Below are 144179 nucleotides of genomic sequence, written 5' to 3'. Positions count from 1 at the left end.
ATGCTGGAGCCCAGGCGAGGAAACTTTCTCTCTGCCCTGAAGAGAACACAGAAACTCATCACTCATCCTGGGACTGAACTGAGGAAAAGGGAAATTCGTATTTTTTAAACCTGGGTCTGTTCTTCAGGTTGGAGGACAATGGAAAGATGAGTCAGTTCCACTCTGGAGTGAGAAGTCAAGGATGTGCAGAGTCAGAGAAGATATTCTTATCCTAACTGGAAGGCGAGATGGCTTCCTGGGCTTGGAAGATGGACCACAAACACAGATTCATATTTATGTGGGTTTCTTACTCACACCCTATTATTCTTTTTCCATTTCAACCTTCAAGTCCTGATAACCTTAAGCTCATTATCAGGAACTGAGCCTTTTCCACCTGCATCCCCTGCACGCAGCACTCTGTAAGGAGCACGTCACTGCTTCCTTTTTTGGTTGCTTAGGCCATTTGTTCAAAAGTTCATGGTAAGACTAGGTCCTGACCCAAGGTCATCCAACTCAAAACTGTGTACAAATTGGTCATGTGTACCTCCCTCTGCAACAAAGATAGTTGGAAGGGGGAAAAGTAAATTGGGTAGGAGAGCTTCTCATTGCCACAGCACATTGCCCAGCAGAGCACCAGATGTGTAATGCCAGTGGGCTTATAGAGAGTACAGAAAGCCCTCTATGTTGTTTTTCTTAATGCAATCTTTGGGCACAAGTCCCTAATGGTTTTGGAAGGCACTGTTCCCTGGTCCACCTCATCTGGTTTCAGGGTCAGAGATCACCTACCTGGAGAGTTAGGACTGTGTTCAACCTCGGGCCTGGATACAGCGGTCTGCAGAGGCAAAAGAGAAGACATTCAGAGAGACCATCCCTATTATTTTTCCCTAAGAGAAATTGGATGCTTCTCTATGTTGGCACAAAGGAGGCTGATTGTCTTCCCTTGGATTTTCCTTTTCTATGGACATGAATTTCAGGAGGAGAAGGCCAGCTAGCTAAACTTACCAACAGTGGTCAGGTCCAATATGTTTTCCTTAACAATTCCATATTTTTCACAAAGTTTTACAAATTTCTTCTTGAGTTCTGAGCTCACATCTGGTGCTCGACCTGTGGGAACAGTGACATTACTGTTGTGACTTATGTCTTGAGGATAGAGGAGAATGAGAGGACAGGGCTCCAGAAGAACAGGAAAACGGGTGGTGACAATTGTATGTCAGGACCTGTTCTGAATATGACATCAATAAGACATCTTTCTGGCACAATGAGAGATTTCATGATCTTCCCATCAGTGAGACTGAGGGACTCCCAAAGGTATACATCTGTCTTCAGTGGGGAAGAAACGGTCCAAGATAACTTGGGGAGATCATTTTGTGTCTAGGGTCCTTCCTTCCCTTTCCTCCCACCCAAGATGAGTGTCAGCATGAAAATACTCTACCATAGAGCTGCATCAGTTGGAATGTATTTCCATGATTTTCATTTATTACGTAAAAAATAATATAGCTACAATAGTCCGTTTCAAGTACTTTAAATGTATTATGTCCATCATCTGTGAAGAAAACAGAATACAGCTCAGAACTTCTTTGGTTTGTGGGAAGCAATAAAAATTTTTTTACCTATTCTTGCCCATGAAAAAACACAATGCATCTTCTAGAAGACTCAGTGAAGATGTCCAATGCCTGGGCTTCATGAAGGACTTCTAAAAAGGACACTGGTAAATAGACCATGAGTGTACAACATTCAGTCTCAGCGTAACTCACCTTCTATTGTCCTTTCTGAGACCTGTCCACCTCCCTCACCATCTCTGTCAATAATCCTGTCTGTCTTACCAATAAGCCCTCTGGCATTTCATATCTGGTGCTACATCCTGGGCTATGTGTGGCAATGGCCCCCAGGCATCATCACATAGATGGCAGAAAACGAGCAGCTATCCTACCAGTTTACCTTTTCCCTCCTGCCAATTACCTTTGTTGTAGAAGGAGGTACGTCTGACCAGACTACATTCTTTCTTTGATGGTATTATAGGAATTGGCTTTTGCACCTAAGTTTTTCCTATATACAGGACATTGGCTATTAGATGGCCCCTATTTTATTACTTTAATGAGAATTAATGAGTCATTGATAAATATCCTGATATTATTGGAGTTCAGTAAATTCCTTGCAGTTGGAAATATAATTTAGAAAGAACATTTGTGGTCTACTTACATTCAACAGAATATACACCATCCTCTTCTGTTTTGTCACAAACAAACTCAATTTCTGCACATACTCCATTTATACTGTAAAAAAGAATGAGTTGATGCCCAGGACATATTGATGAGGCTAGCTTTCTTGTCCTCTAGTCTACCTATAACCTGGATTTCTGATTCCACCTAACTTTTGAATATTTTTTGTACAATTACCAAACAGATTTTCTTCATAATTGTTTCATTTAATTTGATACTTGGGAAATGACTTAAAAAGTGCTTGAACTGCTTGTCTCCATTATTACTACGACTTCCCATACTTACTACTAATATACCACAACCACTCGTTAAGATCATTAGCTAAGTATGCACTAATGGTGCCTCTCAGCTGAGTTCTTTATGAACATCACCTGACTCAGTCCTTACAAGAAATCAAGAGGGAGAATCTTTATCATCAGCTTTTGTCCTTGGAAAATGAAGGTGGGAAGGGATGAATTCTTTTTTATGGTACTAGGGATTAACCAAGGGGTGCTTAACCACTGAGATATATCCCCAGCCACTTTTTATATTTTATTTAGAGACAGGGTCTCACTAAGTTGCTAAATCTGACTTTGAACCCATGATCCTCCTGCCTCAGCCTCCGAGCCAGTGGGATTAAAGTTGTGCACCACCATACCTGGTCAGGGATGGGTTTTCTTAGTCAACAGCTGGTAAAAATCAAATTCAGTCTGTTGATTCTAAATCCCATGCTCTCAAACTATTCCATATTGTCATGCTAACCTTGATTCTGATACCCCTATGCCCTCTGCATCCCCCACTTCTAATCAATTTACTCCTGTAACCAACTCTTTATCAATGAATCTTGAAAAGTCCCAGGTCCATCAAGTCCTGGGCCAGTGTCAACTAAGAGACTGTGATTTTGGATGCAGGCTCAGTATGTATGTGCACATGTCTGTGTGCATGAGTTTGTGTGTGTGTGTGTGTGTGTGTGTGTGTGTGTGTGTGTGTGTGTTTAGGTTTAAGACTATACCTACTCTTTCATTTTCCCTTTCCCAACTAAAAAATGCACACTTACATTATATGGCATTTAAAGCCTAAGGAAGAGTTCTTCAAGACATGGATATATTCCACAAAAACCCTCATGCTACCATTTTCTTCTATCTTTTCCTTATCATCAGAGGCCAGGAGAATGGAATACCACTCCCCTGAATACTGCAATAAATAAGAAAAATGATTAAGTGAGAAAAGCGGAGAGGGAATGCGACACAGACACTCTTCTCCTCGAACTCTTGGCCTGTGGGGCAGGACTCAGGATGATAAGAGGGAATTAGAACTCAGATCATTTGACAGGACACCTAGGACATTTCCACTGAAAACGGAAGTCCCCGGCCCTGTTGCATTTTAATATGGCACAATTGCTCTTAGTTCAGGTCTGAACCCACTCCTTTTAATATGCCACCCTTCAACGTCAAAAGTTGTAATGCTCCACAGTTTTACCTTGGACGGATCAAAGTTGCTTGTCACAGCATCATGGGTTCCTTCTGTGTGAGCACAGATCAGGGTCAGTCCCAGACTCAGCAGCAGGAGCTTCATCTTGGTAAGGAATAAAACTGTCTCCTCACAGTCCCCAAGAGTGAGCACGTCCCCACTGTAGCTCCACCACAGCTCTTCTACCTTTTTATCTAAACGCATTAGGTTTTTTTTTTTTTTTTTTTTTCTGTCCAGGTGCCTCCACCTTTCCTCCTTTCTGTCCTTGAAATGGTCTTTCATTCCCTGGGGTGAAGCCAAGGATTGTTCCTGCCCTTTTGAAACTTGGCAGTCCCCCCTCTTTTAAATTTATGTAGTGACCTTACATTTCTCAAAACAGATTTCCATGAAGAGTCACGGATGCTCTACAGAGCTTCTATTGGGAAACAGATTTAACTGTAGATCTGGCTTGTGGGACTCAGAAAGCTCATTGTAAGTGGTGGGAATGAGCATCATTGGGAAATGAAATGTGTGGAGGGTCTCTGCTCTGCTGTGCACCTGGGGTATGGCGTTAGGTGAATTACTCAATTTTTCACAAATTTCAGAAACAATGAGACTGTCTCTACCAAAGATGCTGCATAGGATCTTTGTTTATCACAAGCATTAAAACAGGGTTGAATAAAACAATGTCCTTAATGTTTGGTATCTTGTATTGAGAACATTAAATTCCTTTTCCTTATTCTCTGAACCCAACCACAGCAACCTTCTGTCTCCCCACAATAAATCGACAAGTATTTAATTCTGAGTAAGACTATGCCATCGCCCATATGAGAATAGAAGCATTAGAGAGATCTTTTCCTTCAGAGAACCTTCAATGAAGTTGAAGGAGTGCTTCATGAGCTCAGATGCTTAGTTGTATGAGCACATGAAAGGACCCAACTGAGTGACCCCAAGTCCTGACTAAAGACTGGATGATGCTGGGGAGGTGGCACCATACAGAAGGGGCTTACAAACACAGGCTTTGGAGCCATGCAGACCTGAGTGTCAATCCCATCTCTGCCATACAAAAGCCATAGGAAATACATTAGCCTCTCTGAGCCTTAGTTCCCTCTTTATAAAGACAATCATTCCTGACAGATTACTGTAGGGTCCAATGGGATGATGCCTGTAAACCCCTCAGCATAGTGTATGGCAGAGTGGAGCTGGTGGGGTCAGAGCATACTTCCTGGGAAATGTGAGGCTTCGGTAGGTTTCTGAATGTTGGGGAGGGGGATTTGCAGATGTGGAGAGCATGCGGGAACCACATTCCAAGTGAGAAAAATACTGTGAATTAGATCCTATGCTGCCAGCGAGGTTGTTAAAAGCTCTGGTTCATTCCTGCCCCATGCTATTGGGCCCCCAAAACAGAAAGAGGCTGGCATCCTGGGAGAAGGTGGCACAAGGCAATATACCTTGTAGCTGTGGCTTTTTACTTGTGGGACAGTTTAAAAGACACCCCCCCCAAAAAAAACCAAAAAAAACCAAATCACCCCAGCCTCTCGTGTGATCATTCCTCGTTTATGCTCCACTGACATCCACTCACTGGTATTTTGAAGCCTATGTAACTTCAGCCATGATAGGTGGCTCTGTGTTGTTCTGGCCCCATAATGGAAAGAATGAATTTGACAAATGGTGACAGAGGGCATGCAGTTTATTTTCACCAGTTTATTCTCTGCAAATAGATCACAAACCGTGAGCCAACAGGTTTTGAACGTGAACCCCACTGTTCCAGGTTTCTGATGCTGGGCGGAGAGCTGACTACCCTGGCTGCATACACCACTGCTTACTCGGTCTCTCACTTCCCCACCGCTCTTAACTGACTCTGCACTTCCCAGTGCCACGTTATACCCCTCTGTTTTTATTCTGTGTGAGAAAGCAAACTCCCTTCTGAAGATTTTTCTTGTTCACCTTTATCCCTGTGACGTAGTGTCACCTTTGGCATGTTTGTCCACAAAACCCTATTTTTAAAGCACTAAGGATTCTTGTTACTAGAAAGAAACTTCTAGAAAATGCTTTTATAAATAGGAATATTACCATCAGGTAATATTCAATGACTCCTAATTTATATTATTGGCCACAGCAGTAGAGAGAGAGCTTAGAACTGAAGCCTGCTCTATGCTAGGCCTATGCCTGGCACTTTGAGTGCTAAAGTGATAAACAAAATGGGACTGTGCCCTCAAGAAATTCCTGGCCAGTGTAATGGAGTGATTTGAAAGCAACCCAGCTACAAGATAAAGAGTGAAAAAATGGTATGGGAAAATGGGAGCCAATATAGAGGAAAAAGAGGAGAAGAGAGAACACATGATGAGGTCCAATTAAACATGGATCCCCCAATGCCTGGTACAGAGCAGGAAGATGAGCAGAGCTTTACCTAAGGAGCACAGATTCCCAAGCAAGCTGCAGTAGACTCTGGCTCTCTCCTCCCACATCAGAGAGGGAAATGGGTGGTCCCCGGGAAGGGAAGAGTCTGTGCTCCTGGCAGGGGCTAAGGGATGGGATTTAAGCCCCCGAATAGAGCACTTCTTCCTTCAGCCATGTGAAGATCAGCACTCTGGTGAGCTCGTCTCTGCGGGTACAGTAGTAGCAGAGGGACAGAATGTATAACTATCATCTGTCACCACCCCAGAGAGCTAGTCTTCAGAACTTCTCTTTCATGGGTCCAACTAAGTATGGGCCTGACTCTTCTCAAGAGTCGTTCCAGGGCTGGATTCCATAATGTATACATATATCAAAATACCATGTTGTATACCATAGACATATACGATTCTTACTTGCTAATTAAAAAAAAATGTAAAGATTACCAGAAAAAAGTCATCACAGCCTCTTAGGAACAAAATATTGACACCTGAATCCAAACTACTATATTAACAGTCAAGTTACAGCAACTAGTTTGAGGTCTTTAGAATTCCACAGACTTGAAGCCATCTGGTACTCAAAAGAATGATCTCGTTCAAAGTCATATTTGCTCTGAGCACAGCCTTATGTCAGAGTCCTTGTTCAAAGACAAATAGGTACAATGGGAAAATACAAAAGTAGCAGTACCGATTCCATCTGTCCTGGGGCCAGAAATATAAAAATAATATTTTGACGCTGGAAATAAAGTAGGAATTCAAGGAAGAGGTAGATAAGTGATTTACAAATGTTACTTCATTGAATCCTCATAAGGACTCTTCACGGTCTGTGCATTATCCTGTTTTACAGTGGTGTAGATTAAAACTCAGAAAGGTTAAGTAATCATACCAAGGTCTATCAGATCCTAGAGTTCCTCCTCTTCTTATTAATTCCAGTACACAGATTAGAGCTCCTTGTTGCTAACATGAAGGGGAGAGGGTTATGATGAAGGAACAGGAATAAGTAATACTGTAGACCCTGAGGGGCCACTGCCTGGTAGTTGCTACTAAAGAAACTCCAAGGAGACTTCTTTAACATGCAGTACCATGGTTGTCACTGTGAAAGTCTGATAAAGTGAAATGTGAGTGACGACTTTCTCTTGGTTCACAAGCATTTGATGTGTGGGTGGATAATTTGGGGGTTATTGCTTTTCTAATAAGGACTTAGAAGTTAGTTACATAGCAAAAAGCAAGAACTATTCCCTTCCATTCATGACTTTGAATAAAGTACCTCCTCACCAACGGTATTAAAACTCTTCTAGCAAACACCTCAAATAGGGCATTTTATCAGTGACCCAAAGGGATGATGACAGTTTTCCAGGTAGCTGAGAAATGATTGGCCCAATTAATGACTGACCCAGCACAGGGTGAGGAATTTACGGAGCTCAGATATGACCAGATAACAATCCATCTGTAACCAAGTAACTTGACTGAAACTAACTAGCTAATTGCAAATGAACTCAGTGACCTTGTCCTCAGTCACACCCTTTCTTGAACAAATCATTCATCGAGATATACCAGTGGAAACATTCAAGTCCTGCTACATGATGACAAGGCATATTTAGTGCCAAGAAGAATAACAATGCACACAAGCTTGTTTGATTTGGGTGTAAAATGGAAGTATTCCTTGGTCCCCTCGGGGCCAGGATGATCATACAGTCTGCTGGCGCTGACTCAAGACCAGTTCTAACCACGTGCTCTCATCAGGGACAGAAGGAGGCATGGTGCGATTGACATCCACCTAGGTCAGTTGGATCCTCTAAAAAGACAGACCTAGGAGCACAAAGAGTACTGGGGAGAAACTCTAGTGAAAGGAAGCAGAATTAGCAAAGCAGCTGGAGGTAGATCTAACAATATTTCTGTCAGCCCAGGAAGATTCTGGAGCATGTTAGAGTGGTACCACAGTTTTGTTCAGGCACTTGCTGGGGCCACCCTCAGAAGGGCCTCAACTCCAAAGCTGAGGTGGATCTGGGAGAGTTCACAGTGGAGGCCATCAGCTAACCACACTGCTCACAACTAGGCCACGAGTCTCTTCTTGGGAAGGGAATCCAAGTGATGCATCTACGTTTGACAAACCATCCTATTATCTCAAAGCAGGTCATTTTTCCTAAGAGGTTCAGACTCCTCTCTGGAAAGAGGGAGAGGTGGAAGGATCCCCTTTCCTTCTTTCTGTTGGAAATTTTTGCTACAGTGAGGGTTCGTGTATATAAGAGAACCAGGAATCCCAGTTCCTGTTGTCTCCAGGTCCCCTCATTAATAACCATTAAGTGCTTACTTACCTGTAGCCCCAGGTACCCAGAGTAACATCCTGAAGTCTCTCAATAGTTGATCATTTAAGACTAATTTAGTCTAATGGCCCCAACACCACCAGGTTTGGGGAGGGAGAGAGAATACAGCAGGGGAAGAACCAGTCTTGCATCTTGAACCCTGGGGGGAAAAGGTCAAGGATTCCCAAATATAGTCACCTATGTAACAATTTTGCTTCATACTTAGCTTCTATCCCAATAGTTCCACACTTCAGAAGCCAAGCTGTGTGAAAGCTGAAATTGTACATTCCACGTGAACCCTTCCCTGAGCTGGGCCCCTCAGAGGAAAGCTGTGCCCAGGCCAACACCAGTAGCTTGGTCACAGTTAGATATGGAAAACCCTAAGATAGTGTGACCTGGGAAAAGGGAGTGAAAAAGAAAGACACACATTGAGAGCTTTCATCTCTCCCAAAGTAAATCCTTTTCAGATTCTGGCCACTGGTGGGGAGAGAGCATTTCATCAAACCTAGAATGACAATCTCTAGGAAACACTAATCTTTTCTAAGGTAAGTCCTCCCCAGGTTCTGGCCACTGACTCTCAACCCAAACCCCAAATTTCTAAGTCCCCAAACTGAACTGCTCACTAAATCACCTCTCAGTATAACCTATATAAGCCCAAATTCTTGCTTTGGCCAGTGGCTCATTTTCCACCAGGAGAGTGCGTTCATTCCTGTGGGTGTAATCTCTTTCCTGAATAAAAGGCTGAAATGATCCACGAAGGTTGCGTCTGGCCTGGTCCTTTTGTGCTAACAGTCACCAGCAGCAGCCCCACCATCTGCCGGTGGCTCACCTGCTGCTGCACCATGGCAGCCAGGTCTGATGGGCCAGATGACAACTGTGACTGTGGGCTCTGCTGTTGAGCACAAACTGGGTCATACCATCCTTGGGTCTTTAGTGGGGAAGTAAAGCTGAGCCCTCAAAGCCTGATATCACTTACCTGGAGCCTCGGGGAACCCAGCCAGCACAGCAGCAGCAGCTTGGTGGCCCTTAGCTTTTAAAAGATAAAACAATTTTTGTAGTGTGTCCAGAACCAGGGTGACATTAAGTTTTCGGTGAGGTGCTGAGACAGTGCAGCATTGCAAAAGGATTCATCTGCTCAAGAAGTTCAATTGAAGAAGTGGAAAATCGGCTCTGATGACCAAGTTACTTTAGATTAAAAATGTAATTGATAGTGAAAGTATGAAATGTAAAACCTCTTAATAGCTTCTTTGTTTCTGAATGGCAATGCAAGAGAGTATTCTAATGACATCGAAGCTCACTGAGTTGGTACAGAATTGGAGTTATTTGTGTGGCTTCTTTAAACCAGCTGTTTTGATGCAGTTCTTTGTGAGTTAATTAGAAAAGGGATTTTCTTAAAATAAAATAAAAACTCCAATCCTTGCCTTTGTGAGTTTCTACAGTAGTCTTTTTTTTCAGGTGGTGGGGGTCTCACCCATGTTTCAGGCAGGAGATGTAATTGGGGTCCCTCTTCAGGGAGTGGGCTGGTTGTGGAATTAAAGCTAATAAAGAGAAAATGGCAAAGAACCCCCACAGTACATGAGAAGTAATTTTGAAGAGTGGGAGTAGGAAAATTCTTTGCTCTTAGGGATAGAGCTTCCACATTGGAAAGAGAGCGATGGAGCCTGCTCTTGCTTTATTTATATGGGGGGACTTCAAAGAACATGGAATGTTCTTTGCTAAATAAGGTGGGAGGTGGGCTGTCCAGTTCCCAGTGGGTACGCCCCACTCCGGAGCTATGGAGTTGTCTCACTAGTAAAGCAAAGACAGAGATCTCATGCCTTGGGCAGTCTGATACACATGGGAAACCTGGAATAATTCCCAAGGAAAAAAACCTAAGTCTCCTTGGCTCAGTATTGAGTAAAACCCCTCAAGTAGCTCACGGGTGGCTTCCACACATTCCCCCTTTCTACTTTGCAAATGTAATGATGAGCTGTTATTTCAAGTTCCCAGATTCTTGTTCTGAGCAAGTGACAACCTATTATCACAGTACAAAAGAGAATTAATAGCATACATATTATTCCAATCATGTACCATGCAGAATGTTTCAGCATGTTTCCAGGATTAAAGCCATTTAATTCTTGAAGTATTTGATTACCTAGAGACACAGGATCCAAAAGATCATTTTTTAAACATATCCTGTATGTGGCCTTGTAACTCAATAAGATCCAGGCTATAATTATTGCTCTGCCAAATACCCACTAGATGATTTTAAGTCTTTTCTCAATCCCATTGGGAAGCATTATATTTAGCCACAGTAACACAGACATGTTTATAATTAGCAGAGCATTTAAGCCTTCCTTAAATGTGGTAGAAAGCTCATTACCAACATCTATGACAGTAGCTTCCAAGGCATCCAATTTAGTTTCAATATTTTCAACAATATTTATCTGATTATGGAGGGCTTTGGAAGTATTTTGAGTCAGATTTTTAGGAAAATTTGCATGCTGAATGTTTTGAGATAAAGCCACTGAGGATGTAACTGTAGAAGCAATAAAAGAAATTAAAGCAGCCACTACAAGAATTATGAGACCAAGAGCTCACTTAGATCTGGCTAACTGAGCACGCATCCATTGTAAAACCTGAACACCAGCATCTGCATACCTTGGTTTTGAGATACTGGCTGGTAATATGACAAAGGAAGGTTGGTAAAGGATTAATGTTCCATTGCCTCTGTTATATCTAGGGATGAAACTAGTTAAATTGCATTTTTTACAGGCTATAAGATATTTATCATCCTTTTTCTTCACATGTCCAGTAATTAAAGCATAAGGAGATTGAACAGAGGCCCCACAGGCCAAAGCAGGATGCCTCTTTGCAATTCCTGCCTACAAAATCAGGCAAAGGACTATCTGTATAATGTAGATAATCTGAGGCTACAATTAAGTGCCAAACATCTTTTTGGTTATTGCCTTTGCTAAAGGCTAGGATATTATCAATGAAACTTTCTTAGCATCATGAGAGAATGGCTTATGTCCACAAATATAGTCAATATGGAGACAGACATAAACCTGAAAGAATACATTAAAATATGTAGAACCCAAATTATCATTAAATAAGAAATGACTGTTATAAATCCAAATGTGAGTTATTGACCTTTAAAAAGTAGCATCAATCAGGTTGCCAGGTTTAATTTGGCCTTTATCATATGGCTGTAAATAATACCCAAATAATAAGGAGTCATTTAAATCATATGGATTTTTAAAGAGTTAAAATGTGTGGGAGGCCAACATAGCATGTGACCAGGGTTTGCTTCCTCTCCTGATCTGTGTGGCCCTGTCGGTCACCCCATGATCTGGTTGCTTAAGTAACCGAAGATGGTTGCCCCTATCTTGAGGTAGACAAAATGCAAATATGTCTTCATGCATGGGTGTGCCTTCCTACATCCCAGAGATGGAGCTACGCTCACCTGTTCCTTTGAGATATTACCCCTTGCCCTGTTTGTGATAGAATGTTCCATGGAGATGCCCTTTGTGTGTCTCCTTCTCTTGCTCTGCTCTGGGTGTGGCCTTCCTAGATGTCATTCAACCTGCTGACAGCAGATATCATGAAGCTAGACTCAGCCCCTTGAAACATGACCCCCTACCTCATTTGAATGGCTTCTCCTCAATAAAAGAGGTCAGCATGTGGGGGCTTTCTCTCTCTCTCTCTCTCTCTCTCTCTCTCTCTCTCCGGACCCTTAAGGTCAGAGGAGCTGTCATTCCCAAAGAAAAAGGTATTTCTGTCTCTTGTGTGGTTATTTCGTGCAGCCCAGTTCCCCTGGAGTGACCCTTGAGTGTTTTTAGTCACATGCAATGCAGCAAATGGCATCTCTGGGTGAGCAGGTTTGAGTGTTTAAGTTGCCAGGAACGTGAAAAAAATGATCATATATCTAATCTTATTTTTGTATTCTGAAAATAGTTTTAGATAACTCAATCATATTTTTAGCTTCATAGATCTTTTGATAAGAATCCAAATTAAACATTATCGGTTGCAAGTTTCCTTTAAGAAGTAGAAGTGAAGCATTCAGTGGCTGCGCTTTCACACCAAGTCCTCCTGGCTTTGGACTTTCCATAGGAAGGGGCATCTTGATAGAACTATCTATTATCAATTTTTGGAAGATCAATCCAAAAACATGTATGTGCAAAGAGCATAGGAAAAACATTTTATGTAATGTTAATAATAAAAAATGAAATAGACGATTGAATGGCCTTTTATTCACCAATCTAGGAAAATTACTATTATCATTAAATCTAATGTTGATCTAAGCTTGGGGAATCAGTACCTTAAATATTGATGGGTAAAATCAAGTCAGTAGTATTATTTAGGATAGTGATCTAATGAATTATTTGGGAAAATTTAGAATTTGATATGACATTGACCCAGCAATGACAGTCTCAAGGGACCTACGTCAAAATAATCTCTATGTATGAAGATATAGTTGTATGAATATGTTTAATAAAATTAAGGTAGTAAGATCACTTCAAATAATAATGTACACCTTATAATGATTTTACAAATTAGAAAATGTCAACATATGCTGTAGGGCCTAACCTTACACCCACATGGAGGAAAGTTCATCTTGCTCATTGTGCAACAGGGAAGTCCTAACATGGAATATTACGTTTTGGGGCAAAGTGCTGTCAGAACACTAGCAAGTGCAATTTCCCTGACTCAGCCAATAGACGTCATTAGCAACTTGAGTGTTGGCATAGTAAGTTCATTAACAGAGTAGCCATGGTAGTTGGAGTGGAGGCTACATATGGTCCAACAGATCTAGCTATTGCTGCTGCTGAAAATCCAAACTATCAGCAGCACCAACTAACAAGGAACCCTGATACAGGATCATGCTCTAAGGAAATGAACCAGCCACTTGGTGGCCACTTGACTGTATCAGATCTCTTCCAAAATAGATCAACTCATATTCTATATGTGGGTTTGTGGGGCTTCAGCCAACACACAAAAAAATTGGATTCCTGGATATCAGCAAGGGATCAAAGCTAAATATCCTACCACAGACAAAAGAGGAAGGGTAATTGGCATATGACCATGGGTGTCACTAAGTCTATCACATTCTTCATCACCCAGAACCCATCAGACCATTAGAATAGCAAACAGCCTCTCTAAGAGCAGCCAAGATCTCATTTTAGAGTTAACACTCCTTGAGGAAAACTTACCACCCTTCTAGGCAACCTAAGTCAATGTCCAAGTGTCCAGAAATTAAGGAATAGGAGTAGATGTGGTTCCACTTTCCATCACTCTCAGCAAACCTCTTCAGGGATGTACACTTTCCTTCCCTATAGTGTATTAATTCTGCAGGTCTAGAAGGGGACAGTTCCATCGAGGGACACAGTGAAAATCCAATTGAATCAGCTATGGCCATTGCTGGGGCACTTCTGGTTCCACGTGTCAACAGAAGAGCAGGCATATGACCATGGGAGTCACTAAGTTTATAAAAAAAAATGAGACACAGGGGGGTGTGGTGCAGCATGCCTGTACTCCCAGCAGCCTGGGAGGCTGAGGCAGGAGGACTGCGAGTTCAAAGCAGCCTCAGCAAAAATGAGGCGCTAAGCAACTCGATAAAACCCTGTCTCTAAACAAAATACCTAATAGGGCTGGGGATTAGCTCAATGTTTGGGTGTCCCTGAGTTCAATCCCCCAGTAGCCCCTGCCAATGAAACACAGGAATAATTAGAGCTGATGCCACTCAATGGTTGCAGGATGGATATTTTGGTGCCCAGGAGACTCATGGTGACTTCTTGGTGTTCTTGTGCCTAATTTTAATGGCAAATGGACAAGGACAGCAGCCACAACCTCTGAAAGACAAGGTTAGTAGTTTGGATACCTTAGGGTATCTAAGTGTCCAGTACCTTAGACTCATCTAAGTGTCCAGTACCTTACACAAGCACAGTATCCAAAACAGTTTCCCTTTAAGGGACTGGGAATTTGAGCAGGTTAACAACAGTTTATATTATCTCTTTCTTTGGCAGAAGTTATATTGTAACCCCAGAAGTTATTCTCCAGTCTTTTATTATTGGTAGATAAGAATGACAACTGGTGGTTGCACACCTTACCTCATCATTAACTTCATCACTACTGTTACGCCTTCAAGCTCCCCACTCCTAGTCTAAACAGCTGAATTTCCTTACCCTGCAGTTAGGAATTTCCACTAAAGTGCCTGATGCCTTTGGCACTTTTCTCTGTTTTTCATTTTTTCCCTGAGCTGGCGGGGTTATTTGGTTCTTTCCATATGCTTTTTCTGAGTGGTCACGTTTATTCCAATGTTCCAACTATAAATCTTCCAAAACTTTTCCATGGCCAATATTTTTAAAATCATGAATCTGATAGGCTGAGTGATATATTGTTTAATTTTTCACTTTGTGTTACTATTGAAGTTGAACACAATAGTGTCAAAATAGGTCTTTATGAAATGGAGAAAACCATTAGGAGAGTTCATCCAAGATTTCTTTTCAGGGAGAGAACTGTCTTCTTCAGTGTCACTCGGGTGAATTGGGCTGGCAGGAATGAATCACACAGACACAGAAAATAACTTTCTCAGAGGGTTTTAGTACGGCTCCTGGGCCTCAGGGTAAGCTGCCACAAGGGAGCAAGAGAAAAACATGGGAGGTGGAGGGGAGAGAGAGAGAGACACAGAGAGAGAGAGAGAGAGAGAGAGAGAGAGAGAGAGAGCGGAGGGAGGCGAGAAAATGCCCAAACCTTGGTTTTTATTTTTGGATGGAACATTCCATCCAAAACAGGTCAGAGGGTAGTATTACAGAGGGGGGGCAGCTCACTCCCATTGGGTAGCACCCACTCCCAGAGCTTCACTCCCTGCCAAGTGGAGGTGAATTTCACCTGCTTTCCCACCCAGCGGAAGCCAGTCTCACGCATCCAGCGCTCCAGGCCAAGGGTGCTCAGCTCCCCTGTGGCAGCTCCTGACGAGATCCAGTCCATGACAGGTCTGAACACATGTTCTCTGACACTGGGGGACCAGAGAACCTGTGCCCTCTTCAAATCTGGGAAGACTCAGTGCCCCTGGACCGGAGCAGAGCCTGCATTTGGAATAGCAGTGCCCTCCCTTGAAGGGCAGCACACAGCCAGGAGGTCTCAGAAGTGTCAGCAGGAATGTCAGCTGCACTGACCAAGGGTCCTGTGAAGGAGAATGGCTGCCAGGGGAGATTATGGGATGTACTACTGGTCAAAGGAGCTGACTTATAGCACAGGAGTGGTCGTCAGGGTTGCCTTTCAGGGGATCCGTGTGAGACAGGGTCAGCTTTCAACAGCTGCCAAGTCCAGCACAAAGCCATCTTGCAGTAGCGTCAACTCAGGGGAACACTTTTACTTCTTTTGCTCCTTCCGTCTCTTGTGGTCACTCCATCCCAGAGAGGCCAGAAGCTGCTGTTAGGAATCTGAGAGGACAGCGATGGGGGCAAGAGAAAAACACACTCCCCAGAAGCCTGCAGTTTGCCTGCAGTGACCTTAGCCTGAGCAGCAGGGAAACGACATCGTGAGGACAAGCGTGGAGACGTTGACACCATATTACAGTGGACATGCTAATTTCAGAGTCACGGTTACCCATGTGACGTAAAGGAACCCCTGGGGTATGAAGATATTTTATTAAATGATCTGGTATCTATGAGGCCACTGTGTACAGACAAAAGCAGAAGTGGGGGTGTATTTATTTTCCCTTCTCCTCATCCTGGCAAGACATTTTGATCTTACTTCCTTGGCCTGCAGCACCCCCCCCCCCCACAGGCTTTTGAGCTTTGGACCAGTGGGTTCAGCATGATCCCCCAGCAGTATCCCCCAGCCTCGTCTGCTCCCAGCTTGGACAATGTCCACCAGAACCACTTTAGTGGTGGTGGGGTTGGGGGATGAACTTAAAGTGGAAAATATGTTAATTAACACTCATCTGCCCTTATGCAAGGCTGTATAAATATGTCTCAGTATTTTGATTGGTCTAGATGTTGTCTATAGAGTTAAAATGTATAAAACTAACCTTCTCATAATCCATTATTACATATCATGAATTCTGCTCATTTCATAAACAAATATTTGTAAAGTATAATTTCTTGATTTATACCTTCAAGGGGAACTAGTATAAAAGACTTCTTATTTAAAATCATGATTGGGCTAGGTGCAAGAATGTAATCCTAGTGGCTCAATAGAGGATCGAAAGTTCAAAGCCAGTCTCAGCAACCAGTGAGACCCTGTCTCTAAAAATAGGGTTGGGTATGTGGCTCAGTGGTTGAGTGCCCCTGAGTTCAATCTCTGGACCCTAAGACAAAACAAAATAAAGAACATGATTCAGTCCTGGCCATGTCCCATGTGGGTGGTAGACATGGGGTTCCTCTGGGTGCAGTAGGCTGGGAGTGAAAAGACCACATGACACCAAAGTAATTTTTTTGTAAACCAGGGCTAGGTCGGCTCTTTGACCTTATGGCCGAGCTTCCACACTGGGAAGAGAGAGATAGTGAACCCGCAGTTCGGTTTATTTTTCTATGGAGCATACAAAAAGTCTTTTCCATAGAATATTCTTCACCAAATAAGGCAGGGGGTTGGCTGTCCAATCTCACTAGGTTATGCCCAAGTCTGGCGCTATGAGAAAGCAGACTACCTAGTACAGTTAAGGCAGTGATCACGTGGGTCCTGCAGAGTGGGAGGAGCCAAAGTGCAATGCCAGACCAAAACCTTCTTGGCTCAAGGCCCAGTGAAGATGCCATCTATAATAGCTCAGGGAGGCCCCCACAATTGCTTTTGGGTGTGTAGCTCAGGGGTAGAGTGCCTGCTTAGCAAGTGCAAGGTCCTGGGTTGAATCCCCAGCTCCAGTCTCAAATCAACAACAAAGTAAAAGAAACCAAAACACCCTCTAAGAATCAACAGAATAGGTGCCTAACTTTAGTCTTTTCTATGCAAGATCCTCATATTTTCCCACCAAATCCAATCCTTTCAGGATTTCACCATTTGATTAACAAGGTCCAGAGACATATTAATCTAGCTGTTCTATCAGATTAATATAGGATATAATGAAAAACTCTATTAAAGCAATTACTGTCTAATCCACACCACCCCAGACAGTTTCTGTCAGGGCAAGTCTGTTTGCTAAACACGAGAGAAAAGATGGCTATTAGAGGTATTTGCTCCTCTTTATTTGAGGCAATCAGTAAATGAATTATCTTTCTCACACAGATGGTGGCAATTTGGAGAAATCTCAGAACAAATGGGCATTTCAAAATCAATGATACCACATGAATTTTGGTTCGAAGAAGGGCCTTAGCTCAGGTTGACTGTGGTGGCAGCAGTACTGGGGCTCTAATTTGCATATGGTGGTCTAATTTGATTTACAAGCTAGACTGAGATTTTTTTTTTTAAATTATGCTATATTTTATGCCTAAAGGTGATCTGCTGCTGAGGGATTTCTCCTTTAAAATATTGCCCATGTGTGAAAGGAAGTGTGCCCCCTGCCCGCCTCTCGTAAAACCTGTTAAGAAACTATGTGGGCCAATTGCAAAACTGTGAAATAAATTATTTCTATAGACATATCTAAAGGGAACAGAAAGGCAAAGTGTGTGCCTAAATAAACAGTTTAAAGACAGGGATCCTGATTACTGGGTATGGGGCCACCTTCCTGACCACACTCACTTCTGAAGAGTGGAGAAGGTCAGGCTGGACCCCCAGGCACTGAAAATCTGTTCTTCTAATTAAAAAAAAAAAGGCTTTATTGGGGGTCCAGGGTTGTGGCTCTGTGGTAGAGCAGCCTAGCATGTGTGAGGCACTGGGTCCAATCGCCAGCACCACATAAAAATAGAAATCAATTTTTAAAAGTCTTTATTTTTTTAAAATTTCTTTAAGAGCACAGCCTGAGATCTCCCTCTGAACAGAACAGTAAGAGTGCACTCCCTCCTTGGTGGCTACAGGTACAAGGAGCACAGGCACAGCAGAGGGCTGATAGCCTTGGAGACCTGTCCTGGTCCTCTCTACCTGGACTCCTGCATCAGGTGGCTGTAGGTCCCCGGCTCAGTGCAGTCCTGCTAGAGCCCCCTCTCCAGCGCCCACAGGGTACCTGCCCCAGGCAGAGCTCCGCCCCCCTACTTCCCTGCCTAAAACTCTTCTTGGCTCCCCATTTTCTGCAATAAAGAAGCGCCCACATCCCTCAACATCAAGTCCTCTGGTAGTTTAGCTCCTGTAGGGGTCTGTTTTCCTTTACTGAGTCCCCGAGGCTGGGCTCTTCACAAAGAAAAAGAGTGTTATTTAGCTCACGGTTGTGGAGTAAAAAGTCCAGAAAACATGGTGATGAGATAAAAAAACATGGTCAACATTTTGGAGGCCAACCTGTCCATTTCCATGATGGGTAGCGTGAAAAAAAGCTTTTCTAAAAAAATTTATGCTCTTTAGCATCAACTTCTACTCCAAGAAATATATGTTATAAAACCATGCATTTGGTTGTATATACACACACACAAACACTATTCATAATTTTATATAATACCAGATATTACAAACTCTTATTGATTGATAGGAACACCACACTACAATAATAAAACTGTTAGCAATATGTTTTGGCCATTTTTTTCATATTTTTAGGGAAAAATTTTATTGTGGCAAAGTATATGTAGCATACAAACTTTCCATTTTAGCCATTTTAAAGTATATGATTCATTGGTAATAATTACATTCACAATCTTGTGCAACCATCACCTCTGTTTACCAAATATTTTCATCAATTTAAACAGAAAATATAGTCATAAAGCTATGGCTCTTCATTTTCTCCCTGTCCCCAGACTCTGGTAACCTCTAATCTACTTTCTGTTTCTATGAATATGTACATTCCAGATACTTTGTATGATTGGAATCATGCAATATTTCTCTTTATGCTGACTTATGTCACTTAAGATACTTTCCAAGTCCATCTATGTTGTAGGAGTATTGGCACTTTGTTCCTTTTAAGGGCTGAACAGTATTTCCTTGCAGGTATATACTACATTTTATTCATCTGTTGATGGACACTTGGGTTGCCTCCATATTTTGGCTGTTGTGCATGATGCTGCAGTGAACATCAGCATTCAGGTATCTCCATGAATTCCTGTTTTAAATTCTTCTATTTATTGCCGAGGAGTAGAAGTGTTAGGTCATATAGAAATTCTACGTGGAGCATTTTGAGGAATTGCCAGTTGTTTTCCATCTTGGCTTTACTATTTCATTCCCTCCAGTGATGCAAAAGGTTTCAATTTCTCTATATTCTCACCACTTGCTATTTTTTTAAAAAATTATTCTAGCCATCCTAATTAGTGTGAAGTCATATTTTCTGTTAGGTTATAAAAAAAATAAAATCATATTTTAAGGAAGGTATAGTGGTATATCCTACTAGAGTTTATGTACCATCAGAGATTAAATTTCTGGGTCCTTCTCTGTTGGGAGCCGCTCTTGAAATACATGCTCTTTGGTCCTGAGCAAGAGACACTAAACAGTTATTGCCCCCCGCAATAATCTGGGCCTTACCTCCGCTGGGATAATGAGGCTTGGCTCCAGGAATAGGCTTAACCCAGTGGGGTTGAGTTACACTCATCTGTTCCTTTGTAATCCTATCCTTTGCCCTTTTTTGGATAGAATGTTCTAAGAAACAGCATCCCCCAATAAAAGCCAACTCCAGAATGTTCTCTCTCTCTCTCTCTCTCTCTGACTCTCATCAGTCTCTCATGACTTTCTCTTGCCCCCCTTGTGGGAGCCTGAGGCCAGGAGCCAGGGAAGGTGTACTGAACCTTATAAAAAGTATTCCATGTCTATGTGGTATTTTGTCACCCAAATTCACACGAATGACTTTGGTTCAGTTGCCGTCATTAAAACATTCTTCAGAGATGTTTCCAGGAGCTTGGGACTCTGACCAGCCATGGGACTAATTCTGACTCCTAAAATGGTCCCACAATAAATCCCTGTAGGGATTCATGGGCTGCAGCAGCAAATTACCATAGGCCTAGTGTTGGGATGAAGCAATTTAACTCAAAGAGGAATTCAAGTATTGCCAGGTGTTATTGATACAAATTTCAAAGGAGAGACCAGGGTTACAGTTCAAATGAATTGCGTTATTAGCTTTCTCCCAGGGATGTGGTAACACAATTAATATTCTTGCCTTGTCACTGTGTGAAGGGCCAGGTAAGTTCTGGGTCCCCAGACTGGGCTGATTGGGCTCAATTGATTAGATAGGCACTCCCTCGGTTGGCTCTTAAAATCAATCATAAAAATTTCAGAGATGTGCTCCATGCTGGAGCAGACAAATCAGTTATTTCTGGCAGGTACTGGCCAAAGAAGCAACTTTCACCCATGGCACCTGCCAGCTTAGAGGAATTGGCCAAATTTCTCAACCTGCACAGAGTGCTCAATATCTTCAGTGGGAGGGTAAAGATGGTAATCCTGGGGCCTTTAAACCCTATGTCCTAGACACTTTGCCATAAATTTATGGGTTTGAGATTTTTCTAAACAGCTTGGGTTTGTTTTTAATAACTCCAAACTCCATTGTGTCATCTCAGGGAAAGTCTGAAGGGAATTCACATGAAGGTATTACCTACAACCCAGTCTCCCCAGCACAGACTAGTTAATTCACGCGGTCAGAATTTCTGGCAGGGGCACTGGCTTTCTTCCTGTCTCCTCAAAACAGCAGAAAAGTTTAACTGGCTTACAGAAGAGCCCATATGGGTTTGTCAGTGGTCCTTAACAGGGAAGAAACTTAAAGTAGCCAATATGTTGGTCCAGGAACAACTTCAGCCTGGCCATATAGAACCTACTTTTAGTCCATGGAATATACCCATTTTTGTAATTAAGAAACAGTCTGGTAAATGGAGGTTACTGCAGGGTCTCAGGGCACCCAATCATGTCTTTGAGCCCATGGGAGCTTTACAACCAGGGCTCCCTTCTCTTACAGCCCTTTCTTTCCATTATCATCGAATGGTGATAGATGTAAAAGATTGCTTTTTTCATTATACTGTTACATCCAGATGATCGTCAAAAATTGCTTTTAGTGTTCCAACAATAAGGTTTAAAGAACCAGTTAAAAGATATTACTGGAAGGTGCTGACCAGCTCTAAAGAAAACGTCCAGTTTCTCTGCCTCAACCTGGCATACCAATTCTCTTTGCCAAGTTGTTGGCCAGTTGTTGGGTGTCGCCCCTGCTCCAAAGACTAACTTCCCCATCCCCCAAGAAGAGCCATCCAATGGTGAGCCCTGCTGGCTCACATGATCCTGCCATCCAATGGTGAGCCCTACTGGCTCACATGATCCTTACCCATCAATCAGAAAGCACCCCAGCCAACTGTCAAACCGTTCAACCATTAAACTGTCATAAGTGTCAAAGCGCTCCTGGCTCCATAAATATGCAGAGCTGTTCCTCAAAAAACTGGCATTTTCTCCGACGGCAAGCATTAATTGTTCTTTCACCAGTAATTTTCTATTATCCTCCTAACTGAAATCATCTACCATAAACTTTTGAAAACCCATAGAATGATGTTTCTGAAATACTAATTTTCAAGACCAATAGCCCTGTTTCTTGGGACACAGTTCCTAAAGTTCTGTCTCAGGATGAGAGTCAAATGACAAAGTCCTCTAAGCCAAGATGACAGACTTGATGTCTTCCCCATTGCCCTTGAAACCCCAAAATAACCCCAGAGTGTTCTTGTTTTATATTTAATATGAAAGTTTACTTGACATTTATTGATTTTCTTCCACTCAGGCTAAGGATATTTGTGATATTTAAAGGGGAACAGTAAGAAGACTACTTTTATTTATTTATTTTTTTAATTTCTATTGTTGATTATTCAAAAGATTACATAGTTCTTGACATATCATATTTCACACATTTGATTCAAATGGGTTATGAACTCCCATTTTTACCCTGTATACAGATTGCAGAATCACATCGGTTACACATCCACTGTTTTACATACTGCCATACTAGTGACTGTTGTAATCTGCTGCCTTTCCTATCCTCTACTATCCCTCTCCCCTCCTCTCCCCTCCCCTCCCCTCCCATCTTCTCTCTCTACCCCCTCTACTATAATTCATTTCTCCCCCTTGTTTTTCCCCCTTTCCCCTCACTTCCTCTTGTATGTAATTTTGTATAACAATGAGGGTCTCCTTCCATTTCCATGCAATTACCCTTCTCTCTCCCTTTCCCTCCCACCTCTCGTCCCTGTTTAATGTTAATCTTCTTCTCATGCTCTTCCTCCCTACTCTGTTCTTAGTTGCTCTCCTTATATCAAAGAAGACATTTGGCATTTGTTTTTTAGGGACTGGCTAGCTTCACTTAGCATAATCTGCTTCAATGCCATCCATTTCCCTGCAAATTCCATGATTTTGCCATTTTTTTTAAGAGAGAGTGGGAGAGAGAGAGAGAGAGAGAGAGAGAGAGAATTTTTTTAATATTTATTTTTTAGTTATTGGCGGACACAACATCTTTGTTTGTATGTGGTGCTGAGGATCAAACCCGGGCCGCACGCATGCCAGGCGAGTGCGCTACTGCTTGAGCCACATCCCTAGCGCCAATTTTGTCATTTTTTTAATGCAGAGTAATACTCCATTGTGTATAAATGCCACATTTTTTTATCCATTCATCTATTGAAGGGCATCCAGGTTGGTTCCACAGTCTAGCTATTGTGAATTGTGCTGCTATGAACATCGATGTAGCAGTGTCCCTGTAGTATGCTCTTTTTAGGTCTTTAGGGAATAGACCGAGAAGGGGAATAGCTGGGTCAAATGGTGGTTCCATTCCCAGCTTTCCCAGGAATCTCCATACTGCTTTCCAAATTGGCTGCACCAATTTGCAGTCCCACCAGCAATGTACAAGTGTACCCTTTTCCCCACATCCTCGCCAGCACTTGTTGTTGTTTGACTTCATAATGGCTGCCAATCTTACTGGAGTGAGATGGTATCTTAGGGTGGTTTTGATTTGCATTTCTCTAACTGCTAGAGAAGGTGAGCATCATGTACTTGTTCACTGATTGTATGTCCTCCTCTGAGAAGTGTCTGTTCAGGTCCTTGGCCCATTTGTTGATTGGATTATTTGTTATCTTTTTTTTTTTTTGCACTCTACATGCTTTTATTTCAAGACTACGGAGCATACGAGGGAAATTCATCATCCGGAACTATATCTAAAGCACAGATATTTGAAAAAAGAATAAACAGATTCATTAAATTATGATATGATTAAACCATGACCAAATAGAAAATTTATATAATAAAGCCAGAAAAAAAGTTGTAAAATATAATAGTTTACAATAATTATTCACATTCAAGGCTGTACATCAATACATACAACAACGTGGCCCCGAACATGAATTCAATCCAAATATTTCATATATTAGAATTTAAATAACACAGAATGAACTACAGGCCGACAATAGCCAGCAAATAACCTTATATAAGAATAAAAATACAAAAGTGTATATCCTAGTATCATTGCATTATTTGTTTCCATAAGGGTTTTTTTTTGTTGTTTTTTTGTTTTTTTAAAATTTTTGCTTTGCCTGTACATCACAGTTACTGCTACAGACCAGGTAGAGGACATTACACACGGTGCAACTGACTGCCACCAACCTGAAGGACAGCAACATACTATCCATTCAACCTACGGTATGTGGCTGGAACTGCTGCAGCAGCTCCAAACACTGCAGCAGTTAAATTTGTCAACATCCAATCAAACTGTGGTCAAAAGAGAGGCTTTCAGCCAGATGTTAGACTATAGTGGGCTACAAGGGTTTAAAAAAAAAAGTTTTTTTTGCCTTTTGTAAAAAGTTCTCTATACAGTTTGGTGTTTCATCACATTGAAGAAAAGAATTACAGGAAAAATTCAGGTATTCACACTGGCTCATTCATTTACCTGCCATGGCCATCTCTGCAACAAATAAAAATGCTCTTTGCTGGAAAACAGTTTCCTTCCCAGAACAGTTCTCCACAGATAATTTACAACCTTGTAGTTTTGGGCTAGAAGCCAATGCCTCTCAAGAGGCTCTGAAAGTGGCTACAGCCCTGATTCAGGGGTTCTTGCCATACACTCTGCCCAAGAACAAAGAGTCACACCCACTTGAGTCACCATCAGTTCATGCTGGGTGTTCAGTGAAGCAAAATGGAAAAAAGCAAAAAAAAAAAAAAAAAAAAAAACATCTGTCAGGACACAGTACCTTCACCATATTCTCACAGAAGTGGTGGCCTCTCAAGTCACAGCAGTGAGCACCCTGGGTCTGTAATCCAGCCAGAGGAGGAACTGTGGTGCACCAGAGGTGGGCAGGAGACCCAATTCTGCACAATTCAGCCCTGAGCTCTGGTAGTCAAGTGGCACTGAGCATGGTGGTCAGAAAACCCTCTTGTACATGTTTCTCCTCAGAATCAAGGGAACTCAGTAAATGTGGAGAAATAAAAACACAAACAAATTTGGATGGTCTGGACTTGAAGACCACTGGGCAACCTGCAGCACTGTGGGCAGGGAGAACACCTCACACTCATGCCACCTCAGATCCACATTCCACAATGAAAGGCCTAGACATTGTGTTGTCCTGAACTGCTAACAACTTCTGTTGAGGGGTGGAGGGACACACAAATGCACTCTTGTAAAACACAATTGTCTATACGGTTTCTTTTACAAATAGAGCCTTGCTCTGCTAGTGATCCCAAATGGTGTAATCTATAAACTTAAGTACAAATCACCCACTAAGCACGTGGCAAGGTCAGTTCAACTTTTTTTTTTTTTTAAATCTCTGCTGACTGTGCAGAAGCAGATTCAGTACCATTGTGGACACAAAGTAAAAGATTTCTTAAAACATCACCAAGCACTTGGAAGCCATAGCAGCAGCAATGGAAGAGAATTAACATGCAAGCATGACCACATTATTGCAATGAAAATAAGAAAATTAGCTCCTGGAAAAATCTGTCACAAATGGATCTGCAGGAATGACATCATTTTAGCATTAACAAAAGAAAAGAGAGCAGTTATTTATATTCATCATTCTTTGGAACACACAGCTTAGCAAAAACTGATTTGCTCAGAGTCTGTAGGACACCAGGAAGGAGGCTGTTACTGAAACTCTGAGCATCTGAGCAACAAGACCAACAAGGGAGGAATATCTGAGTGAAATGAACAAACTCTTTAACCCTAAAATACCATTTGCTGGTATCTAAGGGGAAAAGATCAGAGTCAAATATAGAAAGATTTATAAGGACATTCATCACAGCATTATTTAAACAGTGAAAAACCAGAAACTACCTAAGTCTTTTACAATAGGGAAATAGATAAAACTATCATAAAAATTTATGACCATTAGACTCTACAATCATTAAAACATGCTTTTGAAGAACTGCTCATGACATGGGAAAGTACTTCAGATAAAATATCAAATTAAAAAGATGGATACAAAATAATGTACACTGTATGATCCCAATTTAGTTTGAAAAGCAAATCAATGGAAGAGGGGACAGAATCTAGATCAAAATGCTCACAGTGGACTCTGGGTGGAGAGCCTAGTTGATTTTTTTCAGAAAGACTACTACTACTTTTAAGAAAGCACAGAATCACCTGGAGCTCTCTGGCTGGTGTGTGTGGATGTATGCCACGGGGCTGAGTCCTTCCAGCATGGACCACAAATACCAGAGCAGACTGAGAGCACTGGAGCAGGTGAAGTCCCTGTTTGCTTTGGACTGACAACATAAGCCAACTTTCTTAAAGCAAATTTCTAACAAGCCTCTAGGAAGTTAGGGTTGAGAATGGTAGACACACCACAGTGCCACTCCCTAGGGTAGAGAGGCTTAAGCTCCACACAGGGATGCCTGCTGCCCTGGCTGGCACCAGAGGAAAAAGGGTGCAAACAACCCATCTATATCTAGCTCCCTCTGCATCCCCAGGGAAGGCAGGGCACAGTGGGCTGTCTGAGCCATGGCCACCAGTCTGCTACCCTCTGGGCTGGGAGAAGCCATAGAAAGGCATTTACATTTGTCCTTACTGGTCCTTAGTGGGACCCATGGTTCCTGGATCTATTAAACAGGAGGGCACTACTTTCTCACCTGGGCTAGACCCAACTTGTGTCTCCACAAACGCATGTCTACATGTACCCTGAAACCCACAGTACCTGCATGCTAGGTGACAGCTTGAGGGTGACTGGAAAAGCTAGACTAACATAAGTCAGGGCTAAAGAAGAATGTGCACGGCCCTTAAACAAAAAAGCAGCAAGGAATAAAAGGGACAGTAAGTGAGGACCAAGGGGAACAGGGAACAGTGTGGCATTTGTCTTGGCCCTCAGCCATGTGGTGGAGGAGGTTGGGATGGTGTTTATTGGTGAAGCCCAGGAGGTAGCGGTGCTCTCCAGAGGGCACAGATAAAAGAAGACTTCTATTCTAGTTCTTTATTCTAATTGGCCAGGTTCTCTTATTCAGCCGAGTCTTAGCCCTACTTGTTCCACTGTACCAGATTGCCCCAAGAGACCCCTTCTCTGCATGTGTGTGCACAGGCAGGAGAGTCAGGGAGCTACCCCTGAAGACACAGGACATTCTGAAGAGGTCAAAATAGCAACAAGCGGAGGGAGTCTGCAAAGGATTTCAAGAAAAAAAAAACAGCCAAGTGAGACTCACCTAACACAAGCAAGCCTTCTAAAGGCTGAGAGGAGACCTGGTGTGTTGCCCGCTCTCTGAGGATCCCCAAGGACAGGTGAGAACCTGACCCATGCTCGCTCACACACAGCTCTCACAGAAATGACTGTCAAAGCCTGGGGAATACCTCTGTTCCAGTCTAGCACTAGTGCAGCCCCATATCTGCACTTCCTCTCAGTTTAAAAAGAACCACTCTTATCATTAAAACAGTTTGGGAAAGAAATCTTTCTTCTCAGTTTGGACTGGCCTGGCATACCAGGTGATAGGTGTAAGGAGTACATTTTCTATGGGCCTTTTGCTGGTGCCTTTATGAAGGTCTACAGAAATGGCAAAGTTGTTCCTGCCTTGGGGACATAGGAGTCAGATGGTGTCTGTGAGCAGACTGAAAAGGCAGGTGCCTGCTCTTCTTCCCCAGGGACTGAAAGCCACCCTCAGGGACAATCAAGGCAAGGACAGGCACATTTGAGACCTTTGGAGCACTCTGCCTGGAAGCAGCAAAGCAAAGCAAGGGGCTGGTACATTCTGGTCTCTAACACAAAGCAAAGCACTGCTATGGAAGCGAAAAAGGAAAGTCGCCCTAAAACTGGCAGAAGACGCCAGATCAAACAGACTCAGGCTTCAGTGGGCTATTCTAATGTCCCAGGCAAGAGTAAATAACACTTTTTTTTCTAAACAAACTCCACCCTCATTGGCCAAGTGGCCAGGCAGTGCAGGAAGAAGGCTTTTAGATTTCCAACACAGAAATGTAAAAACTGAGATATCTTTGAGAAGTGTTTAGCCACAACATGAACAGGGGCACGTAAGGCTGGGCAGGAGACTGAAGCACCCTGGGACTGCTGACACTAGGATTCTCTTAAGCCTGACCTTACTAGTAGCCTGTACAGGCAGCCTGTACATTTAAAACTTTCCAGAGATTCTCAGGAAGGCCTGAGGGTTCTGTGGTACCTCCTGGCCTTGCCAAGTACAGGACAGGGTTCTGTGTATCTGGCAAAAACTCAGCTGGGTGCTAACCTGGTTTCTATCTGACAGTGCCCCTCCCAAGCATGTGCTTGGCTTGGCATCCAGCCCCACTGAAGGACACTGCTAGGAGGTGGGACATGGGAGCTGAGACCCAGGAGGGCTCCTTGTAACTGCAGCAGCCTGCTCTGCATGTCATCTCCACAGTCTTGCCTACTCTTCACCTCTCAATCTGCCTGCCAGACAGTAGGAACCACAGAAATCCTGTCACCAGAGCCACAACAGGAGACACAAAGGGCCAGGCCACACCTCCAGGGTCATGCATGAGGAACATAAGGTAGGGAGCATACTCACAAAGCTAAGAACCCTGTCTGTAGTACACGCAGTACGGTGCACAGAGGTTCCCTGGTGAAGGGCTCCGTGACAGTGGGGGTGGGCAGAAAGAGCCAGTCCCTGGGCCACAGTAGGAGTGGTGCGTGGCAGGCACATGGTTTTGATGGATGCTAGGAGGGGCTGGTGACACCAAGTCTAGCCACTGGTCTGGGCAGGAGCTGGGCTGCCGTGTAAGGGGCTGGGTCTTCACGGCCCCAAGAGCACATGGAAGTCTCCACAAAGCACAGAGAGCAAGCAAAGCGACCCTGAATTCCTGTTTGTTACTGGTTTTGTTCTTTGTGTAGTTGTGTATTTTTTTTCTTTTCTTTTAAATAAAAAAGTTGGAAGGTTTCCGCTGTCCGCATTCTCCTTGAGATGGCTGGCAGGTGGTCTGGAAGTGTCCCGGGTGGCGGCCGAGCCGCGCTGGGGCAGGTATTCTGGCAGCGAAGGGCAGCTCGGCCGCAGGCTACGTCACTGCACAGCAGCATCTGGGTGGCTCTGGTATTGCTGCCTCCAAACCTCCTGGATCTTTCTGCACCACTTGTGAGCATTCCCACTTGGATCCATCAGGTAATATGTCCTGTTAGGCGTATGAACAAAAAAAGTTTTAAAATTCTTGGCTTCTGGTCGGAGTTCTTGTGACCATGGAATTTCACCTTTTAGAACTTTGTTGACAGGATCAACATAATATAGATGTGGCCCTTCTGTAAGCAGCAGCTGTCGTCGTCGTGGTGCAAATAAACCCTTTCGCTTATCCACTGGACCCATTTTTAGTATTAGATTATTTTCTACAAATTGGTGCCAAGGATTTCCACCAGCTTGCTTCTCCAATAATAACCTCTTCTTATCTTCAGAAAACTGTAAGTCCAGTTCAAAAGAGTTAGTGTCCAAATCGTGGATGTACTGCTCTATGTTGCTGCCTGACCTGTGGGGCAGGCCCGCATCTGCCGTAGACAGGGAGTGGGAGGAGGAAGACGAGGACACCTGCATGCAGCCAAACTGGCTCAGGAGATTGTCATAATTGCCGTAGCAGTCCTCGTCGTCCTCTGACATGGCTGGCAAGTAAGCTGTGAGCTTCGGAGGCGTCTGCTGGTGCAGATTCTCCCATGTGATGGACTCAAAGAATGGATGAGCTTTGAGAGGTTCGTACCCTTCCATCTCTTCACAGCCTAATCGCTTTGTGGCATCTAAAACCAAGAGTTTTTCCACAAGTTCTCTTGCCTTAGGGAAGAATTTTTCTGGGAAGTCATATTCCAACTTAATGATCTTCTGAAATATAAGATATTCATTTCCGGCTCGGAATGGTGGGAGTCCTGCCACAAGCTGGTATATTATGCACCCAAGAGCCCAAAGATCTGAACTCTTACAAGCCGACTTCTCTGTGAGCAGCTCTGGAGAAACATACTGCGCTGTTCCTACAAATGAGTTGGCCCTGGCTTGTTTGCTCTCTGGGGTTAAAACTTTTGTTGTTCCAAAATCTGTGATCTGGATGTGCATGTCTTCATTTAACAAAATGTTTTCTGGTTTAAGGTCCTGTTGAAAAAGAGCCCTCGCCAAGAATTTTCCCAAACTTGAAGTCTTCGGGCCGTTTCTTGCGAGGCTGTGGTGGCTGGGCAGTGTGCTGCAGGGGGTTGGTGCTTGGCCGGGACTCAGCTGTAGTGCTGTCCATGGTGGGGCCCTGCCTGCTGCCACTGCTAGGAATGCCTGGAGCGGAGCCGGACTCAGTCTGGGTCCTTATCATTGATGGAGACGGGCAGGCACATAATACCACACTGGACTGAATGGGAACAGCGTCATACAGCTGGCTGGTGGTCCTGGCCATGGGCCCCGCGTTGGCACAGGCGCCTCCCCCGCAGTGCTGCGCAGCAAGGCGCCTGCTCAGCGTCCTCCTCCCCGCGACGGAGCCCCAGCAATGGCCGCCCCTATTTGTTATCTTATTGTTTAATTTTTTGAGTTCTTTGTATACTCTGGATATTAGGGCTCTATCTGAAGTGTGAGGAGTAAAAATCTGTTCCCAGGACGTAGGTTCCCTATTTACCTCTCTTATTGTTTCTCTTGCTGAGAAAAAACTTTTTAGTTTGAGTAAGTCCCATTTGTTGATTCTTGTTTATAGCTCTTGTGCTATGGGTGTCCTATTAAGGAATTTGGAGCCCAACCCCACAATATGTAGATCGGAGCCAACTTTTTCTTCTATCAGACGCAGTGTCTCTGACTTGATATCAAGCTCCGTGATCCATTTTGAGTTAACTTTTGTGCATGGCGAGAGAAAGGCATTCAGTTTCATTTTGTTGCATATGGATTTCCAGTTTTCTCAGCACCATTTGTTGAAGATGCTATCCTTCCTCCATTGCATTCTTTTAGCCCCTTTATCAAATATAAGATAGTTGTAATTTTGTGGATTGGTCTCTGTGTCCTCTATTCTGTACCATTGGTCCACCCGCCTGTTTTGGTACCAGTACCATGCTGTTTTTGTTACTATTGCTCTGTAGTATAGTTTGAAGTCTGGTATCGCTATACCGCCTGATTCATACTTCCTGCTTAGAATTGTTTTTGCTATTCTGGGTCTTTCATTTTTCCATATGAATTTCATGATTGCTTTCTCTATTTCTACAAGAAATGCCGTTGGGATTTTGATTGGCATTGCATTAAACCTATAGAGAACTTTTGGTAATATCGCCATTTTGATGATGTTAATTCTGCCTATCCATGAACAGGGTATATTTTTCCATCTTCTAAGATCTTCTTCTATTTCTCTCTTTAGGGTTCTGTAGTTTTCATTGTATAAGTCTTTCACCTCTTTTGTTAGGTTGATTCCCAAGTATTTTATTTATTTTTTTTTTGAGGATATTGTGAATGGGGTGTTTTTCCTCATTTCCCTTTCAGAAGATTTGTCGCTGATATACAGGAATGCCTTTGATATATGCGTGTTGATTTTATATCCTGCCACTTTGCTGAATTCATTTATTAGCTCTAATAGTTTCTTTGTAGATCCTTTTGGGTCTGCTAGGTATAGAATCATGTCATGTGCAAATAGTGATAATTTAAGTTCTTCTTTTCCTATTTTTATGCCTTTAATTTCTTTCATCTGTCTAATTGCTCTGGCCAGTGTTTCAAGAACTATGTTGAACAGAAGTGGTGAGAGAGGGCATCCCTGTCTTGTTCCAGATTTTAGAGGGAATGCCTTCAAATTTTCTCCATTCAGAATGATGCTAGCCTGAGGCTTAGCATAGATAGCTTTTACAATATTGAGGTATGTCCCTGTTATCCCTAGTTTTTCTAGAGTTTTGAACATAAAGGGATGCTGTTCTTTGTCAAATGCTTTTTCTGCATCTATCGAGATGATCATATGGTTCTTATCTTTAAGTCTATTGATGTGATGAATAACATTTATTGATTTCCGTATATTGAACCAGCCTTGCATCCCAGGGATGAATCCTACTTGATCATGATGCACGATCTTTTTGATATGTTTTTGTATCCGATTTGCCAGAATTTTATTGAGGATTTTTGCATCTATGTTCATTAGAGATATTGGTCTGTAGTTTTCTTTCTTTGAAGTGTCTTTGTCTGGTTTAGGAATCAGGGTGATGTTGGCCTCATAGAATGAATTTGGAAGTTCTCCCTCTTTTTCTATTTCCTGAAATAGCTTGAAAAGTATTGGTATTAGTTCTTCTTTAAAGGTTTTGTAAAACTCTGCTATATACCCATCCGGTCCTGGGCTTTTCTTAGTTGGAAGTCTTTTGATGGCTTCTTCTATTTCCTCAATTGATATTGGTCTGTTTAGGTTGTCTATATCCTCCTGAATCAATCTGGGCAGATCATATGACTTAAGAAATTTATCGATGCCTTCACTATCTTCTATTTTATTGGAGTATAAGGATTCAAAATAATTTCTGATAATCTTCTGTATTTCTGAAGTGTCTGTTGTGATATTGCCTTTTTCATCCCGTATGCTAGTAATTTGAGTTCTCTCTCTTCTTCTCTTCGTTAGCATGGCTAAGGGTCTGTCAATCTTATTTAATTTTTCAAAGAACCAACTTTTAGTTTTGTCAGTTTTTTCAATTGTTTCTTTTGTTTCGATTTCATTGATTTCAGTTCTAATTTTAATTATTTCTTGCCTTCTACTACTTTTGCTGTTGATTTGCTCTTCTTTTTCTAGGATTTTGAGATGAAGTGTGAGATCATTTATTTGTTTTTTTTTCTTTTTTTAAGGAATGAACTCCAAGCAATACATTTTCCTCTTAGAACTGCTTTCATTGTGTCCCATAGATTCCGATATGTTGTGTCCGTGTTTTCATTTATCTCTAAGAATTTTTTAATTTCCTCCTTGATGTCTTCTATAACCCATTGATCATTAAGTAACCTATTGTTCACTCTCCAAGTGATGCATGATTTTTCCTTCCTTCTTTTATCATTGATTTCCAGTTTCATTCCATTATGAACAGATAGGATGCATGGTATTATCTCTACTCCTTTATAATTTCTAAGAGTTGCCCTGTGACATAATATATGATCTATTTTTGAGAAGGATCCATGTACTGCTGAGAAAAAAGTGTAACTGCTTGATGTTGGGTGGTATATTCTATATATATCAATTAAGTCTAGGTTATTAATTGTATTATTGAGTTCTATAGTTTCTTTATTCAACTTTTGTTTGGAAGATCTGTGCAGTGGTGAGAGAGGTGTGTTGAAGTCTCCCATAATTATCATATGGTGGTCTATTAGACTCTTGAACTTGAGAAGAGTTTGTTTGATGAACATAGCTGCACCATTGTTTGGGGCATATATATTTATGATTGTTATGTCTTGTTGGTGTATGGTTCCCTTGAGCAGTATGTAGTGTCCCTCTTTCTCCCTTTTGATTAACTTTGGCTTGAAATCTATTTTATTTGATATGAGTATGGACACTCCTGCTTGTTTCTGAAGTCCATATGAGTGATATGATTTTTCCCAACCTTTCACCTTTAGTCTATGTATGTCTTTTCCTATCAAATGCATCTCCTGTAGGCAGCATATTGTGGGATCTTTTCTTTTTGATCCATTCTACTAGCCTGTGTCTCTTAATTGGTGAGTTTAAGCCATTAACATTTAAGGTTATTGAGATATGGATTGTTCTTCCAGCCATATTTGTTTATTTATGATACTTAACATGGTTTGTTTTTCCTCTTTGATTATTTTTTCCCTTTACTGTATTACCTCCCACTGTTGGTTTCATTGTTATTTTCCATTTCCTTTTCCTGTAATGTTTTGCCGAGGATGTTTTGAAGAGATGGTTTTCTAGCTGCAAATTCTTTTAACTTTTGTTTATCATGGAAGGTTTTAATTTCATCTTCCATCCTGAAGCTTAATTTCGCTGGATACACAATTCTTGGTGGGAACCCATTTTCTTTCAGCATTTGAAATATGTTGTTCCAGGATCTTCTAGCTTTCAGAGTCTGTGTTGAAAGATCATCTGTTATCCTGATTGGTTTACCCCTAAATGTAATCTGCTTCCTTTCTCTTGTAGCTTTTAAAATTCTCTCCTTATTCTGTATGTTGGGCATCTTCATTATAATGTGTTTAGGTGTGGATCTCTTATGATTTTGCACATTCGGTGTCCTGTAGGCTTCTAGGATTTGGGATTCTGTCTCATTCTTCAAGTCTGGGAAGTTTTCTCATATTATCTCATTGAACAAATTGCTCATTCCTTTGGTTTGGACCTCTATATCTTCCTGTATCCCAATGACTCTTAAGTTTGGTCTCTTTATGATATCCCATATTTCTTGGATGTTCTGATCATGGTTTCTTAACAGTCTCTCTGAGCTGTCTATGTTCTTTTCAAGTTGAAATACTTTGTCTTCATTGTCTGATGTTCTATCTTCTAAGTGTTCTACTCTGCTGGTAGTACTCTCATTTGAGTTTTTAATTTGGTTTATCGCTTCCTGCATTTCTAGGATTTCTGTTTGTTTGTTTTTTATAACCTCTATCTCCCTGTATAGTTGATCTTTTGCTTCTTGGATTTGTTTATGTAATTCATTGTCAAAGTGATCTTTCATTGTCTGATTTTGCTGTCTAATGTCTTCCTTGAGACTCCAGATCATCTGAAGCATGTATATCCTGAATTCTTTATCTGACATTCCATCTGCTGCAGATATTACCTCTTCTAAAGTTGAGTTGACCTGCATTGCTTGTGGTCCTTTCTTTCCTTGTCTTTTCATACTGCTCGCGTTTCTTTCTGCTTTGTGAAACTGTTGTGTTATTGAATCTTCCCCCTATATATTTATATTGCTCTTGTATAGTTGCAAAGTCTCCCTTTTGTGGAGAAAGACAATGTTAACAGTTCTCAATATCAATAGTACATCATCCAAGCACACGTTTTCCTTATTACTACATTTATAGCTAGACTCTATGTCTACAAATGTTGGTTTCGATTAACATTTACTAATATAGTCATTAGTTTCATGAAAGGCATACCGTTTCTGGTAGCTTGAAGAAAACTGAATTTCAGGTGTAGGATGTTATGTTTATGGGGAAAGGAGTGAGGGTATGGGGTTAATCTAACTTAGTAACTTTGGAGAGCTCTAACCAATAGATGGGTAATTTATGGAAGAATGTATAGATTCAAATTCCTATCTGTATTCATAAGATTACCCTACTTATGAATAGTAAAATTTAGGGGGTTGCAAGTGGGATAGAGGGAGTAAGAGGGAGGAAAACAAATAACAAGGAAAGGAAGAGAAAAAAGAGAGCGGGAAAAAGAAAATACGAGAAAAAAGAAAAGAAATAAAAAGGGGGAATGGAGGTGGGGCATATGCAATTCCTCTATAGTATATTATTCTGGTGATTCAGTTGTTAAAGACCTTTTTCGTGCACAATTTCTGGTTTCACATATGTTGAGGTTGCGAAGACCTGAGGGGGAAGGGTAGAGGAGACTGGAGGCTGAAAAGAGAGAGAGAAGAGAGAAAAAGAAAGAAAAAAAATGTCTCTCAGAACTCTGTTTTCATTTCTTCCAGTTGATGGTGTTGTCTATTCCTAGCATGAGTCTCTGGGTTCAGGATGGTGGTGGTAGTCAGAGTGAGAGGACTTGAGCTTCCACCTGTGGCCTCTCTACTCTTATTCTCTGAGAAGTAAACCAGGTGCCTGATCCGCTGCAGAACCTCACTGGTAGCCACGCCAGCCTACCGGTTGGTGGGTTTTAAGGGTTGGTGGGATTTTCCAAGATGAGTTCCATCAGTTTTTCTCATAAGATGTTTGATGAGGTGGGGGTGTTGGGGAAACCTTATGTTTGTCAAGAGCTCGGTCAGGTGACCGCACAAGCGGGCGGCAGGGCCCCTCCTCCAGTTGGAGTGGTCTGTCTACTGCACCAGCGGGCCGCTGGGCCCCTTCTCCGGGTAGAGCGGTCTGCCTACCTTGTAGGCGGAGGCTGGGTCCCTCCTCCAATAGGGGTGATCTGTCTACCGCACCGGCGGGACGCTGGGCCTCTTCTCCAGGTCACATGTCTGCCTACCGTCAAGAAGACTACTTTTAAAAACTCAAGTCACACAATCATATAATTTAATAACCATTATATTCAAAGCATTCTAAAGGGCTCTGCTTGACAGATTTGTTTATTTAGGGGAAAATGTAGCACAAATAGCTACCATAAGCAAAGGAAAGGCCAGCATATAGAAAAGAAATCAGCAAACATTTTTTTCCCTAAATGGCTAAATAGTAAATATTTTAGGCTTTGCAAGTCAAGAGGGGAAACTGAGGATATTATGTAGGTATTTACCTAGCAATATAAATTTGGAGTCTGCCAGGATAATATCACAGGGCTGTGATATGGATGTAAGAATGTACCAGTTGATCAAGGGGGCATGTTGTGAAATTAGTGGCATCCTATGTATGTATGTATATGGATTATTATATGATAAAGGTAGCAGTAAAAATCATTGAGCAAAGACAAATTATTTAGTAACAATGGAAGAGAAACTAGATTTTTAATGAATCTGACACACAGAGGTGGATTTCAGATAGACTAAAGACTTCACTATCCTTTGAAAGAATGTCACTGAAAGGTCCGGATATTAAAAGCTTGGTCCTGCCAGGTGCTGTGGTGCACACCTGTAATCCTGGCAGCTGAAGAGGCTGAGGCAGGAGGATTTAGAGTTCAAAGTCAGCCTCAGCTACAGTGAGGGGCTAAGCAACTCAGTGAGGCCCTGTCTCTAGATAAAATACAAAACAGGGCTGGGGATGTGGCTCAGTGATCGAGGGACCCTGAGTTCAGTCCCTGGTAATAACCCCTCCCCAAATAAAAGCTTGGTCCCCAGATGGCCTTACTGGGAGGTAGCAGAACTTTCAGGAGGTAGAACCTCATGGGAGATCCTTAGGTCATTAAAGGTGTGCCCCCACAGGGGATTTGGGGACACTCCATCTTCTTGTATTCTCTCTGTTTCCTGTCTGATGAGGGGAGTGGTTTGCTCTGCCACACACCACTGCCATGATGGGATGGTTTGATCCTGGACTGAAGCCTTCAGAACTGCCAGTCAAAACAAATCTTATCTCTTTATAAGGTAATTATCTCAGGTATTTGTTATAGTAAAAAAGCCAACTAATACAGGCATAAATACGAAAGTTGAGCTCTGAAGGTAATAGGAGAACATATAGGAGGATATTTTGCATTTTAGCAAAGAACTTACAAAACAAAATTTTAAAAGCACAAAACATAAACAACCTCTTCCCCACTAAAAATGATGGATCTGGTTACATCAAAATTTGTAATGGTATCAAAGACATTAGAGTTAATAAACAGTGGCAATTGGGAGAAGACTAAGCTATAATATTCCAGGGCCCCCTATATATTCTCAAAAAAATAAAGACAGAAATGTCAATAGAAATATGAACAGGAAGGTTACAGAAGAGGACACACCAAAGGCGAATGAGTGGAGGAAGAGACTCTCCAACCCTCCAACTCCCTAGTATCCAGAGAAATAGAAATTCAATCCACTTGGAGACACCCACTTATGGCCATTACACCAGCAGGAATGAGAGAGCTGGCTAAAACCAGGTTGGCAGAGAGGGGACTAGAGGAACGCTCATGTGCCATTGGTGGAGCTGTGGATGGGAGCAGCTCTACAGTTCTTATCAAATACTCTTTGCACATATGCCCTCATGCAGACTTCCCTCCGACCCGGGGTTTATTATATCCAGAGAAATTCTGATGGAGACGCTTAAGGGGCAAACATACAACCACCCACTGCAGCTTTGTTGTGTTAGCGGGGAGTTGGAGGGTCTGACCTTCCCTGCTGGAGTGTGTGTATGTGGAGCAAGAGCATCACCACAGTCTTCTTCCACTTCTCCCCTCCCAGCCCTGGTGTTGTTTTGGTCCCACAGTTTACACTGACCTGTTAAAACTGCACACTCCATTGTTATTACGTTGTGTGGAGTCAATTATTTTTTAAATAATTAAAAAAATATGCATATGTAATTACTGTTTCTGGTCTCCTCGCTACTTTGTACAGATTCCTAACTTTATCTGGTATCATTATTCTTGAATCTTAAGAATTTCCTTTAATATTCTGGTAGTAGTATATGTTTTATGTCACAATTGTTAGTTTTTATCTGAGGAGTTGAGTTATAATTAGGATCTTAATGTCCCCGTTGAACCTAACCTCTGTGTCAATTTTAATTAATTTATACATTTCTTCTCATTGGGATCATATTTTCCTGCTTTTTATGTGCCACGTAACTTTTTAAATTGAATACCAGACATTGTGATTGGATCATCTTTATTTTATACATATTTTGGAGGTTACTGGGGATTGAACTCAGGGACACTCAACCACTGAGCCACATCCCCAGCCCTATTTTGTATTTATTTAGAGACAGGCTTTCACTGAGCTGCTTAGTGCCTCATTGTTGCTAAGACTGGCTTTGAACACACCAACCTCCTGAGCCACTGATATTACAGAAATGTACCACTGTGCATTTTGAGCTTTTTTCTGAGACATTGTTAAATTACTTGAAAACAATTTGATCCTTTTGGATCTTGCTTTTAATATTTGTCAGAATGAACTAATTGTTCATTCTGCTGAGAGGAAATTTCTGAGCGCTCTGCCCAGGGCCCTGTGGATTCTGAGGTTTCCCACAGGCTTTCCCCAAATGTGTCTTCTGAGTACTCTCTGTACCTAGACTTGAATTGCTCTGTCATGTTCTAGTTGTCTTTTAATTGTGCCTTTTTGTTATAAGGATGAGAAAAAGAAAGAAGAGGAGGAGGAGGAAAGGAGGAGAAGAATGTTACTTTCTAGAAAATAGTGGGAGAAATAACCTGAATCAGAAGAACAAAGACAGCCCGAGGCAGGAGAACACATGGGCTGGGCTGGAGGCTGGAGCAGGGCAGGGAAGACTCCCCAGCAGAATGCGGTCCCCAGACATGTGCATGTGCTAGCACCCTGTGAGCAGGCTAGGCTCCATGGCAGAGGAGGGTTCCATTCCCGTCAGCTGAATTTGAGGTGCAGATCATCCTGTGCTATCTGGATGGGCTTGCGAAATCCAAAAATCACTCCAAGTGGAAGAGGGAGACGGAGGAAAGAAGCAGAGAGAGGGTCATGCCAGAAGGACTTGGCCTGGTGCTGGCTCTGAAGACAGAGGAAGAGGCCACAAGCCAAAGAACTTCAGTCTCTGGAAGTGCTAAGAGGGAGCAGGTTGTTCTAGAGCCCCCAGAGCTCGCAGCTTAAAACTCTGCTTTCTTTACTCCTTTCTTTTCTTCTTTTCTCTCGTTTTTTGGAGAAATTTGAAAAACACAGAAAACTAGGAAGCAGAAAATAATAATTACTGCTACGGTTTGGATCTAAAATGCCCCCAAAGGCCCCTGTGTTGAAGGCTTGGTCCCCAAGTTCTGGTGCTGTGTGGGGGGTGGGGGGATTGTCAAGAGCCAGGCCTAGTGAGGGGTCTTCAGGTCACTGGAGAAGTGCCTTTGAGTGGCCCCAGCCTGCGCCCCCACTTTTGTCTCCCAACCAGGAGGCAAGCAGTTTGCTCCACTGTATGCTTCTGCCATTCTGTGCTGCCTCGACACAGGCCCATCCAATTCTGGGCTGAAAAATCAAAATCTTGGACCAAAATAAACGTTTTCACTTCATGAGTTGATTTATCTCAGGTATTTGCTATAGTAATGGAGAACTGACTAACAGTTACCCACACATCTACCACCCGGAAAACAACGTGGCATCTTGTCTTTTATCCTTACTTAGTTCATGTGGAAAATCACCAGTGGTAAAATCACTGATATGGATGGTCCCCCAACTCAGGAGTTAACTCTACAGAGAGCTCGTATTGTTGTTCTAATCCATTTTCAAATTGAATGTCTTGCTGTTCAAAGTGTGGACCATAGAGCAGCAGTTCTGGTATCACCTGGGCGTCTGTGAGAAAGCCGAATGTCAGGCTGCACACCAGACCTACTGAATCTGAGTCCAGGTCTCCATCAATAATGAATTGCATTGTCGTCTGTTCTGCCCTGCGTCCTGCACAGGTGGTGGAATTAGGGTTTCCTCTGCAGGTAACAGGCTGGCTGGGAAATAAAGCAAAGAAAGAGAAAATGGTGACGAAACCACAGGACCCAGGAAGTAATTTTAGAAAGTGGGTGTGGGACAACTCTTCTATCGCCCACGTCCCTCATGGGCCATGGAGTCAGGGTCACTCCACGTGAATTGGGCTGGCGGTAAACGCACCACACAAACGCAGAAATAACTTTTTCGGGGTTCAAGGAGGGCTCTGAGGCCTCAGCTCCCACGCTGGAGGGCAAGGGGAACAAGGGAGGCAAGAGGCCGAGAGCAAGCTCACCCCGAACCTCTGTTTTTATTTAGGGAGGGACATTCCATAGAAAATTCCACCCAAATAAGGGAAGGGGATTGTGTTACTGGCAAATAGGGGGTGTGGCCCTGTCACATTGGGTGATGCCCACTCCCAGAGCTGCACTCCCTTGCCTAGTGAAGGTGAGGTCCATCTGCCTCACACTTCAGGGGATGCCAGTTGCACACCCCATTACTCAAGGCTAAGGGGCGTGCTCAGCTCCTGGTCAGGGAAGCCCCAGACACTCTTCCACCTTAGGGGTCCAGCTTCCATATTGGAAAAAGAGAGAGTCTGTGTTTGCTTTATTTATATGGGGGAAGGATCAAAGATTTTTCCATGGAACCTTCTTTTGCCAAATAAGGTAGGAGGTGAGTTATCCAGTTCCCTGTGGATTCCGTCCAAGTCCAGAGAGAGCTATACCACTGGTAGAGCAAGGGCAGAGATCTCATGCTTTGGGCAGTCTACACACGGAAAAGCCGCCGGAATCATTCCCCAAGGGAGACCAAAGTCCCCCATGACTCAGTACTTAGTAAAAGACCACTCAGGTAGCTTCATGGGTGGCGTCTCACACTGTGTGTCATGTAAATTTAATATATGATATTGTACTACACTTACTCATTCAAATTTGTTTTCGAGATTTAATTATATTAATAGAGAACAACAACTTTAACTTGTTGAAGAAAATATACATTATCTTGCTGATAATGAAATCTGTTATCAATGTTAGTGACATTGATCTATTGCATTTGGGTACAAATACTCTCTCGTTTTTTAAAATTTTTTTTAGATGTTGATGGACCTGTATTTTATTCATTGATTTATATGTGGTACTGAGAATCTAACCCAGTTTCTCACACATCCTAGGCAAGTGCTCTACCACTGAGGCACAAACTCAGCCCCAAATACTCTCTCTTTAAAAAAAAAAAGAAATAAAGAAAGAACTCATTCTCTAGAGACATCACAGTCACCAGTGTCATGGGAATATTCAAAGTAAATTAAACAAGCAAAATGTACATAATAAGGGCTATCTATCTCATTTGGATTAGGATTCGTGTCCTTAATATCTTTAAGGAAACTAACCAACAACACAAATTGCTCCATGTTTTTGAGGCCCTCTACTGACCTAGACCTTCATCTTCTTTTATAAGTGCAGTGTCTGGTTTTATCTTGATCTTTATTAGCCACGTGTAGCTGCAAGTCTAGCTCAAAGAATATTCCACAAGATGGAGACTTACTAGTTAAGGCAATTGATCAACTTCAAAATGCATGGCCAGTAGACTTGCAGAAGGTAGGTATTGAGTATCAAAAATTCAAGTGTTACAGAGCACCATGGTGCACACCTTTAATCCCAGCAGCTCAGGAGGATGAGACAGAAGGATAGTGAGTTCAAAGCCAGCCTCAGCAACAGCGAGGCACTAAGCAACTCAGTGAGACTCTGTCTCAAAATAAAATACAAAATAGGGCTGGGTGTGGCTCAGTGGTTGAATGCCCCTGAGTTCAATCTCTGGTACCAAAGGTAGATAGATAGATAGATAGATAGATGATAATAGTAATAATAATAATAAGAAGAAGAAGAGGAGGAGGTGGGATATGAATTCAGATATAACAACCTGGAAACCTGCTACCTCTAGTTATATTTTGGCAAAACCTTTGGTCAAATATTTGCTTGCTGTTCTATGGAAGATGCAGCATGTACCCACAAAGGCTGTAGAACTGAGAACTAGATTTAAAAAAAGAAAAAAGCAGGGTGTTGAACGTCTGGTGTGGTGTTGGGAGTTTCTTGTGCTTTCAGCAAAACTCACAAGAGGGAGGGGCTGGGGCTAGAGGCAGCCAAGCTGCAAGTGAAGGGACACAGTAGCAGAGCATCACTAAAGATGCCCTCCCTACCTGCAGCCTCGCTGGAAGTTGACTGAGTGCTGCTGCTTTGGGATCCCAAAGTGAAGCATTGTAAGCAGTGACAGGAAGGGGGTGTCCAGGCTTAGTAAGGGATCAAGCTGCTGCTGTGACAGGTAGGGAGTCCACTGGTGAAGACAAGACTGAAGGACCCATCCCACCCAAATCTCTTGCTTTAGATGTTGTCAAACCACTGTTAAAGGAAAGGAAAGGGTGGGCAGATCATAGAGGCTGACCTAGACCATGGCAGAGTTTTCAGGCTTAAATGTTTTCTGAGAGTACAGTTATCTGTCCATGGGAGAAACCAAGAGGTTAGTGCACCAGAAATCTACTAAACTTTTGAGGAATTTGTATTGCGAAAAGAACCTTAGGCCTAACCAATAGCAAAAGTATGTGGTATTTAATTCTCAAAGTAATCTCTCTAGACCTGTGCAAGCAGGAAGTGGGCAGTGGCCATGAAGGAGGATGAACTTGGAAGAACCTCCCAGGGTGGAGTGGAGGGAAGACCATGCTTTCCCACCATCTATTTTTGCTTACCTCTTACAACTCAGCTTTAACCCCTGCAGGTGAGGACATTGTCCTAGGGAGTAGTGTATAGAGAGAAGCAGGTTCCTGACTGACTGCAGGGAATATTCACTTCAGTTGTTCATAGGGGAGAAATTAATCCCATCTTCATAAACCATACTGGATTACACCTGCATCTCTGATAGCATCCCACCTAGATAGACTAATGGTATGTTCAACAGAGATATGTAGCTTTCCCCACTAAATTCATGCCTCCAACTGACTGGATTAAATGGCAGTTCCAGCTTTCCAATTGCTCAGGCCAAAATACTTGAAGGCCTTCTGTGTCCTGGCCCCTGATGGGTACACAGTGTCAAACCGAGCCTTGCATTTGTGAATCAGCCTGGTGCTTCCCCTGCATGGAGGACACCTGTGTTCTTGTCCTAAAAATGTTAATACCCTTCCACCAAATACCACTAGGAACACATGTGTGAGTCAAGAAGTTGGCTTTACTGTTGCAGCTAGAAAGAACACTCACCAAGGGGAACTGGGCATCTCAGAAAGAGTCATAGGAAGAACCTTCTATAGGATTTGGGGAGGTCTAGAGGAGCTCTAAGTTGGGTGCAATCAGAACTGCAGGGACAACTCAATGGTTGAGAGCTCAATATAGCTTACAAACAAGAAATGGAGATAGACATAAATCTGCAATTGGCAGAGAAGTAGCTGTGACTCAATTTAGCCAGGAGAGAATCGTGTTGGTGGATTGCAAAAGTATTTTGTTTTTCTGATCTCAGAGTGCCCTAGTCTCATGTTGGTGTTTTATGAGATGGTTCATGTCCACCAGAACAATCTAGAGCCCAGCCATGAGAGTCAGGCCAGCTGTGAAAACACTGAAGCCTAAATGTGAGAGTCGGGCCAGTCCCAGGAGATTAAGGGGTGCTTTTCCTAAAGTTGACGCTTGTGCAACCACAGGCCCACAGCCTCTTTCTGTGACTCCAGGTAGGGGAGAGGAGCTGTCAACTCCCTTGGAGTTGAAGGGGAGGGTCTCTCTGGCTCAGCTCCTGGACCTTGGAGGTGCATCTTCAGCCCGCACCCTTGCCTAGCTTTTGTGACACTTGCCCACAGCCATGGACCATTGGCTCAAATCTGTCCTCAGATCCCAGAGGACAGCATTGCTCGGCCCCAATTACTCTCTGGTTCCCACGTGGGTTCCCCTTTTTTAATTAGAAAGGGATTGCTCTGCTTCTGATCTTTGAGTGTTCTTAATATTTCACGTCTCATTTGCACAAAATATTTGGAGTTGAAGGGGGTGGGTCCCGGTCTGAGCTGTCTTGATCTGGGGATAGACAAGGGACTTTTCATGACTTTCTCTGGGCTTATTTTCTCGGCATGTGGTACTGCCCACAATTTCCCATCATCAATGTGGCTCTTGCAATTCTTACTTATTTTCTAAGTATTCTCCGGGACATTGGAAAATACTTAGAAAATAAATAAACAGCTTTCCTGTCCCTTAAATGCCACCATTAAGGAATGGCAAGTCAACTGTGGTGGCATGTGCCTGTACTGAGGAGGCTGAGGTAGGAGGATGGCTTGGTCAAGGGACTTTGAGGCTAGCCTGGACAACATTGTGAAACCCATTTCACAAGGAGTGGTAGGGGAGGATCCTACCATAACTGGTGGGCCTTCTACATAGCCTTTTACCATATTTTGGCAACCAGACCAAGTATTTGAGGAGGAATACACCTGAACCTGATTAAGCCTTCTTCTGGGGACACAGACAGATACAGGGAGCTTCAAATGTGTAGATACTGTTCTCTCATTAACTTTTGAGCCTATGATGACAGAGCCTTTATTTTTGCACAAGGCATGCCCAAACCACATTGAGCTGGTGTCTGTCACAGCACTGTCACTCTCTCAGTGACACATTGAAAAAGAGAATTCTAGGATAGAGAAACGATGGAGTGAGTCTTGTATTCTTACTATATGAATAATGATCTTATGGGGTCAGTAAAAAATATGCAGATAAAAGGGCAAACAGCCTTCAGGGGACTTGGGATGATGGTCCGAGGATTACTGCAGGAGAAGGGAGAATCCTGAAACACAGAGGAGACTCTGAGACGCTGGAGGAGGATTTCTGGTGCTGGGACCAGGAGGTCCTCTCATCCTCCCACTTTAGCCTCACATTCTCCCAGAACAAGGACAAGTCACAGGACTGCAGGGCTGATCATTTATTGAAGGGGTAGAGAAAGACTTCTTCATGTACAGATGACCTGGGTGTGGCAAAGAGAGAAATTTAGAGAAAGCCTTTGATTCTTGGTGAATGGATGAATCATCCTCAGCAATCTGGGAAGATCTCGAAATCCAGGATGACACATTCATATGTGACAGTGGTGGAAATCAGGTGACAGAACTTGTCGTAAGATGGCGTAGCCATGAGGAAGGAGAGAGATGATGCTGGAGCCCAGGCGAGGAAACTTTCTCTCTGCCCTGAAGAGAACACAGAAACTCATCACTCATTCCTGGGACTGAACTGAGGACAAAGGGAAATTCTTTTTTTTTTTTTTTTTTAAACCCGGGTCTGTTCTTCAGGTTGGAGGACAATGGAAAGATGAGTCAATTCCATTCTGGAGAGAGAAGTCAAGGATGTGCAGAGTCAGAGAAGATATTCTTATCCTAACTGGAAGCTTAGATGGCTTCCTGGGCTTGGAAGATGGACCACAAACACAGATTCATATTTATGTGGGTTTCATACTCACACCCTATTAATTCTTTTTCCATTTCAACCTTCACATCCTGATAACCTTAAGTTCATTATCAGTAACTGAGCCTTTTCCACTTGCATCCCCTGCACGCAGCACTCTGTAAGGAGCACGTCACTGCTTCCTGTTTTGGTTGCTTAGGCCATTTGTGCAAAAGTTCATGGTAAGACTAGGTCCTGACCCAAGGTCATCCAACTGAAAACTGTGTATAATTTGGTCATGTGTACCTCCCTCTGCAACAAAGATAGTGGGAAGGGGAAAACAGTAAATTGGATAGGAGAGCTTCTCATTGCCTGCCATCTGTGTGACATTGCCACAGCACATTGCCCAGGGCAGAGCACCAGATGTGTAATGCCAGTGGGCTTATAGAGAGTACAGAAAGCCCTCTATGTTGTTTTTCTTCATGCAATCTTTGGGCACAAGTCCCTAATGGTTTTGGAAGGCACTGTTCCCTGGGCCACCCCTCTGCATGAGGGTCAGAGATCACCTACCTGGAGACTTAGGACTGTGTTCAACCTCGGGCCTGGATACAGCGGTCTGCAGAGGCAAAAGAGAAGACATTCAGAGAGACCATCCCTATTATTTTTCCCTAAGAGAAATTGGATGCTTCTCCATGTTGGCACTAAGGAGGGTGATTGTCTTCCTTTGGATTTTCCTTTTCTGTGGTCATGAATTTCAGGAGGAGAAATCCAGCTAGCTAAACTTACCAACAGTGGTCAGGTCCAATATGTTTTCCTTAACAATTCCATATTTTTCACAAAGTTTTACAAATTTCTTCTTGAGTTCTGAGCTCACATCTGGTGCTCGACCTGTGGGAACAGTGACATTACTGTTGTGACTTATGTCTTGACAATAGAGGAGAATGAGAGGACAGGGCTCCAGAAGAACAGGAAAACGGGTGGTGACAATTGTATGTCAGGACCTCATCTGAATCTAACATCAATAAGACATCTTTCTGGCACAATGAGAGATCTCATGATCTTCCCTTCACTGAGACTGAGGGACTCCCAAAGGTATACATCTGTCTTCAGTGGGGAAGAAACGGTCCAAGATAACTTGGGGAGATCATTTTGTGTCTAGGGTCCTTCCTTCCCTTTCCTTCCACCCAAGATGATTGTCAGCATGAAAATACTTTACCGTAGAGATTCATCAGTTGGACTTTATTCCCATTGTTTTCATTTATGAGATAAAAAATAATATAGCTACAATAGTCCGTTTCAAGTACTTTAAATGTATTATGTCCAACATCTGTGAAGAAAACAGAATACAGCTCAGAACTTCTTTTTACCTATTCTTTTGCATGAAAAAATACACTGCATCTTCTAGAAGACTCAGTGAATATGTCCAATGCCCGGGCTTCATGAAGGACTTCTAAAAAGGACACTGGTAAATAGACCATGCGTGTACAACATTCAGTCTCAGCAGCAACTCACCCTCTATCGTCCTTTCTGAGACCTGTCCACCTCCCTCACCATCTCTGTCAATAATGTGTCTGTCTTCCCAATAAGCCCTCTGGCATTTCATATCTGGTGCTACATCCTGGGCTATATGTGTGACAATGGCCACCAGGCATCATCACACAGATGGTAGAAAATGAGAAGCTGTCCTACCAGTTTACCTTTTCCCTCCTGCCAATTATCTTTGTTGTAGAAGGAGGTACGTCTGACCAGACTGCGTTCTTTCTTTGATGGTATTATAGGAATTGGCTTTGGCACCTAAGTTTTTTCTATATACAGGACATTGGCTATTAGATGGCCCCTATTTTATTACTTTAATAAGAATTAATGAGTCATTGATAAATATCCTGATATTATTGGAGTTCAGTAAATTCCTTGCAGTTGGAAATATAATTTAGAAAGAACATTTGTGGTCTACTTACATTCAACAGAATATACACCATCCTCTTCTGTTTTGTCACAAACAAACTCAATTTCAGCACATACTCCATTTATACTGTAAAAAAGAACGAGTTGATGCCCAGGACATATTGATGAGGCTGGCTTCCTCGTCCCCTAACTACCTATAACCTGGGTTTTTGATTCCACCTAACTTTTGAATATTTTTTGTACAATTATCAAACAGATTTTCTTCATAATTGTTTCATTTACTTTGATACTTGGGAAATGACTTAAAAAGTGCTTGAACTGCTTGTCACCATTATTACTACTTCCCATTCTTACTACTAATATACCACAACCACTCGTTAAGATCATTAGCTAAGTATGCACTAATGGTGCCTCTCAGCTGAGTTCTTTATGAACATCACCTGACTCAGTCCTTACAAGAAATCAAGAGGGAGAATCTTTATCACCAGCTTTTGTCCTTGGAAAATGAAGGTGGGAAGGGATGAATTCTTTTTTATGGTACTGGGGATTAACCAAGGGGTACTTAACCACTGAGATACATCCCCAGCCACTTTTTATATTTTATTTAGAGACAGGGTCTCACTAAGTTGCTAAAGCTGGCTTTGAACCCATGATCCTCCTGCCTGAGCCTCCGAGCCATGGGATAAAAGTTGTACACCACCACACCTGGTAAGGGATGGGTTTTCTTGGTCAACAGCTGGTAAAATGGGATAAAAGTTGTACACCACCACACCTGGTAAGGGATGGGTTTTCTTGGTCAACAGCTGGTAAAAATCAAATTCATTCTGTTGATTCTAAATCCCATGTCCTTTAACTATTCCATATTGTCATGCTAACCTTGATTCTGATACCCCTCTGCCCTCTGCATCCCCCACTTCCAATCAACTTACTCTTGTAACCAACTCTTTATCCATGAATTTTGAAAAGACCAAGGTCCATCACATCCTGGGTCAGTGTCAACTAAGGGACTGTGATTTTGGATGTAGGCTCAGTATGTATGGGCACATGTCTGTGTGCATGAGTTGGTGTGTGTGTGTGTGTGTGTGTGTTTAGGTTTAAGACCATACCTATTCTTTCATTTTCCCTTTCCCAACAAAAAAAGTCATACTTACATTATATGGAATTTAAAGCCTAAGGAAGAGTTCTTCAAGACATGGATATATTCCACAAAAACCCTCATGCTACCATTTTCTTCTATCTTTTCCTTATGATCAGAGGCCATGAGAATGGAATACCACTCCCCTGAATACTGCAGTAAATAAGAAAAATGGTTAAGTCAGAAAAGAGGAGAGGGAATGCCACACAGACCCTCTTCTCCTTGAAGTCTTGGCCTGTGCGGCAGGACTCAGGATGAGAAGAGGGAATTAGAACTCAGATCATTTGACTGGACACCTAGAACATTTCCACTGTCTCCTCAGTGATATCGGAAGTCCCCAGCACTGTTACATTTTAATATGGCACAGTTGCTCTTAGTTCAGGTCTGAACCCACTCCTTTTAACATGCCAGCCTTCAAAGTCAAAAGTTGCTCCACAGTTTTACCTTGGACGGATCAAAGTTGCTTGTCACAGCATCATGGGTTCCTTCTGTGTGAGCACAGATCAGGGTCAGTCCCAGACTCAGCAGCAGGAGCTTCATCTTGGTAAGGAATAAAACTGTCTCCTCACAGTCCCCAGGAGTGAGCACGTCCCCACTGTAGCTCCACCACAGCTCTTCTACCTTTTTATCTAAACGCCTTGTTTTTTTTTTTTTTTTTCTGTTCAGGTGCCTCCCCCTTTCCTCCTTCCTGTCCTTGAAATGGTCTTTCATTCCCTGGGGTGAAGCCAAGGATTGTTCCTGCTCTGTTGAAACTTGGCAGTCCCCACTCTTTTAAATTTATGTAGTGACCTTACATTTCTCAAAACACATTCCCATGAAGAGTCATGGATGCTGTACAGAGCTTCCACTGGGAACCAGATTTAACTGTAGGTCTGGCTTGTTGAACTCAGAAAGCTCATTGTAAGTGGTGGGAATGAGCATCATTGGGAAATGAAATGTGTGGAGGGTCTCTGCTCTGCTGTTCACCTGGGATATGGCGTTAGGTGAATTACTCAATTTTTTACAAACTGCAGAAACAATGAGACCATCTCTACCAAAGATGCTGCAAGCATTAAAACAGGGTTGAATAAAACAATGTCCTTAATGTTTGGTATCTTGTATTGAGAACATTAAATTCCTTTTCCTTGTTCTCTGAACTCAACCACTGCAACCCTCTGTCTCCCCACAATAAATGGACAAGTATTTAATTCTGAGTAAGTCTATGCCATGGGCCCATGTGAAAACAGAAGCACTAGAGAGATCTTTTCCAGAGGCACCCCAAGTCCTGACTATAGAACTGGGTGATGCTGGGGAGGTGGCATCCTGCAGAAAGGACTTACAAACCCAGGCTTTGGAGCCATGCAGACCAGGTGTCACTCCCATCTCTGCCATACCAAAGCCATAGGAAAGCCTTTAGCCTCCCTGAGCCTCACCCTCTTAGTAAGGAGAATCATTCCTGACAGATTACTGTAGGGTCCAATGGGACGATGAGCAGGTTGCCAGGCTTGATTTAGCTTTTATCATATGGCTGTAAATAATATCCAAACAATAAGGAGTCATTTAAATCATATGGATTTTTAGAGTCAAAATGATAGCATATCTAATCTTATTTTTGTATTCTGCAAATAGTTTTAGATAACTCAATCATACTTTTAGCTTCTTAGATCTTTTGCTAAGTTAAGAATCCAAATTCAATGTGGTCGATTGCAGTTTTCTTTTAAGAAGCAGAAGTGAAGCATTCAGTGGCTGCGCTTTCACACCAAGTCCTCCTGGCTTTGGACTTTCTATAGGAAGTGGCATCTTGATATGACTGTCTTTTATCAATTTTTTGAATCAATCTGAAACATATCTGTCACCTCTCAGGATTTTATGTTGCACTGGCAAAGCCTTTGTATAGTTCATTCATTTAGGAAAGATGCCAAATTTTATTGTAGATTGATGAGGAGAGTAAAATATTGGTGGATATTCTGTGGCAATTACTGGCTTGTAAGGGAAAGTTGTATTTCAATAATCATTCTCTTTTCACACCTGTCCAGTTATGTACATAGAGTCTTCAATTCTTAGGACCAGTATGATTGGCTGGTCTAGGTCCTTCCCAAGTTGACCTTTCCTTAAAAGGTACCTTTAAATAGCCAATATGATCATTATGAGACCCGCATATAGTTAGGTTCCTACTGTAGCTAGAATGCTGAAATCCAGTCACATGGAGGTGTAATGTGAGTATCTATAAGATCATCCATCACATGAGTATTACTAATAAATATTGGGTTGGATTCTCCTGTCCACATTGTAAGGTGCATTAAGGGGGCCTGGGGCATTGAGTCCAGAGAAGTCTTTCCATAGATTTCCTCACCTGACAGCTCATGAAGCCTGCATGGCTGTAACATTGGGGTTGGGTTTTACCTTCCCGTGTCAGGTTTCCGTGATGACAGGTTTAGATTCTCCCTTTTAAATCTGATTTAATGTATTGTACCATGTTCACCAGCAGTAAGATCTTAGTATCACAATTTAAAGAAATTGTTTAAAATATTTTTGTAAGATTTATCATGGGTATGTATGGTTCTGTTTTTCCCCCTTTTTATTGATTAAAATTGAAGAAAAGATTGATATAAGTTAGAGTATCATTAGCCTTAATCTGCATATAATAGACCAGTATAGTAAAAGTATTTTAATAATAAAAAGAGACTTATTATATTTAGTTGACCAGGAAACTCGGCAAGAGTTATTCATTGGGCATGACAAGGCCAATATTATTGAGTTGGAATAACTTAATTTTTATCAAATATATGATTTGATTTTGATGTTAATGGAATTATGAAATGAAAAATATTATAATAAGTTGCATGTAGAAATTTATATTTGAAACTAACTTTAAATGGACTTGAATGATTATCTTAACTTGCAATGAGGTGAGAGGCAGAGTTTTAACTTAGGAGATGTAACCTCTACAAAGGACGTGGAGGGTATAAAGAGACACCTTTTTAGAATAAGATATGTCTATGGGTAATGAGCATAGGAAAAGTATTTTATGTATTGTTAATAATAAAAAATGAAATAGAAGATTGAATAGTCTTTTATTCACCAATTTAGGTAAATTTGTTATTATCATTAAATCTCAAGTTTAAATATTGATAGGTAAAAGCAAGTTAGTAGTATTATTTAGGACAGTGATGTAATGAATTGTTTGGGAAAATTTAGAATTTGATATGGCATTGACCCAGAAATGACATCTCAAGGGACTTATGTCAAAATAATCTTTTTTTTTCATTTTTTTCAAAATAATCTTTACAAAGACATAGTTGTATGAATATCTTTAAAACTTTATTTAAGGTAGTAAGATCACTTTAAATAATAATGTACAACTTATAATGATTTTTACAAATTTAGAAAATGTCAACATGTGCTATAGGGCCTAACGTTACACCCACATGGAGGAAAGTTCATCTTGCTCATTGTGCAACAGGGAAGTCCTAAAATGGAATATTATGTTTGGGGGCAAAGTGCTGTCAGAACACTAGCAAGTGCAATTTCCTAACTCAGCCAACAGACGTCATTAGCAACCTGAGTGTTGGCATAATGAGTTCATTAACAGAGAAGCCATGGTAGTTGGAATGGAGGCTACATATGGTCCAACAGATCTAGCTTTTGCTGTTGCTGAAAATCCAACCTATCAGCAGCACCACTGACAAGGAACCCTGATACAGGATCATGCTCGAAGGAAATGAACCAGCCACTTGGTGGCCACTTGACTGTATCAGATCTCTTGCAAAATAGAAGGAGTAGCTGCCATCCTGACAGGGATCAACTCATATTCTGTATGTGGGTTTGTGGGGCTTCAGCCAACACGGAAATTGGATTCCTGGAGATCAGCAAGGGATCAAAGCTAAAGATCCTACCTCAGACAAAAGAGGAAGGGTAATTGGCATATGACCATGGGAGTCACTAAGTCTATCACATTCTTCATCACCCAGAACCCACCAGACCATTCGAATAGCAAAACAGCCTCTCTAAGAGCAGCCAAGATCTCATTTTAGAGTTAACACCCCATGAGGAAAAGCTACCACCCTTCTAGGCAACCTAAGTCAATGTCCCAGGGTCTGGAAATTAAGGAATAGAAGTAGATGTGGTTCCACTTTCCATCACTCTCAGCAAACCTCCTAGGGATGTACACTTCCCTTCCCTATAGCGTATTAACTCTGCAGGTCTAGAAGGGGACACTTCCATCCAGGGACACAGTGAAGATCCCATTGAATCAGCTATGGCCATTGCTGGGGCATTCTGGTTCCACGTGTCAACAGAAGAGCAGGCAAAAAAATGAAACACAGTGGGGTGTGGTGGAGCACCCTGTAATCCCAGCAGCTTGGGAGGCTGAGGCAGGAGGATTTCGAGTTCAAAGCAGCCTCAGCAAAAGCGAGGCACTAAGCAACTCAGTGAGACCCTGTCTCTAAATAAAATACCAAATAGGGCTGGGGATATGGCTGTGTGGTCGAGTGCCCCTGAGTTCAATCCCTGGTAATACCCCCTCCCCATATAAAAGCTTGGTCCCCAAATGGCCTTACTGGGAGGTAGTAGAACTTTCAGGAGGTAGAACCTCATGGGAGGTCCTTAGGTCATTAAAGGTGTTGCCTCCACAGGGGATTTGGGGACACTTCATCATTTTGAATTCTCTCTCTGTTTCCTGTCTGATGAGAGGAGTGGTTTTCTCTGCCACACACTGCTGCCATGATGCGTTGGACTGATCCTGGACTGAAGCCTTCAGAACTGTCAGTCAAAACAAACCTTATCTCTTTATAAGTTAATTATCTCAGGTATTTGTTATAGTAACAAAGCCAATTGATACAGGCATAAATTTGAAAGATGAAGATATCAAGTTAATAGGAGAACATATAGGAGGATACTTTGCATTCTAGCAAAGAACTTCCAAAACAAAAATTTAAAAGCACAAAATATAAGCAACCTCTTCCCCACTAAACATGATGGATCTCATAAAATGTGTAATGGTGTCAAAGACATTGAGGTAAATACACAGTGACAATTGTGAGAAGACTAAGTTATAATATTCCAGGGCATCCTATATATTCTCAAAAAAATAAAGACAGAAATGTCAATAGAAATATGAACAGGCAGGTTACAGAAGAGGAAACACCAAAGGCGAATGAGTGGAGGAAGAGACTCTCCAACCCTCCAACTCCCTAGTATCCAGAGAAATAGAAATTCCATCCACTTGGAGACACCCACTTATGCCCATTACAATAGCAGGAATGAGAGAGCTGCCTGAAACCAGGTTGGCAGAGAGGGGACTAGAGGAACGCTCATGTGCCATTGGTGGAGCTGTGGATGGGAGCAGCTCTACAGTTCTTATCAAATACTCTTTGCACATATGCCCTCATGCAGACTTCCCTCTGACCCGGGGTTTATTATATCCAGAGAAATTCTGATGGAGACGCTTAAGGGGCAAACATACAACCACCCACTGCAGCTTTGTTGTGTTAGCGGGGAGTTGGAGGGTCTGACCTTCCCTGCTGGAGTGTGTGTATGTGGAGCAAGAGCATCACGACAGTCTTCTTCCACTTCTCCCCTCCCAGCCCTGGTGTTGTTTTGGTCCCACAGTTTACACTGACCTGTTAAAACTGCACACTCCATTGTTATTACGTTGTTTATAGACAATCATTTTTAATTAAAAAAATTTTATAATTAAAAAAATATGCATCTGTAATTACTGTTCTGTTTTCTTATCTGGTATCATTTTTCTTGAACCTTAAGAATTTCCTTTAATATTCTTGTAGTAGTATATGTTTTATCTCACAATTGTTAGTTTTTATCTGAGGAGTTGAGTTATAATTAGGATCTCTATGTCCCCGTTGAGCCTAACATTTGTGTCAGTTTTAATTAATTTATACATTGCTCCTCATTGGGATCATATTTTCCTGCTTTTTATGTGCCAGGTAACTTTTTAAATTGAGTACCAGACATTGTGATTGGATCATCTTTATTTTTATACCTATTTTGAGAAGGTACTGGGGATTGAACTGAGGGACACTCAACCACTGAGCCACATCCCCAGCCCTATTTTATATTTATTTAGGGACAGGCTTTCACTGAGCTGCTTAGTGCCTCATTGTTGCTAAGGCTGGGTTTGAACACACCAAACTCTTGAGCCACTGATATTACAGAAATGCACCTCTGTGCCCGGCTCTATAAATATTTTTGAGCTTTATTCTGAGATATAGTTAAATTACTTGGAAACAATTTGATCCTTTTGGATCTTGTTTTTAATATTTGTCAGATGGGAGCAGAACAGCATTGAATCTAGAACTAATTGTTCATTTTGCTGAGACAGGAAATTTCTGAGCGCTCTGCCCAGGGCCCTGTGGATTCTGAGGTTTCCCACAGGCTTTCCCCAAATGTGTCTTCTGAGTATTCTCTGCACCTAGACTTGAATTGCTCTGTCATGTTCTAGTTGTCTTTTAATTGTGCCTTTTTGTTATAAGGAGGCAAAAAAGAAAGAAGAGGAGGAGGAGGAAAGGAGGAGAAGAATGTTACTTTCTAGAAAATAGTGGGAGAAATAACCTGAATCAGAAGAACAAAGACAGCCCGAGGCAGGAGAACACATGGGCTGGGCTGGAGGCTGGAGCAGGGCAGGGAAGACTCCCCAGCAGAATGCGGTCCCCAGACATGTGCATGTGCTAGCACCCTGTGAGCAGGCTAGGCTCCATGGCAGAGGAGGGTTCCATTCCCGTCAGCTGAATTTGAGGTGCAGATCATCCTGTGCTATCTGGATGGGCTTGGGGAAATCCAAAAATCACTCCAAGTGGAAGAGGGAGACGGAGGAAAGAAGCAGAGAGAGGGTCATGCCAGAAGGACTTGGCCTGGTGCTGGCTCTGAAGACAGAGGAAGAGGCCAAGAGCCAAAGAATATCTGTCTCTGGAAGTGCTGAGAGGGAACAGGTTGTTCTAGAGCCCCCAGAGCTCGCAGCTTAAAACTCTGTTTTCTTTACTCCTTTCTTTTCTTCTTTTCTCTCGTGTTTTGGAGAAATTTGAAGAACACAGAAAACAGGAAGCAGAAAATAATAATTACTGCTACAGTTTGGATCTGAAATGCCCCCAAAGGCCCCTGTGTTGAAGGCTTGGTCCCCAAGTTCTGGTGCTGTGTGGGGGGTGGGGGGATTGTTAAGAGCCAGGCCTAGTGAGGGGTCTTCAGGTCACTGGAGAAGTGCCTTTGAGTGGCCACAGCCTGTGCCCCCACTTTTGTCTCCCCAGCCAGGAGGCAAGCAGTTTGCTCCACTGTATGCTTCTGCCATTATGTGCTGCCTCGACACAGGCCCATCCAATTCTGGGCTGAAAAATCAAAAGCTTGGACCAAAATAAACGTTTTCACTTTATGAGTTGATTTATCTCAGGTATTTGCTATAGTAATGGAGAACTGACTAACAGTTACCCACACATCTACCACCCGGAAAACAATGTGGCATCTTGTCTTTTATCCCTACATAGTTCATGTGGGAAAATCACCAGTGGTAAAAATCACTGATATGGATGGTCCCCTGTGATTACCACCCCCAACTCAGGAGTTAACTCTACAGGGAGCTCGTATTGTTGTTCTAATCCATTTTCATAATTGAATGTCTTGCTGTTCAAAGTGTGGACCATAGAGCAGCAGTTCTGGTATCACCTGGGCGTCTTCGAGAAAGCTGAATGTCAGGCTGCACACCAGACCTACTGAATCTGAGTCCAGGTCTCCATGAATAATGAATTGCATTGTCGTCTGTTCTGGCCTGCGTCCTGCACAGGTGGTGGAATTAGGGTTTCCTCTGCGGGTAATGGGCTGGCTGCGAAATAAAGCAAAGAAAGAGAAAATGGTGAAGAAACCATAGGACCCAGGAAGTAATTTTAGAAAGTGGGTGTGGGACAGCTCTTCTATCCCCCATGTCCCACGTGGGCCATGGAGTCAGGGTCACTCAATGTGAATTGGGCTGGCAACAAAAGGACCACACAAACGCAGAAATACCTTTTCCAGGGTTCAAGGAGGGCTCTGAGGTCTCAGCTCCTACGCTGGAGGGCAAGGGGAACAAGGGAGGCAAGAGGCTGTGAGCAAGCACACCCTGAGCCCCTGTTTTTATTTAGGGGGAGACATTCCACCCAAATAAGGGAAGGGGATTGTGTTACAGCAAAACAGGGGGTGTGGCCCTGTTTCATTGGGTGATGCCCACTCCCAGAGCTGCACTCCCTTGCCTAGTGAGTGTGAGGCCCATCTGCCTCACACTTCAGGGGATGCCAGTTGCACACCCCATTACTCAAGGCTAAGGGGCGTGCTCAGCTCCTGGTCAGGGCAGCCCCAGACACTCTTCCACCTTAGGGTTCCAGCTTCCAAAGTGGACAAAGAGAGTCTCTGGTTGCTTTATTTATATGGGGGAAGCATCAAAGATTTTTCCATGAAACGTTCTTTTGCCAAATAAGGTAGGAGGTGAGCTATCCAGGTCCCAGTGGATTACGCCCAAGTCCAGAGAGAGCTGTACCACTGGTAGAGCAAGGGCAGAGATCTCACACTTTGGGCAGTCTACCCACGGAAAAGCCGGAATCATTCCCCAAGGGAGACCTAAGTCTCCCCATGGCTCAGTTCCGAGTAAAAGACCACTCAGGAAGCTTCATGGATGGCATCTCACATTGTGTATTATGTAATTTTATATATGATATTGTACTACAATTTGTTTTGTAGTACAATTTGTTTTCAAGATTTAATTATGTTAATAGAGAACAACAACTTTAACTTGAAGAAAATACAAATTATTTTGCTGATAATGAAATCTGTTATCAATATGTTAGTGACATTGATCTACTGCATTTACGTACAACTACTTTCTTGTTTTTTAAATTTTCTTTAGATGTTGATGGACCTGTATTTTATTCATTTATTTATAGGTGGTGCTGAGAATCTAACCCAGTTCCTCACACATCCTAGGCAAGTGCTCTACCACTGAGGTACAACCTCAGCCCCAAATATTCTCTCTTAAAAAAAAAAAAGAAAGAAACAACTTTCTCTCTGGAGACATCACAGTCACCAGGAGTGTTATATTTAAAGCTTCGTCCCAGGGTTTCATAAACTGACTTCCAGACTGTAAGGGACCGGCGAAACGTCGGAGGAAGAGACCACCAAGAGACTGTCTCATGCAACAGCAAAGGGTTTATTGGGAGACCAGCATGCTGGGGCTCAGAGCTCACTAGAGCAAAGAGAGATAGAGCCCTGAGAACAGCTTAAGCAGAGCTTATATACTTTTCTTGGAGAGGGCAGGGAGGGAAGTTCATTGATGGGTCAGGGCGAGTGGGCAGTTTGCCTGCAGCTGAGTGAGGGAGTGCATTCTGCAGTTTGGCAGTTGGGGACAGCACATTCTGGGAACAAGATTAGCAAACAGTTCTCAGGATTTCAACAGTGTTTTGATAAGCATACAGAAAAACATAGTGACAAGTACCTATTTTATTAACCTTTCACAGACCACTCACGTATTTTCGAATCAAACCTTTATTGAAGCACACCAATGGTGGCGGCTGACCAGAACATAAAGCTGTTCCCCTGATCAGCCCCTGCAGTCAAGTGGAGGGAAGCCTAACCAATCACAATTAGCCCAGTCACCCCAGTTACAGAAACAGAGCCCCGTTACCCTAGTTACAGAAACAATGCCCCATTAGGTAGTTCTGTGTTCTTAAAGGTTTCTATAGCAAAAGAAAAGAACATCTTGCCCCAGTCATGACCCTTCTACTTGGCATGGTTGTTTTACAGGATGAAGTCACAAAACAAAATGGAGTCACATTTGCTTCTACTATCACATTCCCCACCGGTTTTAGTACTGTTGATGTCAATCTTGCACATCATTAGGCCTCAGTTTTTTTTCCCATCCTTCTGTGTCTAATGTCCACACTGGGTTCGCAAGACCATAAGTCTGACCTCACCTACAATTTTATGTATATGTTTTAGGATGGTTTTTAAGAGGCAGGGTCCTACAGTAATCCCAATCAGGAGAAGTACTAGGGGCCCAAGTACAGCTGAAATGATGGTAGTCAACCAAGGGGACCATGAGAATTGGTTTTGGAACTAATTGCCTGAAGTTTCTGGTGCTTTATCTCTTTCCTTTAACCTTTTCTCACAAGCATCAAACTGTCCTTTATTATCCCAGAATGGTTTGCATAGAAACAAGTTTCTCCTGGAGCCATACAAAATCCTCTAGACCTCATCTGTTTTGTAAGACTATTTCTGTCAGAGAGTCTAGTGAAACCTCTAGTTTGGAGATTGACCTTTTTAGTTTTCCTAAATCTATATCTATTTGACAGCTGAGGGACTTAAAATTTTTAAGAGCCTGTGATAAAAGCTGCAATTCCCAAAGCAGGAGATCCAGCTGTCCCAAACCACTTAGGAGGGGAACTAAAATGGGGGCAGCCAGTCTAAGTTGATAAATCAGTGGGCCCTGGCCTTGTAATAAGTCCAGGTGTTCTTTTCCTTTTACTCCATCAAAATTGTGGGTTACATAGTTCAAAGTTATTGACAGTTTGGAGATTTAGGCAAGGAGTTGAAGTGGGACCCGGGAAGCAAAATTTTTTGCAAATGGGGAGTTGTTCCACTTATAAGTTGGGTTGTGGAAGCAAGTGTATCTTTCTGGGAGATCACCCAGGGTGATCTTGGGAGTAGTTTCCCAGGTACATGTTCCTGAGCCAGTCATATTGGCAAACATTTATATTGACCATAATGTTAGGGACCTAATGTTAGGGACCTCCTACTGCTGTAGGGAAATAGGGCGATGACTGTTCTGGCTGCTTCGAGCTGAAAGGGGGCGATGTGCAGTGGGCAAGCAGTTTGGAGTCCTTTTTTAGAAATTGAGAGGGACAAGGAGTCCATGATAGAAATCTGGTTCAGGAAAAACAGGTTGTAAATTCACCTGGGATGGGCACTTTTATGAGAGAAACAAAAATGCATGAGTGCTGAAGTAAGATTAATACAAAATAGCTGTTGTAGCATCTGAAATTTGTCAATGAATATCATGAAAAAATGATGGAAATTAATAATTGTTTATCAGGAGGTGGAAGACCTGAGAAATTGTTCCCACAACAAGGCCTAACAAGGCCCCCTATTTAGAAAATATAAATCATTAACATTGTCAGAGCTATCAGGAATGTACACACAACATTTAGTTAAGTTAGATAATGTCATCTGATTTTTGTAAAATATCTTTATTGGCATGACAGCTGTGTTTAGTCGAGATCCATTTATCTTGTTACTTAGGGCTAGATAATTATACTAGCATACACTGATTACATCTACCTGTGTAGGAAGTTAGGAAGATCTGGGGGCCTTAAACTGACTAAAAACTTCTGGCAATGTTTATTGGTAGTTATCAGGCATTTTTGCCTAAGAATCTCTCTTCTGTTGTCTCCAGTCTTACTCATTTGAGGGGTGTTAACACAAGTGTACATTTTAAGTTACATTAAAATAACTATTTTTTTTCCTTAAATGCCCAGGAATGGCTGTATTTTGGTTTTTAACTGCTAGGTGTTTAAGACCAAGTCAGTCAAACTGACCTTGTTTCTATCTATTGCTGAGTCAGCTGAGTTTCCTTGGAGGACACTCTTGGGGAACTTGTGAGAAACATTTTAGCTCTGTTAGTGTTGGCTGCATTGGGATGGGTCAATGTTGAGAGCCACAGCTGAAGGGGCCCCAGCAAACTTCCAGCTGCCAGCAAACTTCCAGCTGCCAGCTGATGATTGGCTCACAGCAGCCCCAGCAACTTCTAGCTGATTGGCTCCTCTGTGGTGATGCTCATTGAGCTGTTTCCCCACCCTTTCAGACTATGGAGCTGCTCATTGGGGGACTTTTTTGGCTCCGCCCACATGACCCAGCCAATCGGCCTCAAGAGCAGGAGGAGTGGGGGAGGTTGAGAGGCTTGTGAGAAGCCGGTGGTGGCAGTTGGGCTCTGAGGGTTTTTCCTGAGGAGCTGTGTGGTGCGGTGTGTGGTTCTAAAAATAAAGTTCGTTTCTTTTGACAAGTGGCTCCTGAATTGTGCCCAGCCAGACTGCGGCATTTGGTGGGCCGCACGGGGAACGACTGAGGGTAAGTGATAAGGTAAACTGCTCGCCCCTGAGGGCAGGGTGAGAGGATGGGGAGCCATTTTAAGATTCTTCTTTTGTTTTGCTCCACTTTTGCTTTAAGTTGCCTGTCCCTGGAGATGAGTGAGACGGAAGAAAAACCGCTCACATCTGAGGAAAAACTATTTGCGTCTGAGGAACAGATAGGGAGAAAGGACGGATGGACATTTCAGGAGGATAGAAAGGCTATAATGATTTTTTGTTGTTCCATTTTTGTTTCATTCTGTCTCAGCTTTGTTTGGCATCATCTTGTTGGGTTGTATTATAGTAGAAATATGGGATCAGAAATTAGTAAAAAACAAACCGAAAGAGTGTTAAGTAAATTGTTAGAGGAAGGAGGCATTCCAGTAAAATCAAGAGCAGTCAGGGCATACGTTGATACAATGCAAAAATGTAGCCCATGGCTTTTTAAGGAGGAGTTGTTAAATATATCACAATGGAACCATCATGGTGAAGATTTAAAAAGATAGAAAAGAAAAGCCCAGGAACTCTGCCAGTTGGCACATTGCCATTGTGGACGTTTGTATCTTGTTTGCTTAGTCCAAAGCCTTCAGTTCAGACAATGGTAGAGGAAGGAGAAGACATATTGATTCAAGTAAAAGAGAAGGTCTCTCAAGTTAGTCAGACAGAGGAAAAGATTCAAGTAAAAGAGAAGGTCTCTCAAGCTAGTCAGAGGAAAAGATTCAAGTAAAAGAGAAGGTCTCTCGAACTAGTCAAACAGAGGAAGAAAGTTTAGAGCAGAAAAAGCCATCAGGGGGAAAGTTACAACAGGAGATTGCTACTAACACCTTTCTATCACCAGAGGGTGTAAGTGTCCAACCAACAGCGCCACCTCTACAGGAGACTGCTACTAACACCTTTCTATCACCAGAGGGCGTAAGTGTCCAACCAACAGCACCACCTCCATATGCTGGGAGGCTCCCAACCCCCGCAGTTGATAGTTGGGATCCTGAGACAGGATCTCAAATATTAACATGCCCTGTATTTGAGGCAGGAGGGCAGCAAATTCACCATGCTTTAAATTTCAAAGAAGTGAAGCAGCCTAAAAGAGGCTGTAACAACCTATGGTCCTCAAGCACCCTTCACTGGTAATGGTCGAATCCATTACCAATTTGAACATGATGCCAGCAGATTGGGCTAATATGTGTAATGCTATGCTAAATGGAGGACAATACCTGTTATGGAAGGTTGCCAATGAGGAATTTTGCAAGCAGATGGCTAGGCAAAATGCAGCAGCTGGTCATCCTCGGAAAAATCTAGATATGTTGTTAGGAAAGGGACCTTATGAGGATCAGCAGCAACAAATTGCATATGATCCTGGTGTATACGCACAAATTGCTGCAGATGCAGTTAAGGCATGGAAGACTTTACAAGGACATGGAGGTTTACAAGGTCAATTATCTAAGGTAATACAAGGAGCTAATGAACCTTATGCTGAATTTGTAGATAGGCTTATTCAAACAGCTACCAGAGTTTTTGGGAATACAGAACAAGCAATGCCATTAATAAACAACTGACTTACGAGCAAGCGAATCGTTGGTGCAGAGAAGTCATTAGACCATGGAAACATGAAGATTTCAACACATATATTAAATTATGTAGAGACATTAATGAATAAGGGCAAGTCATGGCAGCTGTAGTACAACAGGTTTTAGATGCCAGAGACATTAAAACAGGCTTTAGATGCCAGGCCAAGAACATGCTACAATTGTGAACAAACAGGACATTTTAAAGGAATTGCCCCATAGGAGGAGGGTTTAACAAAACTAGGCATCAAAGGAGTAGAATACCGGGTTTTTGCCCACGATGCTGTAGAGGGAGACATTGGGCTAATGAATGCCGTTCTCAAACCCCACCATAGAGGGTACTCCATTATCAAAAAATGAACAAGGACCAGGTGTTTATCCACGATATCGTGGAGAAAGGCATCGGGCTCCATTGCCAAAAAATGGACAGGGGGGCCCAATGCTCCGGGGCCCAAAACCACAAATATATGGAGCACTGGAGGAACCCAGCAATCCCATCAGGGTAGTGCCCAGGACACATTGTCCATTAGATCCCTCATCAGACAAACCAGAGGGAGCGCAGGGTTGGACATCTGTGCCTCCGCCAGATCAGTACTAACTCCAGAGACGGGAGTTCAAATCATTCCCACAGGGGTAAAAGGACCTCTTTCCAAAGGAGCAGTAGGCTTATTATTGGGATGCAACTCTTCTACTCTAAAAGGGCTTATGATAAGTCCTGGGGTAATTGATCCCGATTATGAAGGTGAAATAAAAATTATAGCCAGTTCTCCAAAGGGTATATCAGTAATTTCACCAGGAGATAGAATAGCACAGCTACTAATAATACCCAGCCTACATGATAAAATTTCCAGTCGTACTGTAGAAAGAGGTTCCAAGAGATTAGGCTCCACAGGTGTAGATTGGGCTATGCTTTCTTTAAATTTAGATTCTCGCCCCATGCTAAAATTAAATATTCAAGGACATGAATTTAATGGGCTAATGGATACAGGTGCAGACCTTAGCATCATCTCTCATCAAGAATGGCCAAAACATTGGTCATTACAACAAGCCACTCAAATGCTTCAAGGCCTAGGAGTGGCAACTAATCCCCATAAAAGTGCAATGGTATTAGATTGGAAGGATTCTGAAGGATGTGAAGGAACTATACAGCCATATGTATTGGATCATCTTCCTGTAAATTTATGGGGATGAGATGTCCTAGATCAATTAGGTTTGACATTAACAAATAACATCAACCAAAATGCACCCACTATTATGACTAGACAAGGTTTTAGGAAAGGAAAAAGATTAGAAAAACAAGAACAAGGTATAGCAGCACCAATACAAATAGATCAAGGAATGGACAGACATGGGTTGGATTTTCAGAAAGGGCCACTGAGACAATAAAAATTACTTGGAAATCAGAAAGACCAGTATGGGTTCCTCAGTGGCCCCTGAATAAAGAAAAGATACAAGCAGCCCATGACCTGGTCAAACAACAATTAGTGGAAGGACATATACAACCTTCTGTATCTCCCCATAATACTCCCATTTTTGTCATCAAAAATAAATCTGATAAATGGAGATTATTGCAAGATTTAAGAGCCATTAATAATGAGATGGTTATTATGGGACCTGCTCAATCGGGGATTCCTCAATTGTCTGCTTTGCCAAAAACCTGGTATGTTTTAGTTATAGATATTAAAGATTGTTTTTTTTCAATTCCAATTCATCCTGAGGATAGTCCACGTTTTGCATTTACTATCCCTGCACTGAATCATGAAGGTCCTGATCAGAGATATGAATGGAAAGTATTCCCTCAAGGGATGGCTAACAGCCCAACTATGTGTCAAATTTATGTTAACAAAGTAATCCAGCCACTTAGAAATCAAAATCCTGAACTACAAATATTTCACTATATGGATGATGTATTATTAGCACACAAAGATAAAAACACATTGCTAGAATATTATGCCACACTTACAAACTTATTAAAAAATTATAATCTAGAGATAGCAATAGATAAAGTACAATTAAATTTTCTAATTAATTATTTAGGAGTTCTATTATCCTCAACCATGGTCCGTCCACCAAAAATTCAAATATGAGTAGATCAACTCAAATCACTTAATGACTTTCAAAAGTTATTAGGAGACATAAATTGGATAAGGCCTTATCTAGGTATACCAACAGGAGAGTTGGGACCTTTATTTGATATCCTAAAAGGTCCATCAGATCCAAATTCACCCCGAATGTTAATGCCTGAAGCAAGAAAGGCATTAAAAAATCATTGAAACATATATGGAAAATATGCATTTGGATAGAATTGATATAAGTTTGCCTTTATTATTTATTGTACTACCAACAAAAAAATATTCCTACAGGAGTATTTTGGCAAGAAGGTCCATTATTATGGATACATTTATCTTATTCTCATAACACTATTCTTACTAGATATCCTGAGGCTGTAGGACAATTAATACTCAAAGGAATAAAAGCAGCAAAGGGAGTGTTTGGAATTTCTCCCAATAAAATTATTACTCCATATACTATGGATCAAATTGATGAGTTAGCTAATGAGTTAAATACTTGGGCAATAATCATATGCAAATCTAATGTTTCATTTGACAACCACTTACCATCCAATCCTTTATTGTCTTTTTGGTCATTGCATCCTGTAATTTTTCCAAAAATGACAAGAAAAACACCTATCATGAATGCTCCAAATATATCCACTGATGGGTCAAATAATGGTACAGCAGCAATAGTTACACCTGATCAAACTTTTACATTTTTAGTACCCAAACAATCAGTTCAAAAGGTAGAGCTTAAAGCAGTATTACAAGCTTTTGTGATGTTTAAAGATTCTGAATTTAATTTATTTTCTGATAGTCAGTATATAGTTAATGCTATAGTATCCCTTGAAGATGCTGGTAGGATTTCCCCTTCCTCTACTGTTTTCTCTTTGCTTTCCACTATACAAAGTCTAATCTGGGACAGAAAAGATCCATTTTTTATAGGACATATCAGGGCACATACAGGATTGCCTGGAGCCCTTAGTTTGGGCAATGATTTAGCAGATAAAACTACACATGATATACATGTAGAAGAAGCTACAAATTTTCATAAAAAGTTCCATGTCAATGCTAATACTTTACAAAAGTGTTTTAAAATAACTAAGGAACAAGCTAGACAAATAATAAAACAATGTCAAAATTGTGTGACCTTTTTACCACAAGTTAATCTTGGAATCAATCCTAGAGGACTGATACCTAACCATATTTGGCAGATGGACATCACACACTTGCCAGAATTTGGAAAATTAAAATAGTTGCACATTACAGTTGATACTTCTTCTGGATTTTTGATGGGCTCCCTTCATGCCAGAGAAAAAACTAAAGATATTATAGCTCATTGCTTACAAAATTTTGCCACTGTGGGTGTTCCAAAACAGTTAAAAACAGATAATGCCCCTGGTTATACTTCTACCTCTTTTAAACAATTTTGCTCATCATTTGGCATTACTCATATAACAGGAATCCCATACAATCCACAGGGACAAGGCATAGTTGAAAGAGCTCATCAAACTATTAAAATGTACTTATTAAAGCAAAAAGAGGGAATTGGGAAGGGGTATATATTCCCCAAAGATAAACTTAAAATAACTCTTTTTACTCTAAACTTTTTAAATTTGGATTCATCAGGGCTTAGTGCTGCGGAAAGGCATATGTGTCCAAAAAATGTACATAAGCCCAAGGTACTTTGGAAGGATAGTCTAACAGGACAATGGAAAGGTCCTGACCCAGTAATTGTCTGGAGTCAGGGGTCTGTTTGTGTGTTTCCACAGGGAGAACAGCAGCCGATTTGGATTCCAAAGAGATTAACTAAGGTTCTGACCCAGTGATTGTCTGGAGTCGGGGGTCTGTTTATGTGTTTCCACAGGGAGAACAGCAGCCGATTTGGATTCCAAAGAGATTAACTAAAGTGATTTCTACAGACCAAAAAGAAGATGATTTGGCTCAATTCCATAACAGCTGATATCCCAAACTCCAGTTTGGCTATCCTTACATCTGGGACAGAACCAGGATGCTTTTTTCAATATCTATTTTATTATCACCCTTTCCCACATCATGAAGTTCTATTTTGTTTTTTGAGCTCATACAGACCTAGGTTAATGTTTTGCTGATCAGTTCTATTTTTTGACTATAGAGTTTTTAAACATTGCAATGGAGATTTCACCTGTAAAAAGTTATAAGGCCTTTACTATTATGTTATGTGTTGTACGTATTATATTATATGTGCACACTTGTGTTTTATGTTGTATGTTTGTATGTACGTATATCCATATATCATATATGATGAGCGCTCATGAAAAAATGGATCCAAATAATTTCTTTTATTCACGTGATTTAAATGGTTTAATTTAAATTGGGTAAACAGCGGTTGAGGATTGTTTTAAAATGTGAACAAAAAAGGAGGTTAACAGATCTGTTTACTTTCACCTTTCCTTTTCATTATATTTAATAATTCTGTTCAAGATAATGTAAATTGTTAAGAAAATTTTTCTCTTTTAGTGCCTTCTGGAATGTTACATAATTTTTTCTTTAGCCATTATTGCCAGAATTCCTATCTTCATCCCAGTGCCGGTAAAGAAAAAGATAAAACCAATCTACAGCTTCTGCAATAGCCATCACTGAACTGCTTGCAGAACTTCCTTGGACTATGTATCACTTGTATGCATTGTGAACTCACTTGTATACATTGTGAACTATCTGTTGGAGGAGCAACTTGTGGTAGTGTTGGGGTATTTTTGCTGATGGTGTCATCAGTGGTACAATTTTTCCAAAAGGAGCCGTCAATTGGCTTGGTGTATCTTCCTCCCTTCTACTTGTCATGGTCGTTCAGCTAAAATTTGGGGGCCAACAGAGGTGAGGCAAAGAACCTCACCCCCTGCTGGTACAAAGATCTATCCACAAGTGTGGCTGTATGCTGAACCAGTAGTCAATAACGGGTAAGATACAATTGCAATGGTACCAACCTAAGACAGGAGACTGACGCCTTGAGGTTAGCTCATCCGATTACCAGTAAGGACCATATATACTATTGGACAACCTAAGGCAGGCATGGTCCCTAAGCCACATGCTTGTTGTTTAAACAGAGAGGGGGAGATGTTGAGAGCCACAGTCGAAGGGGCCCCAGCAAACTTCCAGCTGCCAGCAAACTTCCAGCTGCCAGCTGATGATTGGCTCACAGCGGCCCCAGCAACTTCTAGCTAATTGGCTCCTCTGTGGTGATGCTCATTGGGCTGTTTCCCCGCCCTTTCAGACTATGGAGCTGCTCATTGGGGGACTTTTTTTGGCTCCGCCCACATGACCCAGCCAATCGGCCTCAAGAGCAGGAGGAGTGGGGGAGGTTGAGAGGCTTGTGAGAAGCCGGTGGTGGCAGTTGGGCTCTGAGGGTTTTTCCTGAGGAGTTTTGTGGTGAGGTGTGTGGTTCTAAAAATAAATTTCATTTCTTTTGACAAGTGGCTCCTGAATTGTGCCCAGCCAGACTGCGGCAGGTCAAGGTCTTGCTGACCATGTGGTTTTCCTTGGAAGCATCCATGACCCTCCTTTTTTGCAGCATGGACACTCATTGGCTTTCTGTTCTCCAGGGGTCTCATTAATCTCCCTTATCAGAAGGGTATGTGGCCCGGAGTTGCAAAGCTTTTCCCCTTGTCCTGGGTTCAGGTTGACTCAGAGGGCAAGAGCCAAATATTGATTTCTTTGGCCCTTTATTTTAACCTTTAAGTTTGGCCTTAAACATCCAGCAAGTCAGTTTTATCAGTTTTAAAGTTAGAATGCTGGGTTTTAACTTTAATGTTTATAACTTTACAGTTAATTTTTACATAACACAATATTCTTATTTTATTTATTAATTTATGTAATGCTGAAGATCTGCCTGAAGGCAGAAGATGACACCTTAGCATTACTGTATGATCCAATCACTGTATGCCAACAAGGCAGTTTGCAGACCCAGAGACCCCATTAGATTTGGGCTATAAAAACTTTCTGTTGCCAGATCTCCCTCTCTTATTCTCTCTTTCTTCTCTTACTTTTGTTTTCTTTCATTTTCCCTCTCACTCTTTTTTCTTTCCCTCTCTCTTACCCTTTGTTCTCTCTCTCTCTCTCTCTTTCTTGCACTTTCCTTTCCCTCTCTCTTTTGCACCTCTCTCTCTCTCTCTCTCTCTCTCTCTCTCTGTGTTAATCAGACCCTGCCACAATAAAGGTCTCTTGGTTGCTCTAAGTGTAGTGATCATTTATCTTTTAGTTATAATGAAAATACAAAGTGAAATTAACAATAGTAAAAACGTATTTATCTTGTATATAATTTTGAACCTTGGCTGAGTTATACATTATATTTCCTATTTGAGATCACAGTAATCTTTCCAATAAAATTAATCTTTGAATATAACTTTAAACCAACTGAAATCTGGCCTACTTTGAAGTTATTCTGACATGCTGTAAGGTGGGAGGCAGAGCCTTATATCAGGTAAGGCAGGGTTCTTCACAATCTTAGGTAAAGTGTTTTAGTTTTAAAACTAATATTTTTCTCTCTTTTTAGATATCATTTTATAAAGTTTTGTTTCCTGACTCTGTATGAATGTTAGTAGCACAATATGACATAATATGAAACCTTAATTAAGGAAAGGCTGAGAGCCCTTAACATTTTTTTTCCATGTGTTAAGTGGCAAAATGTTTTATGATATTAATCTTTAAATAGATTAGGCTCTCATTACTTTTTAAAATATCTTTTAATTTTTATATTTTAGTGTAAAGGTAACATAAGATTTGGTTTCAAAAAATCAAATAATATAAGTAAATCCCCAATACAATCTATTATCTTTATAAGTTTAAATTACCATTACAGACAATTTTAGTTTGGAGAATACCAACTTGATAAATGTTCCTTTAAAACTTTAACTTAAAGGTTTTATCTTGTATACCTGAAAGATACGAACACATTTAATCTGTAAAGAAGAGTAATGTACCACACTTTTATTGATGTTTTTATATTAACCAAGGTTAGCTTTTAAAGAAAAATCTAGACTCTGTAATATAGGGAAATACTTTAAAAAAACAGTTGCTGTTTAGCCACAGGTGTAGAAAATTTAATTTTTCTAAGATGACTTCTTCTAGGGGATAAAACTTAATAGACACAATGTAATTAATATTTTTAGAAGTTTTTGTCATTTTAACATATAAATACATCAGTACATTATTATTTGTCTTAGGGAACAACCTTGAATAGTTTTAACTATTTGTGTTATATATATAACCAACTTAGTTACATATAAACCTTTTAATATTTGTCTTTTATTTATAGACCTTTATATTACTTAATTAGACCCTTTTGTTGTTTACTTAGTTGTATTATAATTATACTTTCCCACATAAAGACTTTTATGTGTTAAGTATAATTATAATACTTTATAATTATAATTATAAAGTATTATAATTATAAATGGAAATGTTTTTCACTAAATATATTTTTATATCTAGAACCTTTTAATATTTTTAATCCATTAATTATTTCTTTTTGTTTGTACCTTGAAATAACCCTTATAAATTTCTGAATTTAAATAAATTAATCCACTTGAATAAGATGAAATATTTGTTATTTACAGTACTTTAATTGAAATACAGTTGAAACCTCTTGACTCTTTGTTTGTATAATTATACCTGTTGGGACTTTGTAATTTATAGTAACCTTGTTTTTATAATAACACAAAATAATTTCAAATTTCTTTTTTAGTTTACCAATTTATGAAAACACCAATATTATTTAAGTATTTTACCTTATAGAATTTAAGAAGAGTACTTGATATTATATTTATCAGTCAGCATTTTAACTTTGTACCAATCAGATGTCTCTAACAAACATATCCATGATTAATTTTATATATGTTTAGATGTAATTTATGTATCTTTTTTTAAAAACAAGGTATCAGACAAGTGCATTGAATAGTATCAGTAATCTTTTTTCCTGTTGAAAACTCCTAGAGACAATGGATGTCAGACACTTTATAGACATTAACATTTTAACAGCTGTTTAACCATCTAGAAACAAAAATGTGCATTAGTAATTTTAAAGACATTTGTACTTTTATTTATTTTCCCAATTTGAAATGAACCTTTTAAATCATATTAACCTTTTAAATCATAAAAATATTAAGTATTTGGATCCATTTTTTAAAAAATTACAATTTATGAGCTCATATGTCAATTTTTTGTACCAAACATATGTAAACATGGCAATACATGTAGACGGACAGTACACTGGTGCACCGACACAAAGCAAACAGACAAACAAAAGCCTTGTAGCTTATTTTTAAAAACCTATTAGATTGAGTGTTAACCCTTGTAAATTGGCCTTAGAATAAAGCAGAGTGCAATCAGAAAAACATGTTAACCTAAGCGTATTGGATCAAAATTATGAATTTAACAAATATAGAATTTTAAAAGTTTTCTAACTGTTTTCCTGAGGTGGTCCTGTTCATGAAAGCTGAAAAGAGTTGAGGGAACATAGACAAACGAAGGGGGCTAATTTTTCCCTGGAGGAACTTCCCAAAGACGCAGCTCCATTGGTCTCCTTGGGAGAGTCCCCCAGGTTGGGGTCCCATTTTAAAGTGGTTTTTCTGGTTTCTTGGATGATGGCCACCAACTTTTAGCCTGACATTGAAAAATATTTAGACCATTTTTTAATAATTGGGAGTTATTCATGCTTGCAAATACTGAGAGACAAAAGCCAAATTTTCTAGACAAAACCATGCTTTTTGTTATACAATTCAGGAATAATAATTTTATAAAACACTTTAGTTTTAATCTGTCCTCTACAGGGACTGACATGATCTACCCTGTTGGCCACCTGGCCCAGTTCCTAAATGAAGGCAATCTCTAGAATGACTTTTTCTTTTTACCTTTAGCTTTTACTTTTGACCGTTCTTTTAGTCCTGATGGCAGCACTTTACATTTTAATGCCAGCTGTAGTGAGCACAGTTAAAACCTTCTTAACCATTTTTTTCCATTAGAAACACACTGAGGTACAAATTAACACAGAACACAAAGGAAACAAACAAAAACAAACTTTTTTAAAAGTCAAAGTCCTGAAAATTGTTAATAAAACAGGTTAAAGGGGTCCAGGTAGAGACCTCTGTAGCGCTTCCTTGTGCATGATGTGGTGGAGCGAAGGGGTCCTGATGAAAGAGAGCGGTTATGAGAACAGGAAAAGGGCCCCGCACAACACACGGACAGACAAACAGGACAAACGGCCGGCGAACAGACACTGGACAAATGACAAACAGCAAGAAGACGCTGGGGAAACGACAAACAGCAGAACAGACACAGGACAAGCAACAATCGCTGAGGTCACCCAGGGAGACCGCCAGTGGGGCAGAGACCATGTGTAGTCCTGCCCCCAGATACAGACGTCATAGATGACGTCACTCAGGGAGCCCTCCTGGGAGACAGTGACAATGTCTCGTCCTGTCCTGTCCCTGGAAAGGTGTAAACAACTGCATCCAATCTGACCTTTTCCCCCACAGAAGAGGCCACTCACCAGGTCTGTCGGCCGGCAGGAGGCTTCTCGGAGCGTCCTTGGACAGATTGGAGTCGTCCTCGGAGTGAGGCTGAGGAACTTCTCTCAGGAGCTCCCCTCTATTCCGAGGCCCAGGTCCAAAGGCCTATGTGGTTGGAGCCATATTTGGCGAGAGGATAGGGAAGAAATGGATCCTGGACGAGCCCCCAGATGTTATAGTTAAAGCTTCTTCCCGGGGTTTCATAAACTGACTTCCAGAGCACTCACGTATAATCGAATCAAGCCTTTATTGAAGCACACCAGTGGCGGCTGACCAGAACATAAAGCTGTTCCCCTGATCAGCCCCGAACAATTCCAAGGGTGCTCCTTATAAGCCTGAAAATCGCAAAAGGGATGTTCAGGGTCCAGCCAATGCAAGCCAGGTTACAGAAGCGGGAGAGTGCAGTCAAGTGGCGGGAAGCCTAACCAATCACAGTTAGCCCAGTCACCCCAGTTACAGAAACAGAGCCCTGTTACCCTAGTTACAGAAACAATGCCCCATTGGGTAGTTCCGGGTTCTTAAAGGTTTCTATAGAAAAAGGAAAAGAACACCTTGTCCCATGATGACCCTTCTTCTTGGCATGGTTTTTTTTACAGGATGAAGTCATAAAACAAAATGGAATCTCACATTTGCTATTACTATCACAGGAGACCGTATTTCCCAAAGAAAAGCCATTACTGTTTATGGTCATAAGACTAATTGCTGTGAAACTGGGTCAGGAGGGGATGCTGAGTTTATAAAGTCCTGAAGTCTCAATGTCATGGGAATGTTCAAAGTAAATCAACCAAGCAAAATGTACATAATAAGGGCTATCTATCTCAATTGGATTGAGATTCGTGTCCTTAATATCTTTAAGGAAACTAACCAACAAACATCCCCAGGCTTTTATCTTCATAGAATACAAATTGCTCCATATTTTTGAGACCCTCTACTGACTTAGAGCTTCATCTTCATTTAGAAGTGCAGTGTCTGGCTTTATCATGATCTTTATAAGCCATGTGAGACTGCAAGTCTAGCTCAAAGAACATGCCCCATGGTGGAGACTGACTAGTTAAGGCAATTGATCAACTTCAAAATGCATGGCCAGTAGACAAAAACTTTGGACAAATATTTGCTTGCTGTTCTATGGAAGATGCAGCATGTGCCGACAAAGGCTGTAGGTATTGGGTATCAAAAATTCAGGTGAGACTGACCACCATGGTGCACACCTGTAATCCCAGCAGCTCGGGAGGCTGAGACAGAAGGATAGTGAGTTCAAAGCCAGCCTCGGCAACAGCGAGGCACTAAGCAACTCAGTGAGACTGTGTCTCAAAATAAAATACAAAATAGGCCTGGGGATGTGGTTCAGTGGTTGAGTGCCCTGAGTTCAATCTCTGGTACCAAATATAGATCTATAGATTATTAGAGAGAGAGAGAGAGAGAGAGAGAGAGAGAGAGAGAGAGAGAGAGAGAGAAGCAGAGGGGATATGAATTCAGGTATCACAGCCTGGAAAGCTGCTACTATAGTTCCATACTGGCAAAATCTTTGGTCAAATGTTTGCTTGCTGTCCTATGGAAGATGCAGTGTGTGCCTACAAAGGCTGTAGAAGTGGGATTTAGATTAAAAAAAAAAGCTGGGTGTTGAAAGTCTGGTGTGGTGTTGGCAGTTTCTTGCTGCTTTCAGCAAAACTCACAAGAGGGAGGGGCTGGGGCTAGAGGCAGCCAAGCTGCAAGTGAAGGGGCACAGTAGCAGAGCATCACTAAAGATGCCCTCCCTACCTGCAGCCTCGCTGGAAGTTGACTGAGTGCCGCTGCTTTGGGATCCCAAAGTGAAGCATTGTAAGCAGTGACAGGAAGTGGGTGTCCAGGCTTAGTAAGGGATCAAGCTGCTGCCATGACAGGTAGGGAGTCCACTGGTGAAGAAGAGACTGAAGGACCCATCCCACCCAAATCTCTTGCTTTGGATGCTGTCAAACCACTGTTAAAGGAAAGGAAAGGGTGGGCAGGTCATAGAGGCTGACCTAGACCATGGCAGAGTTTTCAGGCTTAAATGTTTTCTGAGAGTACAGTTATCTGTCCATGGGAGAAATCAAGCTTTTGAGGAATTTATATTACCAAAAGAAACTTGGGCCTAACCAATAGCAAAGTATGTGGTATTTTAATTCTGAAAGTAATCTCTCTAAAGCTGTGCAAGCAGGAAGTGGGCAGTGGCCATGAAGGAGGATGAACTTGGAAGAACCTCCCAGGGTGGAGTGGAGGGAAGACCATGCTTCCCCACCATCTATTTTTGCTTACCTCTTACAACTCAGCTTTAACCCCTGAGGATGAGGACATTGTCCTAGGGAGTATAGAAAGAGCAGGTTCCTGAATGACTGCAGGGAATATTGACTTCAGATGTTCATAGGGGAGAAATTAATCCCATCTTCATTAAACCATACTGGGTTACACCTGCATCTCTTTCTGATAGCAGCCCACCTAGATAGACTAATGGTATGTTCAACAGAGATACATATCTTTCCCCACTAAATTCATGCCTCCAACTGACTGGATTAAATGGCAGTTCCATCTTTCCATTGCTCAGGCCACAATCCTTGAAGGCCTTCTGTGTCCTTGCCCCTGATGGGTACACATTGTCAAACCGAGCCTTGCATTTGTGATTCAGCCTGGTGCTTCCCCTGCATGGAGAATACCTGTGTTCTTGTCCTAAAAATGTTAATACCCTTCCACCAAAGACCCCTAGGAATGAACACATGTGTGAGTCAAGAAGTTGGATTTACTGTTGCAGCTAGAAAGAACACTCACCAAGGGGAACTGGGCGTTTCAGAAAGTCATAGGAAGAACCTTCTATAGGATTTGGGGAGGTCCAGAGGAGCTCTAAGTTGGGTGCAATCAGAATTGCAGGGACAACTCAATGGTTGGAGAGCTCAATAAAGCTTACAAACAAGAAATGGAGATAGACATAAATCTGCAATTGGTAGAGAAGTAGCTATGACTCAATTTAGCCAGGAGAGAATCGTGTTAGTGGATTGCAAAACTATTTTTCTTTTTTTGGTCTCAGAGTGCCCTTGTCTCATGTTGGTGTTTTATGAGATGGTTCATGTCCAGCAGAACAATCTAGAGCCCAGCCATGAGAGTCAGACCAGCTGTGAAAACACTGAAGCCTAAGTGTGAGAGTCGGGCCAGTCCCAGGGGATTAAGGGGTACTTTCCCTAAAGTTTGGAAGTTGTCGCTTCTGCAACCACAGGCCCACAGCCTCTTTCTGTGACTCCAGGTAGGAGAGAGTGCTGGAGCCCCTTCGGCTGTGGCTCTCAACATCCCACAAGAGAGGAGCTGTCCAAGTCCCTTGGAGTTGAAGGGGTGGGTCTCTCTGGTTCAGCTCCTGGACCTTGGAGGTAAATCTTCAGCCCGCACTCTTGCCTAGCTTTTGTGACACTTGCCCCCAACCATGCATTAGTGGCTCTGATCTGTCCTCAGATCACATAGGACAGCATTGCTCGGCTCCGTTTACTCTCTGGTTCCCACGTGGTTTCCCCTATTCTTTCATTAGAAAGGGGATTGCTCTGCTTCTGATCTATTGACATTTCCCCTCTGTCTCTGAGTGTTCTTAATATTTCATGTCTGGGCTAGGAATGTGGCTCAAGCGGTAACGCGCTCGCCTGGCATGCGTGCGGCCCGGGTTCGATCCTTAGCACCACATACAAACAAAGATGTTCTATCCGCCAAAAACTAAAAAATAAATATTAAAACTCTCTCTCTCTCTAAATATATATATATATATATATATATATTTCATGTCTCATTTGCACAAAATATTTGGAGTTGAAGGGGTGGTTCTCGGTGTGGGTGTGAGCTATCTTGATCTGGAGATAGCCAAGGGATTTTTCATGACTTTCTCTGGGCTTATTTTTCGGCATGTGGTATTGCCCACCATTTCCCATCATCAATGTGGCTCTTGCTATTGTTATTTATTTCCTAAGTATTCTCGGGGATATTGGAAAATGCAGTCTGGGCCTCAGCTTTCCTGTCCCTTAAATGCCATCATTAAGGAAAGGCAAGTCAGCTGTGGTGGCATGTGCCTGTACTGAGGAGGCTGAGGTAGGAGGATGGCTTGGGCAAGGGACTTTGAGGCTAGCCTGGACAACATTGTGAAACGCATTTCAGAAGGAGTGGGGAGGGGAGGATCCTACCATAACTGGTGGGCCTTCTACATAGCTTTTGCCATATTTTGGAAACCAGACCAAGTATTTGAGGAGGAATACAGTTGAACCTGATTTAGTTTTCTTATCTGGGGACACAGAGAGATACAGGGAGTTTCAAATGTGTAGATAGTGTTCTCTCATTAACTTGAGCCTATGATGATGGAGCCTTTATTTTTGCACAAGGCATGCCCAAACCACATTGAGCTGGTGTCTGTCACAGCACTGTCACTCTCTCAGTGACACATTGAAAAAGAGAATTCTAGGATAGAGAAACAATGAAGCAAGTCTTATATTCTTGCAAATGCATAATGATCTTATGAGGTCACAAAAAATATGCAGATAAAAGGGCAAGCAGCCTTCAGGGGACTTGGGATGATGGTCCGAGGATTACTGCAGGAGACGGGAGAATCCTGAAACTCAGAGTAGACTCTGAGACACTGGAGGAGGATTTCTGGTGCTGGGACCAGGAGGTCCTCTCATCCTCCCACTTTAGCCTCACATTCTCCCAGAACAAGGACAAGTCACAGGACTACAGGGCTGATCATTTATTGAAGGGGTAGAGAAAGACTTCTTCATGTAGAGTTGCCCTGGGTGTGGCAAAGAGAGAAATTTAGAGAAAGCCTTTGATTCTTGGTGAATGGATGAATCATCCTCAGCAATCTGGGAAGATCTCGAAATCCAGGATGACACATTCATATGTGACAGTGGTGGAAATCAGGTGACAGAACTTGTCATGAGATGGCGTAGCCATGAGGAAGGAGATAGATGATGCTGGAGCCCAGGTGAGGAAACTTTCTCTCTGCCCTGAAGAGAACACAGAAACTCATCACTCATTCCTGGGACTGAACTGAGGAAAAGGGAAATTCTTTTTTTTTTTTTTAAACCCGGGTCTGTTCTTCAGGTTGGAGGACAATGGAAAGATGAGTCAGTTCCATTCTGGAGTGAGAAGTCAAGGATGTGCAGAGTCAGAGAAGATATTCTTATCCTAACTGGAAGCTTAGATGGCTTCCTGGGCTTGGAAGATGGACCACAAACACAGATTCATATTTATGTGGGTTTCATACTCACACCCTATTAATTCTTTTTCCATCTCAACCTTCGAGTCCTGATAACCTTAAGCTCATTATCAGGAACTGAGCCTTTTCCACCTGCATCCCCTGCACACAGCACTCTGTAAGGAGCACGTCACTGCTTCCTTTTTTGGTTGCTTAGGCCATTTGTGCAAAAGTTCATAGTAAGACTAGGTCCTGACCCAAGGTCATCCAACTCAAAACTGTGTACAAATTGGTCATGTGTACCTACCTCTGCAACAAAGATAGTAGGAAGGGGGAAAAGTAAATTGGGTAGGAGAGCTTCTCATTGCCACAGCACATTGCCCAGGGCAGAGCACCAGATGTGTAATGCCAGTGGGCTTATAGAGAGTACAGAAAGCCCTCAATGTTGTTTTTCTTCATGCAATCTTTGGGCACAAGTCCCTAATGGTTTTGGAAGGTACTGTTTCCTGGTCCACCCCCTCTGGATCAGAGTCAGAGATCACCTACCTGGAGAGTTAGGACTGTGTTCAACCTCGGGCCTGGATACAGCGGTCTGCAGAGGCAAAAGAGAAGACATTCAGAGAGACCAGCCCCATTATAGTTCCCTAAGAGAAATTGGATGCTTCTTCATGTTGGCACAAAGGAGGCTGATTGTCTTCCCTTGGATTTTCCTTTTCTGTGGACATGAAGTTCAGGAGGAAAAAGCCAGCTAGCTAAACTTACCAACAGTGGTCAGGTCCAATATGTTTTCCTTAACAATTCCATATTTTTCACAAAGTTTTACAAGTTTCTTCTTGAGTTCTGAGCTCACATCTGGTGCTCGACCTGTGGGAACAGTGACATTACTGCTGTGACTTATGTCTTGAGGATAGAGGAGAATGAGAGGACAGGGCTCCAGGAGAACAGGAAAATGGGTGGTAACAGTTGTATGTCAGGACCTGTTCTGAATATGACATCAATAAGTCATCTTTCTGGCACAATGAGAGGTTTCATGATCTTCCCTTCAGTGAGCCTGAGGACTCCCAAAGGTATACACGTGTCTTCAGTGGGGAAGAGAGGGACTGTGATAACCTTGGGGAGATCATTTTGTGTCTAGGCTTCCTTCGTTCCCTTTCCTCCCACCCAAGATGAATGTCAGCATGAAAATACTTTACCATAGACCTCTAGCAGTTGGAATGTATTCCCATTATTTTTATTTTTGAGGTAAATAATAATGTAGTTATCATAGTCCGTTTCAAGTACTTTAAATGTATTATGTCCATCATCTGTGAAGGAAACAGAATACAGCTCTGAACTTCTCTGGTTTGTGGGAAGCAATGAAAACTTTTTACCTATTCTTTCCCATGAAAAAATACAATGTATCTTCTAGAAGACACAGTGACGATGTCTAATGCCTTCCATTTGTAACTCCCTGGGCCTCATGAAGGACTTCTAAAAAGGACACTGGTAAGTAGACCATGAGTGTAGAACATTCAGTCTCAGCAGTAACCCACCCTCTATCGTACTTTCTGAGGCCTGTCCACCTCCCTCACCATCTCTGTCAATAATGCTGTCTTCCCAATAAGCCCTCTGGCATCACATATCTGGTGCTACATCCTGGGCTATATGTGTGGCAATGGCCACCAGGCATCATCACACAGATGGCAGAAAACGAGCAGCTATCCTACCAGTTTACCTTTTCCCTCCTGCCAATTACCTTTGTTGTAGAAGGAGGTATGTCTGACCAGACTGCATTCTTTCTTTGATGGTATTATAGGAATTGGCTTTTGCACCTAAGTTTTTCCTATATACAGGACATTGGCTATTAGATGGCCCCTATTTTATTACTTTAATAAGAATTAATGAGTCATTGATAAATATCCTGATGATATTGGAGTTCAGTAAATTCCTTGCAGTTGGAAATATAATTTAGAAAGAACATTTGTGGTCTACTTACATTCAACAGAATAAACACCATCCTCTTCTGTTTTGTCACAAACAAACTCAATTGCAGCACATACTCCATTTATACTGTAAAAAAGAACGAGTTGATGCCCAGGACATATTGATGAGGCTGGCTTCCTCGTCCCCTGTTCTACGTATAACCTGGGTTTCTGATTCCACCTAACTTTTGAATATTTTTTTCACAATTATCAAACAGATTTTCTTCATAATTGTTTCATTTAATTTGATACTTGGGAAATGACTTCAAAAGTGCTTGAACTGCTCCGTTATAACTACAACTTCCCATACTTACTACTAATATCCACAACCACTCGTTAAGATCATTAGCTAAGTATGCACTAATGGTGCCTCTCAGCTGAGTTCTTTATGAACATCACCTGACTCAGCCCTCACAAGAAATCAAGAGGGAGAATCTTTATCACCAGCTTTTGTCCATGGAAAATGAAGGTGGGAAGGGATGAATTCTTTTTTATGGTACTAGGGATCAACCAAGGGGTGCTTAACCACTGAGATACATCTCCAGCCATTTTTTATATTTTATTTAGTGACAGGGTCTCACTAAGTTGCTAAAGCTGGCTTTGAACCCATGATCCTCCTGCCTCAGCCTCTGAGCCACTGGATTAAAGTTGTGCACCACCACACCTGGTCAGGGATGGGTTTTCTTGGTCAACAGCTGGGAAAAATCAAATTCATTCTGTTGATTCTAAATCCTATGCTCTTGAACTATTCCATATTGTCATGCTACCCTTGATTCTGATACCCCTCTGCCTTCTGCATCCCCCACTTCTAATCAACTTACTCCTGTAACCAACTCTTTATCCATGAATCTTGAAAAGTCCCAGGTCCATCAAGTCCTGGGTCTGTTCAACTGAGGGACTGTGATTTTGGATGCAGGCTCAGTATGTATATGCACATGTCTGTGTGCATGAATTTGTTTATGTGTGTGTGTGTGTGTGTGTGTGTGTGTGTGTGTGTGTGTTTAGGTTTAAGATTATACCTACGCTTTCATTTTCCCTTTCCCAAATAAAAAAGCCATACTTACATTATATGGAATTTAAAGCCTAAGGAAGAGTTCTTCAAGGCATGGATATATTCCACAAAAACCCTCATGCTACCATTTTCTTCTATCTTTTCCTTTTGATCAGAGGCCAGGAAAATGGAATACCACTCCCCTGAATACTGCAATAAATAAGAAAAATGGTTAAGTGAGAAAAGAGGAGAGGGAATGACACACAGACACTCTTCTCCTTGAACTCTTGGCCTATGGGCAGGACTCAGGATGAGATGAGGGAATTAGAACTCAGATCATTTGACAGGACACCTAGGACATTTCCACTGTGTCTTCAGTGAAAATGGAAGTTCCCGGCACTGTTGCATTTTTTTTTAGAGGGGGGGGGAGAATTTTAATATTTATTTTGTAGTTTTTGGTGGACACAACATCTTTGTTTGTATGTGGTGCTGAGGGTAGAACCTGGTCCACATGCACGCCAGGTGAGCGCACTACTGCTTGAGCCACATCCCCAGCCCTTCTGTTGCATTTTAATATGGCACAATTGCTCTTAGTTCAGGTCTGAACCCACTCCTGTAACATGCCACCCTTCAACGTCAAAAGTTGTAATGCTCCACAGTTTTACCTTGGACGGATCAAAGTTGCTCGTCACAACATCATGGGTTCCCTCTGTGTGAGCACAGATTAGGGTCAGTCCCACACTCAGCAGCAGGAGCTTCATCTTGGTAAGGAATAAAACTGTCTCCTCACAGTCCCCAGGAGTGAGCACGTCCCCACTGTAGCTCCACCCCAGCTCTTCTACCTTTTTATCTAAACGCGTTGGTTTTTTTTTTTTTTTTGTCCAGGTGCCTCCACCTTTCCTCCTTTCTGTCCTTGGAAAGGTCTTTCATTCCCTGGGGTGAAGCCAAGGATTGTTCCTGCCCTTTTGAAACTTGGCAGTCCCCCCTCTTTTAAATTTATGTAGTGACCTTACATTTCTCAAAACACATTCCCATGAAGAGTCACGGATGCTCTACAGAGCTTCCACTGGGAACCAGATTTAACTGTAGATCTGGCTTGTTGGACTCAGAAAGCTCATTGTAAGTGGTGGGAATGAGCATCATTGGGAAATGAAATGTGTGGAGGGTCTCTGCTCTGCTCTTCACCTGGGATATGGAGTTAGGTGAATTACTCAATTTTTCACAAATTTCAGAAACAATGAGACTGTCTCTACCAAAGATGCTGCATAGGATCTTTGTTTATCACAAGCATTAAAACATCGTTGAATAAAACAATGTCCTTAATGTTTGGTATCTTGTATTGAGAACATTACATTCCTTTTCCTTATTCTCTGAACCCAACCACAGCAACCTTCTGTCTCCCCACAATAAATCGACAAGTATATAATTCTGAGTAAGACTATGCCATCGCCCATATGAGAATAGAAGCATTAGAGAGATCTTTTCCTTCAGAGAACCTTCAATGAAGTTGAAGGAGTGCTTCATGAGCTCAGATGCTTAGTTGTATGAGCACATGAAAGGACCCAACTGAGTGACCCCAAGTCCTGACTAAAGTACTGGATGATGCTGGGGAGGTGGCACCATACAGAAGGGGCTTACAAACACAGGCTTTGGAGTCACGCAGACCTGAGTGTCAATCCCATCTCTGCCATACCAAAGCCATAGGAAATACTTTAGCCTCTCTGAGCCTTAGTTCTCTCTTTATAAAGACAATCATTCCTGACAGATTACTGTTGGGGTCCAATAGGACGATGCCTGTAAATCCCTCAGCATAGTGTATGGCAGAGTGGAGCTGGTGGGGTCAGAGCATACTTCCTGGGAAATGTGAGGCTTGGGTAGGTTTCTGAATGTTGGGGAGGGGGATTTGCAGATGTGGAGAGCATGCGGGAACCACATTCCAAGTGAGAAAAATACTGCGAATTAGATCCTATGCTGCCAGCGAGGTTGTTAAAAGCTCTGATTCATTCCTGCCCCATGCCATTGGGCCCCCAAAACAGAAAGAGGCTGGCATCCTGGGAGAAGGTGGCACAAGGCAATATACCTTGTAGCTGTGGCTTTTTACTTGTGGGACAGTTTAAAAGTCATTCCCCCCCCAAAACAAAACAAAACAAAACAAAACAAATCACCCCAGCCTCTTGTGTGATCATTCCTCGTTTGTGCTCCACTGACATCCACTCACTGGTATTTTGAAGCCTATGTAACTTCAGCCATGATAGGTGGCTCTGTGTTGTTCTGGCCCCATGATGAAAGGACTGAATTTGACAAATGGTGACAGAGGGCATGCAGTTTATTTCCACCAGTTTGTTCTCTGCAAATAGATCGCAAACCGTGAGCCAACAGGTTTTGAAAGTGAACCCCACTGTTCCAGGTTTCTGATGCTGGGCGGAGAGCTGACTACCCTCACTGCATACAACACTGCTTTCAGGGTCTCTGTCTCACTTCCCCACCACTCCTAACTGACTCTGCACTCCCCAGTGCCACGTTATACCCCTCTGTTTTTATTCTGTGTGAGAAAGCAAACTCCCTTCTGAAGATTTTTCTTGTTCACCTTTATACCTGTGACGTAGTGTCACCTTTGGCATGTTTGTCCACAAAACCCTATTTTTAAAGCACTAAGGATTCTTGTTACTAGAAAGAAACTTCTAGAAAATGCTTTTGTAAATAGGAATATTACCATCAGGTAATAGTCAATGACTCCTAATTTATATTATTGGCCACAGCAGTAGAGAGAGAGCTTAGAAATGAAGCCTGCTCTATGCTAGGCCTATGCCTGGCACTTTGAGTGCTAAAGTGATAAACAAAATGGGACTGTGCCCTCAGGAAATTCCTGGCCAGTGTAATGGAGTGATTTGAAAGCAACCCAGCTACAAGATAAAGAGTGAAAAAATGGTATGGGAAAATGGGAGCCAATATAGAGGAAAAAGAGGAGAAGAGAGAACACATGATGAGGTCCAATTAAACATGGATCCCCCAATGCCTGGTACAGAGCAGGAAGATGAGCAGAGCTTTACCTAAGGAGCACAGATTCCCAAGCAAGCTGCAGTAGACTCTGGCTCTCTCCTCCCACATCAGAGAGGGAAATGGGTGGTCCCCGGGAAGGGAAGAGTCTGTGCTCCTGGCAGGGGCTAAGGGATGGGATTTAAGCCCCCGAATAGAGCACTTCTTCCTTCAGCTATGTGAAGATCAGCACTCTGGTGAGCACGTCTCTGCGGGTAAGTAGTAGCAGAGGGACAGAATGTATAACTATCATCTGTCACCACCCCAGAGAGCTAGTCTTCAGAACTTCTCTTTCATGGGTCCAACTAAGTATGGGCCTGACTCTTCTCAAGAGTCGTTCCAGGGCTGGATTCCATAATGTATACATATATCAAAATATCATGTTGTATACCATAGACATATACGATTCTTACTTGCTAATTAAAAAAAATGTAAAGATTACCAGAAAAAAGTCATCACAGCCTCTTAGGAACAAAATATTGACACCTGAATCCAAACTACTATATTAACAGTCAAGTTACAGCAACTAGTTTGAGGTCTTTAGAATTCCACAGACTTGAAGCCATCTGGTACTCAAAAGAATGATCTTGTTCAAAGTCATATTTGCTGAGGGAGCTCCGAGCATAGCCTTATGTCAGAGTCCTTGTTCAAAGACAAATAGGTACAATGGGAAAATACAAAAGTAGCAGTACCGATTCCATCTTTCCTGGGGCCAGAAATATAAAAATAATATTTTGACGCTGGAAATAAAGTAGGAATTCAAGGAAGAGGTAGATAAGTGCTTTACAAATGTTACTTCACTGAATCCTCATAAGGACTCTTCACGGTCTGTGCATTATCCTGTTTTACAGTGATGTAGATTAAAACTCAGAAAGGTTAAGTAATCATACCAAGGTCTATCAGATCCTAGAGCTCCTCCTCTTCTTATTAATTCCAGTACACGGATTAGAGCTCCTTGTTGCTAACATGAAGGGGAGAGGGTTATGCAGAAGGAACAGGAATAAGTAATACTGTAGACCCTGAGGGGCCACTGCCTGGTAGTTGCTACTAAAGAAACTCCAAGGAGACTTCTTTAACGTGCAGTACCATGGTTGTCACTGTGAAAGTCTGATAAAGTGAAATGTGAGTAATGACTCTCTCTTGGTTCACAAGCATTTGATGTGTGGGTGGATAATTTGGGGGTTATTGTTTTTCTAATAAGGACTTAGAAGTTAGTTACATAGCAAAAAGCAAGAACTATTCCCTTCCATTCATGACTTTGAATAAAGCACCTGCTCACCAACGGTATTAAAACTCTTCTAGCAAACACCACAAATAGGGCATTTTATAAATGACCCAAAGGGATGATGACAGTTTTCCAGGTAGCTGAGAAATGATTGGCCCAATTAATGACTGACCCAGCACAGGGTGAGGAATTTACAGAGTTCGGATATGACCAGATAACAATCCATCTGTAACCAAGTAACTTGACTGAAACTAACTAGCTAATTGCAAATGAACTCAGTGACCTTGTCCTCAGTCACACCCTTTCTTGAACAAATCATTCATTGAGATATACCAGTGGAAACATTCAAGTCCTGCTACATGATGACAAGGCATATTTAGTGCCAAGAAGAATAACAATTCACACAAGCTTGTTTGATTTGGGTGTCCCCTCGGGGCCAGGATGATCATACAGTCTGCTGGCGCTGACTCAAGACCAGTTCTAACCACGTGCTCTCATCAGGGACAGAAGGAGGCATGGTGCTATGGACATCCACCTAGGTCAGTTGGATCCTCTAAAAAGACAGACCTAGGAGCACAAAGAGTACTGGGGAGAAACTCTAGTGAAAGGAAGCAGAATTAGCAAAGCAGCTGGAGGTAGATCTAACAATATTTCTGTCAGCCCAGGAAGATTCTGGAGCATGTTAGAGTGGTACCACAGTTTTGTTCAGGCACTTGCTGGGGCCACCCTCAGAAGGGCCTCAACTCCAAAGTTGAGGTGGATCTGGGTGAGTTCACAGTGGAGGCCATCAGCTAACACACTGCTCACAACTAGGCCATGAGTCTCTTCTTGGGAAGGGAATCCAAGTGATGCATCCACGTTTGACAAACCATCCTATTATCTCAAAGCAGGTCATTTTTCCTAAGAGGTTCAGACTCCTCTCTGGGGAGAGGGAGGGGTGGAAGGATCCCCTTTCCTCCTTTCTGGTTGGAAATTTTTGCTACAGTGAGGGTTCGTGTATATAAGAGAACCAGGAATCCCAGTTCGTGTTGTCTCCAGGTTCCCTCATTAATAACCATTAAGTGCTTACTTACCTGTAGCCCCAGGTACCCAGAGTAACATCCTAAAGTCTCTCAATAGTTGATCATTTAAGACTAATTTAGTCTAATGGCCCCAACACCACCAGGTTTGGGGAGGGAGAGAGAATACAGCAGGGGAAGAACCAGTCTTGCATCTTGAACCCTGGGGGGAAAAGGTCAAGGATTCCCAAATATAGTCACCCATGTTACAATTTTACCATAGGGGGACTTGATTTTAAAAATGAGAAAATTTTGCTTCATACTATCATTGTGAGGGGTTGATGCAATTAGTTACCTAAAGAGGTTGGGACAGAACCGGTACAAATGTGTGTTCCATTAATGAAAGCTAATCGTATCCTTTTGTTTTGATTAATTTATTTATTCAACAAATGCCTACTATGTGAACCTACTATGTCTAAGCACTGGGAATACACTACTGATCAAAATAGCTTCTATCCCAATAGTTTCACACTTCTAGAAGCCAAGCTGTGTGAAAGCTGAAATTGTACATTCCACGTGAACCCTTCCCTGAGCTGGGGCCCTCAGAGAAAAGCTGTGCCCAGGCCAACACCAATAGCTTGGTCACAGTTAGATATGAAAAAACCCCAAGATAGTGTGGCCTGGGAAAAGGGAGTGAAAAAGAAAGACACATTGAGAGCTTTCATCTCTCCCAAGGTAAATCCTTTTTAGATGCTGGCCACCACTGGTGGGGAGAAAGCATTTCATCAAACCTAGAATGACAATCTCTAGGAAACACTAATCTTTTCTAAGATAAGTCCTCCCCAGGTTCTGGCCACTGACTCTCAATCCAAACCCCAAATTTCTAAGTCCCCAAACTGACCTGCTCACTAAATCACCTCTCAGTATAACCAATATAAGCCCAAACTCTTCCTATGGCCAGTGGCTCATTTTCCACCAGGAGAGTGGGTCCATTCCTGTGGGTGTAATCTCTTTCCTGAATAAAAAGCTGAAATGATCCATGAAGGTTGCATCTGGCCTGGTCCTTTTGTGCTAACAGTCACCAGCAGCAGCCCCACCATCTGCCGGTGGCTCACCTGCTGCTGCACCATGGCAGCCAGGTCTGATGGGCCAGATGACAACTGTGACTGTGGGCTCTGCTGTTGAGCACACACTGGGTCATACCATCCTTGGGTCTTTAGTGGGGAAGTAAAGCTGAGCCCTCAAAGCCTGATATCAGTTACCTGGAGCCTCGGGGAACCCAGCCAGCACAGCAGCAGCAGCTTGGTGGCCCTTAGCTTTTATAAGATAAAACAATTTTTGTAGTGTGTCCAGAACCAGGGTGACATTAAGTTTTGTGAGGGATTCAGTGAGGTGCTGAGACAGTGCAGCATTGCAAAAGGATTCATCTGCACAAGAAGTTCAATTGAAGAAGTGGAAAATCGGCTCTGATGACCAAGTTACTTCAGATTAAAAATGTAATTGATAGTGAAAGTATGAAATGTAAAACCTCTTAATAACTTCATTATTTCTGAATGGCAATGCAAGAGAGTATTCTAATGGCATAGAAGCTCACTGAGTTGGTACAGAATTGGAGTTATTTGTGTGGCTTCTTTAAACCAGCAGTTTTGATGCAGATCTTTGTGAGTTAATTAGAAAAGGGATTGTCTTAAAATAAAATAAAATAAAAAACTCCAATCCTTGCCTTTGTGAGTTTCTACAGTAGTCTTTTTTTTCAGGTGGTTGGGGTCTCACCCATGTTTCAGGCAGGTGATGTAATTGGGGTCCCTCTTCAGGGAGTGGGCTGGCTGTGGAATTAAAGCTAATAAAGAGACAATGGCGGGCTGGGGATGTGGCTCAAGCGGTGGCGCGCTCGCCTGGCATGCGTGCGGCCCGGGTTCGATCCTCAGCACCACATACAAACAAAGATGTTGTGTCCACCGATAACTAAAAAATAAATATTAAAAAAATTCTCTCTCTCTCTCTCTCTCTCCCCCTCTCTCTTTAAAAAAAAAAAAAAAAAAAAAGAGACAATGGCAAAGAACCCCCACAGTACATGAGAAGTAATTTTGAAGAGTGGGAGTAGGACAATTCTTTGCTCTTAGGGATAGAGCTTCCACATTGGAAAGAGAGCGATGGAGCCTGCTCTTGCTTTATTTATACGGGAGGACATCAAAGAACCTTTGCCAAATAAGGTAGGAGGTGGGCTGTCCAGTTCCCAATGGGTACGCCCCACTCTGGAGCTATGGAGTTGTCTCACTAGTAAAGCAAAGACAGAGATCTCATGCCTTGGGCAGTCTGACACACACGGGAAACCTGAAATAGCTCCCAAGGAAAAAAACCTAAGTCTCCTTGGCTCAGTACTGAGTAAAGACCCCTCAAATAGCTCACGGGTGGCTTCCACACATTCCCCCTTTTTACTTTGCAAATGTAATGATGAACTGTTATTTCAAGTTCCCAGATTCTTGTTCTGAGCAAGTGACAACCTATTATCACAGTACAAAAGAGAATTAATAGCAAACATATTATTCCAATCATATACCATGCAGAATGTTTCAGCATGTTTCCAGGATTAAAGCCATTTAATTCTTGAAGTATTTGATTACCTAGAGCCACAGGATCCAAAAGATCAATTTTTTTTTTTTAATATCCTGGATGTGGCCTTGTAACTCAATAAGATCCAGGCTATAATTATTGCTCTGCCAAATACCCACTAGATGATTTTAAATCTTTTCTCAAACCCATTGGGAAGCATTATATTTAGCCACAGTAACACAGACATGTTTATAATTAGCAGAGCATTTAAGCCTTCCTTAAATGTGGTAGAAAGCTCATTACCAACATTTATGACAGTAGCTTCCAAGGCAACCAATTTAGTTTCGATATTTTCAACAATATTTATCTGATTATGGAGGACTTTGGAAGTATTTTGAGTCAAATTTTTAGGAAAATTTGCATGCTGAATGTTTTGAGATATAGTCACTGAGGATGTAACTGTAGAAGCAATAAGTGAAATTAAAGCAGCCACTACAAGAATTATGAGACGAAGAGCTCACTTAAGTCTGGCTAACTGAGCACACATCCATTGTAAAACCTGAACACCATCATCTGCATACCTTGATTTTGAGAAACTGGCTGGTAATATGACAAAGGAAGGTTGGTAAAGGATTAATGTTCCTTTGCCTCTGTTATATCTAGTGATGAAACTAGTTAAATTGCATTTTTTTACAGGCTATAAGATATTTATCATCCCTTTTCTTCACTCTTACATGTCCAGTAATTAAAGCCTAAGGAGATTGAACAGAGGCCCCGCAGGCCAAAGCAGGAACCCTCTTTGCAATTCCTGCCTACAAAGTCAGGCAAAGGACTATCTGTATAATGTAGATAATCTGAGGCTGCAATTAAGTGCCAAACATCTTTTTGGTTATTGCCTTTGCTAAAGGCTAGGATATTATCAATGAAACTTTCAGGAGTCATAGCATCATGAGAGAATGGCTTATGTCCACAAATATAGTCAACATGGAGACAGACATAAGTCTGAAAGAATACATTAAAATATGTAGAACCCAAATTATCATTAAATAAGAAATGACTGTTATAAATCCAAATGTGAGTTATTGGCCTTTTAAAAGTAGCATCAATCAGGTTGCCAGGTTTAATTTGGCCTTTATCATATGGCTGTAAATAATACCCAAACAATAAGGAGTCATTTAAATCATATGGATTTTTAAAGAGTTAAAATGTGTGGGAGGCCAACATAGCATGTGACCAGGGTTTGCTTCCTCTCCTGATCTGTGTGGCCCTGTCGGTCACCCCAGGATCTGGTTGCTTAAGTAACCGAAGACGGTAGCCCCTATCTTGAGGTAGACAAAATGCAAATATGTCTTCATGCATGGGTGTGCCTTCCTACATCCCAGAGATGGAGCTACGCTCACCTGTTCCTTTGTGATATTACCCCTTGCCCTGTTTGGGATAGAATGTTCCATGGAAACGCCCTTTGTGTGTCCCCTTCTCTTGCTCTGCTCTGGGTGTGGCCTTCCTAGATGTCATTCAACCTGCTGACAGCAGATATCATGAAGCTAGACTCAGCCCCTTGAAACATGACCCCCTACCTCATTTGAATGGCTTCTCCTCAATAAAAGAGGTCAGCATGTGGGGGCTTTCTCTCTCTCTCTCTCTCTCTCTCTCTGCGGACCCTTAAGGTCAGAGGAGCTGTCACAGCTCCCTCAAAGAAAAAGGTATTTCTGTCTCTTGTGCAGTTATTTCGTGCAGCCCAGTTCCCCTGGAGTGACCCTTGAGTGTTTTAGTCACATGCAATGCAGCAAATGGCATCTCTGGGTGAGCAGGTTTGAGTGTTTAAGTTGCCAGGAACGTGAAAAAAATGATCATATATCTAATCTTATTTTTGTATTCTGAAAATAGTTTTAGATAACTCAATCATATTTTTAGCTTCATAGATCTTTTGATAAGAATCCAAATTAAACATTATCGGTTGCAAGTTTCCTTTAAGAAGTAGAAGTGAAGCATTCAGTGGCTGCGCTTTCACACCAAGTCCTCCTGGCTTTGGACTTTCTATAGGAAGGGGCATCTTGATAGAACTATCTATTATCAATTTTTGGAAGATCAATCCAAAAATATGTATGTGCCTAGAGCATTGGAAAAACATTTTATGTAATGTTAATAATAAAAAATGAAATAGAAGATTGAATGGCCTTTTATTCACCAATCTAGGAAAATTACTATTATCATTAAATCTAATGTTGATCTAAGCTTGGGGAATCAGTACCTTAAATATTGATGGGTAAAATCAAGTCAGTAGTATTATTTAGGATAGTGATCTAATGAATTTTGGGGAAAATTTAGAATTTGATATGACATTGACCCAGCAATGACAGTCTCAAGGGACTTATGTCAAAATAATCTCCATGTATGAAGATATAGTTGTATGAATATGTTTAATAAAATTAAGGTAGTAAGATCACTTCAAATAATAATGTACACCTTATAATGATTTTACAAATTGAGAAAATGTCAACATGTGCTGTAGGGCCTAACGTTACACCCACATGGAGGAAAGTTCATCTTGCTCATTGTGCAACAGGGAAGTCCTAACATGGAATATTACGTTTTGGGGCAAAGTGCTGTCAGAACACTAGCAAGTGCAATTTTCTTGACTCAGCCAATAGACGTCATTAGCAACTTGAGTGTTGGCATAATGAGTTCATTAACAGAGTAGCCATGGTAGTTGGAGTGGAGGCTACATATGGTCCAACAGCTGATGTAGCTATTGCTGTTGCTAAAAATCCAACCTATCAGCAGCACCAACTAACAAGGAACCCTGATACAGGATCATGCTCTAGGGAAAGTAACCAGCCACTTGGTGGCCACTTGACTGTATCAGATCTCTTGCAAAATAGATCAACTCATATTCTATATGTGGGTTTGTGGGGCTTCAGCCAACACACAAAAAAATTGGATTCCTGGAGATCAGCAAGGGATCAAAGCTAAAGATCCTACCTCAAACAAAAGAGGAAGGGTAATTGGCATATGACCATGGGAGTCACTAAGTCTATCACATTCTTCATCACCCAGAACCCATCAGACCATTAGAATAGCAAACAGCCTCTCTAAGAGCAGCTAAGATCTCATTTTAGAGTTAACACCCCGTGAGGAAAAGCTACCACCCTTCTAGGCAACCTAAGTCAATGTCCCAGGGTCTGGAAATTAAGAAATAGAAGTAGATGTGGTTCCACTTTCCAACATTCTCAGCAAATCTCTTCAGGGATGTACACTTCCCTTCCCTATAGAGTATTAACTCTGCAGGTCTAGAAGGGGACACTTCCATCCAGGGACACAGTGAAGATCCCATTGAATCAGCTATGGCCATTGCTGGGGCATTCTGGTTCCACGTGTCAACAGAGCAGGCATATGACCATGGGAGTCACTAAGTCTATCTAAAAAAATGAGACACAGGGGGTGTGGTGTAGCACGCCTGTAATCCCAGCGGCTTGGGAAGCTGAGGCAGGAGGATTGCGAGTTCAAAGCAGCCTCAGCAAAAAATGAGGTGCTAAGCAACTCCATAAAACCCTGAATCTAAATAAAATACCTAATAGGGCTGGGGATTACCTCAATGTTTGGGTGTCCCCGAGTTCAATCCCCAGTACCCCCCTGCCAATGAAACACAGGAATAATTACAGCTGATGCCACTCAATGGTTGCAGGATGGATATTTTGATGCCCAGGAGATTCATGGTGACTTCTTGGTGTTCTTGTGCCTAATTTTAATAGCAAATAGACAAGGACAGCAGCCACAACCTCTGAAAGACAAGGTTAGTTGGAGTTTGGATACCTTAGGGTATCTAAGTGTCCAGTACCTTAGACTCATCTAAGTATCCAGTACCTTACACAAGCACAATGTCCAAAACAGTTTCCCTTTAAGGGACTGGGAATTTGAGCAGGTTAACAATAGTTTATATTATTTCTTTCTTTGGCAGAAGTTATATTGTAACCCCAGAAGTTATTCTCCAGTCTTTTGTTTTTGGTAGATATGAACGACAACTGGTGGTTGCACACCTTACCTCATTAACTTCATCATTACTATTACGCCTTTAAGCTCCCCACTCCTAGTCTAAACAGCTGAATTTCCTTACCCTGCAGTTACGAATTTCTACTAAAGTGCGCGATACCTTTAGCACTTTTCTCTCTTTTTCATTTTTCCCTGAGCTGGCGAAGTTATTTGGTTCTTTCCATATGCTTTTTCTTTTTTTTTTTTAATTAATTTTTATTGTAGGTTGTTCAAAACATTACATAGTTCTTGATATATCATATTTCACACTTTGATTCAAGTGGGATATGAACTCCCATTTTTACCCCTTATATAGATTGCAGAATCACATCAGTTGCACAACCATTGATTTACATATTGCCATTCTGGTGTCTGTTGTATTCTGCTGCCTTTCCTATCCTCTACTATCCCCCCTCCCCCCTCCCCTCCCCTCTTCTCTCTCTATCCCCTCTACTGTAATTCATTTCTCCCCCTTATATTTTTCCTCCTTTCCCCTCACTTCCTCTTGTATGTAATTTTGTATACCCCTGAGGGTCTCCTTCCATTTACATGCAATTTCCCTTCTCTCTCCCTTTCCCTCCCACCTCTCATCCCTGTTTAATGTTAATCTTCTTCTCATGCTCTTCCTCCCTACTCTGTTCTTAGTTACTCTCCTTATATCAAAGAAGACATTTGGCATTTGTTTTTAAGGGATTGGCTAGCTTCACTTAGCATAATCTGCTCTAATGCCATCCATTTCCCTCCAAATTCTATGATTTTGTCATTTCTTAATGCAGAGTAATACTCCATTGTGTATAAATGCCAAATTTTTTTTATCCATTCGTCTATTGAAGGGCATCTAGGTTGGTTCCACAGTCTTGCTATTGTGAATTGTGCTGCTATGAACATGGATGTAGCAGTGTCCCTATAGTGTGCTCTTTTTAGGTCTTTAGGGAACAGACCGAGTAGGGGAATAGCTGGATCAAATGGTGGTTCCATTCCGAGCTTTCCAAGAAATCTCCATACTGCTTTCCAAATTGGCCGCACCAATTTGCAGTCCCACCAGCAATGTACAAGAGTACCCTTTTCCCCACATCCTTGCCAGCACTTGTTGTTGTTTGACTTCCTAATGGCTGCCAATCTTACTGGAGTGAGATGGCATCTTAGGGTGGTTTTGATTTGCATTTCTCTGACTGCTAGAGATGGTGAGCATTTTTTCATATACTTGTTGATTGATTGTATGTCCTCCTCTGAGAAATTTCTGTTCAGGTCCTTGGCCCATTTGTTGATTGGGTTATTTGTTATCTTACTGTCTAATTTTTTTAGTTCTTTGTATATTCTGGATATTAGGGCTCTGACTGAAGTGTGAGGAGTAAAGATTTGTTCCCAGGACGTAGGCTCCCTATTTACCTCTCTTATTGTTTCTTTTGCTGAGAAAAAACTTTTTAGTTTGAGTAAGTCCCATTTGTTGATTCTAGTTATTAACACTTGTGCTATGGGTGTCCTATTGAGGAATTTGGAGCCCAACCCCACAGTATGTAGATCATAGCCAACTTTTTCTTCTATCAGACGCCATGTCTCTGATTTGATATCAAGTTCCTTGATCCACTTTGAGATAACTTTTGTGCATGGCGAGAGAAAGGGATTCAGTTTCATTTTGTTGCATATGGATTTCCAGTTTTCCCAGCACTATTTGTTGAAGATGCTATCCTTCTTCCATTGCATGCTTTTAGCCCCTTTATCGAATATAAGGTAGTTGTAGTTTTGTGGATTGGTTTCTGTGTCCTCTATTCTGTACCATTGGTCCACCCACCTGTTTTGGTACCAGTACCATGCTGTTTTTGTTACTATTGCTCTGTAGTATAGTTTGAAGTCTGGTATAGCTATACCGCCTGATTCACACTTCCTGCTTAGCATTGTTTTTGCTATTCTGGGTCTTTTATTTTTCCATATGAATTTCATGATTGCTTTCTCTAGTTCTACAAGAAATGCCGTTGGGATTTTGATTGGCATTGCATTAAACCTATAAAGAACTTTTGGTAATATCGCCATTTTGATGATGTTAATTCTGCCTATCCATGAACAGGGTATATTTTTCCATCTTCTAAGATCTTCTTCTATTTCTCTCTTTAGGGTTCTGTAGTTTTCATTGTATAAGTCTTTCACCTCTTTTGTTAGGTTGATTCCCAAGTATTTTATTTATTTATTTTTTTTGAGGATATTGTGAATGGGGTGTTTTTCCTCATTTCCCTTTCAGAAGATTTGTCGCTGATATACAGGAATGCCTTTGATATATGCGTGTTGATTTTATATCCTGCCACTTTGCTGAATTCATTTATTAGCTCTAATAGTTTCTTTGTAGACCCTTTGGGGTCTGCTATGTATAGAATCATGTCATCTGCAAATAGTGATAATTTGAGTTCTTCTTTTCCTATTTTTATGCCTTTAATTTCTTTTGTCTGTCTAATTGCTCTGGCCAGTGATTCGAGAACTATGTTGAACAGAAGTGGTGAGAGAGGGCATCCCTGTCTTGTTCCAGATTTTAGAGGGAATGCCTTCAGTTTTTCTCCATTCAGAATGATGCTAGCCTGAGGCTTAGCATAGATTGCTTTTACAATATTGAGGTATGTTCCTGTTATCCCTAGTTTTTCTAGAGTTTTGAACATAAAGGGATGCTGTACTTTGTCGAATGCTTTTTCCGCATCTATCGAGATGATCATATGGTTCTTATTTTTAAGCCTATTGATGTGGTGAATAACATTTATTGATTTCCGTATATTGAACCAACCTTGCATCCCTGGGATAAATCCTACCTAATCATGGTGCACAATTTTTTTGATATGTTTTTGTATCCGGTTCGCCAGAAGTTTATTGAGGATTTTTGCATCTAGGTTCATTAGAGATATTGGTCTGTAGTTTTCTTTCTTTGAAGTGTCTTTGTCTGGTTTAGGAATCAGGGTGATGTTGGCCTCATAGAATGAATTTGGAAGTTCTCCCTCTTTTTCTATTTCCTGAAATAGCTTGAAAAGTATTGGTATTAGTTCCTCTTTAAAGGTTTTGTAAAACTCTGCTGTATACCCATCTGGTCCTGGGCTTTTCTTAGTTGGTAGTCTTTTGATGGTTTCTTCTATTTCCTCAATTGATATTGGTCTGTTTAGGTTGTCAATATCCTCCTGACTCAATCTGGGCAGATCATATGACTTAAGAAATTTATCGATGCCTTCACTATCTTCTATTTTATTGGAGTATAAGGATTCAAAATAATTTCTGATAATCTTCTGTATTTCTGAAGTGTCTGTTGTGATATTGCCTTTTTCATCCCGTATGCTAGTAATTTGAGTTCTCTCTCTTCTTCTCTTCGTTAGCGTGGCTAAGGGTCTGAAGATTTTATTTATTTTTTCAAAGAACCAACTTTTAGTTTTGTCAATTTTTTCAATTGTTTCTTTTGTTTCGATTTCATTAATTTCAACTCTGATTTTAATTATTTCTTGTCTTCTACTTCTTTTGCTGTTGTTTTGCTTTCCTTTTCTAGGATTTTGAGTTGAAGTGTTAGATCATTTATTTGTTGGTTTTTTCTTTTTTTAAGGAATGAACTCCAAGCAATAAATTTTCCTCTTAGAACTGCTATCAATGTGTCCCATAGATTCCGATATGTTGTGTCTGTGTTTTCATTTATCTCTAAGAATTTTTTAATTTCCTCCTTGATGTCTTTTATAACCCATTGATCATTCAGTAACCTATTGTTCATTCTCCAAGTGATGCATGATTTTTCCTTACTTCTTTTATCGTTGATTTTCAATTTCATTCCATTATGATCAGATAAGATGCATGGTATTATCTCTACTCCTTTATATTGTCTAAGAGTTGCTCTGTGACATAATATATGATCTATTTTTGAGAAGGATCCATGTGCTGCTGAGAAAAAAGTGTAACTGCTTGATGTTGGGTGGTATATTCTATATATGTCGATTAAGTCTAGGTTATTAATTATGTTATTGAGTTCTATAGTTTCCTTATTCAACTTTTGTTTGGAAGATCTGTCCAGTGGTGAGAGAGGTGTGTTGAAGTCTCCCATGATTATTGTATGGTGGTCTATTAGACTCTTAAACTTGAGAAGAGTTTGCTTGATGAACATAGCTGCACCATTGTTTGGGGCATATATATTTATGATTGTTATGTCTTGTTGGTGTATGGTTCCCTTGAGCAGTATGTAGTGTCCCTCTTCATCCCTTTTGATTAACTTTGGCTTGAAATCTATTTTATTTGATATGAGTATGGACACTCCTGCTTGTTTCCGAAGTCCATATGAGTGATATGATTTTTCCCAACCTTTCACCTTCAGTCTATGTATGTCTTTTCCTATCAAATGCGTCTCGTGAAGGCAGCATATTGTTGGGTCTTGTTTTGTGATCCATTCTACTAGCCTGTGTCTCTTAATTGGTGAGTTTAAGCCATAAACATTTAGGGTTATTATTGAGATATGGGTTGTTTTTCCAGCCATATTTGTTTATTTATGTTACTAAACATGGTTTGTTTTCCTCTTTGATTATTCCCCCCCCCTTTACTGTACTACCTCCCGCTGTTGGTTTTCATTGATATTTTCCATTTCCTCTTCCTGTAATATTTTGCCGAGGATGTTTTGAAGAGATGGTTTTCGAGCTGCAAATTCTTTTAACTTTTGTTTATCATGGAAGGTTTTAATTTCATCTTCCATCCTGAAGCTTAATTTCGCTGGATACACAATTCTTGGTTGGAACCCATTTTCTTTCAGTGTTTGAAATATGTTATTCCAGGATCTTCTAGCTTTCAGAGTCTGTGTTGAAAGATCAGCTGTTATCCTGATTGGTTTACCCCTAAATGTAATCTGCTTCCTTTCTCTTGTAGCTTTTAAAATTCTCTCCTTATTCTGTATGTTGGGCATCTTCATTATAATGTGTCTAGGTGTGGATCTCTTATGATTTTGCACATTCGGCGTCCTGTAGGCTTCTAGGATTTGGGATTCTGTCTCATTCTTCAAGTCTGGGAAGTTTTCTCGTATTATTTCGTTGAATAGATTGCTCATTCTTTTGGTTTGGACCTCTATACCTTCCTGTGTCCCAGTGACCCTTAAGTTTGGTCTCTTTATGTTATCCCATATTTCTTGAATGTTCTGCTCATGGTTTCTTAACAGCTTTGCTGAGCTGTCTATGTTCTTCTCCAGTTGAAATACTTTGTCTTCATTGTCTAATGTTCTATCTTCTAAGTGTTCTACTCTGCTAGCAGTATTCTCAATTGAGTTTTTAAGTTGGTTTATTGTTTCCTGCATTTCCAGGATTTCTGTTTGTTTGTTTTTTATAACCTCTATCTCCCTGTATAATTGATCTTTTGCTTCTTGGATTTGTTTATGTAATTCATTGTCGAAGTGGTCGAAGTGGTCTTTCATTGTCTGATTTTGCTGTCTAATGTCTTCCTTGAGACTCCAGATCATCTGAAGCATGTATATCCTGAATTCTTTATCTGACATTCCATCTGCTGCAGATATTACCTCTTCTAAAGTTGAGTTGACCTGCATTGCTTGTGGTCCTTTCTTTCCTTGTCTTTTCATACTGATCGCGTTTCTTTCTGCTTGGTGAAACTGTTGTGTTATTGATTTTTCCCCCTATATATTTATATTGCTCTTGTATAGTTGCAAAGTCTCCCTCACAGGCTTTGGCGGTGGTTCTGCCCCTCCTCCAATTGGGGCAATGTGCCTACCACGCCGACAGGCTGCTGGGCCTGTACTTTCGGTGGGCCTGTTCTTTCGGTGGTCACAGGTCTGCCTACCTTGCAGGCGTGAGCAGCGGCTTTGCCCCTCCGCTGGCCACTAGGCCTGTTCTGTCTGTCGGTTGCAGTTCTGTCTACCTAACAGGCGCTGGTGGCGGCTCTGCCCCTCCCCCAACAGGGGCGATGTGTCTGGCGGGCCACTGGGCCTGTTTTGTCAGTGGTCACGGTTCCGCCTACCTTGAAGGCGCGTGGGGCAGCTGTGCCCCTCCGCAGGTTGTTGGGCCTGACCTGCCTGTGGGTCGCAGGTCTGCCTACCTTGCAGGCTCGGGGGGTGGCTCTGCTGCTCTGTGGATTGCTGTGCCTGTTCTGCTGGTGGGTCGCGGGTCCGCCTACCTTGCAGGCGCCCGGCGGCTCTGCCCCTCCCCCAACCGGGGCGATGTGTCTGGCGGGCCACTAGGCCTGTTTTGTCGGTGGTCACGGTTCCGCCTACCTTGCATGCGCGTGGAGAGCAGCTGTGTCCCTCCGAGATTTGCTGGGCCTGACCTGCCGGTGGGTGGCAAATGCACCTACCTTGCAGGCGTGGGGGTGGCTCTGCCGCTCCGCGGGTCGCTGGGCCTGATCTGCTGGTGAGTCGCAGGTCTGCCTACCTTGCAGGCGCCCGGCAGCTCTGCCCCTCCCCCAACTGGGGCGGGGCGATGTGTCTGGCCGGCCGCTGGGCCTGTTCTGTTGGTGGTCACGGTTCTGCCTACCTAGCAGGCGCGTGAGGCAGCTGTGCCCCTCCGCAGGTTGTTGGGCCTGACCTGCCGGTGGGTCACAGGTCTGCCTACCTTGCAGGCTCGGGGGGTGGCTCTGCGGCTCTGTGGATTGCTGTGCCTGTTCTGCTGGTGGGTCGCGGGTCCGCCTACCTTGCAGGCGCCTGGCGGCTCTGCCCCTCCCCCAACTGGGGCGATGTGTCTGGCGGGCCACTGGGCCTGTTTTGTCGGTGGTCACGGTTCCGCCTACCTTGCACGTGCGTGGAGCAGCTGTGTCCCTCCGAAAGTTGCTGGGCCTGACCTGCCGGTGGGTGGCAGGTACACCTACATTGCAGGCGCGGGGGTGGCTCTGCCACGCCGTGGGTCGCTGGGCCTGATTTGCTGGTGAGTCGCAGGTCTCTCCATATGCTTTTTCTGAGTGGTCACATTTATTCCGATGTTCCCAACTATAAATCTTCCAAAACTTTTCCATGGCCAATATATTTAAAAATCATGAATCTGATAGGCTGAGTGATATATTGTTTAATTTTTTACTTTTTGTTACTATTGAAGTTGAACACAATAGTGTCAAAATAGCTCTTTATGAAATGGAGAAAACCATTAGGAGAGTTCATCCAAGATTTCTTTTCAGGGAGAGAACTGTCTTCTTCAGTGTCACTCGGGTGAATTGGGCTGGCAGGAATGAATCACACAGACACAGAAAATAACTTTCTCAGAGGGTTTTAGTACGGCTCCTGGGCCTCAGGGTAAGCTGCCACAAGGGAGCAAGAGAAAAACATGGGAGGTGGAGGGGAGAGAGAGAGAGACACACAGAGAGAGAGAGAGAGAGAGAGAGAGAGAGAGCGGAGGGAGGCGAGAAAATGCCCAAACCTTGGTTTTTATTGAGGAGAGTGGTTGGATGGAACATTCCATCCAAAACAGGTCAGAGGGTAGTATTACGGGGGGGGGGGGGCAGCTCACTCCCATTGGGTAGCACCCACTCCCAGAGCTTCACTCCCTGCCAAGTGGAGGTGAGATCCACCTGCGTTCCCACCCAGCGGAAGCCAGTCTCACGCATCCAGCTCTCAAGGCCAAGGGTGCTCAGCTCCCCTGTGGCAGCTCCTGAGGAGATCCAGTCCATGACAGGTCTGAACACATGTTCTCTGACACTGGGGGACCAGAGAACCTGTGCCCTCTTCAAATCTGGGAAGACTCAGTGCCCCTGGACCGGAGCAGAGCCTGCATTTGGAATAGCAGTGTCCTCCCTTGAAGGGCAGCACGCAGCCAGGAGGTCTCAGAAGTGTCAGCAGGAATGTCAGCTTCACTGACCAAGGGTCCTGTGAAGGAGAATGGCTGCCAGGGGAGATTATGGGATGTACTACTGGTCAAAGGAGCCGACTTATAGCACAGGAGTGGTCGTCAGGGCTGCCTTTCAGGGGATCCGTGTGAGACAGGGTCAGCTTTCAACAGCTGCCAAGTCCAGCCCAAAGCCATCTTGCAGTAGCGTCAACTCAGGGGAACACTTTTACTTCTTTTGCTCCTTCCCTCTCCTTGTGGTCACTCCATCCCAGAGAGGCCAGAAGCTGCTGTTAGGAATCTGAGAGGACAGCGATGGGGACAAGGGAAAAGGACACTCCCCAGAAGACTGCAATTTGCCTGCAGTGACCTTAGCCTGAGCAGCAGGGAAACGACATCAGGACGACGAGCATGGAGACGTTGATACCTTATTACAGAGGACATGCTAATTTCAGAGTCACGGTTACCCATGTGACGTAAAGGAACCCCTAGGGTATGAAGATATTTTATTAAATGATCTGGTATCTCTGAGGCCACTGTGTACAGACAAAAGCAGAAGTGGGGGTGTATTTATTTTCCCATCTCCTCATCCTGGCAAGACATTTTGATCTTACTTCCTTGGCCTGCAGCCCCCCCCCTCACTCACAGGCTTTTGAGCTTTGGACCAGTGGGTTCAGCATGATCCCCCAGCAGTATCCTCCAGCCTCGTCTGCTCCCAGCTTGGACAATGTCCACCAGAACCACTTTAGTGGTGGTGGGGGTGGGGGGATGTACTTAAAGTGGAAAATATGTTAATTAACACTCATCTGCCCTTATGCAAGGCTGTATAAATATGTCTCAGTGTTTTGATTGGTCTAGATGTTGTCTATAGAGTTAAAATGGTATAAAACTAGGCTTCTAATAATCTATTAATGCATATCATGAATTCTGCTCACTTCATAATCAAATATTTGTAAAGTATAATTTCTTGATTTGTACCTTCAAGAGGAACTAGTATAAAAGCCTTCTTATTTAAAATCATGATTGGGCTGGGTGCAAGAATGTAATTCTAGTGGCTCAACAGGCTGATGCAGGAGGATCAAAAGTTCAAAGCCAGTCTCAGCGACCAGTGAGACTCTGTCTCTAAAAATAGGGTTGGGTATGTGGCTCAGTGGTTGAGTGCCCCTGAGTTCAATCTCTGGACCCTAAGACAAAACAAAATAAAGAAAATGATTCAGTCCTGGCCATGTCCCATGTGGGTGGTGGACATGGGGTTCCTCTGCGTGCAGTAGGCTGGGAGTGAAAAGACCACATGACACCAAAGTAATTTTTTTATAAACCAGGGCTAGGATAGCTCTTTGACCTTATGGCCGAGCTTCCACACTGGGAAGAGAGAGTGATCCCTCAGTTTGGTTTATTTTTCTATGGAGCATACAAAAAGTCTTTTCCATAGAATATTCTTCACCAAATAAGGCAGGGGGTTGGCTGTCCAATCTCACTAGGTTATGCCCAAGTCTGGCGCTATGAGAAAGCAGACTACCTAGTCCAGTTAAGGCAGTGATCACATGGGTCCTGCAGAGTGGGAGGAGCCAAAGTGCAATGCCAGACAAACCTTCTTGGCTCAAGGCCCTGTGAAGATGCCATCTATAATAGCTCAGGGAGGCCCCCACAATTGCTATTGGGTGTGTAGCTCAGGGGTAGAGTGCCTGCTTAGCAAGTGCAAGGTCCTGGGTTGAATCCCCAGCTCCAGTCTCAAATCAACAACAAAGTAAAAGAAAAGAAACCAAAACACCCTCTAAGAATCAACAGAATAGGTGCCTAACTTTAGTCTTTTCTATGCAAGATCCTCATATTTTCCCACCAAATCCAATCCTTTCAGGATTTCACCATTTGATTAATAAGGTCCAGAGCCATATTAATCTAGCTGTTCCATCAGATGAATACATAACTAGGATATAATAAAAAATCCTCATAAAGCAATTACTGTCTAATCCACACCACCCCAGACTGTTTCTGTCAGGGCAAGTCTGTTTGCTAAACACGAGAGAAAAGATGGCTATTAGAGGTATTTGCTCCTCTTTATTTGAGGCAATCAGTAAATGAATTATCTTTCTCACACAGATGGTGGCAATTTGGAGAAATCTCAGAACATATGGGCATTTCAAATCAATGATGCCACATGAATTTTGGTTCAAAGAAGGGACTTGGCTCAGGTTACTGTGGTGGCAGCAGTACTAGGGCTCTAATTTGCATATGGTGGTCTAATTTGATTTACAAGCTAGACTGAGATTTTTTTTTTTTAATTATGGTATATTTTATGCCTAAAGGTGATCTGCTGCTGAGGGATTTCTCCTTTAAAATATTGCCCATGTGTGAAAGGAAGTGTGCCCCCTGCCCGCCCCTTGTAAAACCTATTAAGAAACGATGTGGGCCAATTGCAAAACTGTGAAATAAATTATTTCTATAGACATATCTGAAGGGAACAGAAAGGCAAAGTGTGTGCCTAAATAAACAGTTTAAAGGCAGGGATCCTGATTACTGGGTATGGGGCCACCTTCCTGACCACACTCACTTCTGAAGAGTGGAGAAGGTCAGGCTGGACCCCCAGGCACTGAAAATCTGTTCTAATTTAAAAAAAAAAAAAGGCTTTATTTGGGGGTCCAGGTTGTGGCTCAGCGGTAGAGCGCTTGGCTAGCATGTGTGAGGCACTGGGTCCAATCACCACATAAAAATAGAAATTAATTTTATAAAGTCTTTATTTTTTAAATTTTTTTTAAGAGCACAGCCTGAGATCTCCCTCTGAACAGAACAGTAAGAGTGCACTCCTTCCTTGGTGGCTACAGGTACAAGGAGCACAGGCACAGCAGAGGGCTGATAGCCTTGGAGACCTGTCCTGGTCCTCTCTACCTGGACTCCTGCATCAGGTGGCTGTAGGTCCCCGGCTCAGTGCAGTCCTGCTAGAGCCCCCTCTCCAGCGCCCACAGGGTACCTGCCCCAGACAGAGCTCCGCCCACCTACTCCCCTGTCTAAAACTCTTCCTGGCTCCCCATTTTCTGCCAGAAAGAAGCGCCCACATCCCTCAGCATCAAGACCTCTGGTGGTTTAGCTCCTGTAGGGGTCTGTTTTCCTTTACTGTGTCCCCGAGGCTGGGCTCTTCACAAAGAAAAAGAGTGTTATTTAGCTCACGGTTGTGGAGTAAAAAGTTCAAAAAACATGGTGATGAGATCCATGTCAACATTTTGGAGGCCAACGTGTGCATTTCCATGATGGGTAGCGTGTAAAAAAAACTTTTCTAAAAATGTTTATGCTCTTTAGCATCCACTTCTACTCCAAGAAACATATGTTATAAAACCATGCATTTGGATGTATATACACACACACAAACACTATTCATGATTTTATAAAATACCAGATATTACAAACTCTTATTGATTGATAGGAACACTATACTACCATGAAAAAACTGTTAGCAATATGTTTTGGGCATTTTTTTTCATATTTTTAGGGAAAAAATTTATTGTGGCAAAGTATATGTAGCATACAAACTTTCCATTTTAGCCATTTTTAAGTATATGATTCATTGGCAATAATTACATTCACAATTTTGTGCAACCATCACCTCTGTTTACCAAATATTTTCATCAATTTAAACAGAAAATGTAATCATAAAGCTATGGCTCTTCATTTTCTCCCTGTCCCCAGACTCTGGTAACGTCAAATCTACTTTCTGTTTCTATTAATATGCACATTCTAGATACTTTGTATGATTGGAATCATGCAATATTTGTCTTTATGCTGACTTATGTCACTTAAGATACTTTCCAAGTCCATCTATGTTGTAGGAGTATTGGCACTTTGTTCCTTTTAAGGGCTGAATAGTATTTCCTTGCAGGTATATACTACATTTTATTCATCTGTTGATGGACACTTGGGTTACCTCCATATTTTGGCTGTTGTGCATGATGCTGCAGTGAACATTAGCGTTCAAGTATCTCCATGAATTCCTGTTTTAAATTCTTCAATTTATTGCCGAGGAGTAGAATCGTTAGGTCATATAGAAATTCTACGTGGAGCATTTTGAGGAATTGCCAGTTGTTTTCCATCTTAGTTTACCATTTCATTCCCTCCAGTGATGCGAAAGGTTTCAATTTCTCTATATTCTCACCACTTGCAATTTTTTTTAATATTTATTTTTTATTTATCGGCGGACACAACATCTTTGTATGTGGTGCTGAGGATCGAACCCGGGCCGCACGCACACCAGGCGAGCGTGCTACCGCTTTAGCCACATCCCCAGCCCAACAACTTGCAATTTTTTAAAAAAATTATTCTAGCCATCCTAATTAGTGTGAAGTCATATTTTCTGTTAGGTTATAAAATAAAAATAAAATCATATTTTAAGGTAAGGTATAGTGATATATCCTACTAGAGTTTATGTACCATCAGAGATTAAATTTCTGGGTCCTTCTCTGTTGGGAGCCGCTCTTGAAATACATGCCCTTTGGTCCTGAGCAAGAGACACTAAACAGTTATTGCCCCCCGAAATAATCTGGGCCTTACCTCCACTGGGATAATGAGGCTTGGCTCCAGGAATAGGCTTAACCCAGTGGGGTTGAGTTACACTCACTTGTTCCTTTGTAATCCTATCCTTTGCCCTTTTTCGGAGAGAATGTTCTAAGAAACAGCATCCCCCAATAAAAGCCAACTCCAGAATGTTCTCTCTCTCTCTCTCTCTCTCTCTCTCTCTCTCTCTCACTGACTCTCATCAGTCTCTCATGACTTTCTCTTGCCCCCCTTGTGGGAGCCTGAGGCCAGGAGCCAGGGAAGGTGTACTGAACCTTATAAAAAGTATTCCATGTCTATCTGGTATTTTGTCACCCAAATTCACACGAATGACTTTGGTTCAGTTGCCGTCATTGAAACATTCTTCAGAGATGTTTCCAGGAGCCTGGGACTCTGACCAGCCATGGGACTAATTCCGACTCCTAAAATGGTCCCACAATAAATCCCTGTAGGGATTCATGGGCTGCAGCAGCAAATTACCATAGGCCTAGTGTTGGGATGAAGCAATTTAACTCAAAGAGGAATTCAAGTATTGCCAGGTGTTAATGATACAGATTTCAAAGGAGAGATCAGGGTTACAGTTCAAACAAATTGAGTTATTAGCTTTCTCCAAGGGATGTGGTAACACAGTTAATATTCTTGCCTTGTCACTGTGTAAAGGGCCAGGTGAAAACCCTGCGTTCTGGGTCCTCAGACTGGGCTGACTGGGCTCAATTGATCAGACAGGCGCTCCCTCGGTTGGCTCTTAAAGTCAATCATAAAAATTTCAGAGATGTGCTTGATGCCGGAGCAGACAAGTCAGTTATTTCTGGCAGGTACTGGCCAAAGCAGCAGCTTTCACCCATGGCACCTGCCAGCTTAGAAGGAATTGGCCAAATTTCTCAACCTGCACAGAGTGCTCAATATCTTCAGTGGGAGGGTAAAGATGGTAATTCTGGGGTCTTTAAACTCTATGTCCTAGACATTTTGCCATAAATTTATGGGGTCGAGATTTTTCTAAGCAGCTTGGGTTTGTTATTAATAACTCCAAACTCCATTGTGTCATCTCAGGGAAAGTCTGAAGGGAATTCACACGAAGGGTATTACCTACAACCCAGTCTCCCCAGCGCAGACTAGTTAATTCACGCGGTCAGAATTTCTGGCAGGGGCACTGGCTTTCTTCTTGCCCCCCCCTGCAAAAAAAAAAAAAAAACAGCAGAAAGTTTAACTGGCTTACAGAAGAGCCCATATGGGTTTGTCAGTGGCCCTTAACAGGGAAGAAACTTAAAGTAGCCAATATGTTGGTTCAGGAGCAACTTCAGCCTGGCCATATAGAACCTACTTTTAGTCCACGGAATATACCCATTTTTGTAATTAAGAAAAAGTCTGGTAAATGGAGGTTGCTGCAGGGACTCAGGGCACCCAATCATGTCTTTGAGCCCATGGGAGCTTTACAACCAGGGCTCCCTTCTCTTACAGCCCTTCCTTTCCATTATCATCGAATGGTGATAGATGTAAAAGATTGCTTTTTTTCACTATACCTTTATATCCAGATGATTGTCAAAAATTGCTTTTAGTGTTCCAGCAATAAGTTTTAAAGAACCAGTTAAAAGATATTGCTGGAAGGTGCTGACCAGCTCTAAAGAGAACATCCAGGTTCTCTGGATCAACCTGGCATACCAATTCTCTTTGCCAAGTGGTTGGCCAGTAATTGTCTGTTATCCTCCTAACTGAAATCATCTACCATAAACATTTGAAAACCCACAGAATGATGTTTCTGAAATACTAATTTTCAAGAACAATAGCCCTGTTTCTTGGGACACAGTTCCTAAAGTTCTGTCTCAGGATGAGAGTCAAATGACAAAGTCCTCTAAGCCAAGATGACAGACTTGGAGTCTTCCCCATTGTCCTTGAAACCCCAAAATAACCCCAGAGTGTTCTTGTTTTATATTTACTATGAAAGTTTACTTGACATTTATTGATTTTCTTCCACTCAGGCTAAGGGTATTTGTGATATTTAAAGGGATCAGTAACAAGACACTTTAAAAAAACTCAAGTCACACAATCACATGATTTGATAACCATCTTATTCAAGGCATTCTAATGGGCTCTGCTTGATAGATTTGTTTATTTAGGTGAAAATGTAGTAAAACAGCTACCATGAACTGGAAAAGGCCAGCATATAGATAAGGAATCAGTTAACATTTTTTTTTTTGTTTTTCCCTAAGTGGATAAATAGGGAAAAGTCAAGAGGTGAAACTGAGGATATTATGTGGGTATTTACATAGCAATATGAATTTGGAATCTACCAGAATACTATCATAGGGCTGTGATATTGATGCAAGAATGTACCAGTTGATCAAGGGGGCATGTTGATAAATTAGTGTCATCCTATGTAAGTATGTACATGGATTTATTTTATGATAAAAGTAGCAGTAAAAATCATGGATCAAAGGCAGATTATTTAGTAAAAAATGGAAGGGAAGCTAGATTTCTGATGAATCTGACACACAGGGGTGGATTTCAGATAGACTAAAGTCTTCACTGTCTTTTGAAAGAATGTGACTGAAAGGTCCAGGTTTTCAAAGCTTGGTCCTGCCAGGTGCTGTGGTGCACACCTGTAATCCTGGCAGCTCAGGAGGCTGAGGCAGGAGGATTTAGAGTTCAAAGCCAGCCTCAGCTACAGTAAGGTGCTAAGCAACTCAGGGAGACCCTGTCTCTAAATAAAATACAAAACAGGGCTGGGGATGTGACTCAGTGATGGAGTGCCCCTGAGTTCAATCCCTGGTAACTTGCCAAGAATTGCCGAATCCTTACTGTATACTGAGATCATATAATCTGTGCCCTGCTGCTGCTCTGGGACAGATGTGGGACTTTGGCCTGCTGTTCCCTATGGGGTCTGTAACTTATGTATGCACTCACTGCTGGCAATATTTTTGCCCCTTAGATTACCTTAGTCTGGCCAAATGTGGGCTGCCCTAAAGTCGAATAACACTGGTGTCTGCCACCTGAGCCCACTTTTGGGTTGGAGGATTTTTAAAAAGCCTGCAGGAGCACTGGTGCTGCGAGGAGAAGGCACCAGGGGATGACGCAGACACAGGAACGCAACTGCCACCACCCGTAGACTCCTGTCCCCAAGGAACGATTCGGCAGCATGGAAGGAGCCTTGGTTGGCCCAATAATATTAGCCCTCACAGAGCTAATAAGTAACTCTTGTCAGGTTTCATGGCCAACAAAAATAATAAATCTTTTCTTATTATTAAATACTTGTACTATGTTAAACTATTGTCTATAACTTAAGAATAATGATATTATGATTTATGCTATCCTTTTATTCAATTTTAATAAATAATAAAGGGGAAACAGAACCCTACATACATGCATTAAATCTTACAAAAATATTTCAAAAAATTTTCTTAATTATGATACTAAAAGTCCTACTGCGGCTGAACATAGTCCAGCAAGTTAAATCAGATTTCAAAGGATAGAATATAAACTTGTCATCTTAGAAATGGCTGAAAACCTGGCAGAGGAATCTCCAACCACAGCTACTGCTGTGAAAGCTTCACCAGGTGCCAGGGAAGAAAAACCTATGAAGAGACTTCTGTGGACCCATTCTCCACGTCCACCTTTAGTGTACCTTACAATGTGAACTGGAAAATCCATCCATGTGACTGGATTTATTTATGCTGGTTATAGTGGTCAGCTACCTATATGTTGATCCCATAATGATGATTATCTGAGGTATCTTTCAAAGAAAAGACAGCATATGGGAACCTAAACCAGCTCATCTTGCTGCTCCTTAGAATTTAAGACTATATTTATACATCTGGAGAGTTGTCAAAATAGAAAGTTTATTGAAATAGAATTTTCCCATACAGGACAGTTATTTACATAGAATATCCACCAATATATTATTGCCCTAATCATTCTACAATAGAATTTGGCACCTTTCCTAAATGGATGAATTGTGCAAATATCTTGCCAGTACAACATAAAGTGTCTAGAAATACTGGATATATTTTAGATATATCCAGTATTTCTAGACAGTAAGTAGAAGTAGAAGTTTGTCTCCTAGAATTGACAAACGACAATTACATAAGGATGCCATGACTCCTGGAGGCTTTGTTGGTAATACTCTAACCTTCAGCAACGTGGCATCCACAAGGATGTTTGGTGCTTAATTATTGCCCCAGAATTTTTTCATTACTGACAGATGTATGCCTGATTTTATTGGCACGAGTTGTAAGGAAGGTTCCTGCTATGGCCCCTGGCCTGTGTCCACTCTCCTGATGCTCTAATTATTGGAAATGTGAGAATTAAAGAAAGGATGGTAAATATTTTGTAGCCTGTAAAAAATGCAATTTAACTAAGTACATCACTAGTTATAATAGAGGGAAAAACCCATATTGATCCTTTATCAACCCCCTTATTTGGCTAATATACTCTCAAAGCCCTCCATAATCAGATAAATTTTAATGGAAGAATTGAAATTAAGGTGAACACTCTAGAAGCCACCATAATAAATATTAGAAATGAGCTTTATGCCCTCAAACTTAAGGAAAGGCTTGAATGCCATGCTGATTATAAATATACCTATGTTACTGCAGCCAGATACAATGCTTCCCAATGGGATTGGGAAAAGATTAAAAATCTTCTAATGGGTATTTGGCAGAGCAATGACAATAGGCTGGATCTTTTGGCGCTACATCATCACCTCTAAGGAGCCTCAGGGGAGGTCCTTAGGTCATTAGGGGTGTGTTTCCCCAGGGGATGGAGAGTTTATACTTCATGTACAGCACGAGAGCATCACCACAGTCTTCTTCCACCTCTCCCCTCCCAGAACTTGTGTTCTTTTGGTCCCACAGTTTACAATGACCTGTTAAAACTGCACACTACATTGTTATTATGTTTTTTGAACAGTCAATTACTGTTTCTGGTGCTCCTCGCTACTTTGGACAGATTCCTAACTTTATCTGGTATCATTTTCCTTCTACCCAAAGGATTCCCTTTAATATATTTGAATATGTTTTATCTCACAATTATTAGTTTTCATCTGAGGAGTTGAGTTATATTAGGATCTTAATGTCCCTGTTGAGCCTAACCTCTGTGTCAGTCTTAATTAATTTATACATTTCTCCTCATTGGGATCATATTTCCCTGCCTCTTTATGTGCCTGGTAACTTTATAAATTGAATACCAGACATTGTGATTGGATCATCTTTACTTTTGTACATTTGTGGGTGGGGGATACTGGGGGTTGATTCAGGGCCATTCACTGGCTGAGTCACATTCCCAGCCCTATTTGTATTTATTTAGAGACAGGCTTTCACTGAGCTGCTTAGTGCCTCATTGTTGCTAAGACTGGCTTTGAACACACCAAACTCTTAAGCCACTGATATTACAGAAATGCACCTCTGTGCCCGGCTCTATAAATATTTTTGAGCTTTTTTCTGAGATATAGTTAAATTACTTGGAAACAATTTGATCCTTTTGGATCTTGCTTTTAATATTTGTTAGGTGGGAGCAGAACGGCATTGAATCTAGAACTAATTGTTCATTCTGCTGAGACAGGAAATTTCTGAGCACTCTGCCCAGGGCCCTATGGATTCTGAGGTTTCCCACAGGCTTTCCCCAAATGTGTCTTCTAGTACTCTCTGCACCTAGACTTGAATTGGTCTGTCATGTTCTAGTTGTCTTTTAATCGTGCCTTTTTATTATAAGGAGAAGAAAAGGAAGAGGAAAGAAAGAGAAGAATGTTACTTTCTAGAAAATAGTGGGAGAAATAACCTGAATCAGAAGAACAAAGACAGCCCGAGGCAGGAGAACACATGGGCTGGGTTGGAGGCTGGAGCAGGGCAGGGAAGACTCCCTAGCAGAATGCGGTCCCCAGACATGTGCATGTGCTAGCACCCTGTGAGCATGTCAGGCTCCATGGCAGAGGAGGGTTCCATTCCCGTCAGCTGAATTTGAGGTGCAGATCATCCTGTGCTATCTGGATGGGCTTGGGGAAATCCAAAAATCACTCCAAGTGGAAGAGGGAGACGGAGGAAAGAAGCAGAGAGAGGGTCATGCCAGAAGGACTTGGCCTGGTGCTGGCTCTGAAGACAGAGGAAGAGGCCAAGAGCCAAAGAATATCTGTCTCTGGAAGTGCTGAGAGGGAACAGGTTGTTCTAGAGCCCCCCAGAGCTCGTAGCTTAAAACTCTGCTTTCTTTTCTTCTTTGCTCCTTTTTTTGTGAAGAAATTTGAAAAATGCAGAAAACAGGAGGCAGAAAATGATAATTACTGCTACAGTTTGGGTCTGAAATGCCCCCAAAGGTCCCTGTGTTGAAGGCTTGGTCCCCAACTTCTGGTGCTGTGTGGACATGGGGGGATTGTCAAAAGCCAGGCCTAGTGAGGGGTCTTCAGGTCACTGGAGAAGTGCCTTTGAGTGGCCCTAGCCTGTGCCTCCATTTTTGTCGCCCAACCAGGAGGCAAGCAGTTTGCTCCACTGTATACTTCTGCCATTCTGTGCTGCCTCCAACTTGCCCATCCAATTCTGGGCTGAAAAATCGAAAGATTGGACCAAAATAAACATTTTCACTTTATGAGTTGATTTTTCTCAGGTATTTGCTATAGTAATGGAGAACTGACTAACAGTTACCCCCACATCTATCACCCAGAAAACAACATGGCATCTTGTCCTGTTTTCCTACTTCTTTTATCCCTACAAAGTTTATGTGGAAAAATCACCAGTAGTAAAAATCACTGATATAGATGGGTCCCCTCTGATTACCACTCCAACTCAGGAGTTAACTCTATGGAGAGCTCATATTGTCGTTCTAATCCATTTTCATATTTTAATGCCTTGCTGTTCAAAGTGTGGACCATAGAGCAGCAGTTCTGGTATCACCTGGGAATCTGTGAGAAAGCCGAATGTCAGGCTGCATACCAGACCTACTGAATCTTGTGCGATGGCACCCATGAAATATTAGAGCGTCTTCACTTAGCCCTGAGCCAGGGAGATTTACATTTGCCATTGCAACCTATTTTGTGACTCTTCCCACTCAATGGTTGTGCAAAGCATGTGACCTCTGTCTTGGCTCAGCTAAGGAGACTGCTCTTCTGGCTCCAGAATTGGGTGTAACCCATTGGAAACTGGACATTCCACTGTAAGAAGGACAGAGGCAGAAGCAACAAGGTGAAGGAGCAAAGTAAAAGGGGCTTCTCATCTGAGCTGACAGCTTTATTTATATCCATTGGTTACACTAAGTCATTGATATCATTAGCACATATTGCTCATTTTATAAATTTACTGTTATTGTGCACAGGTTTAGGTGCAGTGACACATTGGTGATGTCTAAGAGAGTTCCTTTATCCCAGAAGCTGAGAGTCTGAGATTAAGGTTGAGGCTGATAAGACTTTAGCACAGAGCCCCGTCATGGAGAACATTACCATAGCAGCTAGGCATTGAGCATGATTTAGTCCTCTTACTAGACCCAGGGAGAAACTGTAGAATATTTCAAGTGTGGATAACAGGGTGCCTGTTACCCTCAGGGAGTTTGGTCATCAGAGGAATGCTGCCTTGTACATACCCACATCCAGAATCCCTACAGCTCCCCTTTCTTTTATGTATGGCCTTTTGGATGAATAACACTTGTTTTTCTTCATTGTTGGTGGAGCCAAAAAATAGGGTAGGCATTGACGGCAGTAAACACAACATAACAATCCCAGTATTAGTAAACATCCATTCATGAATAATTGTTTAATCCAAGTAAAACTGGGTAACCACGAAGATAGTCAATCTAACAAATCTAAACTTCCATCATCCTGTTGGACTTTTTTAACGATGTTTTTAAGACACTCTAACTCCTGTGAAATGGAGTTACTATTATCACTCAAATTAAAGCAACACATATTTTTAAGTTCAGGACAGTATTTATGATGTAATAACAATAAATAATCAATTGCAGCCCGATCAGGGCTTGACAATGTTATTTTGCTCTTCACTTAGGATACTGATTATCATAGAGGTATGATTGATATGTTTTACCATAGCACAGGCCAATTTCATGATTGTTTTGTAAGTCTGAAAGCCCAGGGATGCCCACCAAGGAGAATGTTAGAGCTTCAAAATTCTGTCTTAGAGAGAAGCCTTACTGAATCATTACAGTATTCATCAAGAAGGATAGTTCTTTTATGAATACACTGTGCAGGAGGGTGGCCTATCAGATTCTGTGGGGATGGTAGAAACACAGTCAATTGGCTAAGACAACAATGGGTACCATGAGACATATTAGCAGGTATATAATTAAAGGTATATGCCCCAGAAGAAAAGAACCACCCTGGTGGTAAGGGGATACAACCATTTCCATACATGATGGGCTCCACCTTGGTAAGTGAAATGAGGGCTGTCCAAAAGGAATAAATTTATGTGTAAAGTTTTGTTCTCAGCACAAATGTCAGTTGCGTTTAAGGCAACAGTAGGTGTAAGTAACATCATAGCACTGGGGGTTAAGCATACTGAGGGTTTCCCCAATTATAAGAATCTTTGTAGGATATTGGATTTTGGATGCCTTCTTTGGAGAATATTGTCATATTTGCAATTTCATGTGCCGGATGGAACACAGGAAGAAGGCAAGAGACCAATACACTCCCTATATTCATATCCTGATGGATACAAGTCTCAGATACATTGACAATTTTAGTCAGGCAAACCCAGATATTATAATGGGCTCTAGAAGTCAAGGAGTCTGATTTAACTGGATTCCCTATAGCTGGGGTACAATAGCAGAACATTATCATAAGAATCAAAACATTTACAGAGTTTTGTGTAAGTTCAGCAAACAAAGCAGTAACCAAATTTCCCTGATTGCATTCTAATCCCATTTGAGCTAACAACTGTTGATCTGAGGCTGTTAATGATTTTTTATCCCCTCCCAAGTCACCAAAGGTTGAGTATCTTGGGGCCCTCTGGGGTGTTCCTTCTCTTTGGAGGAGAGTGATCATCCTTTTGTTTGGTGGAATCCTTCTCACCCAGGGTCAAATGAAACTTGGGGGTTGGGTGGTGAAGTCCCTGATGCCAACTTGTGATTGACAGGTCTCACACACTGAGCCAGAATCCAAACACGGCCTGTTAGTGTAAACACAGCAGCATATCCTTTTCCCCATGTGCTCAGAGGCACAGGATCCTGACACCCTGGGTCTGGTGGAATCCTGTATTTTACATACATTTTTGGCAACAGTTGTTTGGGAATAAAGTGTCTATCCAAGGAAGATGACCAATTGTGAGTATCATCTTCATATTGCATGTTGAGTGAGTAACTGTAAATAAAGCAATATTTAAGGCATTATTAACATGAGAGGGGCTAGGTTCCCTTTTTGTTTTTGTTTTAAGAGGCATATCTTCAGGGTTCAATGTGCTTGTTCAACCAAGGATTGTCCAATAGGATTATAAGGAATTCCATGGGTTAAAATTATATTCCAATGAGTTAAAATTGTGCAAAAGCATGAGATGTATATAAAGGTGCATTATTTGTTTTTAAACGAGCAGACTTTCCCATAGTGGCAAAGCAGAGAAATAAATGGGAATGCAAGCAGATACCTTTTCAGACCTATGGGCACTAGTCCAAATAAACCCAGAATGAGTGCCAAGAGAAACGTGGAGAAAAGAATAAGGATGAACGGGAGGGAAATGGCTAACATTCATCTGCCAAAGTGCATTAGAATGCAGGCCTTGTAGATTTACAGATTCCCACCTAGGAGCCTGGAAATGTGTACAGTGAGAACAGTTATTAACAATGGTACGAACCTGAAGGGAAGAAATGAAAAACATCTTCATTAGTGAGTGGGCATTTTGATGAAAAAAATCCATGAGATTCTACAGCATCTGAATATAAAGGATAAAAAGATCTCACAGCAGGGCCTCAGTGTTACCCCATGTCAGAGGTCCAGGAATCTTGGTGCGGCTGCATATATGATCAAGGAAGATAGGGGATGTATGATGCTATAAAAGAGTTTGAAGGGTTAAAAAAAGAGAGAGTAAATTGGAATCCAAATGAAGGGATAACACAGCTACATAAATATGAGGAACAAGTTTAGCTATACATTGAGAATCTGTAATACGTTTAAAGTAGTAGGAAATAATCTCAGCACCAAAATAATGGCGGCTAATTCAGCTCACTGAGGAGAGATTTGAGGCAGGGTATAATAGCCAGTTCATTAATAAAAACAGATACTGCCCGTCTTTGTTCACCTCCATCTGTATATATCATCAATCCATCTGAAAGAGGAATAGTAGAAATCAAGGGGGAGGGGGAATGTGTAACTGACATATCAAAGAGAAGAGTCTATCATGAGGCCTGTGAAAAGCAATTGGTGCTAAAAAAATCTGTTAATACAGCTTGATAATAGGAGGAGAATTGTGAGCATTGGAGATGTAAAGTTTTTTCATAAGTTAGGTATAGAACATGAATGTCTGTGCCTGTTAAGGATAAAATTCTAGTGTGGCCATCAGCAACCAGTTGTGCATACATATCAGCAAAATGTAAAACATTGTGGCCTGAAAAATGAGGAGAGTATAAACATTTTAATATATATAATTTCTTATTATAAATGACAATTATCACTGCAAAAACATGGATTTTCCAATGAAAATTACTATTAATAATGGCACATTTGATACAGAAAGTCGATCCATCAATACTGTTGACAATTTCTTGTTAATTTTGGTAAAGTTTGTTTTAGAGGAGGAGTCAGGTAAAGGGTGGATGTAGGGTCCTGTTGTTTATTTAATATCTGGAAAAAGATAAGAGAACATTTCGGTAGTTAATGGAATATTAGGGCGTATCCAGTTCAAATGTCCTAGAAATTGCTGTAAATAAGCCAAGGAAAATTTAGAAGTAAAGGTTAAATTTGGGATGTGAGGAATTGAATATCTTTAAAGTAATGTATGTCCCAAGTAGCTAATAGGGATTTGACATTAAATCTTATCTATTCTTTTGTATTCTTTTCTATTCTAAGTATTGTAATAATACTTCCTGAAACAAATGTAGATTTTCATCTATGATGTTTTGTGTTTCAAGTAAAATATCATCCATATAATGATAAACAAGTAAGTGAGGAAATTTCTGATGCAAAGAGAGCAAAGCATTATTAACAAAATATTGACATAATGTTGGACTGTTTAGTATCCCTGGTGGGAGAACTTTCCAATGAAAGCTATTAGCAGGCTTATGATGATTAAAAATGGGGACAGTAAAGGTAAATTTTTCCTAATCATCAGGAAAAGGGGGAATAATAAAAAAAACAGCCCTTTAAGTCAATGACATATAGAGATAAATTTTGAGGAATTACATTGGGTTTGACAATCCACATTGGAGTGGACCCATAGGTTGGATACCTTTATTAGTTTCTCTTAAATCTTGCAATAGTCTCCATTTTCCTGATTTCTTTTTTATAACAAAAATGGGTGTACTCCAAGGACTAGTAGAAGGTTTGTTATGTCCCAATTGTAATTGTTCTTGAATAAGGGCCTCTGCAGCTGCCCCCTTTTCCTTTGACAATGGCCACTGTTCAACCCAGACAGAGGTGGTGACTTTCCAACTTAGTGGTAAGTCAGTCAGATCTGCAGAGGCCCCTACAAAAAAGGCAATTCCTCAGACATTTGAAGTTTTCCATATAGGAAAAGGTATTGCCATAACATATGGCTGAATATGACTGACGATTAGTTGTGTGTTGGAAGGGGCCAAACATCGCAACCCCAGGAAGCCCTTGGATATCTGCTCTTTACTGCCCCCTATGCCCCAGACCAAGGTAGCCTTTTGAAGTGGCCATGAATGAGGCCATACCAAAAGAGGAATTATGGTGACATCTGCACCTGTATCTCCAGTCCTGTAGTTGGCTGATCATTTAAACAAAGAGTCAATTAAAGTCTACTTTCAGTGATTGGAAAACATGCTCCAATGATAGTGGAGGTAAATCCTGTACTTCCCCTTTCATTTAAAGGTTGTTGAGCTGGAATATAGGGGACTACAATCAATTAAGCAATAGACGATCCTTTGGGGAGGCTTAAAGGCATATGGGACCACACCTGGATATATACTGTACCAGTATAATCGAATCCATCACCCCAGGAATGACGACTATTCCTTCTTTAGCAATATGGGAACGAGGCCAAATTAATCCAAAAGTTTTCTTAGGTAAAGGCCCTTGACTCTGCTTGGCAATTTTACATACCTCCCCAGGAAGTTGTACTTGGACATCTTTAGCAATAATTAAATCTATGCCAGCGCTCCCTCTAGTGGCATGAAAGGATATCTGGAAGATGTTCTGTGTGAACTGGAAGCATTCCTGTCAGGGATGGGGTTGGAGAAATGGATTCCCCTTCCTTTTGCCTGGGTTTGCGTTGGGCGGGGGGACCCAAAATGGGTTTCCCAACATATCAGTTTTAGATCGACATTGATTGGCCTAATGAAAGCCTTTTTGACATATGAGGCACTTTTGTTTGGGATGTTTCTGAGTCTCCCTTTTAACCCTACAGTCCTTTTGAAGATGACCAGGTTCCTTGTAATTTTAACATAATTTATCAGGGGGTTTAAAGTAGTAGCAAGCAAAGCTACTACTTTAAACCCCCTGATGAGTTTCCATCCCTGCATTCTGACGTGACTTTTTCATATCTGACAAAGTAGAATACAGTTGAATAGACTTCATTACTTCTTTGCAATCTTGTTTGGCATTTGTATATGCCAATTGTTTGGTTAAAATGTTAACAGCTTCCAAGTTGTCAACCTGTTGCTCTATTGCTTTGGTTAAGTGATTAACAAAATTTATGAAGGGTTCTCTGGAAGTTCGTTGGATTGCTGTAGATGACTTAGAGGGGTCCTGGTGTCGGGACTCCAATGCCACACTTTACATACAAGTGTTCTACCGAGCAATGGCAGGGACAGGCAACTGAGCTTGTTGATGTAAAGCACCCATTGCCCAACTCTGAAAAGATCATCATGATTAATGTTCATGTTTCCTTGTGCATTATCTTCAGCCTGGACACAAGCCAAGTTAGAATACTCTTGCAAAAACACAGTATTCTGAGCAGGAAAAGTACCCATTTTAACTAACGCCTTCCAATTACAATGAATTAAGGCATGTCCCATTCCTAGTCCCTTGATCATATTGAGGGTAAAACTACTATTTATGCCACTTTCCTAAACAGTGTGTCATAATTCTTTAACTACAGGAAAAGGTAACTGTTCATGTTCTGCCTCGTCAGTGAGATCAAGCCTAATAGGACAGATGGCTAAAGTATGTGTTTCTCCCTCCTCCACCACCACTTGCCACAAGCACTCAGTTAAGCAAGGTCTATCTGGAGCCTGCTGTGGCAACAGAAGGGGGATGGTGCAGACATGGCTCTGTAGAGGGCATTATTGAGGGAGATCTAACACTGGGTGGAGGAGACATTTGCTGAGCAATAGAAATTTCAGAAATAGCATCACAACAAAGATACCAAACACGCAGCACAGGCACAGGAGCTCATGGCTCCTCCTGAAGGTTTTTACCTGTATCTTCCCAATCTTTTGAATTTAAAGATCCACTTTCTTGGTACCAGGGGCAAAGAGAATCTATTTCTGCCAGCAAAGCAAGGCTGGTAGGTCCAGCCTTGAGAAGTAAATACGAAATTTCAGCTCAATAACAGCATCAGATAGGGAATTTCCCATAGCTTACCAGTAGAGAAAGGTACCAGCCCATGGAAGACGCATGTCAAAAGCCTCTTCCAGATGGTAAACCACTCCCTTCCCCTGTTAACACATCTATCTAGGGAGGTTCCTGTTTTGAGTGCCAGATGTAAGAAAAACAAAGACAGAAGTAAACAAGGTGCAGGGGCAAAGTAAAAGGGGCTCCTCATCTGAGCTGCCAACTTTATTTATATCCATCAGTTTCATTAGGTCATTGACATCATTAGTACATATTGCTCATGGTATAAATTTACTGTTATGTGCACAGGTTTAGGTGCAGTAACACATAGGTGCTGTCTGAGAGAGTTCCTTTATCCCAAAAGCTGAGTGTCTGAGATTAAGGTCAAGACTGATAAGACTCTAGCACAGAACCTCGTCATGGAGGACATTGCCATAGCAGCTAGTCATTGAGCATGTATTAGTCATCTTACTAGTCCAGGGAGTCAGCCACGCAACCAGCACGCTAGCTTCATAATAGAGGTTCGAAGCATAGAAATTAACTAGTGAGTTTAAATTAAAGAGACATGACTCTCAGTTACCTTTTATGCCCAGCTCAGAGACAGCTAATCCAAGCTCCTGCCTCCAGCCACCTAATGCGGTAGTGAGGTTAACAGGAGAGGCCAGTGAGAGAGAGGGAAACACGCCAGGGAGTGAGCTTTTATTGGGGAACAAAAAATTCAAGGGAAAATTCCATCCAATGAAGGTCGGGGGGGGGGAGCATTCTAAGGTCAGGGTCAGTGATTGGTCTTCAGGTCAGTGGTCAGGCACACCCCCACATGGACAAGCCCTCACACCTGGGGCAGGGTGGGGAAGGCTCTGACACAGTGTGTCTAAGTGCCTCACACCCAGCCAGGGAGGTAACTCAAATCACATGCGAGAATGGCTTCCCACAAGGGAGAAACTGTAGAATATTCCAAGTGTGGATAACAGAGCACCTGTCACCCTCTGGGAGTTTGCTAACCAGAGGACTGCTGCCTTGTACTTACCCACAGCCAGAATCCCTACAGCCCACCTCCTACCTTAATTGGCGAAGAACATTCTATGGAAAACCTTTGGTGTTTCCCCCATATAAACAAAGCAAACACTGGCTTTCACTCTCTTTCCAGTGTGGACACTCAATCCCTAAGATCAAAGAGCCGTCACACCCCTGCTTTCTAAATTACTTCCTGTATATGTGGTTTCTTTGCCATTTTCTCTTTCTTAACTTTTATTCCGCAGCCAGCCTGTTTCACCCAGAGGAAACCCAAATTCTACCACCCGCGGGGGACATGGGTGAGAGAATCTGAGTATAGGTCTCCATAAATAAAGTCTTGCATTGTTCTCTATGTTATGTAAATTTTATTTATGGTATTACACTCTACAGATCATTCATAATTTTTTGAGATTTAATTATGGTAAGAGAAAATTAGTATATTCACTTTAACCTGTTGAAGAAAATACACATTATCTTGCTGATAATGAACTCTGTCATCAAATCAATAGGTTCATGGTATTGATCTATTGCATTTGGGTTAAAATAATCTCTCTAAAAAAAAAATAAGAACTCATTTATTCTTCGAGGACACCACAGTCACAAGGAGACCACACTTTCCAAAGAAAAGCAACTACTCTTTATGGCCATGAGACTAATAGCTATGAACCTGGGGCAGGAGGGGATGCTGAGTTATAAAGTCAGTGTCATGGGAACGTTCAAGCAAAATGTACATAATAAGGGGTATCTACCTCAATTGGATTGAGTTTCCTGTCTTTAATAACTTTAAGGAAACTAACCAACAAACATCCTCAGGCTTTTTTCTTTATAGAATTCAAATTACTCCACATTTTTGAGGCCCTCTACTGACCTAGGTCTTCATCTCCATTTGTAAGTGGAGCATCTGGCTTTATCACAATTCTAATTAGCTAAGTCTAGCTCCGGGCTAACTCAAAGAATATGCCCTGCTGTGACATGCAACTGAATGAGTCAGGGTCACTCCAGGTGAACTGGGCTGGCTACTAAATAACCACACAGAGACAGAAAATGCCTTTCTTGGTGTTCAGTGGTGGCTCCTCGGCCTCAGCTCCCACATAGGAGGCAAGAAAGACAAAAAAGAGAGAGCATGTCTGGAACCCTCCTACTTATTGAGGGGAGGATATTCGAGAAAGTTCAACCCAAATAAATCAAGGGTTGGGTTTCAGGGGTGACTTGGTGGTGTCTTGTGGTCAGCAGATTACTGACACCTTAGAAAGCCACTCCCATCTCAAGCTGCGTGGGGATCATAGGCAGAAGGAGCAAAAAGGACACATCTGTCACACTGCTCAGTCAGAGCAGCATCACTCCAATCCCCTCAGCTGCTCAAATGCTCACAAGTCACACACACAGCCTATGGCTGGCTCAAGACAACGCCATATGGTGGAGACTTTCTAGATGAGACAATATATCCAACTTCAAAATGCATGGCCAGTTGACTGGAAGAAGATTATGAAGAATTCAAGTGTTGACAGGCACTGTAGCACATGCCTATAATCCCAGCGGCTTGGGAGGCTGAGACAGGAGGATTGCCAGTTCAAAGCCAGCCCCAGGAACTGCAAGGTGCTAAGCAACTCAGTGAGACTGTCTCAAATAAAATTTTAAAAAAATATATGGCTAAGGATATGACTCAGTGGTTGAGTGCTCTTGAGTTCAATCTCTGGTACAAAAAAAGAGAGAGTGAATGAGAGAGAGAGAGAGAGAGAGAGAGAGAGAGAGAGAGAGAGAGAAATTCAGGTATCACAGCCTGGAAAGCTGCTACCTCTAGTTACATGTTGGCAAAACCTTTGGTCAAACATTTGCTTCCTGTTCTATGGAAGATGCAGGCTGTAGAACTGGAGACTAGATTTAAAAAAAAAAAAAAACAAGGGTGTTGAAAGTCTGGTGTTGTGGGGAGCCATTCTCACACGTGACTGGGTGGCTCCCGGTTTGGGTCTGAGGCGCTCTGGCTGTGTCGGAGCTTTCCCGGCCCTCTCCTGTTGAGAGAACCTGTCCGTGTGGGGGTGTGACTGACCACTGACCCCAGGGGCCCAATCACTGACCCTGACCTTGGAGTGCAGCCCCCCCTTCAACCTTCATTGGATGGAATTCTCCCCTGAATTTCTTGTTCCCAAATAAAAGGCTACTCCCTGGCGTGATCGCTCTCTCTCTCTCTCCTGCTAGCCCTGAGTAATCCTTGCTGCCCTGCCGGGCGGTTAGACGTGGGAACCAGAGAGGGGGAGCCGTCTCTGACCTGGTCATAGAAAAAGGTAACTGAGTCTGTGTGTTTATTTTGATCTCACTAGCTAACTTTTATGCCAAGATCCTCATTAATGAAACCAATGCGCTGGCCGCATGGTGGATGGTGTGGTGTTGGGAGTTTCTTGCTGCTTTCAGCAAAACTAACAAGAGGGAGGGGCCGGGGCTAGAGGCAGCCAAGCTGCAAGTGAAGGGACACAGTAGCAGAGCATCACTAAAGATGCCCTCCCTACCTGCAGCCTCGCTGGAAGTTGACTGAGTGCCGCTGTTTTGGGATCCCAAAGTGAAGCATTGTAAGCAGTGACAGGAAGTGGGTGTCCAGGCTTAGTAAGAGATCAAGCTGCTGCCCTGACAGGGAGTCCACTGGTGAAGAAGAGACTGAAGGACCCATCCCACCCAAATCTCTTGCTTTAGATGTTGTCAAAGTGGCCACTGTTAACAGTAAAGGAAAGAGTGGGCAGATCATAGAGGCTGATCTAGACTATGGCTGAGTTTCCAGGCTTAACAATCAATCAACAAATGTATGAAAAAGTGCTCATCATCTCTAGCAATCAGAGAAATTCATATCAAAACCACTCTAAAATTTCATCTCACTCCAGGCAGAATGGCAGCTATTATGAAGACAAACAACAATAACTGTTGGTGAGGATGTGGGGGGAAAGGCACACTCATACATTACTAGTAGGACTGCAAATTGGTACAGCCAATATGGAAAGCTGTATGGAGATTCCTTGGAAATCTGGTAATGGAACCACCATTTGACCCAGCTATCCCTCTCCTTGGACAATACCCAAAGGACTTAAAAACAGCATACTACAGGGACACAGCACATTGATGTTTATAGCAGCACAATTCACAATAGCTAAACTGTGGAGCCAACCTAGATGCCCTTCAATGGATGAATGGATAAAAAAAAAATGTGGCATATATATACACAATGGAATTTTACTCATCATTAAAAGAGAATAAAATCATGGCATTTGCAGGTAAATGGATGGTGTTGGAGAAGATAATGCTAAGCGAAGTTAGCCAATTTAAAAAAAAAAAAATCCCGAATGTTTTCTCTGATATAAGGAGGGTGACTCATAGTGGGATAGGGAGGGGGGAACATGGAAGGAATACATGAATTCCAGATAGGGAAGAGGGGTGGGAGGGAAAAGGAGGGGGCAGGGGATTAGGAAGGATGGTGGAATGTAATGGACATCATTATCCAAAGTACATGTACGAAGACTTGAATTGGGTATCAACATACTTTATATATAAACAGAGATATGAAAAATTGTGGTATATATGTATAATAAAAATTGTAATGCAAAAAAACCAAAGTACATGTATAAGGGCATGAATTGCCATGAACATCTCTATATACAAAGATATGAAAAATTGTGGTATACATGTGTAATAAGAATTGAAATGCATTCTGCTGTCATGTATTTTTTAAAAATAAAACCAATAAAAGTAAAAAAAAAAGAATTGCAGGGACTATTCAATGGTTGGATAGCTAATAAAGCTTATGTACAAGAAATGTAGGTACACAGACATAAATCTGCAATTGATAGAGAAGTAGTTGTGACTCAATTTAGCCAGGAGAGAATCGTGTTAGTGAATTGCAAAAGTTTTTTTTTTTTTTTTTGATCTCAGAGTGCTCTTGTCTTATGTTGGTGTTTTATGAGATGCTTCATGTCCACCAGAACAATCTAGAGCCAGCCATGAGAGTCAGGCCAGCTGTGAAAACACTGAAGCCTAAATGTGAGAGTCGGGCCAGTCCCAGGAGATTAAGGGTACTTTTCCTAAAGTTTGGAAGTTGTCGCTTCTGCAACCACAGGCCCACAGCCTCTTTCTGTGACTCCAGGTAGGGGAGAGGAGCTGTCCAAGTCCCTTGGAGTTGAAGGGGTGGGTCTCTCTGGCTCAGCTCCTGGACCTTGGAGGTACATCTTCAGCCCGCACCCTTGCCTAGCTTTCTGACACTTGCCCCCAAACACGCATCATTGTCTCAGATCTGTCCTCAGATCCCAGAGGACAGCATTGCTCGGGCCCGTTTACTCTCTGGTTCCCACGTGGTTTCCCCTATTCTTTCATTAGAAAGGGATTGCTCTGCTTCTGATATATAGACATTCCCCTCTGTCTTTGAGTGTTCTTAATATGTCATGTCTCATTTGCACAAAATATTTGGAGTTGAAGGGGTGGGCCTCCGTGTGAGCTGTCTTGATGTGGAGATAGCCAAGGGGCTTTTCATGACTTTATCTGGGCTGTATTTTCTCAGCATGTGGTACTGTCCAGCCATTTCCCATCATCAATGTGGCTCTTGCTATTGTTATTATTTCCTAAGTATTCTCGAGGATATTGGAACATGCAGTCTAGGCCTCACCTTTCCTGTCCCTTAAATGCCATCATTAAGGAATGGCAAGTCAGCTGTGGTGGCATGTGCCTGAACTAAGGAGGCTGAGGTAGGAGGATGGCTTGGGCGAGGGACTTTGAGGCTAGCCTGGACAACATTGTGAAACCCATTTCAAAAGAAGTGGGGAGGAGGAGGATCCTACCATAACTGGTGGGCTTTCTACATAACCTTTTGCCATATTTTGGCAACCAGACCAAGTATTTGAGGAGGAATACATGTTGAGAGCCACAGCCGAAGGGGCCCCAGCAAACTTTCAGACTGCCAGCTGATGAGCTGAAGGGGTCCCAGCAAACTTTCAGACTGCCAGCTGATGATTGGCTCACAGCGGCCCCAGCAACATCTAGCTGATTGGCTCCTCTGCGGTGATGCTCATTGGGCTGTTTCCCTGCCCTTTCAGACCACGGAGCTGCTCATTGGGGGACTTTTTTGGCTCCGCCCATGCAACCCAGCCAATCGGCCTCAAGAGCAGGAGGATTGTGGGAGGAAAAGGTTGTTGGGGTGTGTGGCTTATGGGAAGCCGGTGGTGGCAGTTGGGCTCTGAGGGTTTTTTCCTGAGGAGCTGTTTTGTTTATCGTGTGTGGTTCTAAAAATAAAGTTAGTTTCTTTTGACAAGTGGCTCCTGAATTGTGCCCAGCCAGACTGCGGCAAATACACCTGAACCTGATTTAGTTTTCTTATCTGGGGACACAGAAAGATACAGGGAGCTTCAAAGTGTAGATAGTGTTCTCTCATTAACCTTCATGCCCATGATGATGGAGCCTTTATATTTGCACAAGGCATGCCCAAACCACATTGATCTGGTGACAGTCACACCACAGCCACTCTCTCAGTGCCACATTGAAAAAGAGAATTCTAAGATAAAGAAACTATGGAGCGCTTGGGAGGCTGAGGCAGGAGGATCATGAGTTCAAAGCCAACCTCAGCAAAGAAACTATGGAGCAAGTCTTATATACTTACAGTACACATAAGACTCTTATGGAGTACTAAAAAATATGCAGATAAAAGGGCAAACAGCCTTCAGGGGACTTGGGATGATGGTCCGAGCATTACTGCAGGAGACGGGAGAATCCTGAAACACAGGGTAGACTCTGAGACGCTGGAGGAGGATTTCTGGTGCTGGGACCAGGAGGTCTTCTCATCCTCCCACTTTAGCCTCACATTCTCCCAGAACAAGGACAAGTCACAGGACTTCAGGGCTGATCATTTATTGAAGGGGTAGAGAAAGACTTCTTCATGTACAGATGACCTGGGTGTGGCAAAGAGAGAAATTTAGAGAAAGCCTTTGATTCTTGGTGAATGGATGAATCTTCCTCAGCAATCTGGGAAGATCTCGAAATCCAGGATGACACACTCATATGTGACAGTGGTGGAAATCAGGTGACAGAACTTGTCATGAGATGGCGTAGCCATGAGGAAGGAGATAGATGATGCTGGAGCCCAGGCGAGGAAACTTTCTCTCTGCCCTGAAGAGAACACAGAAACTCATCACTCATTCCTGGGACTGAACTGAGAACAAAGGGAAATTCTTATTTTTTTTTTTTTAAACCCGGGTCTGTTCTTCAGGTTGGAGGACAATGGAAAGATGAGTCAGTTCCATTCTGGAGAGAGAAGTCAAGGATGTGCAGAGTCAGAGAAGATATTCTTATCCTAACTGGAAGGCGAGATGGCTTCCTGGGCTTGGAAGATGGACCACAAACACAGATTCATATTTATGTGGGTTTCTTACTCACACCCTATTATTCTTTTCCCATTTCAACCTTCGAGTCCTGATAACCTTAAGCTCATTATCAGGAACTGAGCCTTTTCCACCTGCATCCCCTGCACGCAGCACTCTGTAAGGAACACATCACTGCTTCCTTTTTTTTGGTTGCTTAGGCCATTTGTGCAAAAGTTCATGGTAAGACTAGGTCCTGACCCAAGGTCATCCAACTGAAAACTGTGTACAAATTGGTCATGTGTACCTCCCTCTGCAACAAAGATAGTTGGAAGGGGGAAAAGTAAATTGGGTAGGAGAACTTCTCATTGCCTGCCATCTGTGTGACATTGCCACAGCACATTGCCCAGGGCAGAGCACCAGATGTGTAATGCCAGTGGGCTTATAGAGAGTACAGAAAGCCCTCGATGTTGTTTTTCTTCATGCAATCTTTGGGCACAAGTCCCTAATGGTTTTGGAAGGCACTGTTCCCTGGTTCAGTACCTGCATCAGGGTCAGAGATCACCTACCTGGAGAGTTAGGACTGTGTTTCACCTCGGGCCTGGATACAGCGGTCTGCAGAGGCACAAGAGAAGACATTCAGATAGACACCAGCCCCATTATATTTCCCTAAGAGAAATTGGATGCTTCTCCATGTTGGCACAAAGGAGGCTGATTATCTTCCCTTGGACTTTCCTTTTCTGTGGACATGAATTTCAGGAGGAGAAGGCCAGCTAGCTAAACTTACCAACAGTGGTCAGGTCCAATATGTTTTCTTTAACAATTCCATGTTTTTTACAAAGTTTTACAAATTTCTTCATGAGTTCTGAGCTCACATCTGGTGCTCGACCTGTGGGAACAGTGACATTACTGTTGTGACTTATGTCTTGACCATAGAGGAGAATGAGAGGACAGGGCTCCAGGAGAACAGCAAAATGGGTGGTGACAATTGTATGTCAGGACCTGTTCTGAATCTGACATCAATAAGTCATCTTTCTGGCACAATGAGAGGTTTCAAGATCTTCCCTTCAGTGAGCCTGAGGACTCCCAAAGGAATACATCTGTCTTCAGTGGGGAAGAGACAGTAGGGGATAACCTTGGGGAGATCATTTTGTCTAGGGTTCCTTCGTTCCCTTTCCTCCCACCCAAGATGAGTGTCAGCATGAAAATACTCTACCGTAGAGCTCCATCAGTTGGACTGTATTCCCATTATTTTTACTTATGAGATAAAAAAATAATATAGTTACAATAGTCCGTTTCAAGTACTTTAAATGTATTATGTCCATCATCTGTGAAGAAAACAGAATACAGCTCAGAACTTCTTTATTTCGTGGGAAACAATGGAAACCTTTTACCTATTCTTTCCATGAAAAAAACACAATGCATCTTCTAGAAGACATAGTGAAGATGTCCAATGCCCGGGCTTCATGAAGGACTTCTAAAAAGGACACTGGTAAATTGACCATGAGTGTAGAACATTCAGTCTCAGCAGTAACCCACCCTCTATCGTCCTTTCTGAGACCTGTCCACCTCCCTCACCATCTCTGTCAATAATGTTGCTGTCTTCCCAATAAGCCCTCTGGCATTACATATCTGGTGCTCCATCCTGGGCTATATGTGTGGCAATGGCCACCAGGCATCATCACACAGATGGCAGAAAACGAGCAGCTATCCTACCAGTTTACCTTTCCCCTCCTGCCAATTACCTTTGTTGCAGAAGGAGGTACGTCTGACCACACTGCATTCTGTCTTTGATGGTATTATAAGCTTGGCATTGGCTTTTGCACATAAGTTTATTCTGTATCAAGGACATTGGGTAATACATGGCCCCTATTATATTACGTAAATAGGTATTGATCAGTTATTGATAAATATCTTAATGATATTGGAGTTCAGTAAATTCCTTGCAGTTGAAAATATAATTTAGAAAGAACATTTGTGGTATACTTACATTTAAGAGAATATACACCATCCTTTTCTGTTTTGTTTGAAACAAGCAAAATTTCAGTACACTCTCCTTTTGTACTGTAAAAAAGAATGAGTTGGTGCCCAGGACATATTGATGAGGCTGGCTTCCTCATCCTCTATTCTCCCTATAAACTGAGTTTCTGATTTCACTTACCTTTGGAATAGTTTTTGTAAAATTACCTAACAGATTTTATTTATAATTGTTCCATATACTTTGATTCTTGGAGAATGACTTAAAAACTGCTTGAATTGCAGTTCAATAATAACTCATCTTTATTGCTACTATTCCCATGCTTACTACTAACATACCACGCCACTCGTCAAGATCATTAGCTAAGTATACACCAATTGCCCGCCTGACAACTGAGTTCTTTATGAACATCACATGACTCAGTTCTCACAAAAAACCAAGAGGAAGAATCATTATCACGGCTTTTGTCCAGGGAAAAATGAGGGTGGGGAGGGATAAATGTTTTTAAGTGATTAAGGGGTGCGTAATCTCTGAGCTACATCCCCAGCCATTTTTTATATTTTATTTAGTGACAGTATCTCACTAAGTTGCTGAGGCTGGCTTTAAACTCATGATCCACCTGCCCAAGCCTCCAGAGTCACTGGAATTAAAGGTGGGTGCCACCACACCTGGAAAGGGATGGGTTTTCTTGGTCAAAAGCTGGTAAAAATCAAATTCATTCTGTTGATTCTAAATCCCATGTCCTTGAACTATTCCATATTGTCATGCTAACCTTGATTCTGATACCCCTCTGCCCTCTGCATCCCCCACTTCTAATAAACTTACTCTTGTAACCAACTCTTATGGATGAATCTTGAAAAGCCCTAGGTCCATCAAGTCCTGGGCCAGTGTTAACTGAGGGACTGTGATTTTGGATGCAGGCTCAGTATGCATGTGCACATCTCTGTGTGCATGAGTGTGTGTGTGTGTGTGTGTGTGTGTGTGTGTGTGTGTGTGTTTAGGTTAAGACCATACCTACTCTTTCATTTTTCCCTTCCCAACTGAAAAAGCCACTTACATTCTGTGGAATTTATAAACTACAGAAGAGTTCTTCAAGGCATGGATATATTCCACAAAAGTCCTCAAGGTACTGTTTTCTTAATCTTTTCCTTTTGATCAGAGGCCAGGAGAATGGAATACCACTCCCATGAATACTGCAATAAATAAGAAAAATGATTAAGTGAGAAAAGAGGAGAGGGAATGCCACACAGACACTCTTCTCCTTGAACTCTTGGCCTATGGGGCAGGACTCAGGATGAGAAGAGGGAATTAGAACTCAGATCATTTGGCACGACACCTAGGACATTTCCACTGTCTCTTCAGTGAAAATGGAAGTTCCCCGGCACTGTTGCATTTTAATATGGCACAATTGCTCTTAGTTCAGGTCTGAACCCACTCCTTTAACATGCCACCCTTTAAAATAAAAATGATAATGCTCCAGAGCTTTACCTTCCGTGGATCAAATTTTCTTTTCCAACCATAACGGGTTCCTTCCGTGTGAGCACAAATGAGGATCAGTCCCAGACTCAGCAGCAGGAGCTTCATCTTGGTAAGGAATAAAACTGTCTCCTCACAGTCCCCAGGAGTGAGCATGTCCCCACTGTAGCATCACCCTTCTATCTTTTTATCCATCTGGGTTGTGTTTTTGTTTTTGTTTTGGTCCAGGTGCCTCTACCTTTCCTCCTTCCTGTCCTTGGAATGGTCTTTCATTCCCTGGGGTGAAGTCAAGGATTGTTCCTGCCATTTGAAACTTGGCTGTCCCCACTCTTTTAAATTTACTTAGTGACCTTACATTTCTCAAAACACATTCCCATGAAGAGTCATGGATGCTATACAGAGCTTCCACTGGGAACCAGATTTAACTGTGGGTCTGGCTTGTTGGTGTCAGAAAGCTCATTGTAAGTGGTGGGAATGAGCATCATTGGGAAATGAAATGTGTGGAGGGTCTCTGCTCTGCTGTTCACCTGGGGTATGGCGTTAGGTGAATTACTCAATTTTTCACAAACTTCAGAAACAATGAGACTGTCTCTACCAAAGATGCTGCAAGCATTAAAACAGGGTTGAATAAAATAATATCCTTAAAATATGGTATCTTGTATTGAGAACATTTAAATTCCTTTTCCTTATTCTCTGAACCCAACACTGCAACCCTCTGTCTCCCAAAATAAATGGACAAGTATTTACTTCTGAGTAAGTCTATGCCATGGGCCCATATGAAAACAGAAGCACTAGAGAGATCTTTTCCTCAGTGAACCCAAGTCCTGACTACAGAACTGGGTGATGCTGGGGAGGTGGCATCCTGCAGAAAGGACTTAAAACACAGGCTTTGGAGCCATGCAGACCAGGTGTCACTCCCATCTCTGCCATACCAAAGTCATAGGAAAGCCTTCAGCCTCTCTGAGCCTCATCCTCTTAGTAAGGACAATCATTCCTGACAGATTACTGTAGGGTCCAATGGGACGATGCCCATAAACCCCTCAGCATAGTGTCTGGCCTAGGAGGAGCTGGTGGGGTCAGAGCATAATCCTGGGAAAGATGGGCTTGGGGTAGGTTTTGAATGTTATGGGGTTGGAGATGTGGAGAGCATGCGGGAACAGCATTCCAAGTGAGAAAAACATGGTGGATTAGATCCTGTGCTGCCATCTAGGTTTTTAAAAGCTCTGGCTCATTTCTGCCCCTTTTCTTAACCCTTCATATTCAGTAATTAAAGCATAAGAAGATTGAACACAGGCCCAAAAGCCATTGCAGGAACCCTCTTTGCAATTCCTGCCTTCAAAGTCAGGCATGGGACTATCTGTATAATATAGAAAATCTGAGGCTGCAATTTAGCTCCAAATATCTTTTTGGATATTGCCTTTGCTGAAGGTTAGGATATTATCAATGAAGGGATTTTCAGGGGTCATAGCATCATGAGAAAATGGCTTATGTCCACAAATATAGTCAATACAGAGACAGACATAAGCCTGAAAGGATACACTAAAATAGATAGAACCCAAATTATCATTAAATAAGAAATGACTGTTATAAATCCAAATGTGAGTTATTGACCTTTTAAAAGTAGCATCAATCAGGTTTCCAGGCATAACTTGACCTTTTTCATATGACTGTAAATAATATCCAAACAATAAGAAGTCTTTTAAATCATATGGATTTTTAAAGAGTCAAAATGATAGCATATCTAATCTTATTTTTGTATTCTGAAAATAGTTTTAGATAACTCAATCATACTTTTAGCTTGTTAGATCTTTTGCTAAGTTAAGAACCCAAATTCAACGTCGTTGATTGCAAATTTCTTTTAAGAAGCAGAAGTGAAGCATTCAGTGGCTGCGCTTTCACGCCAAGTCCTCCTGGCTTTGGACTTTCTATAGGAAGGGGCATCTTGATATGACTGTCTTTTATCAATTTTTTTAATCAATCCAAAACATATCTGTCACCTCTTAGGATTTTATGTTGCACTGGCAAAGCCTTTGTATAGTTCTTTCATTTAGGAAAGATGCCAAATTTTATTGCAGATTGATGAGGAGAGTAAAATATTGGTGGATATTCCTTGGCAATTACTGGCTTGTAAGGGAAAGTTGTATTTCAATAATCATTCTCTTTTGACACCTGTCCAGTTATGTACATAGAGTCTTCAATTCTTAGGACCAGTATGATTGACTGGCCTAGGTCCTTCCCAAGGTGATCTTTCCTCAAAAGGAACTTTAAATAGCCAATATGATCATTATGAGACCCACATATAGTTAGGTTCCTACTGTAGCTAGAATGCTGAAATCCAGTCACATGGAGGTGTAATATGAGTATCTATAAGATCATCCATCATATGAGTATCACTAATAAATATTGGGCTGGATTCTCCTGTCCACATTGTAAGGTGCATTAAAGGGGGCCTGGGGCATTGAGTCCAGAGAAGTCTTTCCATAGATTTCCTCACCTGACAGCTCATGAAGCCTGCATGGCTGTAACATTGTGGTTGGATTTTACCTTCCTGTGTCAGGTTTTTCAGCTATTTCCATGATGACAGGTTTAGATTCTATCCTTTGCAATCTGATTTAACGTATTGTACCATGTTGTTCACCAGCAATAAGACTTTTAGTATCACAATTTAAAGAAATTGTTTAAAATATTTTTCTGAGATATATCATGGGCATGTATGGTCCTGTTTTTCCCCATTTTTATTAATTAAAATTGAAGAAAAACTTGATATAAAAGTATCATTAGCCTTAAGCTGTATATAATAGTCTAGTATAGTACAAGTATTTTAATAATAAGAAGAAATTTATTATCTTTAGTTGGCCAGAAAACTCGGCAAGAGTTATTCATTAGGCATGACAAGGCAATATTATTGGGTTGGAAAAGAATTATAGGAAATAAAAGCTTAATTTTATCAAATGTATGATTTGATTTTGATGTTAATGGAATCACGTAATAGAAAATATAATAAGTTGCATATAAAAATTTATATTTGATACTAACTTTAAATGAACTTGTATAATTATCTTAACTTGGATTGAGGAGAGAGGCAGAGTTTTAACTTAGGAGAGGTGGCCTCTACCAAGGACATGGAGGGTATAAAGAGACTCCTTTTTAGAATAAGAAATACCTATATTTAATGAGCATAGGAAAAAAATTTTATCTATTATTAATAATAATAAATGAAATAGAAGAAAGAATAGCCTTTTATTCACCAATCTAGGAAAAATTGTTATTATCATTAAATCTAATGTTGATCTAAGCTTGGGGAATCAGTACCTTAAATATTAAAGGGTAAAAATAAGTCAGTAGTATTGTTGAGGACAGTGAGCTAATGAATTATTTAGAATTTGATATGGCATTGACCCAGAAATGACATCTCCAGGGACTTATGTCAAAATAATCTTTATGCATATCGATATACTTATGAATAATAACTTTATTTCAGGTAGTAAAATCACCTCAAATAATAATGTACAAATATAATGATTTTACAAATTTAGAAAATATCAACATGTGCTGTAGGGCCTAACCTGAAGCCCACATGGAGGAATGTTTATCTTGTTCATCGTGCAACAGGGAAGTTCTAACATGGAATATTATGTTTTGGGGCGAAGTGCTGTTGGAACACTAACAAATGTAATTTCCTTGTTCCTTTGACAAGAAATTATTTCCCTGTTGGGTTACGTGGCAGTTTCTGGACTCTTGGTGTCTTGACTTCCATCAGATGATATGAATGTATTACTCCTGGCCTATCATGACTGTTATATGTAAATTAGCACATCCATGCTATAAAAGCCATTGCTGTACCATAAATGCTATTCTGTGCAATAAAGTAAACACTGTTCTCTTTAACTGTCTCTGGAGTGCTCCAAACCCCTAAGCTCCCCACAGTTGATGTTGGAGGGTTAAGCCTCCCAGTAAACGTGATTTCATTTTTATATAAAATATGTATATTTATGTGTATAGAAATCAGTCTAGAAGGCCATGTATTGGATGCCAATATCGGTTAACTGGACAGTAGAAATCTATGGGATTTTTATGTATGTCTCTTAATTTCTGTAATAATGGTTCTTGGGCTAAAGTTAGGTTAGGTGTTTTAATCTTGAAATTAATTTCAGTTATTCATTTGAATATCAGTCTATAAACTTTGGTATGTAATTTTTTGGGTTAGCATAAACTAGTTGATTCACTTTAATATTATATCTAGAATATGAAATGAACAAATTAAGAGAATTTTTAATCCCTTCTTGAGAGAAAGTCTTAAAATATATATATATATATATTTTTTTTTTAAAGAGAGAGTGAGAAAGTAGAGAGAGAGAGAGAGAGAGAGAGAGAGAGAGAATTTTTTGATATTTATTTTTTTTAGTTATCGGCGGACACAACATCCCTGTTTGTACATGGCGCTGAGAATCGAACCCGGGCCGCGCGCATGCCAGGCGAGCGCGCTACCACTTGAGCCACATCCCCAGCCCCTAAAATATTTTTATATCTTATGTTACCCTTTAAATAAATTAGTGTCTCTTAATTGTCTTTTTAAAAAATATAGCTGTTGGGCTGGGGATGTGGCTCAAGTGGTAGCGCACTCGCCTGGCATGCGTGTGGCCCGGGTTCCATCCTCAGCACCACATACAAACAAAGATGTTGTGTCCGCCGAAAACTAAAAAATAAATATTAAAATTCTCTCTCTCTCTGTCTTTAAAAAAAAAAAATTATATATATATATATATATATATATATATATATTTATTTATATATAGCTCTTTCTAGTGTAGAGAGTACCGTATAAATTCTATAATATATTTACATAATTATAGAAAATCATATATTTAGGAAACAGATAATTGATATATAAGAATTAGTAATAATCATCATAATTATTGTTGTTTTTAAACCAACCAAATTTAGTTTTCAAAAAGAAGCTTCAAAGTTGGAACTTAAGGTGATACTTGAAAGTATTTACCATCTAATAAAAAATGTATGACTCTTGGGGCTGGGGATGTGGCTTAAGTGGTAGCCCACTCGCCTGGCATGAGCGTGGCGATGGGTTTGATCCTTAGTACCACATACAAATAAAGATGTTGTGTCTACCGAAAACTAAAAAATAAATATTAAAAACTCTCTCTCTCTCTCTCTCTCTCTCAAAAAATGTATGACTTAATTTATTAAAAATCAGTCCTTTTTAACTAGTAAAACTTATTAGACATAAGTAATTATTCCGTTGGAATGACAGTAGATTAATGTTTAAGAAGTTTTTATCTTCTCAATGCATGGGTAAAATTTTTGGTTTATATTTGCACACCAATATTTTTTCTTAGGTAAAAGTCTCAAATCTTTTCAATTGTTTGTTTTATAGATTTATAACAAATTTAGCCACACATAAATCTGTTCTCCAATTATTTAAATTTCTTACATCACCTATCTAGATCTTTTGTACATGATCCTATAAAGATTTTAATCAGAAAAAAAAAATCCTCACACAGTGTTTTACCACTGAGCTGCAACTTCAGCCTCTCCTTGCCCTTCTTAATTCCCTTAGTACACATTAATGCAGAATTTGTATTGCATCATGAATTTGATAGTTAATTTTCTTTTTTATGATAGTTAATTTTTCCATAATAACTATCAGTTTTGATGTTAATTAACACTGCAGTTTTATTTAGATGCAAAATCAACTGAAACAGTTTTTGAATAGACTATATGAATTTGAAAAACACACTTTATAAAACCTTCCTTTCTTCAAATACATTATTTACAAACTTAGCATTATACAACAACTAAATAAGAAGTTTTGTATAGACAGGTTTTGTATAGAGAGTTTTGAATAATTAATATGCACTTATTTTAAAAGTTTCAAAGAGAAATACCAATTTATAGGATATTTGGTGTTAAATGACTATCGCCTTCAGCTTAATTGCACGTGGGTAATTCATCAAAATTTGAAGAAAGAGGGTGAGCCAAATGCTGCTGAAACATAAAAAAAAAAAAATCAGTACTGAAAAAGATTAATTTGATTTAGTAGCTTGGTGATTACAGGGTAGACCTGTTCCTACAGGGCGGCAGTCGCAGCTGTCTTCCCAAGATCTCAGTAACTGTCCATGTGTGGATCTGTTCAGCTCATCTTCCGACAAAAGTGGGAGAAATCCAAGTTGGCAGAGGAAGGCTCAACTGGTTTGGTTGACCAAACTGAGGCTGCAAAGTGGGCAAGGAGCAGGGTCTCCACCTAGTGGCCAACAAGAGGACTGCGCTGCATCCGACAGCCACTCTGTGGCAACTTGTTCTGCAGGATGGATGCCTTTCTACTCTGCGCATTGTGAGGTTTCTGTGGTCAGAAAAATAGCGTGGTTCAGTATAATTTGCAACTGTTAGCTGGAGAGTCTCAGCCGAGTACCGAACTGGCACACGTTATGGTCCTTTTAAAAAATAGAAAATGCTTTCACTTTGAAAAAAATTCAGAAATGTACCAACGGCTATTGACTTGAATCCATTTCATTGATTTTCATTCCCAGGTGGGACCTATTTTCTCTACAACTTCCAGGGCAAACTTCTACAAATGGAAATGAGTGATATCACTTGACTCCATTGCTCAAACTCTCCAGTGTCTTCCCATCACTCCTAGGAACCAGCCCAGTCGCTTAACGATACTCCCTTTCCCAAGTGCAACCTCAGTCCTAGCCACGTGCTCTCTCCCCCTCTTCCTGTCCCTTTCTCTTGTTTCTTTCATTTTATTTTTTAATTTTTTTGTTCTTTTTAGTTATACATGACAGTAGAATGTATTTTGACATGTCACACATACATGGAGATTAACTTCCCATTCTTGTGGTTGTACACGATGTGGTGTTATACTGGTCGGGAATTCATATAGGAACATAAGAAAGTTATGTCTGATTCATTCTACTGTCTTTCCTATTCTCATCCCTCCTCTCTTCCTTTCATTCCCCTTTGTCTAATCCAGTGAACTTCCATCCCCTACCCCTTGTGTGTTAGCATCCACATATCAGATAGAACATTTGGTCTTTGGTTTTGGGGGGATTGGTTTATTTTACTTAGCATAATAGTCTCCAGCTCCATCTATTTACTGGCAAATGCTATAAATTACATTCTTCTTTATGGCTGAGTATTATTTCACTGTGTATATATATCACATTTTCTTTATCTATTCATCTGTTGGAGGGCACCTAGGTTGGTTCCATAGCTTAGTTATTGTGAATTGAGCTGCTATAAAGATTGATGTGGGGCTGGGGATGTGGCTCAAGCAGTAGCGTGCTCGCCTGGCATGCGTGCGGCCCGGGTTCGATCCTCAGCACCACATACAAACAAAGATGTTGTGTCTGCCGATAACTAAAAAAAAAAATAAATATGAAAATTCTCTCTCTCTCTCTCACTCTCTCTTTAAAAAAAAAAAAAGATTGATGTGGCTATATCACTATAGTAGGCATATGACAAGGAATGGGATAGCTGGGTCAAATGGTGGTTCCATTTCAATTTTTCTGAGGAATCTCCATACTGCTTTCCAGAGTGGTTGCACCAATTTGCAGTCCCACCAGCAACGGATGAGTCTACCTTTTCCCCCACATCCTTGCCAACGTTTATTGTTACTTGTATTCTTGATAAGTGCCATTCTGACTGGAGTGAGAGGGGATCTCAGTGTAGTGGCTGGCTCTCTCTTTTATTGGCCCTTTTTCTGTTCCACTTAAATGAACATCTAAAGTTCATTTCACATCATTACCTTGGCAATTTCTATTCCCTCCACCTAAAACACTTTTCTCCTCTATTTTTGTAAGACTGGTTGACCCCAAAGTCACTCTCCAGTTCTGCTTTATCTTTCTTTATAGCACATAGTCCCTGCCATTCTATTATATTTTTAGTTACTTGATTTTCCTCTGTCTCTCTCAGTACAGGCATTTTTCATGCTGGTTTCTTGCTGTGTCCTTAATGTCCAGAACAGCCTGGCAAAAGCAGGCCCTAAATGGACACATGGCAAATAATGAATAAAGGGATGGTAAGACACTATGTGGCAGGTCAAAAATCCTGCTTTAGCTGATTCACACCAAAGGTTTTGTTTTGGTGGTGGTGGTATCTTTTAAAATAACAATAAAAAAATCCTTCCATGTCAGGAGCCATTCTCACACGTGACTGGGTGACTCCCGGTTAGGGTCTGAGGCGCTCTGGCTGTGTCGGAGCTTTCCCGGCCCTCTCCTGTTGAGAGAACCTGTCCGTGTGGGGGTGTAACTGACCACTGACCCCGGAGGCCCAATCACTGACCCTGACCTTGGAGTGCAGTCCCCCCTTCAACCTTCATTGGATGGAATTCTCCCCTGAATTTCTTGCTCCCCAATAAAAGGCTACTCCCTGGCGTGCTCTCTCTCTCTCTCTTCTGCTAGCCCTGAGTAATCCTTGCTGCCCTGCCGGGCGGTTAGAGGAGGGAACCAGAGAGGGGAGCCGTCTCGGACCTGGTCATAGAAAAAGGTAACTGAGTCTGTGTGTTTATTTCGATCTCGCTAGCTAACTTTTATGCCAAGAACCTCATTAATGAAACCATTGCGCTGGCCGCATGGTAGAATTGGCGCCCAACGTGGGGCATTCTAGATTAGCTAGATTGAGTGGGAGCGCGCGCTATAAAGATAAAGAAAAAAGTAAAAGATAAAGGAAGTGGTGACAATTTGGGTCACAAAAGGAAGTGGTGACAATTTGGGTCACAAAAGTTGTGGTAAGCCATTGTTGTAGATTGTGGCCGCCATTAGAAGATGGCACCGGCTTCCACTGTGGCCTGTGATAAACAAATTCTTTTGTGGAGAGTTGGCACGCTATCCCTTGCCACCCTATAAGAAAGATCCACGCGGCGGCTTAAGATTGGTACGTGGGAGGCTTTATTAGGCTGTGCTTGGGCGCTCGCCAGTAGAGAAGGGGGTCACAAAAAGATACTTTAATCAAGGCCTGAATAAACTGCTGAAAGAAGATTCCTGAGTTGCGTCTTCCTTGCGGGCAAGGGGTCGAGACAAGTGGTGCCGAAACCCGGGAACCAGAACTTTCAGCAGTCAGGGGTGGTGCACCGGTTAGTCCCAGGTAAGTGGGACCCGCGGTCAAAGCGGAGATCAGTCCTAGGTAATTGGGACCCGCTATCAAAGCGGCAGCTCCTCTGTAAAGCCAGAGAGAGCATTACATCTTATTGCAGCTGCACTGTGTACTTTCGCTCTTACTTTCACTCTTGTTTTTTGTGTGTCTTTTGTTGTGTCATGGGTGCTGTATCTTCAAGTCCGCTTCTCCTGGCCCTAGATAACCTGTTACGTTCCAAGGGCCTAAAAGTGAAACGTAGTACTTTACAGAGATTTTTACAGAAGACAGATATTGTTGCACCGTGGTTCGCATTTTCTGGCAGCCTCACTATACCTAGCTGGGATAAGTTAGGCACAGATCTTGATTTTGCTTCTGAGCAGGGCATATTAGAGGGTGGGGTGATACCCCTTTGGAAGATGATCCGTAGTTGCCTCGCAGATGGCAGATGTCAAGAAGCACTTACTAAAGGACAAGAAGTTTTAGAGCAATTACATGAAGAAAGATCAGAAATGGCAGGCAGTGAGGTATTTCAGGAGGGTAGGAGTGTGTGGAGCGAGAAACAGGGGAGGAAACAATTATCTCCGGCAGGCAGTGACATATTTCAGGAGGATGGCAATGTGCGGAGCGAGAAACAGGGGAAGAGGCGATTGTCTCTGGCACGGAGTGAAATATTTCAGGAGGAAGGGAATGTGCAAAGCGAGAAACGGGGGAGGAAACGCTTGTATCCAGATCTCAGTACACTGCGCACACTCCCATGCAAAAGTGGGTCAGAAGAGGAGGACGATGAGGAGGAGGAGCTCGGGAGACTGTCTCGGCAGCTAGAGAGTCTAACTATGGGAAAAGGGAACAAAAATAAACAGGAGCTCAAAAAAAAAAAAAAAATGATCCTCCGGACCCGCCGCCGTACGGTGGGGGTGTTTCGAGGAGAGCTTTCCATGCCCAAACATAGAGGGGGCTATTAACATTTTTACTGATGGTTCCAAGTCTGGAATGGGAGCCTACGTAATTAATGACTCTCCCCCTATCCAGCATCAATTTGCTCCTGGAAATCCACAATGGGTAGAACTACAAATTGTTATTGAAGTTTTTAAACAGTGTTCTTTTCCTTTTAATCTTATTTCGGACTCCATCTTTGTGGTACAAGCACTAAAAGTCCTGGAGGCCGTGGGAACTATTAGTGATGCCCACAATGTGTCTGCTTACTTTACTCAGCTTCAACAGCTTATCTCTAACCGCACTGCTTCTTTTTATCCAATGCATATCAGGGCTCACACCTCTCTTCCTGGTCCGTTATCCCAAGGTAATGCCTGTGCGGACTTAGCCACTAGAGGTCAATTGATATGCTTGGCTTCCTCCTTAGAGGGGGCTAAGTTGTTTCACCAAAACTTCCATGTTAATGCATTAACGCTGCGCAGGCGTTTTTCCATCTCAAGAGCGGATGCTCAGCAGATAGTATTGCAATGTCCCCATTGTGTCACATTTCTTCATCCCCCTAATTATGGAGTAAACCCACGGGGATTAAAGCCATTGGTTGTTTGGCAAATGGATGTGACACATATACCTGACTTTGGTAACCTTAAGTATGTGCATGTTTCCGTTGATACGTGCTCTGGAATTATCCATGCTTCTGCTTTATCGGGAGAAAAGGCACGTAATGTCATTACTCACTGTTTAGAGGCATGGGCAGCATGGGGTGCACCTGCATCCCTTAAGACTGATAATGGACCTGCTTATACTGGCAGACAATTTACAGCTTTTTGTTCTACTATGGGAGTGCAACTTACTCATGGTTTGCCTTATAATCCTCAAGGACAAGGCATTGTTGAGCGTGCTCATCGCACCTTAAAGGAAACTTTACAAAAACAAAAAGGGGGAATAGGAGCTGAACACACTCCTAAAGAACGCCTGTCCTTAGCTCTCTTTACCATTAATTTTTTCAATTTGGATATTCATGGTCGCTCTGCGGCCGATAGACATGTGTCCCCTCAGCCCTCTGTGATTGGCTATGTTAAGTGGAAGGATGTTCTTACGGGCCAATGGAACGGCCCTGACCCCGTGCTGACATGGGCACGAGGATCTGTATGTGTTTTTCCCCAGGATCGTACGGAACCATTGTGGGTCCCTGAACGCTTGACAAGAAGAGTCTCGACATCAACTGACCAGCAACAAGAGACACCACAACAATCCTGTGATGAGGATCTTCATTCTGCTAAGTGCTCTGGCTCTGGTGCTGGTGCCGATGGCACAGGCGACACCAATGCGGTGGTGGGCAGTGGCACGGGCCTGGCCAATGCCGATGCCGGTTCATGGTAATTCTAGTGTCCTCCCCACTCTTTTTTCAACCTCATGTGAGATGTCTGCTCCCTGTGCCTCCCCTAGAGGGGACATGGAGAGAATTTTTAATCAATCTCAAGTTAATCTCACAGGAGTTTTTTGTTTCAGCCTTAGAAACGCTAATTGCATTAGCCTTAAGACCAAAAATTTGACTAACTGGGAGGACCCATTGCGGTCCAATCAGGCCTCAGGAAGCATTATCAGTGATGTATTGAGCAAGGTAGCTTCGGGGAAGCAATCAGGCTCAGGGACCCCCGCAAACAGCAGCTCTGCTCTTAACATAACTACCTTGGCTATTATCTCTGAGGTACTAATCCCAGTGCCTCCTTCTTCTAGTAGTATTTATAATGCCACTCATTTCAAGGCCTCTCCTTACTGTTCCCCTAATCTTGGTTTCCCCCCAACATTTACGCCTTGTCAGGATCATTCTTGGGAGAAACATCAAGTTGCTAAAGGTTTCTCCCTTTCCCCTCTCTTAATAGGTATGTTTATAACTTTAACAATAGTGCCAGCTCCTCTACAGGAGTAGGTTGGTCCTGGTTTCAATGGCTGATTTCCAATGAAAAGGGGGCTTCAGCCGATATTTCTGCACTGGCTCAGTTGCTAGGAGCCAGAAGTTGGCTGGCTAATATTTCTGGTACTGTTAGGGAAAGTGAACAAGGTAATAGACTTACATCTGTTTCATTCAACTCTCTGTTGTATAATGCCACATTGCCTCCTGCAATGGTCTGTGTCCAATCCCCCTTCTTATTCCTTTTGGCTAAGGCCACCTCATCGGGGATGCTGGATTGTTCTCATACTACCTGTCTCTTATCCGAGTGTTGGAATGGTTCCTGGACTGTAGCAGTGATTATGAAAATTCCAACTTTCGTCCCAATCCCGGTCACTGCGGATCCTGATAAATTCCCTATTGTTGAGCTACTTAGAGTCCGCAGAGATTTTGGAATCACAGCGGCTATAGTGACAGCCGTGGCGATATCTGCTGCTGCAGCGGTTACGGCCGGAGTGGCTATGGCCAATCAAGTACAAACTGCTGCCACCATTAATCAAGTTGTCCAACAAACTTCCACCATACTTGAATCCCAAAATACAATTAATCAACATATTTTGTCAGGGATTTTAGCTGCCAACCAAAGAATAGATTTACTCCAAGCTCAGGTAGAAGAATTGGCTGACTTAGTGCTTTTGGGTTGTGTTGACCAACGTGCACATTTATGCATAACCTCTGTCAGATTTAATGATTCCAGGAATGCTTCCCGCACCATTGGCGAATATTTGGCTGAAAATTGGTCCATGGAAGCGGAAGACATGATCCAGTCTCAACTAACCCAGATAGCTGTCTTAAATAGCACCCGTGTTGATCCCGTGACTTTGGGTCAATTCACCGATTGGATATCTTCTGCCTTTTCCTTTTTTAAAGAGTGGGTGGGGGTAAGCATTTTTGGTGCAATGTGTTGCTTCGGTATGTTTCTCTGTTTGTGGTTTCTCTGTCGCCTCAAGGCCTGCAATGCTCACGATAAGGCTATGATCATCCAAGCTCTTGCAGCTTTAGAAAATGGCAATTCACCTCAAGTCTGGCTTGCGCAGCTTAAACAGTAAATCTTTGACATGGCCATTGCACCCCAAGTTAATTTCACATTGCACTGGGATTGGCATGTCCTCTTTCTCATTCTCCCCCAGTACTGAATAGCCCTTGCACTCTGCAGGTCTTGTTACCATTGCACGCAGATGGGTTTTAGGACTGGTCTTTCTTCTTGGCTACAGACTCTTTACTTTCCTCTGGGGCTTAGGGATTGTGTTGCCAACTAAAAATTTGTTATGTTACCAGGCTACCTGTGTTGCCCTACTTCTTGCTGTCGTCACGATGCAGGATGCAAGGCAAAGCACTGCACTTGAGTGATCCCTCAACGGACCTCAAGGAAAGCATGTCCTATTGCATGCGGGTTTGACGTCCACACCCCCGCCCTACGAAAAAAGGCGTCGGCTGATATGGGGTCAGGTATGGGGAAGGCGCCTCCTTAGGACTGAACCATACATTGCAGCCACTTCTGCACAGTGGGATAGGACCTCTACTTTCGCCTACATTGTTTTATAAAATAGAAGGGGGAACTGTGGTAAGCCATTGTTGTAGATTGTGGCCGCCATTAGAAGATGGCGCCAGCTTCCACTGTGGCCTGTGATAAACAAATTCTTTTGTGGAGAGTTGGCACGCTATCCCTTGCCACCCTATAAGAAAGATCCACGCGGCAGCTTAAGATTGGTACGTGGGAGGCTTTATTAGGCTGTGCTTGGGCGCTCGCCAGTAGAGAAGGGGGTCACAAAAAGATACTTTAATCAAGGCCTGAATAAACTGCTGAAAGAAGATTCCTGAGTTGCGTCTTCCTTGCAGGCAAGGGGTCGCGACAAAAAGTACCTTAAGATATTGAAGGAAAGAGACGTTAAATTAATTAAAATGGGAAATTCAACTTCTACGGATAAGGAAATGTATCTGACTATTTTAGACAGTATAATTAATCAGAAAGGAAAACAGATAAAGAAAGCTCAGTTATTACAATTCTTAGAGATTGTAGGTAAATATTGTCCTTGGTTTTGTGAACAAAAATCTCCAAATTTACTTACTTGGGAGAAATTAGGAAGAAAGTTACAAAAGGTCTGTCTTTCTAATGAATTACCTGGAGGCATAAATAATATTCAGAGAACCTGGACGGCTTTGGAAGTTTGTCTTTTTGAATATATGGGCCAAAATTCGTGGCCCCCTGAGGACCTGCTAAAAGGCATTCAACGGGCTATCAAGTCTATTCAAATGGAAAATCCGCCTGAGGCTACGTTAATTCCTTTTCCTTTAAGCCGCTTAAAAACGAAGGCGTTAGGGGCCAGGCCCAAAGTTAAAAATGTAAGTTTAAACTTGCAAAATCAGGCTACTCCGCAGGGAGATTATAGAGAGCAACATCAGAGAGGAGATACCGCCGAGGTCCTAGAGAGCCCTCCAAGGGAGGTAAACAATCTTCCTGGAGAGGAAAACCTGGAAGAGGTTCCTAGAGGGACTCAGAGTTCCTCTCAGCCACGTGACTTAGAAGCCCAAATTCAAAATGGCGATAGCGCAGAATCTGACCTTGTCTCAGAGTCAGAGGGAGAAGAATCAGTGTTGAAATTCGGGATTTACAGAGAAATTTCGACAGGCTGCGTTTAATACCGCCTGCCCAGGATACTCAAATTCGGCCCATACCCGCTAAAAGAACAAAGTTTAACAGGTACGCTGGATTAACGATGACCTTTCTTACCCCATTCCAACGAGGTATTAAGAAGGCTCAGGAATTGGGGGAGGATACTAGTGGCTTTCAACTTTTTCCCGTTTTTGAGCAAGTTAATGAGCAAGATCAGAGAGTTAGAGTTCATGCTGTAATTCCTTTTAAAACCATTAAGGAACTAAGAAGTGCATGTGAGACGTATGGTCCAAATTCGCCTTTCGTACAGAGTCTGATAGATAATATTTGCTCCCAGCCCCTTCCTCCTAGCGACTGGATTTCTGTAGCCAGATCCTGTCTGAGCGGGGGAGATTTCTTGCTCTGGAGAACTTATTGGACTGATTTTTGTACTGAACAGGCAGAATTGAATAGGAAACGTAATATAGAAACACCAGTCGAAATGTTTTTAGGGACAGGTGAATTTGCTGATTTAGAAAGGCAGTTAAATTATGACTTTGTAATATACAATCAAATAACTGATTGTGCAAAGCATGCCTGGAGACAAATAGTCTCTAAGGACCAATCCAATTTAGTTCTTACCAAAATCAGGCAAGGTGCCAATGAACATTATTCAGATTTTGTAGCCCGATTATACCAGGCTGCAAACAGGTCGATCGGAGATCCAGGAGCCAATGAATTCATAGTCAGACAACTAGCATTTGAAAACGCAAATAAGTACTGTCAAGATATTCTCCGACCACACCGTAAGAAAGGCACAGTTTCTGAGTTCATTCGCTTGTGTTCTGATGTGGACTCTACACATTTACAGACTGTAGCTTTAGCCGCAGCCCTAAAAGAAACCTTAAAGCCACAGGATTTAGGGCGAAAACCCCGCGGAAAATGTTACGTTTATGGGAAAAACAATCATTTTGCGCGGGAATATCGCATGCGCAAGTTCAGGACTCCATCTACTGGCAATAATAGATATTGCAGAACTCGATCCCACATGGCGGATCCAGATGGCGCGGATCAGCCCGCCTTCTCGCCGTCATTTCCTCCTAGCGGGAGGACAAAAAACTTCCGGTCGGCCCCTCCCCAGGCCGAGCAACAATACGGGGAATTCGAGGAGAGGTTGCACAGTGTGACATCACTGGCGCTGACCAGGACAGCCCGCGATTTTTTCCGGAGGGATTTTTACCAGAACGTAGATCGCAGACAGTTTTCCTAGGGCCTTCAAGGACAATTGAATTGAGTCCTGAATCAGGACCAGAACAAATCCCTACTGGCATTTTCGGGCCGCTTCCTGATAATACTATAGGTTTAATTTTGGGACGTAATAATTTAAAGGGAGCCATTGAGGTGGTACCTGGTGTGATAGATTCAGATTTTAAAGGACAATTAAAGGTTACTGTAAGATCCAATTATGCCCTAAGGC

The 144179-nt window shown here is 41.9% G+C and overlaps 3 protein-coding genes and 1 pseudogene across 3 annotated transcripts; all 4 read right to left on the bottom strand.

Annotated features, from left to right (window-relative positions):
* Positions 1–779: 779 nt before the first annotated feature.
* Positions 780–3774, bottom strand: LOC143390760 (major urinary protein 4-like). Its single transcript, XM_076843182.2, has 6 exons — positions 3657–3774; positions 3235–3371; positions 2179–2252; positions 1412–1522; positions 982–1083; positions 780–811 (listed from the first exon to the last, which is right to left on the bottom strand). Exons 1-6 carry the CDS (start codon positions 3750–3752, stop codon positions 786–788), a joined length of 546 nt encoding a protein of 181 aa, XP_076699297.2. The 5' UTR covers positions 3753–3774; the 3' UTR covers positions 780–785.
* Positions 3775–28599: 24825 nt separating this feature from the next.
* LOC143390759 (3-phosphoinositide-dependent protein kinase 1-like) lies at positions 28600–30123 on the bottom strand (annotated as a pseudogene).
* Positions 30124–44712: 14589 nt separating this feature from the next.
* On the bottom strand, positions 44713–48812 carry LOC143390758 (salivary lipocalin-like). The gene is made up of 7 exons (XM_076843181.2): positions 48654–48812; positions 48226–48362; positions 47128–47201; positions 46386–46496; positions 45956–46057; positions 45740–45785; positions 44713–44976 (listed from the first exon to the last, which is right to left on the bottom strand). The coding sequence occupies exons 1-6, from the start codon at positions 48747–48749 to the stop codon at positions 45760–45762; spliced, it is 546 nt and encodes a 181-aa protein (XP_076699296.2). The 5' UTR covers positions 48750–48812; the 3' UTR covers positions 44713–44976; positions 45740–45759.
* Positions 48813–77176: 28364 nt separating this feature from the next.
* On the bottom strand, positions 77177–128240 carry LOC143385482 (major urinary protein 20-like). Its single transcript, XM_077107967.1, has 10 exons — positions 128145–128240; positions 125248–125293; positions 120860–121058; positions 83878–83896; positions 80228–80317; positions 79636–79772; positions 78586–78659; positions 77804–77914; positions 77373–77474; positions 77177–77202 (listed from the first exon to the last, which is right to left on the bottom strand). The coding sequence occupies exons 1-10, from the start codon at positions 128238–128240 to the stop codon at positions 77177–77179; spliced, it is 900 nt and encodes a 299-aa protein (XP_076964082.1).
* Between the last annotated feature and the right edge of the window lie 15939 nt (positions 128241–144179).

The sequence above is a fragment of the Callospermophilus lateralis genome, chromosome 2 (assembly GCF_048772815.1).
Source record: "Callospermophilus lateralis isolate mCalLat2 chromosome 2, mCalLat2.hap1, whole genome shotgun sequence".
Lineage (NCBI taxonomy): Eukaryota > Metazoa > Chordata > Mammalia > Rodentia > Sciuridae > Callospermophilus > Callospermophilus lateralis.
Note: the sequence above shows the minus strand (reverse complement) of the source record. Positions and strands in the feature narration are given on the sequence as shown.

Coding starts and splice junctions, on each gene's coding strand:
- LOC143390760 (XM_076843182.2), bottom strand. CDS start 3,752: ATGAAGCTCCTGCTGCTGAGTCTGGGACTGACCCTGATCTGTGCTCAC. Junction 1,523..2,178: donor TGGTGTATATTCTGTTGAAT/GTAAGTAGACCA, acceptor TTTTCTTCACAG/ATGATGGACATAATACATTT. Junction 1,084..1,411: donor CCAACTGATGCAGCTCTATG/GTAGAGTATTTT, acceptor CTGTTCCCACAG/GTCGAGCACCAGATGTGAGC.
- LOC143390758 (XM_076843181.2), bottom strand. CDS start 48,749: ATGAAGCTCCTGCTGCTGAGTCTGGGACTGACCCTGATCTGTGCTCAC. Junction 46,058..46,385: donor CCAACTGATGAATCTCTACG/GTAAAGTATTTT, acceptor CTGTTCCCACAG/GTCGAGCACCAGATGTGAGC. Junction 45,786..45,955: donor ATTGGACCTGACCACTGTTG/GTAAGTTTAGCT, acceptor TTGCCTCTGCAG/ACCGCTGTATCCAGGCCCGA.
- LOC143385482 (XM_077107967.1), bottom strand. CDS start 128,240: ATGAAGCTCCTGCTGCTGAGTCTGGGACTGATCCTCATTTGTGCTCAC. Junction 77,475..77,803: donor CCAACTGCTAGAGGTCTATG/GTAAAGTATTTT, acceptor CTGTTCCCACAG/GTCGAGCACCAGATGTGAGC. Junction 77,203..77,372: donor ATTGGACCTGACCACTGTTG/GTAAGTTTAGCT, acceptor TTGCCTCTGCAG/ACCGCTGTATCCAGGCCCGA.